This window comes from Rattus norvegicus, chromosome 1, assembly GCF_021556685.1.
Source record: "Rattus norvegicus strain SHRSP/BbbUtx chromosome 1, alternate assembly SHRSP_T2T, whole genome shotgun sequence".
NCBI classification, from domain to species: domain Eukaryota; kingdom Metazoa; phylum Chordata; class Mammalia; order Rodentia; family Muridae; genus Rattus; species Rattus norvegicus.
Window position 1 is genome coordinate 94,414,067 of NC_141534.1, and position 124,268 is coordinate 94,538,334.

The following is a 124,268-nucleotide window of genomic DNA, read 5'->3' on the forward strand; positions in this document are numbered from 1 at the left end:
AAGGGACTGAGGGACCAGAAGAGGACAGGGATTCCACTGGAAGACCAACAGAGTCAACTAACCTGGACCCTTGAGGACTCCCAGAGACTGAATCACCAGAGAGAGAGCACAGGCTGGAGCTAGGCCCCCTGCACATATGTAGCAGATAAGCAGCTTGGTCTTCATGAGGGTTCCCAACAACAAGAGTGAAGGATGTCCCTGAATCTGTTGCCTGCCTGTGGATCCTGTTCCCCTAACAGGGCTGCCTTAGCTGGCCTCAGTGGGAGAGGATGGGGTGATACCTAGTGAGGGGCTCCCCCCATGTCAAGGGAGAAGGGTAGGGAGGAATGGGGAAGGATCTGTGTAAGAGGGTACTGAGAGGAGAGTGAGGCTGATATTGGGATGTAAAGTGAAAAAGTAAATAAATGTAATAAAAATTAAAAAAAAACCAACAACAACAAAAAAGGAAAATTGGGTCAAGACAGAGATTAAGAGAGAAACTAAAGACTTCCTAGAATTAAATGAAAATGAACACACAACACATCCAAACTTACAGGATATGGCGAAGGTTGTTCTAAGAAGCAAGTTCAGAGCACTATGTACTTTCATTTAAAAAAAAAAAAAAATCAGAGAGACCTCATCCTAACAATACCCGAACAAAAAGTGCTAGAACAAAAAGATGAGATGCCGGGCTGGAGAGATGGCTCAGTGGTTAAGAGCACTGATTGTTCTTCCAGAGGTCCTGAGTTCAAATCCCAGCAACCACATGGTGGCTCACAACCATCTGTAATGAGATCTGGTGCCCCCTTCTGGCGTGTCTGAAGACAGCTACAGTGTACCAGTGTACTTATAATAAATAAGTAAATAAATATTTCAAAAAAAAAAAAAAAAAAGATGAGATGCCCTCTTCTGGTGTGTCTGAAGACAGCGGCAGTGTACTCATATATAATAAATAAATAAATCTTTTAAAAAAACACAAATAGGGCTGGGGATTTAGCTCAGTGGTAGAGCGCTTACCTAGGAAGCGCAAGGCCCTGGGTTCGGTCCCCAGCTCCGGAAAAAAAAAAAAAAAAAAAAGAACTAAAAAAACACAAATAAACAAAAAGATGAAATTACACCCAGCAGGAATAGAGTGTAAGAAGTAATTAACTCAGGGCTGAAATCAATAAAAGAGAAGCAAAGGGGGGAAAGATACGAAGCATCAATGAAACAAGGAGTTGACTCTGAGAAAATCAGACTGACAAACCCTAAGCCAAATTATCTAAAGGTAGAAAAGGGAGATTCAAATTAACAAAACTAGAGATGAAGGAAGGACATTAACTGTAGCTGGTCTTTGCTACTTTGTGAGTTCTTTTTCCCAACCTTTATCTGCCCCCACCCCCAGCATCCAACCACACCCTGCAGGCTTCACCCACGAACACTTGATAGGAGAGAGACAAGGCTATAGGGGAGAGAGAACTTAGAAAATCCCTGAATCTAGTTTCTTTTCATTGTTTCTTCTTGGACCATGGCTAATAGCAACGAGAAACCAACTTCCCTAAAGGAACCACCACACCTCTTTGGGGCCCTACTATTGATGTTCCCCAGAATCCCAGCGTTTACACAATCAAAGAAAGCATCTGCAGCTGACAAAACCACCACTCTGCTTGAGCACAGGGCAAATTGTGGTCAGAGGCTGCAGAGGCTGCAGAGCAGCCCCACCTCCGCACACTGTGATTAAAATAAAAGCACACTCTTATAATAGTTCTGAGTTTTCAAAGGAAACAAGAAATTCAGAATTCTCAAAAGTTGTCACTACACACATAACAAGACACATGGGAAATCCAGATTCATTAGGACATGCAATAAAAGCCTAAACTCCACCAAGTGGAAAATCTAAAAGAATTGAGTGATGTTTCCAATTCCTACCACTTGACAAAGTTAAAAGAAGACTAGATAAGCAACTTAGACCATCAGACAACCCCTAGTGAAATAGAATCAGTAGTTAAAACTCTTCCAAAAAAAAAAAAAAAAAAAAGGAAAGGGCCAGATGACATTAGCTCATGCCAATACTCCTAAAATTATTGCTCAAAGAATACAAGGAGAGCTGACCAGTTCTTCTTATGAGGCCACAGGCACCCTGAAACCCACTCAAACCATGCACAGACTCAGCAAAGAGACTACACAACAATTTCCCTGATGAACATAGATGCAAAAATTCTCAATACAAAAATACTTGAAAACAGAATTCAAGAACACTCCAAACTACCATCCATCATGATCAAGTAGGATCCATGCCAGAGTTCCAGGGTCAGTTTGATAGGCATAAATCAATAAATGTAATCTGCCACATCAACAAAAGGAAAGACTAGAGCAACAGGATCATCTCATTAGATCTTTGACAACATTCAACACTCCTCCAGGAAAGAGACCTGGAGAGATTAGGGATACAAGGGACAGACATACTGCAACCTAATAGAGGCAGAGTTCAGCAAGCCCAAAGACAGAGAAAACTCAAAGCAATTACATTAAAATCCAGAAAAAAAAAAAAAGACAAGGTTGTCCAAACTCTCCATACCTACTCAGTAAAGTACTTGAAGTTTTACCTAAAGCAGTAGGACAACTGAAGGAGAGCAAAGGAATGCAAATTGAAAGGCCAAAGTATCCAGACGTGCAGATGATGTGACAGCATACAAAAGTGACCCTGAAGACTCCAATGGGGAACTCCTACAACTGATAAACACACTCAGCAAAGAGCTGGATACAAAATTAACTCACAACAATCAGTAACTCCTTTAGGTACAAAAGACAAAAGAACTGAGAAAAAGAATCAGAGAAACAACACATTTCACGATAGACTCAACTAATATACAATACCATAGAGTAATTCTAACCAAGCAAGTGAAAGACTTGTATGATAAAAATTGTAAGACATTGAAAAAAAATTGAAGATAGAAATATCTTCCATGTTCATGGATCATAGGAATTAATATAGTCAACCTGGCCATCCTATACATAGCAATCTACAGATTCAATGTAATCGCCATCAAAATCCCAATACAATTCTTCACATGCCATGAAAGGCCAACTTTAATCCAAAAATCCTGAGATAGCTGAAAACAATTCTGAATAGTAAGAAAACTACAGAATATATTACCATCTCCAAATCAAGTTGTTCTACAGAGCTATAGTAATAAACACGGGAGGGTACTGTCACAGAAACAAGACACATTGATCAAGGGAAGTGAATGGACGCGATAAATCCACACACCTATGGGGCAGTTGACGAAATACACACTGGGAAAGACAGCATCTTCAATAAATGGGGCCATTCCCAAAGTACAGCTACGTGCACACGAGTGCAAACAGATCCATAATCATCACCTTGTACAAAACTCTACTCCAAAGGGATCAAAGATCTCATCGTGAAACCAGGTACACTGAACCTGAAGGAAGAGAAAGTGGGGAATAGACTTGAACTCACTGACACAGGAAACCATGCTCTGAACAAAGCCTCATAGACACAGTCCTGGAGAGTAAGAATTAGGAAATGGGGCATTGTGAAACTGAAGGGTTCTGGCACTGCACAGGGCATTGTCATTTGGACAAAGTGGCAGCCTACAGAAGGAAAAAAACATTTAACAGCTACATATCCAACAAAGGCCTAAGATCTAAAAAAAGATCTATATAGCTACAGAACAATAACTCAATTAGAAAACAGGATGAAGATCTCAACGAGAAGTCTCAACAACAAACTCAATTGGCTGAGGCACCTACAACTCCAACCTCAGGAGAGCTGACCCTCTCTATGGCCTCTTTGGATGCCCGCACACATGTGTGCACACACACAACCAATGATGAAATACTTTTAAAGGTTATAAAGAAAGACAGCACCTGCTCCAGTAGGAGGGAAGAAAATAAGAACAACTTAAAGGGATTCATGAGACAGAAGCCCCTCTGACAGCTTCTGCTCTGACCCCGACTTCCTTCCCAGGGCTCAGCCTTGTTTCCCACAAACCCTGGGGCTCTGAAGGAAGTTTGTCAAACCCAGTGTCAGCTCTGTGGAGCCTCTCTGACCACAAGCTGTGCCTGGCAGGGCTGCAGGCTCACCTCCCTCTTACTCACCTGGGCTCGGCCTGTCTGTTTCTTCCTTCACAGCCATCCAGGGCTCTTTCTCCTGCTCTAGTAAGGTGATCAGATGTGGCTTGGAAAGGCAACTCCCCACTTAAAAAAAGAGAAAGAAATGACTTATTGTGTATACACTTATTTATTTGTTTGTTTACTGAGACTCAATCTAATAATTCCAGGATGTCCTAGAACATGATAAGTGGACCCAGCTGGCCTTGAACTTACTTGATCAGCCTTCTCTGCCTCCCAAATGCTGGGACTGAAGGTTGTGTGCCCCCATGGCACTCCCTGCCTATGCAGATCCTCAAAATACAGAATTATTTATTATATAGGTCTATACAGCTTGACACAGTAGATCGTGCCTGCAAGCCCAGCGCTCTGGGCTGCAATGCAAGACCCTTGTCTCCAAAAAAACAAACAAAAAAAATATTAAAAGCCAAAATAATGCTTCAAAAAGACCTCAGAGATGGGGGAAAGAAACAACTTGGGCAAGAAACCACCTGTTTCAAATTGAAGTTTTAATCTCCTTTAAATGCAGACAGGCGCTTTTCACGTAAGAGGAAAGCGTAATGGAGTAGTGAGAACATGAACCTGAAGGCTGTACTGTGTGGTGTAGACGCCGTCTCTGTAGCTCACTATGATGACATTCATCTAGCAAAGCCGTAGGATTCTATGCTCGATTTTCACATCTAATGACTAGAAATGGAGGGGCACATATAGCCACAACTCTTGAAGAGTGAAACAGGCAGATAAGCAAAAGGTTGGACTTAGTTTCACAGCGAGTCTAAAGCCAGCCTGCACTATGTGAGACCAATGAAATGTTTTAGTAATAACAACAGATAAAAATTTAGATTGGGTTCATGCTATCTATGTGATAGGGTTGTTTAACACTTGTCTTGGGGTTTTGATTCCTGAACAAACATCATGACCAAGAAACAAGTTGGGGAGGAAAGGGTTTATTCAGCTTACACTTCCACATTGCTGCTCATCACCAAAGGAAGTCAGGACTGGAACTCAAGCAGGTCAGGAAGCAGGAGCTGATGCAGAGGCCATGGAGGGATGTTACTTCCTGGCTTGCTTCCCCTGGCTTGCTCAGCTTGCTTTCTTATAGAACCCAGGACTACAGCCAAGGGATGGCACCCCAACAATGGGCTGGGCCCTCCCACCTTGATCACTAGTTGAGAAACGCCTTACAGCTGGGTCTCATGGAGGCATTTCCTCACGAGAGGCTCCTTTCTCTGTAACTCCAGCTTGTGTCAAGCTGACACAGAAAACCAGCCAGTACAATACTATATTCAAATACTTGGACGATTCTCTGACTTACACTAATACAAAAATCATTATTTTTTTTAACTTTCCATGTATTTATTTAGTAATGCTGGGGAAGGAACAAGGGCCTTGAGCATGCTGGGGGCGTGGTCTACCCACCCCAGCCATGTAAACTGTTATCATTACTGGTCTTCAGATTGCCGTTGTTAACATTTATACCTCATTCTCACAGATTTACTCAATGAAAAGACAAACGTCACACCATACAACCTACAAAGCAGGTAAAGGAAGTATTCACAGAAGAAAACAGAATGTGTCTACTTCTGTTTTGAATCAACTCTACTAATTCGCTGGTAAGTAAATCATAACAGCTCTTGTAACTTAGTTGTGCATGTACAGGATATGTATGTGTGTAGGTAGGCATGCATGCATGCATGTATGTATGTGTCTATAGGCCAGAGACCAGTGATATATGTCTTTGTTGACTGCTGTAGACTTTAGTTTTTGAGACAAGGTCTCTCACTGAACCTAGAAATTGAGAGGATAAACAAGGGGTGGGAAAGCAAGCAGGTGCTTCATGAAGTCCTATTTTCAACCCAACAAACTTTACATCCTTCCTTTGGGAAGAAGGTGGAAACCAGCTCACTGTTTTAAATTGCTATTGATTAAATTTTATTCTATGTGTATGTAAGGATTGTTCTGCATGCATGAGCAAGCAGAAAATATGCATGTGTCCCATGGAGGCAAGAAGAGGGAATCAGATCCCCTCAAACTGGAGTTACACATGGTGTGAGTCACCTTGTGGGGTTGGGAATTGAATCTGGATCCTCTATAAGAGCAGGTGATTCTCTTAACCATCAAGCTATTTCTCTAACCCATGAATATATTTATGGACTTATCTCTGTATTTATTTTATTCTGTGTTATTTTGTTTTGTTTGAAACAAGGCCTCACCCTATAGACTAAGCTAGCCTAGAGCTCAGGATGTGTCTGAGGGTGATGATGAACTCACAGCAACCTTCCTGCCCCAGTCTTCTCAGTGAAGCAATGAGAGGAATCAGCCACCATCCCAGCTTCAGCTACCACTGGGAACATGGGGCTGTCTTTTAACTCAGAGTGAGGAGAGCACACAGTGTAGAGGACACATCCCCCATTCATGGGGCACAGGCCTTACCCACTGTGACGAGGTGGCGGTAGGTCTCCAACATTGTGTCCCTGTAGAGGACCTTCTGAGTAGCATCCAGGCAGGCCCACTCCTCCTTAGAGAAGTCAACAGCCACATCCCTAAATGTCACTGACCCCTGAAAGAGCAAACACAGAAGAGTGAAATGGGGAAGCTTTCAGGATGGAAAGACAGAAGAGAGGAATTCAGGCGAGGGAAGGGAGCCATAAGGAAATGCTCAAGGCCCCTGACTGCACGAGGTCCCCATAAACCACGACTGTGCCCTCCCCACATATCCAATAATGTGCCTCCCACTCCAGCCACATCCTTCAGGTTGACAGAAGAGAAATGTCACCTGGGGTCAGGGTGAATTACAGAAGGATGGATGAGTTTATTATGATATCGGATGACATAAAGATTTGCTGTCATGAGAATGATTTCTGTAATTATGTACGAGTCCATAAGCAGACTATACAGGAGTCCATGTTAAATGCATACTAGGTTTAACCTTTTCTGTTTATACTTTTTTAAAAACACTTTCCAGGTGACAATGTGCCTCAGGTCTTCCCTGAGTGCAATCACCTCCCTGTCGCAGCCTGGATGACCTTTCCCTCTGATCACTGAACTCTCTCCTAAAGCCTCCTCAAGCAGGTCACCTCCTCACACATACACAGGGGACACTCACTCTCATGCACTGGGTCATCAGCCTGACAACACACAGATGTCAATAAGGTTTCCCAGGGCAGTCAAATGAGGCCACCACCTCAAAGCTCTGAGGCCCTCAAACCCCCGGTTTCCCTGTGGGACTGACACCTCCACTGCAGGGACAGTCCTCCCTGAGCACAGACCAAGCAGAGAGCACCTGGAGGAATGCACTCAAAGACAACCCAGTACCAGCTGGGAAGAGGAACCCACAGGAAGTGCTCAGACCTGCCAACCCTCACTGTAAAGGGACAGACTGGGCTGGGGGACTCCAGATCCTTGGGAAGCTTCAAGAGGGAAAGACGGGAAGGAGTCACCTAAGCTGAAAGTCCCCCTGTGTCAAGGAGAAAAAACCAACTTACACAGACCACGTGTTGAGAACTGGAGCTGGCCATTCTTCTTCAGGCTTCTTCCCCTGGGGACAAAAAGAAAGCCTGTCATTGGATTGTGACTTGATGTTCCCAGGCTGACTTCTGTCACTGTGATTCAACAACTACATTTATTCCTCAAGCATCCCCACTCACTCTCTCCCCTCCAACCGCTCACAGCCTCCCACACACAGATTAGCAGCACACAGGAGTCTACACAAAGCCCACCCTCTCCTAACCCAGACAACGCATTACAGAGGGTCAGTGTGGGAGTGCAGGGCATACACATGTCTGCCCTGAACTTCCTTCAGGAGATGCCAGCAGAAGGGACCCCATCTTCCACCCTGAGATCCAGCCAGCCCTGCCCCTGGGCCGCTCCTCCTCCTGTGAGCAGATCTTCCTACTGGAACCCCACCTATCAAGGCTGGCAGGGGCTTACAGCATCCAAATGGCGCCTCCTTTGAACACTCAGGGCTGAAGCACAGCAGGGCTGGAGGGGCTGCAGCTGCAATGCTCAGGCAGGGCCAGCATCCTGTACCCACGTTCAGTAAATGGACTGTGTGAGGACGACCCTGTGCTCTGTACTACACTCAGCACTGACCTCTACTCACAAGCTCTGAGCAGCACACACAACCCTCAGACTCCCTGAGATGCTGCACCGGGGAGCAGCCATCACCCAATGGGGATCCGGTGCTCTAGCTGACAGGTCTAAGTCTTGGTTCAGAACACTGTGGGATTGTTTGTTTAGTTGTTTTTTGAGATAGAATCTTGTGTACCCCAGGCCAGCCCTGAACTCCTAAAGCTCCTTCCTCCATCCCCCATGCTGAGATTACAGCCATGCAATAGCATGGGCCCCTCTCAAGTACACATCTGATAATCTTATAAAACTATACAGTTTTTTCTGCCCACAATATTCACATACAGATTTTCCTTCAATCTTTACCCTCCCTTCCCTCCTGCCTCTGCATATACCAGGCTAGCCAGCCTGCCAGGGATTCTCTCGTCTCCTCCCGTCTTGCCATAGGAGGGCTGGGGCTGCAGACGTGCACTGCTGCATCTGGCACTGTGCAGCTCCATGCTTGTGTGCACTGCACCCCCTGAGCCATCTCCACCACACACATTTGTGCATTCTACGATATTTATAATATTTATACACTGTACACACGTCCAGGAGATATTTCCACTCCCGCCTTCCTTCCAGCATCATCCCACAGCTGTGACATGCGACCCCACCAACAGACAAACGGACAAAGCACATGGAGAATGAGGTCCACACACAGTGAAGCACTTACTACACTATGGATGCACACGGAGAACAAGAGCAATAAGGTAAAGAGAAAGACAAACGCTGGGGCTGGGGGATGCCTCAGGGGCTAAGAGCTGCTATGGCTTTTCTAGAGGACAGAGCTCAGTCTCCCGAGAGCTCACAGCGCCTGCAACTCAACACCAGGGGAGGTTGTATCTCTGGTTTCTGAGGGAACCTGTGCTCATGGACACATAACCCAACACATACACACACACACACACACACACACACACACACACACACAATTATGAAGGAAATTAATTAATCTTTAAACAGACAAATGCCCATGGTATTACTCACTTAGAATCTGAAACGGTTTTCTCCTAGTAACAGTAAAATGCTGGTTACTAGTGTTTGAGTGGGGTAGACTGGATTTGCAGCATCTTGGTTGACAGTGAGAGGTATAGATCCATAATGAAGACAGTTGGGAAGATGCTGCTCAAAGACTACAAAAAGTTCAGGGACACAACAAAAGTTCAAGAGATACACTGTGAAACTTGATGACTGCCAAGGGCCAGTCTTGGGTTGGAGAGGGAGTTCTGAGGAAGAGGTGTCTGGGAGAGGAAAAAACAAAGGACTCGAAGTAAAATAGTGGGTCTAGTCAAAGCGTCAGCCTCAGCTCTACTGGACAGCTCTCCACCCTGCTTTCTCCTGTTCTTCCAGACAGCACTCAAGCTCTCTCTCTCCACAATCTGCTGGAGACAGCTCTCCAAGAACTTCTCTATTCTAGAAAATTTCTCTGAACATCAGATCTCTGGCAGAGCAGAAACCCAGTCTTTTATCTTACATACCAATCCAGTCATTTACTCCAGGTTCCTTTTTGTTTATCCTAAGAATCAGCTTCCCCGGAGCCCAGCCTCTTAATTCTTAGGAGATAGCTTCGTTTTAACATTGCAAAAGGATTCACAGACCTGCCTACTTCTGTTAAGCACAGAAGATAAAGTAGCTGGTTGGAACCCGGTCTTTAAATTACCATTTCTACCACTCCTGGGCCTAAATTAGCTATGCCCCAGGCTGACCTTGAGCTCAGGAATCTATCTGCCCCTTTAAGCACAAACAAAAAAACTTAGCTGGGTGGGATGGCCTCCAGCAGTCCTTCCTAAATTTCTATCTCCTTCCTCAGTGTCTGCCCGGAAGTTGGCTCACAGTGCACCTGCCATGCTTTCCATTCATGAAGTCCCTCATATTAATTCATCTTGCATCCTTAATTTTTGGGAAGTTGTTTGTTTTTAAACCCATGATTTTAGAGTTCTTTCCCACAGCCATAAGGGCTGTCCTGAAGGTCCCAGCATTTACGGTTTTGCTGAAACATTAGCTACACCTTTGTCTCCCAGACTGATGCTGTCTTTGATTATCATGGAGTCATTAACGTTAAGGTGAAGGACATTCCTTAAAAGAGGAATGTAAAATATATACATGATTAGAGAAACAAGCCTTAGGCCCGTAGCCCCCATCCACATTAGCCCTGTCCCAGGGGCAAAAAAAATGTAATGAACCCAAAATGGCCTCACAGAGCAACAACTAAAGCTCACCAGGCCCTTAGTGTGTGGTGGCACTGCACCCACAGGCATTCTAAGGTTCACATCAGAACTAGAGAGACAGAGGGGACAGAACCAAGACTCCAACCCGAATACCACAGACCCACATGTCCACATCCAACCACAGCATTGCTCACCTGGCTCTGGCCAATGTTACTCATTTCACACACACACACACACACACACACACACACACACACACACACACAGAGAGAGAGAGGGGGGGGGGGGAGGGAGGGAGAGGAGGGAGAGGGAGAGAGATTAACTAGTCCTCAAAAATGTCAAATTCAGTGCTATCACTTCCCCACTCCCAAAATCCTCCCCTGTGAACAGACCATCTACCACCTACATTCTTCCCCTGCTTTGAAAGAAAATCTGTAAAATCAAAGGCCATTTCACGTGTGACACTATCAAAATAGGAATCGATTTAGCAAATTGGAGTTTGAAAGCCCTAAAGCTAACCTCAGGAGATTACTATTTACAACTTCTTGGGAAAAGGAAGAGATTGTAGAGAGAAGATGTCAAGGGTCATTGAAATGGTACTGTGAATACTAAGTGGAAAGGGCAGGGTCAATGTAAGGGACACAATGGTGGAGGTATGAATTTACACGGAGCACCTTCAGTTGCGATTCTATATTCTAAAACCAAAACCTCGTTTCTCCAACAGAAAGAGCAAACGCATTCTTGAATCCACATCCCTCTCCCGCCCTCCTTTTGAATGGCCGACTAGGGAAGTCTGAGGAAGCATGAGATCCCAGACTATTTGTGAGAGCATCCTCACTGAGCACTTTCCCTTCACCACGCACAATGGCTAGAGCTCTGACAAAGTCATAGATCTCAACAAGTACCCTCCTTCTAGGAGACACCCCCCCGACCTTAAATTATAGTCCCGAGCTCAAATCTGATCCTCAGGGAAATTTTCCCTTTACACTCTACACCTGACCTCCTCTTACTGAAGCTTGGTCCTCTGCTTCAGTCCCGGTGTCCCTGAAAGCAGGAGCAGAAAGCGACAAGCAGAGACACAGATAAGGTGTGTAGACAGACAGACAGACAGACAGACAGACAGACAGACAGACAGACAGACAGACAGAGAGAGAGAGAGAGAGAGAGAGAGAGAGAGCGCTACCCCAACCCACCGCCGGAACGGACACATTCCAAGCCCGCTGCCTCCAGCCTTACTCTGGGGAGACCTAAGCCAAAAGCCTATGTGCTACTTCCGGCGCGGTGGTCCTGGAAAAAACAGTTGTCACAAGCAAAGACCTGGAGAAGCACGGCGCTTCCTGGAGATCCCGGCATGCAACTTGAGCCAGCCCATCTGAAAACTGCGCCCAGTGGCTTGTGGGAGTTCCCACGGGGTCGCGCGCTTAAAGGGGAAGCTCCCTCCTTTCATCAAAAGGTACTTCCGGTTCTGCGTGTAACTGAGATTCTCTCCTGGGAGCGGACGCTCATGCCTAAGTGCCCAGTTATCCAGATAGAAAATGTGACTGAGGGCCACATCGCTATGTATCAACAGAACTGTGTCCGTTAGACAGGCTAGACGATCCTCGTAATAAAACCAATCGCATTAAAAACTCAGCTATGTGCTAACTACAGAAAATATGTTAAAAAAATACTCTAGCAGATTCAAAGTGACCATCTTCCCATAATCAAAAGAAAACTCAAGTCGATTATAAAATGCAGGTAGATCAATACAGAGGACGTCATCAGGCGACAATAAGCATGGCTGGGCGTGGTAGCACAGGCCTTTTATCCCAGCACTGGGGAGGCGCAGCCCTCTGCATGTCTGTGGGAAGAGGCCACCGAGGGCTACACAGTGAAACCCTGTCCAGAAACTAAAATACACTCAGATTATGGTGGCACATGCCTTTAATTGCTGCCCTAGGGAGGTAGAGGAGGCGTCTGAATAAATAAATAAATAAACAAACAAACAAGCAAAGCAAAATAAACTCAGAGTACATACCTACTGTCTCGAAAAGACTAAATAAACTAAAATCCAGAGGATATTCCTAATGTGGTAAACAAATAAACAAAACAAACTCCAAGTACACTCTAATGGCACACCTTTAAACGTGAAGTGGGGAAGTCCTACTAGAGCAACAGGGAATGACAGCAAAACCTACCATCACATTCAAACATTTTCAGTCTCCACCACTGAGAGGACAATGCCCCCCAAAAGCAAAAAAAGCACAGCTGATTTGGACAGCATCTCAACTATGAAGGAAGTCAGAATAAAATGGAAACGCTTAAGCTTTGATGACATGAGGGGCCTTCAATGGAAAATATTCTTGTATACACAGCTATGGGAGAAATGCTCAGTACCTGGACACATTTCTCGTTAAAGCTTCCTTTTTTAATCTTGTGGGAAGAGGATCTAAATGTGGGACACATGTGGGGCAGGCTCTGCATGGCCATTCCTCCAGTCTCAGCAATAAACTTTCCCTCCATATGCCCTCCTATGGATATTTTTGTTCCCCCTTTTAAGGAGTGGAAGCATCTGCACTTTGGTCGTGCTTCTTGAACTTCATGTGGTCCGTGGATTGCATCTTGGGTAATTCAAGCATTTGGGCTAATATCCACTTATCAGTGAGTGCACACCATGTATGTTTTTCTGTGCTTGTGTTACCTCACTCAGGATGATATTTTCCAGTTCCAACCATTTGCCTATGAATTTCATAAAGTCATTGTTTTTGATAGCTGAGTAATATTATTCCATTATGTAGATGTACCACATTTTCTGTATCCATTCCTCTGTTGAAGGGCATCTGGGTTCTTTCCAGCTTCTGGCTATTATACATAAGGCTGCAATGAACATAGTGGAGCATGTGTCTTTGTTGGATGTTGGGGCATCTTTTGGGTATATGCCCAAGAGAGGTATAGCTGGGTCCTCAGGTAGTCCAATGTCCAATTTTCTGAGGAATCTCCAGACTGATTTCCAGAATGGTTGTACCAGTCTGCAATCCCACCAACAATGGAGGAGTGTTCCTCTTTCTCCATATCCTCACTAACACCTGTTTTCACCTGAGTTTTTTATCTTAACCATTCTGACTGGTGTGAGGTGGAATCTCAGGGTTGTTTTGATTTGCGTTTCCCTGATGGCTAAGGATGTTGAACATTTCTTTAGGTGCTTCTCAGCCATTCGATAATCCTCAGCTGAGAATTTTTTGTTTAGCTCTGTACCCTATTTTTTTTCTTTTCTTTTTTTTTTTCGGAGCTGGGGACCGAACCCAGGGCCTTGCGCTTGCTAGGCAAGTGCTCTACCACTGAGCTAAATCCCCAACCCCTGTACCCTATTTTTAAATAGGGTTATTTATCTCTGGAGTCTAACTTCTTGAGTTCTTTGTATATTTTGGATAGTAGCCCTCTATCAGATTACGATTGGTAAAGATCTTTTCCCAATCTGTTGGTTGCCTTTTTGCCCTAATGACAGTGTGATTCAAATCATGTAACAGCCCCTAGAATAAATACAGGCCTCTGTACCAAAAAGGCTTATGCACTTGTGGGCATCCCCTCAGCTCAGCCTTCTCTTGCAGTAGTATCTTGAGTCTGAGGGTGGGACTCTGAGCTTTGAACTGATCCATTATCAGAAACTAAATACATATGCATCTGGCCATGGACACGGTGTTTCAGAGTCTAAACACACTGAAACAAAGAGTTTGAAACATGTCAGTGGCTGAAACAGGGTCAGACGTTTGCACAGGATCACTGCCTATCTCAGAACAGTGTGACACTCAGGGCACTGCTCACAGCCAGCTTTAACTCCAGGCCAGGAGATCCAAAACCTCTTCTGGCCTCTGTAGGCACAAGGCATGCTGGCGACTCACAGTATAGCTGTGAGCATAATCCCACACACATAAAACTATTTTAATGAATTTAATTACAAAAAACAAAACTGACTTGAGGTTTGGTCTGTTGCTATGAATTGTAAGGCTGAATTCTGTCCCTGAAGGTCTAGTTTTCTATGAGTGAATGCTCATGTTTACAAAAAGTTGTTGCCCAAAACTTGTTCCTTAATTTCAAAATACTTGTTATATAAAATGGTAGAGCCACTTACTGGAGGGGTTAGAAGTAGTGAGGTTATAAGCCATCTGGGTAGGGGTTGTAGACACACACACACACAAACACACACACACACACATACACACATACACACATACACACACACACACACACACACACAGGGATGGGGGAGGGGAGAAGAAGAGAAAGAGGGGGATGAAGAGGAGAGGAAGCCACCATGAGGAAAGATGTATGGTGAACAGGTGCCCAGGAGAAACAGCAAGTATTGGAGTCCACTGGGAAGGAGCCAGTTAGAAAAGTAGATTAGGTGTTACCCCCAATAATTGATAAAACCAAATAAATAATCGTAGTCTGAGTATCATTCATTATTTTTTTAAAGATTTATTCATTTATTATATGTAAGTACACTCTCACTGTCTTCAGACACACCAGAAGAGGGCACCAGATCTCATTACAGATGGTTGTGAGCCACCATGTGGTTGCTGGGAATTGAACTCAGGACCTCTGGAAGAGCAGTCGGGGCTCTTAACCACTGAGCCATCTCTCCAGTCCGAGTCTCATTCATTATTAAGCTAGACAGGAATAAATTATATCGGTTCCATAAGAGATGACAGTGACAATTCTATTTCATAGTATCCAGTTAAACTCACCTGTCTCTATTTTGTCTCCTGAAGCTGGAGCTGGAGCTGGAGACAATCACCAGTCACTGCAGGATGGTGGCATTAGCTATGGCGATCAGTGTGGCCATCCTCATCCAGCCTAAAATACAGATACTGGGAATTCTTCCCTTGTCCTCTCTCACACGTACTCTCTTAGAAAACATGGGATCAAGACCATCGGAGCAAATACCTAATGATCTTGTGTTAGCCCATATTCTGTGGAGTCCATGTGTGGGAATCCTGAAAAGCATGGAGACCTTTGGGCTGAGGATTTCATGGGCAATGTTGGGTGAATTTTATCTTCTATTTCATCCAGATTTTCCAGTTTTGTTGAATATAGGCTTTTGTAGTACGATCTGATGATTTTTTTAAATTTCCTCAGATTCTGTTGTTATGTTTCCCTTTTCATATCTGATTTTGTCAATTTGGATACACACTCTGTGCCCTCTGGTTAGTCTGGCTAAGGGTTTATCTATCTTGTTGATTTTCTCAAAGAACCAGCTCCTGGTTTTGTTGATTTTTTGTATAGTCCTTTTTGTTTCAACTTGGTTGATTTCAGCCCGGAGTTTGATTATTTCCTGCCCTTTCTATTCCTCTGGGATGTGTTTGCTTCTTTTTGTTCTAGAGCTTTTAGGTGTGCTGTCAAGCTGCTAGTGTATGCTCTCTCCAGTTTCTATTTGGAGGCACTCAGAGCTATGAGTTTTCCTCTAAGCACTGCTTTCATTGTGTCCCATAAGTTTGGGTATGTTGTGCTTTCATTTCCATTAAATTCTAAAAAGTCTTTAATTTCTTTATTTCTTCCTTGACCAAGTTGTCATTGAGTAAAGCGTTGGTCAACTTCCATGTGTATATGGGCTTTCTGTTAGTGTTGTTACTGACGAGCAGCCTTAGTCTGTGGTGATCTGATAGGATGCATGGGATTCTTTCAATCTTCTTGTATTTGTTGAGGCTGGGTTTTTTATGACTAATTATACAGTCAGTTTTGGAGAAGGTACCATGAGGTGCCGAAAGGAAGATATATTCTTTTGTTTTAGGATGAAATGTTCTATAAATATCTGCTAAATCCATTTGGTTCATAACTTCTGTTAGTCTGTCTATGTCTCTGTTTAATTTCTGTTCCCATGATCTGTCTATTGATGAGAGTGGGGAGTTGAAACCTCCTACTATTATTGTGTGAGGTGCAATGTATTTTTTGAGCTTTAGTAAGGTTTCTTTAATAAGGTTCTCAGGATTGAGAGTTCATCTTGGTGGATTTTTTTCCTTTGATGAATAGGAAGTGTCCTTCCTTATCTTTTTTGATAACTTTTGGTTGAAAGTCCTGCCAAGGATCGATGCCGCAGTGTAGGGGAATGTCAGGGCAGGAGGGAAGTGGTAGGTAGGTAGGGGAACACCCTCATAGAAGAAGGAGGAGAGAGGATGTGATAGGGGGTTGTGGACAGGAAGCTGGGAAAGGGGATAACATTTGAAATGTAAATAAGTTATTCAATAAAAAAGAAAAGAAAAATAATTCTAAAAATGAAATTTCTTAAAAGTCTGGGCTAGAGAATTTCCTCACACCAGCCCTACCACCTTGGAAACCCCTTTTCCTTTTCTTAAAGCTTTTACTTGGAGACATCATGGAAAATTTAAAGGAACACATGGAGAAGACATGATCGCAGAATGGAAACAGCGCAGGAGTATCAATGCCTGCAGCTAGCGCTGAAGCAGGAGTTTTGAGTTTGACAGGATACAGGGACCGGAGGATTGAACTAGTATTCAAATAACAACAACAATAGTAATAAAAATTTAAAGTTAAAATAAAGTGAGCCATGAAGAACCCTATTAAAAGTGGGCAAGATACATGAGAGTTCACATACAAAGGCATGTAAATATTCTCTGTAAGTACATAGTTACACTTAATGAAGGAAGCACAAATTTAGTTGGCTATGCACGTGCCTGCAATTCCAGCATTCCTGAGAGGGGAAGATTGAGACACGAGTCCAAGGAGTTCAAGGTCAGCCTGAGCTACAGGGTGAGATCTGTCTTGAAAAGCAAAGGAGCAAGTTAGGAAACAAGCAAAAGATAGATAGATAGATAGATAGATAGATAGATAGATAGATAGATAGATAGATAGATAGACAGACAGATAGATAGAGAAAGGAAATCGGGGCTGGAGAGTGGCTCAGCATTTAAGAGTGGGCACTGCTCTTACAGAGGACCCCAGTTTGATTCCTAGCACTTATATTGAATGTCACTTCATCCCCTGGAGATCCAATGCCATCTTCTGAAATCTGTAAGCACTTGCACTCATGTGCAGAGACTGCACACACATGAACATAATCTAAATGCCCCTCTTAGAATGTCTCCTCCTGGTGGGTGGGTTTGTTATCTTCCTTCAGGTGTTTCACTTGTACAGTGGTCTCTGGATGTCCTGGGTGGATGCATCAGATCAGGAGCCTTCTGGGACTTCGTTTTCTGGCAAGACACAAGCATAACCTCGCCTTGATGTTAGAGGAACATTGGCCTCTTTCTACTTATTTAGCATGTATTATGTATTATATATCCTTTAGGGGAAATACTTTGATGCAGCAGAAAAAGCATATTGCTTTAAAGTGAAATTTCTTTTAAAGATTTAAGGTTAGTATGGCTTTGGGTGGGTGTATATAATACCCCCTTTTCAGTTTTAAAAACTGCCAATTAGGGGACTGGAGAGATGGCTCAGAGGTTAAAAACACTGGTTAATTCCTTCTAGAGGTTCAGCAGTCCTGGGTTTCATTCTCAGCAACCACCTGGTGATCCATAACTGAAGCGCCCACCTCGACCGGCAAGGAAGACGCGACACCGATGGATCCTTCTCTAACAGCCTTTATTGCAGGAACACCTCATTGATGATACGGGGACCCCGGAGAACAAAAGCACTTGCCTTAAGTACAAAACAGACAGATGGCTGTGAACTTGTCCTCTGGGGATTGGTGGAGTGAAGACATCTTATTAACATGTTTATCAACTATGGCCTAGTAAAAATGCCAGAAGAAAGCTAAAGACACGGCTTAATGGTGGTAATATCACAAACGACCACTAGATGTCAGTGCCATTAATAATTGCTCCCAACACATAACCATCTATAATGAGATCGGTGTCCTCTTCTAGCACACAGGCATACATGCAGACAGATCACTGTATACATAATAAATAAATAAGTAAATGATTAAATAAATATTTTCTGGGAGGGGGATGTTTGCCCAGAACCAAAGAATTATTATTAAGTATTAAATAAATTAAAAAAATAAATATTTTCTAAAACATTGCCAACTAAATACTTGATGGTGTTCGCTAATGGTTTGGACCTGGGACAAGTAAGTGCTTTAGGTAACCTGATGAATATTACATTTTAAAAGTCAGTTGCTGTTATAAGTAGGATCATTATTTTTATTAAGTTGTAATGAGAGTCCTAAAACAGAAATAGAAAAAGAGCTACTTGACAGTTTTGTTCCAGATATGACACAATGATATTTTCCTGGAATTACCAGGGCCCCATGTATCACCTGAGGGCTGTGCTCTGTGCCAACTGGTTAGGGAGAATCCGTGTGCACACCTGTAGTGAATTTTTGCACAGATCTTTATATACCTGAGAGCAGAGAATGTCCAAGACACAGACAACCATAGTTTCAGAAGCTTCTAGCAGGGGGATGGGGGTCTTGAGTTCTCTTCCTCAGGACAATTAAATGTCACTGCTTCAAAAACATGTTGTGAGACCAGTTAATGAGGCTGAGGCAAGTTTTATAGACAATTCATAAAACTTAAATGGGAGCCAAAAACAAATATTTTGGCAAACTTCTATAGAGGATCAAAGGCCAAAACTAAGAATACTAGTAAACAACATTCAGATTGAAGGAATGGTCGACACTGGAGCAGATAGCACTATTATCTCTCCAAAATCTTGGCCGGCAAGTTGGCCACTCCAAGAAGTAGACATCCAATTTCAAGGAGTTGGGACTTTATCCCAAATAAAGCAAAGTACAAGATAGCTCAGATGTACAGGAACTGAAGGTCATGTAGGAAAATTAAGGCCATACATGGATGATATGGCCATTAATTTGTGTAGAAGAGAGCTATTAGAGCAATAAAAAACACAAATTAATATACCCTCAGTTTCAGTGTCTGCCATGAAAACGTTCAAGCTCCTAATAAAAAATTTAAATTAATTAGGGAATATTATTAAAAGCAGTTACATACTGTCCAAGCTGTCCATAAACAAGATACAGCAGAGGCTGATGATTTAGTTCTACCCCAAAGAGCCACTGCTGATAAGACACCAACAGCCTTACCGTGAAAGTGGTTTACTGACCAACCCATTTGGATTGATCACTGGTCTATGACAAAAGAAAAACTACAGGCATTAAAACAGCTAGTCCAGGACCAGCTTGAGGCACAGCATAGAGAGGAGTCCACCAGCCCTTGGAATTCTCCGGTATTTGCCATTTAAAAAATCTGGCAAATGGAGGATTTTGGCAGATCTCAGAGAAATTAGTAAGATTACTCAGCCAATGGGTTCCTTGCAGCCCAGAATCCCATTGCCTTCCTTGTTGCCTAAAGTATGGCTTATCATAGTGATTGATCTAAAAGGCTGCCTTTTCACAATTCCTCTACATGAACATAAGGAAAGGTTTGCTTTCTCAGTATCTATCTTCAAGAGAGGTTGTCCAATAAAAAGATAGCATTGGAAAGTTCTGCCACAAGGAATGTTAAATAGCCCTACCTTGTGTCAATATTTTGTACAACAGCCGTTGGAGATAATTCGCAAACAATTTCCCCAATATATTATTTATCATTATATGGATGTGATTCTATTGGCTGGTCCAGATATTTATATACTGGAAAGAACATTTGATGAAGTACAAAACAAACAAACAAACAAGCAAAAAACTCCTGCCTTGCTGGGGATTGCAAATTGCCCCTGAAAAAATACAAAGAGGGGGTTCTATTAATTATCTGGGGTATATAATAGGTATGCAAAAGGTCAGGCCACAAAAGGTGCAAATCAGAAGAAACCAATTATGACCCTTAATGATTTTCAGAAGCTACTGGGAGATGTTAACTGGCTGCAGCCTCTGATTGACTTGGCCACTCAAGAGCTAAGAATTTATTTTAACTATTACAAGGTGATAAAGATTTAAATAGCCCCAGGAAATTATCAGCCAAGGCTAAGAAGGAGTTAGCTCCAGTAGAAAGGAAATTGCAGAATACACATCTGGATCATATTGATCCAAAGGACCTGTATCTTAGTCATCTTAACTTACTCATTCCAACTACAGGAATTCTTATGCAGAGGGAAGATTATATCTTAGAATGGATATTTTTAGCACATAAACAGAGTAAGAAACTAAAACCTACATTGAGGAGGTCTCTGAATTGATACTAAAGGAAAAATGGGACATTGACTATTAGCCGGAATGGATCCAGCTGAAATTGTGGTACCTTTTACTAATGCAGAGATGGCCTCCTTATGGGAACAAGGTGAACACTGTCAAAAAAATATGCAGTAACTTCTTCGAAGAAATTAATAACAGATACCCTGAAAGCAAGCACCTCCAGTTCATAAAAAAGAACTAATTGGATTTTCCCTTGCATAATAAAGGGAACTCCAATATCTGGAGCTTATATTTTACACTGATGCCAATAAATCAGGAAAGACAGGATACAAATCAGAAGATGTAAGTCCTTCCAAGTCAGTTCAAACATCTGAATTATATGACTCATGGTGCTGTCAGATTTTCAAGAGTGTTTTAATACAATAACTGACTCTCAATATGCAGAAAGGGTTGTTTTACACAGAGAGACTGCTGAGCTTATTCAGTATGATTCTGAATTGACTTCACTATTTATTCAGCTACAACAAACGATCAGAAATAGGAGTTGTCCACTATATATAACACACATAAGATTCCCACACAGGTCTGCCAGGTCCTCTGGTGCAAGGTAACAATGATATTGACCAGATATTGATAGGAAATGTACTAGAGGTTTCAGAATTCCATAAAACACCATATTAACAGCAAAGGTTTAAAGAACATTTAAATAACAAGCCAAGGAAATTGTGAGGCAATTTCCTACTTGCTCATCATATAACCAAACTCCATTACCTACAGGAGCTAACCCTAAGGGTACCCAAAGAAATGATATTTGGCAAATGGATGCCTTCCAATTTACACATTTTAATAAACTGAAATATATGCATCATACTACAGACACATATTCAGGATTCCAATGGGCAACTGCCTTAGCATTGGGAAAGGCTGACTCTGTAATTACACACTTGTTAGAAGTTATAGTCATTATGAGAATGTCCCTACAAATTAAAATGGAAAATGGTCCAGTGTATATCTCTAAGAAAATGAAGCAGTTTTTTTTACATATTATAATATAAAACAATTTACAGGCATACCACACAATTCAACAGGACAAGCGATTGTGGAGAGATCTAATTAAACTCTAAAGGAGATACTTAACAGGCTACAGAGGGGCAACAAAAAACCCCAAAGATAGATCACATAGTGCTTTATTAACCTTAAGTTTTTTTAAATGATAATGAGCAAAACACTACAGCTGCTACAAAGCATTGGATTATAGAAAAAGACCTACTGAACTAAACCAGCCTGTTTATATTAAGGATATTCTGACATCAGAATAGAAAATAGGGAATGTGTTATGCTGGGGGAGGGGTTATGCCTATATTTCCCCAGGGAAAGAAGAGCTACAGGTTCCTTCCAAGTTGATAAAAATCAGACATGACAAAGGAAGACCTCCTGAAGACCTCTGTGAAGAAAAGGGACAAACAACAAAATAGGTGATGTATATGTGGTGATGTTTGTGTCTCTGTCTATGGAGACATCTCTGGAACTGGCTGAGACTAATATGTGTATACAAGGCCAAAACCACTTATTGGGTACAAAATTCTCATGACTTGTTATTACATGCCATCATTTAAAATGGCATGTATAGAAATTTATATTGCAGTCTGATTATGTGATCAAACTAACCTCTGAAGGTTTTCTTTCTTTATTGATCTTCATTAACCAATCTGTGTACCCTGCACACACTCTGTAAATGTCTTTCAGAACTATATGATGCTTCTAAGCTTTGTGTACTGCAGGATGAAAGAAGAGGAAGCCAGCCCTGACAAGATTCACATTCCAGGATGCTGAGATTCTGGGACCTTCCATTCCAGCTCCTTGTTTGATTCTACCTCAACTACATCAAAGCTGCTTCTTCTAAAGACTTGCTTCCAGAACTTTTCCAGAACAGCTAGTTCACCTATTCAGCCTTTCAGACTGTCATAGTCAAGATGTCAGCTAAGCAATGAACTTTCTCAGCACAGTGTGACTGGAAGGCAAATGATGCCAGCTCTCCTTTGACAAAGCCATTTTCCTATTTCCCTTTGGGCCCCCAGAAGGGAATTCTTCACCCCAATTCAGCTGGAAGCAGACAAAAGAAGATCATCGTCCCAGTTCCTCAGGTTGGGATGGATGGTTCTGGTTATTTAATGATTAATAAATATGTTGTCATTTTAAGGGAGACTTTACAAATGTAGCTTTGAACAGGGAAGGAATTGAAATGCTTAAACTCAGGGATTTCTACCTTTCCTTTCCTCTTCTCTATCCTTCCTTTTTAGGTAAAGGAAGGAGGGTTGAAGAGAGAAGGGGGAATATAGTAATATCATAGAAATTAGAGAAATAGACAAATCAGGATAGGTTATCAAATTTACTCTTGAACAAGACACTGCATAGCTATATCTTTTTTTTTTTTTTTGGTTCTTTTTTTTGGAGCTGGGGACCGAACCCAGGGCCTTGCGCTTCCTAGGTAAGCACTCTAACCACTGAGCTAAATCCCCAGCCCCGTGCATAGCTATATCTTATATTGGAAGAAACCTTTATAATTGATACAAAGTTAAAGTTATAATTTCTGATATTGGTACAGAATTTATTTTAATTTATTGTGATACAGATTTAAGTATTTCATTGGTATAAATTTCTTCTATTGATACAAAGTTTAGACCCAGTCCTTCTATAGCTACTATTATAAACTATGCTTAACTGCTTAAGCAGTATGAGTTAAGGGCCAGATAGCAAACTCATGGTTCTGAGTTAATTAAAAGGGTGTTTCCAAGATATTTCAATTAGAGAGGGCTGAGAGTACTTAAGGCCTAACAGCCCAGATATACTTTGCATAGACAAGATAGTTTTCAAAAACATCAGAGATCCACAGACTGTGACGTTTAATGTTATTTGATCATTTGATGCTGAGACATATCTGCTCCTGACAGCACCCACTTCTTGGTTCAAAGAAGATACTGAGTGTCTTCACGTCCAGGCAGGTTGTTTACCATGCAGGGCGGCCACTGGGCACAGATTGCCTATTTCTTCTTCTTCTTCTTCTTCTTCTTCTTCTTCTTCTTCTTCTTCTTCTTCTTCTTCTTCTTCTTCTTCTTCTTCTTCTTCTTCTTCTTCTTCTTCATCTTTATTAACTTGAGTATTTCTTTTTTTTTTCTTTTCTTTTTTTCGGAGCTGGGGACTGAACCCAGGGCCTTGCGCTTGCTAGGCAAGCGCTCTACCACTGAGCTAAATCCCCAACCCCTTTTTTATCTTTATTAACTTGAGTATTTCTTATTTACATTTCAATTATTATTACCCTTCCTGGTTTCCAGGCCAACATCCCTCTAACCCCTTCCCCTCCCCTTCTATATGGGGTTCCCTCTCCATCCTCCCCCCATTACCACCCGCCCCCCAACAATCACGTTCACTGGGGGTTCAGTCTTGGCAGGACCAAGGGCTTCCCCTTCCACTGGTGCTCTTACTAGGCTATTCATTGCTACTTATGAGGTTGGAGCCCAGGGTCAGTCCATGTGTAGTCTTTGGGTAGTGGCTTAGTCCCTGGAAGCTCTGGTTGGTTTTGCATTGTTGTTCATATGAGGTCTCGAACCCCTTCAAGCTCTTCCAGACCTTTCTCTGATTCCTTCAACGGGGGTCCCGATCGCAGTTCAATGGATTGCTGCTGGCATTCGCCTATGTATTTGCTGTATTCTGGCTGTATCTCTCAGGAGAGATCTACATCCGATTCCTGTCAGCCTGCACTTCTGTGCTTCATCCATCTTGCCTAATTGGGTGGCTGTATATGTATGGGCCACATGTGGGGCAGGCTCTGAATGGGTGTTCCTTCTGCCTCTGTTCTAAACTTTGCCTCCCCATTCCATGCCAAGGGTTTTCTTGTTCGCCTTTTAAAGAAGGAGTGAAGCATTCACATTTTGGTCTTCCTTCTTGAGTTTCATGTGTTCTGTGCATCTAGGGTAATTGAAGCATTCGGGCTAATAGCCACATATCAATGAGTGCATACCATGTGTGTTTTTCTGTGATTGGGTTACCTCACTCAGGATGATATTTAACATTTCCTCCATTTGCCTATGAGTTTCATAAAGTCATTTTTTGATATCTGAATAATAATCTATTGTGTAGATGTACCACATTTTCTGTATCCATTCCTCTGTTGAATGGCATCTGGGTTCTTTACAGCTTCTGTCTATTATAAATAAGGCTGCTATGAACATAGTGGAGCATGTGTCTTTGTTATTTGTTGGAGCATCTTTTGGGTATATGCCCAAGAGAGTTATAGCTGGGTCCTAAGGTAGTACAATGTCCAATTTTCTGAGGAACCTCCAGACTGATTTCCAGAATGGTTGTACAAGCAATGGAGGAGTGTTCCTCTTTTTCCACATCCTCGCCAGCATTTGCTGTCACCTGAGTTTTTGATCTTAGCCATTTTGACTGGTGTGAGGTGAAATCTCAGGGTTGTTTTGATTTGCATTTCCCTTGTGACTATAGATGTTGAACATTTCTTTAGGTGTTTCTCAGCCATTCTGCATTCCTCAGCTGTGAATTCTTTGTTTAGCTCTGAACCCCATTTTTTAATAGGGTTATTTGTCTCCCTTGGGTCTAACTTCTTGAGTTCTTTGTATATTTTGGATATAAGGCCTCTATCTGTTGTAGGATTGGTAAAGATCTTTTCCCAATCTGTTGGTTGCCGTTTTGTCCTAACCACAGTGTCCTTTGCCTTACAGAAGCTTTGCAGTTTTATGAGATCCCATTTGTTGATTCTTGATCTTAGAGCATAGGCCATTGGTGTTTTGTTCAGGAAATTTTCTCCAGTGCCCATGTGTTCGAGATGCTTCCCCACCTTTTCTTCTATTAGTTTGAGTGTATCTGGTTTGATGTGGAGGTCCTTGATCCACTTGGACTTAAGCTTTGTACAGGGTGATAAGCATGGATCCATCTGCATTCTTCTACATTTTGACCTCCAGTTGAACCAGCACCATTTGCTGAACATGCTATCTTTCTTCCATTGGATGGTTTTGGCTCCTTTGTCAAAAATCAAGTGACCGTATGTGTGTGGGTTCATTTCTGGGTCTTCAATTCTATTCCACTGGTCTATCTGTCTGTCTCTGTAACAATACCATGCAGTTTTTATCACTATTGCTCTGTAATACTGCTTCAGTTCAGGGATGGTGATTCCCCCAGAAGTCCTTTTATTGTTGAGGATAGTTTTAGTTATCCTGGGTTTTTTGTTATTCCAGATGAATTTGCAAATTTTTCTGTCTAACTCTCTAAAGAATTGGATTGGTATTTTGATGGGGATTGCATTGAATCTGTAGATCGCTTTTGGTAAAATCGCCATTTTTACTATGTTAATCCTGCCAATCCATGAACAATGGAGATCTTTCCATCTTCTGTGGTCTTCTTCAATATCTTTCTTCAGAGGCTTGAAGTTCTTATTGTACAAATCTTTTACTTGCTTGGTTAAAGTCACATCAAGCTATTTTATATTATTTGGGACTATTATGAAGGGTGTCGTTTCGCTAATTTCTTTCTCGACTTGTTTCTCTTTTGTGTAGAGGAAGGCTACTGATTTATTTGAGTTAATTTTATACTCAGCCACTTTTCTAAAGGTGTTTATCAGGTTGAGTAGTTCTCTGGTGGAACTTTTGGGATCGCTTAAATATACTATCATATCATCTGCAAATAGTGATATTTTGACTTCTTTTCCAATCTGTATCCCCTTGATCTCCTTTTGTTGTCTGATTGCTCTGGCTAGAACTTCAAGAACTATATTGAATAAGTAGGGAGAGAGTGGGCAGCCTTGTCTAGTCCCTGATTTTAGTGGGATTGCTTCAAGTTTCTCTCCATTTAGTTTAATGTGAGCTACTGGTTTGCTGTATATGGCTTTTACTATGTTTAGGTATGGGCCTTGAATTCCTATTCTTTCCAGGACTTTTATCATGAAGGGGTGTTGAATTTTGTCAAATGCTTTCTCAGCGTCTAATGAAATGATCATGTGGTTTTGTTCTTTTAGTTTATATAATGGATCACGTTGATGGTTTTCTGTATATTAAACCATCCCTGCATGCCTGGGATGAAGCCTACTTGATCATGGTGGATGATTGTTTTGATGTGCTCTTGGATTTGGTTTGCCAGAATTTTATTGAGTATTTTTGCATTGATATTCATAAAGGAAATTGGTCTGAAGTTCTCTTTCTTTGTTGGGTCTTTGTGTGGTTTAGGTATAAGAGTAATTGTGGCTTCGTAGAAGGTATTCGGTAGTGATCCATCTGTTTCAATTTTGTGGAATAGTTTGGATAATATTGGTATGAGGTCTTCTCTGAAGGTTTGGTAGAATTCTGCACTAAACCCGTCTGGACCTGGGCTCTTTTTGGTTGGGAGACCTTTAATGACTGCTTCTATTTCGTTAGGAGTTATGGGGTTGTTTAAATGGATTATCTATTCCTGATTTAATTTCGGTACCTGGTATCTGTCTAGGAAATTCCTGCAGATTTTCAAGTTTTGTTGAATATAGGCTTTTGTAGTAGGATCTGATGATTTTTTTAATTTCCTCTGATTCTGTAGTTATGTCTCCCTTTTCATTTCTGATTGTTAATTTGGACACACTCTCTGTGTCCTCTCGTTAGTCTGGCTAAGGGTTTATCTATCTTGTTGACTTTCCCAAAGAATCAACTTTTGGTTCTGTTGATTCTATGGTCCTTTTTGTTTCTACATGGTTGATTTCAGCTCTGAGTTTGATTATTTCCTGCCTTCTACTCCTCCTGGGTGTATTTGCTTCCTTTTGTTCTAGAGCTTTTAGGTGTGCTGTCAAGCTGCTGATATATGCTCTCTCCTGTTTCTTTCTGCAGTCACTCAGAGCTATGAGTTTTCCTCTTAGCACAGCTTTCATTGTGTCCCATAAGTTTGGGTATCTTGTATCTTCATTTTCATTAAATTCTAAGAAGTCTTTAATTTCTTTCTTTATTTCTTCCTTGACCAGGTTATCATTGAGTAGAGCATTGCTCAACTTCCATGTATATGAGGGCGTTCTCCCCTAATTTTTATTGAAGACCAGCTTTAGCCCGTGGTGGTCTGATAGGACACATGGGATTATTTCTAACTTTCTGTATCTGTTGAGGCCTGTTTTATGACCAATTATATGGTCAATTTTGGAGAAAGTCCTATGAGGTGGTGAGAAGAAGGTATATCCTTTTGTTTTAGGATAGAATGTTCTATAAATATCTGTTAAGTCCATTTGGTTCATGATTTCTCTTAGTCTATGTTTCTGCTTAATTTCTGTTTCCATGATCTGTCCATTGATGCGAGTGGAGTGATGAAATCTCCTACTATTATTGTGTGAGGTGCAATGTGTGCTTTGAGCTTTAGTAAGGTTTCTTTTATGTATGTAGGTGCCCTTGTATTTGGAGCATAGATATTTAGGATTGAGAGTTCATCTTGGTGAATTTTTCCTTTGATGCATATGAAGTGTCCTTCCTTATCTTTTTTGATGACTTTCAGTTGAAAATCGATTTTATTCGATATTAGAATGGCTACTCCAGCTTGCTTCTTCTTGCTTGGAAAGTTGTTTTCCAGCCTTTCACTCTGAGGTAGTGTTTGTCTTTGTCTCTGAGGTGTGTTTCCTGTAGGCAGGAGAATGCAGGATCCTTATTGCTTATCCAGTTTGTTAATCTATGTCTTTTTATTGGGGAGTTGAGACCATTGATGTTGAGAGATATTAAGGAATAGTGATTATTGCTTCCTGTTATATTCATATTTGGATGTGAGGTTATGTTTGTGTGCTTTTCTTCTCTTTGTTTTGTTGCCAAGACGATTAGTTTCTTGCTTTTTCTAGGGTGTAGCTTGCCTCCTTATGTTGGGCTTTACCGTTTATTATCCTTTGTAGGGCTGGATTTGTAGAAAGAGATTGTGTAAATTTGGTTTTGTCATGGAGTATCTTGGTTTCTCCATCTATGTTAATTGAGAGTTTTGCAGGATACAGTAACCTGGGCTGGCATTTGTGTTCTCTTAGGGTCTGTATGACATCTGTCCAGGATCTTCTGGCTTTCATAGCCTCTGGTGAGAAGTCTGGTATGATTCTGATAGGTCTGCTTTTATATGTTACTTGACCTTTTTCCCTTACTGCTTTTTTTTTTGGTTCTTTTTTTTTTTTTTTTTTTTTTCGGAGCTGGGGACCGAACCCAGGGCCTTGCGCTTCCTAGGTAAGCGCTCTAACCACTGAGCTAAATCCCCAGCCCTCCCTTACTGCTTTTAACATTCTCTCTCTGTTTTGTGCATTTGGTGTTTTGACTATTATGTGATGGGAGGAGTTTCCACTCTGGTCCAATCTATTTGGAGTTTTGTAGGCTTCTTGTATGTTTATGGGCATCTCTTTCTTTAGGTTAGGGAAGTTTTCTTCTATGATTTTGTTGAAGATATTTACCTGTCCTTTGAGCTGGGAGTATTCACTCTCTTCTATACCAATTATCCTTAGGTTTGATCTTCTCATTGAGTCCTGGATTTCCTGTATATTTTGGACCAATAGCTTTTTCCGATTTACATTTTTTAAGATTTATTCATTTATTATATATATGTACACTGTAGCTGTCTTCAGATACACCAGAAGAGGGCATCAGATCTCTTTTCAGATGGTTGTAAGCTACCATGTGGTTGCTGGGAATTGAACTCAGGACCTCTGGAAGAGTAGCCGGGTGCTCTTAACTGTTGAGCCATCTCTAGAGCCCACGTTTTACATTTTCTTTGACTGTTGTGTCAATGATTTCTATGGAATCTTCTACTCCTGAGATTCTCTCTTCTATCTCTTGTATTGTGTTTGTGATGCTTGTATCTGCGGCTTCTTGTCTCTTCCCTTGGTTTTCTATATCCAGGGTTGTTTCCCTGTGTCCTTTCTTTATTGCTTCTATTTCCATTTTTTTCTTTTCTTTTTTTCGGAGCTGGGGACTGAACCCAGGGCCTTGTGCTTGCTAGGCAAGCACTCTACCACTGAGCTAAATCCCCAACCCCTCTATTTCCATTTTTAACTCCTTCACCTGATTGTGTTTTCCTGGAATTCTTTCAGGGATTTTCGTGATTCCTCTCTATAGGCTTCTACTTGTTTATTTATGTTTTCCTGCATTTCTCTAAGGGAGTTCTTCATGTCTTTCTTGAAGTCCTCTAGCATCATGATCAAATGTGATTTTAAATCTAGATCTTGCTTTTCTGGTGTGTTTGGATATTCAGTGTTTGCTTTGGTGGGAGAATTGGGCTCTGATGATGCCACATAGTTCTGGTTTCTGTTGCTTGGGTTCCTGTGCTTGCTTCTCTGGTGTTACTTTGTTCTGCTATTTCTGACAGTGGCTAGACCGTCCTATAGGCCTGTGTGTCAGGAGTGCTGTAGACCTGTTTTCCTGTTTTCTTTCAGCCAGTTATGGGAAGAGAGTGTTCTGCTTTCGGGCGTGTAGTCTTTCCTGTCTACTGGTCTTCAGCTGTTCCTGTGGGCCTGTGTCCTGAGTCCACCAGGCAGGTCTCTTGGAGCAGAAAAGTTGGTCTTACCTGTGGTCCCGAGGCTCAAGTTGCTCGTGGGGGACTGCTTTTGAGCTGTCCATGAGGGTGGCAACCAGAAGGGCCTGAGCTGCCTTTTCTGGGAGCTCCCGTGCACCCGGGTCCCAGATGGCGTTAGGTGTTTTCCTCTGGAGTCAGAAATGTGGGCAGAGTGTAGTCTCTTCTGGCTTCCCATGCGTGTCTGCCGCTCTCAAGGTTTAGCTCTCCCTCCCACGGGATTTGAATGCACAGAACTGTTGATCCAGTCCCTTCAGGTCCGGGCGGTGTCTGGAGTGCAGGGGACCTGCAGCTCTACTGCCCCTATCTTCTGGTTCCCAGAGGCCGTATACAGTTTCCTCTTGGGCCAGGGATGTGGACAGAGGTGGGCAGTATTGGTGGTCTCTCCCGCTCTGCAGTCTCAGGAGTGCCCACCTGTCTGTGCAATTAGCTCTCTCTCCCAAAGGGTTTGGGGGCAGTGAGCTGTGGCCGGGATCAGCGAGGTTGGGGCTCCAGCTAAAAACTGGAAGTGTCAAGTCCCAGAGGAATTTTGCCTCTGTGTGTCCTGAGACCACGAGGCAGGTTGCTTGGAGCAGAAAAGTTGGTCTTACCTGTGGACCCGTGGCTCAAGTTTGCTCCTGGGGGGTTGCTTTTGAAAACTGTTGACCGGGTCCCTTCAGGTCCAGGTGTCTGGAGCGCGGGCGCCTATGTCTTCTACAGACCTACACTGCCCATGAAAGGACACAAGACACAGGATAGTTGACAGCATAGTTCTGCCAAGACAGAATAAGCTAGTTCTTCATAATTCCTGTTTCATAAAATCTGTCAGTTGATCCTGTTCCAGAAGGCTACAGTTGATGCTCCAGTGAGTTGTAGACTGAGGGACTGTCCAGGTGATCAGCTGTCTCTATAAATTGGTTAAGTTTTGGAAGCTATGATGTGTGCTCCTTATATTTTCAGGTAATGTTTAAGTCTTTCTCAGATTTCTGACGGGGTTGAAGACTGGGTGTAGTCTCATAGCCAACCCAAGCTGTTTAGCATTGAGAGAGATGGCATAGATTTGAGAAGATGGTTTTTAGATGGTATACAATCTGAAATAATGATCTGACATAATTCAGGTGTAGAACTGAGCCTTTTTAAGTTAGATGGATGGCAGAGTGCTTTATCTAATTGGTAAATTGTTGGACTAGATGTCATTTACTTGACATAATTTTTTTCAATTATATCTGGGAGAAGAGGGTCTTCTTGATTTGGTTGGTTGGTTGGTTGGTTGGTTTTTTGTTTTGGACAGAAAAGGTGAGATGTAGAATAATTTCCCTTAATTATCTGATTGCCTAATAAGATAACTAGCCAATCACTGGGAGAAAATAAGGAGGCAGGTTTTTCCGGGTCAGGCAGGAAGAGCAGGGGAGGAGGAGTTGCAGGACCAGCAAACAGAAGAGGACAGAATGAGGGCTGTTGGAAGGAAGATGGAGCAGAAGCGCATGGCCTGAAGAAACTGCAAGTAGCAGGGATTTCATAGCTGGGGAAGAGAGTGGTGTAGAGGCAGATCTGCAGACATGCACTTTATAATACATAACTGAGTGGTGGTTTCCTGGCATGGGCAATTGAAATTGGAGATTTACCACAACCAAGTTGCTTTTTCCTTGAATGGGCTTAACGTGGTTAAGAGATTTACCACAACAGACGTCTATTCATTACTAATTATGTATTAGAGACCTGGAATACCATATAAAATAATTTCTTTATACTAATGAAATAATCCCTTTATATTGTGTAAAGTTTGTCTATAATAGAAGATGGGCTCTCTTGTGGAAATTTCTGGTTTCTTTGGAGACTCAGTTGTGTCTCATGATGTTTTTCTGGAAACTGTCTTGTGAGAGGATGTTTTGCTTAGAACAGACACATGGTATTTTTCTGGAAGAAAAAGGACATATGATGCTTTCCTAGAGTGGATGCTTGAGAAAATACGTTTTGTTTGGAAAGGATATAAATATAGCCCAATGGACAGTGGATGATGCTGGATGGTACTGCCTGGCCATTCTTTGCTGTTCATCATTTATTGTGACTTCATAGAAATGCACCAAAAAACTTCTGGTGGTGATCCAAGGCTTCTTGCTGCTTCCCTGGACTTGGTCAAATTGGCAGAGCCTTGTGGTTTCTGCTGGATTGACTTGCTGTTGTTGATTTGTGACTGGTGTTTAGGAGTCCTGCCACGGCTGATTCACTAATGGTGTCTGCAAGTGGATCGAGCCACCACTGCTGAGTCCTGTGAACTGAACTACAGATATCCTGGCAACGCAGATTGCATTTACTCCAAAGGAATATTTCTAAACAGGTTCACATCCTCCTTTGCTCTATTAACTTTTCCTTTCCATACTTCTTGTGGGTCGTGGCCTAGAAGGGAGGTTAAAGCATTTAAGAACCCTTATTTAAAGTAAGTTTTGAAAAATCTAAGCCTACACAGCTCTTGTGATCCTATGACTAGTTCCGTTGCCAAAGGCCCATCATTTATCAGACCACTGGCAAGTATAAAAGTAAACATCACACAAAATCGATTGAATAAACTATGGTCATTAACATTTAAAGGATTTAAATTTAAGGCTTTTAACTTAAGATTTGGGATCTTTAAAATTCAGTAAAATTTTAATTATGATCTGAAGAAAATGTTTCTGCAAGGTAACAGGGTATTTAGAAGTACCTGAGAAATATCATAAAAAATTCTGAAGTTTTTTTTTTTTAAAAATGGGTTTTCCCACGTAAGCATGAAAACATACCCAACTGATAGTAGAAATAAAACAAAGTATAAACAATATCAAGGCATTTCAGTTCCATAGAGGAAGAATTTTTTGAAGGCTTTTTTTTTTTTTACTGTGTTTTGAAGGGAGTTGGATGTAACATATTTTTAGATTGTAACAAAAATAATTTTAGGTGAAAACTTCCAAAGAATCTACTATTTATTGATTGTATTTTGTTATGGGACTCAAGAGCTAAGCATTGAGGACCCTCAATCCTGTCTGATTACTGGCTGGAAACAATTAAGTGGTAGAAGAATATTTCCCAGAGTAGAAAAAAGGGATGAGGATCCCTCAAGTTTCCTCGAAAGTGGCAGGGAGGACTCTGGATCCAGGTGTGTTCAATGAAGTAATTTTCTTAGAGGAGATAGTCAAGCCATGGTTTTGTATGGGTCAGAGAACATTGTTAGGATCAAAGGATATCCCGACAACCAGGAAGAGGGAGCAGTTTATTCTGGATAGTAAATCTATTTCAAAGGTCTCTTCTTGGGGTATAGAGCCTCAATATCCGTGCTTTCTATTGCTTATAGCCAGAATTCTTGTGATGTTCTTGGAAGTGGAGCATAGCGCTTCAAAGGGCAAGGCAAATAGCTTCTCAGAAAGGCTACATTTTGTTTCTTTTTAATGTCCTTTCTTCCTACAATTGAGAAAACCTCTTTGTTTATACATATCACGTATATGCATGATAATAAGGGTATAACGACTGTCGATGGTGGTGGACTTCCCTTTTCCCAATCTGAGTGCCTGGGTCCGATCAATCTCCTCTGCTCTCTGGGCTTAAGTACGACTTTAAAACTTAGGCCCTACTCACTTCAGCTAAAATAACTATTCAAGGTCCCACATACCAGTTTCATTTTTAGTGAAGATGCTCCCACTCTTGTGGAGTACTGCAAGATCTTTCAGGGGGATGTCATCTTGAGAGTCATGGATGAGAACCTGTAGGTCCTCATCACGCAAGAAGGTGGCAAGATTGATGTGTCTGGGTTTCTCACATTGGACACAAGGGAGGCCCATGAGTAGGGCCTGGTACTTGCTCAGGAGGGCATTAGACAGCCAGCATCCTGAAGTCCTCAGAGGAAGGCCTCAACCAGTTGGGTGTGGCGAGTATAAAATACTGACCCAGAGTTAACTCTTTCACTTTAAAAAAAAATTAAGCAAGTATGTCCCAACACAATTGTTTAGGCAGGTACCTTGTAGGGCCTGTCCATGGCACCAAACTTTGGATTAAAATCCCTTTTGTATTGTATTCCATGGATGGAAATAGATTTTGAGGTATCTGGAAGTGCTAAGGTTGGAGCTGAAGTCAGCTGTTTCTATGCTGCTGCATTATCCATCAGTGCCCCACCCCACCCCCCATAGCACTACCCAAACCTGCCACAGCATGGGACAGTTTCTCTTCACAAAATGGTGAGTTTTGAGTTTGCCGCCTACACAGGTCACATGATGAAAACATATAAACCAAGAAAGGAGGGGAGTTTAATACTGAGTACAGCATCAGTTACACCACACAACTTGAATCATGGTGTTCAAGTTACACCATGCATTATTATGCTATCCACTTAAAGTTGATTTCAATCTTTATTTGTATTTAACCAAGATTAAACTATACATATCTACGCTTGGAAGTAATAGCTTCTCCACATAGATTACTTATCCATAACAAACCACCTTTTAATAGAGCTCTGGCACCTGCCATCTTATCCAAATGAAACTTAATTTCATCAGTAATATAACAGCTGACATGTAAATGTTTCTGGACATGTTACAAGACATACAATCTACAATGTGTTCTTATTCGAAATATTTCATCTGAAACTAATTTCCCTTGGGTAGAAGATACAATACCTAAGGGCTGTGAATGCAGCTGATTGGTTGAGCAGATGCCTACTGAGCTTACAAAGCTCCAGGTTAAATCAACACTGAGCATTTCATAAAGGACAGAGCAAGGCCAAGTCTCTATCTACACTGGAGTCTCCTCAGGATATAAACATTTCAAAAGAGGGAAGTTTGGAGGTAAATTACAAACTTCTGCATGACGTAAAATTCTTAAGAACATTATGATTCTATGATATAGATGACATTCCATCTTGGCTGAAGTAATAACAAATAAAATGTCATGTCTACAAACTTTAAAAAAAAATAAAGGGTCTCCATACTGCCTTAACTGGACTTAAAGTCAATGTATTAGGTAGGCTTGCTTCCAACTCTTGATCCTAATTCAGCTTTATCGTAACGAGGATTCAGATATGCTTTACCATACTCAGTTCTAAAACATATTCTTAATGGTACAGCTTCAAGTCAATATACACACACACACACACACACACACACACACACACACACACACACACATACAGGATCAACCTTGTAAAATGTTGACAATTTTCAATCTAGGTGAAGATACAGATGTATGTTAACTATTCTAAGATTTCAACATGGATGAAAAATTTCACATGCATATTTTTATAAGTAGTTTCAATCTAGCTATTTTGTTAAGGTGTTACAGGTTGCCCAGCAGAGATGCCCACTCAGACACAGTTTAGAGCCAAATGAAAGTCTTTATTCCAGCCATCTCTGAGTGCATTCAGGTATTTGGGACCCAAGTATAACCCCAAGCATTTAGAACAAAACCCACATTCTATTATCTTGCTCAGCAGCTGCAGGGAGCTTTTGCCCAAGCAGGCAGTTTAACAGATGCCAAGATAAGCAGATAGTTGGAGGAGGAGGTTTAAACAGAGCCATGATAAATTATCAGAGGCAATTCCATGAGATTCTTTATCAAGGGAATCAAATTCTAGTTGAAGCTACAATGTCCTCAGCAAGAATAAGAGATGGAGGACCCAAGAACTTTGTCTTGTCACAAATGTATAGCTTATCTTCATGTGTTGAAAGAGCATAAATAATAGGATTTTAACTCTTGAATTTTTTATGGTTTTTACCCCTTTAGAAAGTACTTATTACCAATGACTGTGTTTTAAAACTTTACCACACAAATACAAAAGAAATGGAATCACAATTCAAATACTTTCATGTTCAGATACATCAAATTCAAATACATCTGCTACATGTAATAAAGGTATTTAAAATCTAAGAGTGGGTGAAAGCATGAGGCTTTTCTAAGTGATCTGAAGTAGAATTAGGCTTTCATGTCAATTACACTAATGTTCATGAAACTAGAACTATGTAAAAGCTATATTATAAAACATAGGCATTGACCAAATACTGACAAGGATTTTATTATCTATTATAAATCTGTTGCCATGACTTTGGTTGGTACTGTGCTGGCCATTAAAAAGTTATGCAAAGAGTAAATATCTAGTCTAATATCACAGGGGCCATGGTGACAACGAAAGCATCTCAGACAAACCTAGTTGCAATAACTGTTCTCCCGAAGTTGACAGCCCTTGGTGACTAATGAATGAATGATGTTTCTACAACTAACAAGATGACAATAAATCAAGAACATAATTACTACATTGTATTTCTGACAGTAAAAGATATTTTCAACAGAGTATCTTCTCTGAACAACCAACTTTCCACATTCTCATTTCAAAGGGTTTCTTGGCATCAACAGTACATGAATATTTTGATGTCGACCATATCCCAGGGCAGATTAAAGTTCCCATATTCTTTTATGTTACAGTCTTCCCAATATGAGTTCTCTGGTGTCCCGTAACATTTTCATACACTGGGTTGTCCTTCTTCCTTACATGCATGGGCCTCCTGGAGATGATGTGTTTTCTCCTGTTGTATAAGCTCATCACTTACAATAAAGACTTTTCCTGACACTTCACATTCACAGAGTTTCAGACCTATATGGACTCTCTGATGAGCTTTAACAGCAAATTCTATGAATGTCCCCACATACCTTGCATTCATTACATTTGACTGCATAGCTTCTTTGATTTTGGAGAAGTCCTAAGCTCCAATTAAAGCTCTTTGCAAATTCTTTACAGTGATAGGGTTTATTACCAATATGAATTTGTCACTGTGCATGAAGGCTGAACTAAATCTAAACATTTTGCCACCTTATTTATATGCCTAGAATTTCTCATCAGTAGAAATTCTTTGATATACATAGCTTAGAATTACTGTAGGCCTTTCCATTTTCCTTAAGACTTATTACATTTAGAACATCAAAACAAGTTTCATATTCAACTAAAAGTCTTCCACATTCCTAATTCTAAGTTTTTCACCAGTGTGAATTCTTTGATGTAGTTTAACATCTCTACCAGGTACAAAGTACATCCCACATTTTTTACATTCATAAGGATTCTTGTCAATATGAATTCTAAAATGTCCAAGGAAATTGGTAATGGTATTTAAAAGCTTCCCCATATTCATTACACTGAAAGGGATTCTCACCACTATGGATTCCCTGATGAATGCTAAGGTTTGTTCCAGGAACAAAGTCATTTCCACCTTCCATGCACTGAAAGAGTTTCACATCAGTATGACTTCTCTGATGTTTATTGAGCTGGGATTTGTATTTGAAGGTTGACCCACACTGCTGGCATTCAAATGATTTCTCTCCATTATGGATGCTCTGGTGCCGAGTGAGATATGCCAGAACAACGAAAGCCTTTCCACACTCCTGACACTTAAAAGGTTTCTCATCAGAATGAATTTTCCGATGGTGAAACAGGCTTGACCGGTGAATAAAGGCTTTCCCACACTCGCTGCACTCATATGATTTCACACCAGCATGAACAGCCCCATGTTGAATAAGGGTGGATTCGCGCTTGAAGGACTTCCCACATACCTTACATTCAAAGGGTCTCTTACTTGTATGAACAATTTGATGGTTATTAAGTTCACTGGGAAGATGAAAAGCCTTTCCACATTCTTTACACTCATAAGGTCTCTCACCACTATGAGATTTCTGATGACGAATGAGAAGTGTGTTAAGTCTAAAGGACTTCCCACATTCTTTACACTCAAAGGGTTTGTTTCCAGTGTGAATACTCTGATGTTCAGTAAAATTGGACCTTTGACGAAAGCATTTCCCACATTCCTTGCACTGATAAGGTTTTTCATCAGTATGAATTGTGTAATGTTCATTAAGTTGGTACTTACGTCTGAAGGCTGACCCACAGAGCTTACACTTGAAGGGTTTTCCTTCAATGTGAGTTTTCTGATGCTCAGAAAGGTACACCTGAAGCCGAAAGGCCTTCCCACATACATTACATTCGAAGGGTTTTTCACCTGTATGAATAGTTTGGTGCATAACAAGGTGTGTGGCAGTTCTGAATTTCTTGCCACATTCGTTACATTCAAATGACTTCTCTCCAGTATGAATAGTTTGGTGCCTAGTGAGATGACTCAGAACAATGAAGGCCTTTCCACAGTCCTTGCACTGAAAAGGTCTTTCACCAGAATGAATTTTCTGATGTTGCATGAGGCTTTTTTGACGTTTAAAGGCTTTCCCACACTGATTACAGGCATATGGTTTTACATCAGCATGAATAATCCTATGTTCAACAAGGTTGGAGACCCGGTTGAAGGACTTCCCACACTCCCTGCATTCAAATGGTTTTGTACCTGTATGGATGGTTTTATGGTACTTGAGCAGGTCAGGAAGATGAAACGCCTTTCCACATTCATTACACTTGAAAGGTTTCTCACCACTGTGAGACTTCTGATGTCTTGTAAGCTGTTGGGGAAGTCTGAAGGCCTTCCCACATTCATGACATTCAAACAATTTCTCTCCAGTGTGAATGTTCTGGTGCCTAGTGAGCTGAGCCAGAACAATGAAGCCTTTCCCACAGTCCTTACACTGAAAAGGTCTCTCATCAGAATGAATTTTCTGATGTTGCACAAGGTTTGAGCGACGTTTAAAGGCTTTCCCACACTCATTACATTCATATGGTTTCACATCAGCATGAATAATCCTATGTGCAACAAGGTTGGAGACCCGGTTGAAGGCCTTCCCACACTCCCTGCATTCAAATGGTTTTGTACCTGTATGGATGGTTTTATGGTACTTGAGCAGGTCAGGAAGATGAAACGCCTTTCCACATTCATTGCACTTGAAAGGTTTCTCACCACTGTGAAACTTCTGATGTCTTGTAAGCTGTTGGGGGAGTCTGAAGGCCTTCCCACACTCCTTACATTCATAGGGTTTCTCTCCAGTATGAATAGTCTGATGCTGAGTGAGAGTTGACCTACAACCCAAGCACTTCCCACACTCCTTACATTCATATGCTCTTTCTATATTGTGAGCAAGAGTCTGGCAGGTATAAGGAGGCATTTCTTCCTTGTTAGTAATCTGTTGATCAGCATCTCCTTGACAATCCTTTAGTCCATGGAATGTACTATAGTTGGGGCCATTACTAGAACTAGAGTCCTTGAAGTCAAAAGTTCTACTTAATTGCTTTATGCTCTGTTTGAGAAACTTTCCATTATTAATAGGATTTTCTGGAGATATATTTTCAGCATCATAACCTGTCTCCAACTCTAAAAGAAAGGGAGAGAGCAAGAACACTTTATTTTCTGATAACACATATACACACATTTTCCTGTAACATGAAAGCCATTAAATGAATGGCCAGACTCTAATGTAATATCTGAGAAGAGCAAGGAGATAATATCTGAACAGGAGCAAAGAGAGCAGCAGTAAGGAAAGTTTATGTAAGACAGTAGAAGCAGTTAGAAATGGGAAGGCATATCTATAATGAGAATTCTGATTTCTTTAAAATCACAGAAATGTTATGGGAATATGGTTTGTTTTGCTTTTTGTCTTTTTTTTTTTTTCTGTTTGTTGTTTTTCTTATTCAACAGCCCTGGGTTACCTGGCTCTGCCTCCTCTGTGCTGGCATTAATGGTATATTCCACCCCCTCCAACATATGTTTTTAATCCCAGGTTTGGGATATGAGGCTACTTCAGATTGTCCACAGATGACTAGGATTTACCTTGTACTCTGGCAGGGGCTTGGTTTTTCCAGCTGCAGATAGTTTCTGCAAGTGACTGATGTTTGGAATTCTGGGGACGGTTGAGAGTGTAGGGAAATGCTGGAATCTGGAGAGGGTGTGGCTGCTGCCGGTTGCTGTCGATGAGGTTTGCAAGTGGTCATACAAGGAGAGAGGAGAAGTTGGACATCCTGATGGCCAAGATCACACTTGTCCCAAGAAATTCAACACCCTTAATCAGCAGGATGTAGTCTAACAATATCGACACCCCCTTTCCACTCAAGCCTTCTTTCTGTGTCCTACCCAGTGCTGGTGATTTGGGAGGGTGGAATGAGTAAGGGTGGAGAACAGTGGTAGAAAAAGAAGCACATTAAGGAACCAAAAGTCTGTCTGTAATTGTCTCCTTAATGAGGTTAGACCTGTACTGAAATAACCTATCACGTTTATTTGCATTCTATAGAAATACACACTGTTAGCAATCAGACATTTCCACCAGTCTACCATTACAGGCCCCAGCAACCCCAGTTCTCTTCTTTCTCTCAATCCCTGCCTTGTTTTCTGTGTCCTTCTCCCTGTTTCTCTCTCTCTCTCTCTCTCTCTCTCTCTCTCTCTCTCTCTCTCTCTCTCTCTCTCTCTCATGTTCCCACTCTGAGACAGCCTTTCAATTTCACCCTTGAAAGGCTGTCTTTGCTTGTCTTTGCTATTCTGCGGATCCTTTTTTCTTCTGACCCCTTAACCACCAGGTCCCATCCCTTAACCTTAAGTAGGAGAGAAAGGAGGATAGAGGGGGAAAGAAGGAGGGGGAGGAAGAGAGAGATCCCTGAATCTAATTTCTTTCCCATCCATTCATCCAAGTTTCCAGGCAAGCCCATTCAAACATTTGTCCCAACTATACCTCCCTCAAATCCCCAACAATGCACTTAAAAAACAGTCCCTTCTCCCAGTTTTCCCAATGTCAGCAGCTCCAAACTATAACATCTGTTCTAGCCTCTCTGCTCAGCTCAGCTTCTCCTGACTCAATTGTCTCCTAACAATAACTTCTGCCCCAACTGCCTTCTCTCACTATGCTTAAATTTTGTTCTCATGCTCTGCTGGCCTTTTTTATATCCAACACTGAAGGTCAAGCAGTTCTAATGGTTACAAACTCATTGACCTTTTAAAGGGTCAGGAATACAAGATAAATCACACTACACTTCCAACCCCCTATGAACCTCTTACAGTAGATCAGTTGTACAGTATAGTTTTTTAGCCATACACCTTGGCACAAGCCTGCCAAAGGTATATACAACAGGCCACTTTATCCTAATACATATTGTTTGGTAAAAGTTTTTGAACCAAATCATGAGAAAAAAAAAAAACTATGCCACAGTGAGGTGAAAACTTCTGTTTTGTTTGGAAAGTCAGTAATGTCAAATGATGTTTTCCTGGGGCACACAGGTAAACAGGACGTCCTGCTAAAGCAGACACGTGAAGGAATGCTTTCCTGAAGCAGACACGGGTGAAAGGATTTTTTTGCTATAGCAGACACATGCAAGGACACATGATAAAATATAAATATGACCCCACAGACAGTGGGAGATGGAGCGTTAGTTCTGCCTCACTATTCTTTGTGAAGAACTTGCACATATTGGTTCCCTTTACAGAGCTTTGTTGAGCTCAGCTTGTGGTAATGCCAATATTGATAGAAACTTTTAACATTGAGAGAAACTCACTGCAGAACTGCTAGTGAAGTTCCGGTACCTTCCACCCACTTGGGCCAGTTGGTGCCGGTTGCTCTGGAGTTATCTGTATTTTGATGCTAATTCCACTGCCCCAAGGACGGCTGCCTAGTCACGTACTCAGGACTCAGGTGACTTCACCAGAACCTTCTCCCCATTTAATTTGTAAAACACAGGTGTGGGCCAGTACAGTATAGAACGAGGCCTGTCATTGGTCAAGAAGGAAGGATGGGCAGGAAAAAAGTTTGAGGGAAAAGGAGGAAGAGAGAGGAAGAAGGGAGAGTAGCCCAGGACAACATGGAGGCTGATGTTAAGATTCCTCGCTGTACCTTTACAGGTTGTTATGAGTGTTCTTAAGGGGTGGATGTGGATGTGTACCCGGCTTTGTGTGTTTAGGTGGGCAATTATATCTTATTAATTGGATCAAGGTTGTTGTGTTGTGTGTTCTTTCATGTGGAGAATTAAATTTGGGAGAGTGTGGGATGCCACGGAGTTAAGATGTGTGCTTCTGGCAAGACATCTAGCAGATATCGTGGGGCACTATGGTGCCGGATCTAGTCGGGGATAAAAGACAGCATTTTATTTTTTATATTTTTACAACAACAGGTGCACCTGGCAGTCTCTTCAGGATTGAACGACTGCTGCTGGTTGGTGCCTGGTGTCTGCCTGCCAAGAGGACTGTCCACAGCTGCTGAGTCATATTTGATATTTGACAGGACTGAACTGCTGCCAAAGCAACCTTGCCCCCAAAGAACGGGGCTAAACAGGTCTGCTTTCCTCATATTCTAGGATCTTTTCTCTTCTACTACCTCTGGTGGGTGGTGGGCAGTAGAGATTGAAAGCTCATTAAAGTAGGTTGCAAAAAATGTATAGCTAAACCACACAAATACATAATATCTGTTATGCTATAAGAGAACTGGCCTGGACTTGGAATTCTTGAAAGGAGAAAGAAGGTAAAAAACTGTAGTAATGGTGGTGGTGGTACACAGTTTTAATCCCAGCAAAAAAGAAGCCAGTGGTAGCTGCATCATGAGTTCTAGTTTAACTTAGGCTACACACTGAGACTCTGTGTGAGAAAACAAAACCAAGCTGATAGATAGATAGATAGATAGATAGATAGATAGATAGATAGATAGATAGATAGATAGATAGATAGACAGACAGACAGACAAACAGACAGATAGACAGACAGAAGAAACAAAACAGAAATCCTTAGAATTATTAAGATTAAAGATATCCAGCCAGGGAAACAGGTAGGCTAACTGCAGATCTTTACCTATGCCTCCTCTCCTCCAATTACAACTCCACAGTCTCATTCCAGCTCTGTGACAGACTACCTGCTTGGCCACCCCTTCATCCTTGCCTCCATCTCCAGTCAATCACACAGATGTAAACCAACCTTCTTCTCTATATTAACTGCTTTATCCCAACACCCCCACCACACACACACACACACACACACACACACACACACACACACACACACACACACACACACAGCTCCATCAGGCCTTCCCTGGAGACCCAAAGACCACTCTGGTCAATGAATCAGCCAAACTAACTGTTATCTTCAACTCTCCCTGCATTCCTCCAAGTTCAATACCCAGTCTCATCTCCAGCTCTGTAGCAGACCATCTGCTCGAGCTGCCCCAATTCCCAGGGGAATAAGCAAATCCCGTGGAATACCTACTTTCCTCCTTCTTATGGATCCCTGTCTTAGGGTTTTACTGCTTCGAACAGATACCATGACAAAGGCAGCTCTTCTAGAATAACATTTAATTGGAGCTTCCTTACAGGTTCAGAGGTTCAGTCCATTATCATCAAGGTGGGAGCATGGCGAAGTTCAGACAGGCATGGCACAGGAGTAGCTGAGAGTTCTACATCTTCATCTGAAGGCCACTAGAAGACTGGCTCCCATGTGGTTAGGAGGTAGGTCTCATTGCCAACCCCCAGAGTGACACACTTCCTCCAACAAGGCAACACCTACTAATAGTGGCACTCCCTGGGCCAAGCATATTCAAACCACCACATTCCACCCCCTGTCCTCTATAGGCTTGTTCAAATACCCAAGTCTACGGGACAAATACCTAGACATAATATAATAAAAATACATTTAGTCCAAATTCCAAAGTCTCCATAGTCTATAGCAATCTCAACAACATTAAAGGTCCAAAGTTTAAAGTTTCTTCTGAGATTCATCTACTCACTTAACCATAATCCCAAAGCAAGAAAGGAAATCAGTTGGGAGAACTCCAAACTGCATCTCCATGTCTGATGTCAAAGCGGTTGTCAGATCTCCAACTCCTTTTTCTTTTTTGTTGACTGCAACAAACTTCTTTCTCCTGGGCTGGTTCCACTCCCTGTTAGAAGCTTTCTTCAGCAGATATCCCACAGCTTTGGCATCTCAAACATCTTGGAGTCTCTGAGGCAGTTTCAACATTACAGTTTTTTGTTCCAATGTCTGGGATCCACACATGATCTTCTGGGCTCCTCCAAAGGGCTTGGGTCACATCTCTACCTCTTTCCCTTGTAGCACTCTAGGCTCTGATTAACACCACTCCACTGCTACTGCTGTTCTTAGTGATCATGGTACTGGCATTTCCAATATACCGTGGTCTTCAACTGTAATGAAGCTTCACCAATAGCCTCTCAATTGGCTCCTGTCATGGTATCAAGTCTCAACTTCTGGAGGTCTCAACTTCTTTGCATAAAACTGGGCCATCAAATGAAACTGAAGCTGTACCTTCACTAATGGCCTCCCCTGGCCTCTCACAGTGCCAAGCCTCAGCTGCTCTCCATGATCCCTTCATACCTTCAAAACCTGATTCTTATACATTACCAAGTCCAGCTGCAGCATGAGGTACAACCTTGGTTATCTCTAGAACACAGCCTCTTTGTGCTCTTAGAAAATATTTCCGGGCATTTTCACCTTGGTGCTACTGGTCTCTTCTTAATCACTGATAATTTCTTAGCTCCAGCTAACCAAGATAAGTTGCCCCAGTAGACTCTTCTATTCTGGACTCTAAAGCCAGAGCCATGAGGTTAAAGCTGCTGAGTTCTGCTGCTTCTGGAGGAACATGGCCCCCCTATTCTATTACCAGTTTTCTGCTTTTCAACTCCCTTACTGCCTAAGTTTGGCTATCCTGGAGCTTGCTCTGAAGACTGGCCTTGAACTCAGATCTGCATGGCTCTGTCTCCTGGGATTAAAATTGTGTACCATCACACCTGGATTTAAGCTTCTGATCACCTGGAAATTGCATTGTCCCAGGCTGGGCTTGAAAGTAGAGATCTGCTTGGTTTTGTCTCCTGGGATTAAAGGTGTGTACTGTGTACCACCATGCCTGGATCTAAGTTTAGCTGGGTAGGATCTTGCCCCAAAGTCCCACTCCCTTAACCTGCTATCTCCTAGAACATAGGGTTCAGCTCCATTCTACTTCCTGGTGCCCCTTTAATACTCGAATTATTTATTTTGTATTTTTCCTTTCTCTCATCTTGCTTCTTTTCATTAAAATGCTCTTTGTAAGTGATCTTTAGTAACCACACAACAATCTTTATACCAGGCTGTTTTGAGATTTCCTTTTTCAAAGCAATTAATCGAAATCTCTTCATCTTAGCCTCAGGGAGACTCTTCAGACAATGGTAAAAGCAGCCACCTTCTTCACCAAAATACCACAAAAACAGTTTCTAGGCCAAATACTGAAATTCTTCTCCACTGAAACCTTTTTGACTAGGTCTGCATAGTTCAAATAGTCTCAGCAACTCAGGATTCCATATTTCCACCAGAATAGCCTATTACATCCCATTTAAAGGATTCCACTGCTTTCCCAGTCCAAAGTCCTAAAAATCCACATTCTTCCAAGCAAGAGCATGGTCAGATTATCACAGCAATACCCCAGTTCCTGGTACCAACTTCTGTCTTAGTAAGGTTTTGCTGCCATTAACAGACACCATGACCAAGGCAACTCTTATAGGACAACATTTAATTGGGGCTGGCTTAAAGGTTCAGATTTGTTAATTTGTTTTATTTTGTTATGGTAGTGTTTGTGTCCCCTCTTTTGATTTGGTGGTCTGGGATTATTTTTGCGTGTGTGAAGGTATGGCTAATCTCTTTAGTTGGAATATTCCTTCTAGTGCCTTCTTTAGGGCTGGATATGTAGATGCATATTGCTTGAACTTGGTTTTATCATGGAATGTCTATGCTGATTAAAGCTTTGCTGGGAATAGTAGTCTGGGCTGCCATCTGTGGTCTCTCAGAGTCTGTAAAGTATTTGTCCATCCCCTTCTGACTTTTCAAGACTCCAAGGAGAAGTCACATATGTGTGCCTTTATTTTTGGTCTGTGTCCCTTACAGCTTTTCATATTTTTTGTCCTGCATGTTTAGTGTTTTGATTATTACGTGCTGAGGGGACCTACTGTTGTGGTCCAATCTATTTGGTGTTCTGGGGTTCTTGTACCTTAATAGGCATTTTATTCGTTAGAGTAGGGGACTTTTTTTTCTATGATTTTGTTGAAAATATTTTTTATCTTTGAACTGAGTTTCTCCTCCTCCTTCTTCCTTCCTTTCCCTCCTCCTTCTCTTCCTCCTCCTCCTTTTTTGTGTACAAATTTTTTTTTGATTTACCATTCTATTTGTGAGAAGTATTTATTCTTTTTTTGTGTCTTGAATGTGTAGCCTTAGATTTTTTCAAAACTTACTTTAATTCTGGTTCTTTTTTTTTTTTTTTTTCTTCTTCTTCTTTTTCTTTTTTTCGGAGCTGGGGACCGAACCCAGGGCCTTGCGCTTACTAGGCAAGCGCTCTACCACTGAGCTAAATCCCCAACCCCTTAATTCTGGTTCTTTAATGCTTTCAACCTTCCTTCTAGCCCACCACCCACCAGAGGTAGGGGAAAAGAAAAGTTAATAGGAAGCAGGGCTTTTGGATCTGTTTAGAAATAGTTCTTTGGGGGCGATTCCAATCTTTATTATTAGCAGTCCAGTTCACTAGCAAAACACCAAATATGAATCAGTAGCAATTGCTCAATCCAGAAGAAACCACAAAGCTCTTCTTGTTTCCTCTATCCTTTCTCTTTTATCTAATGTTAGGGGAAGAAGGGAGAAAATGGAAGAAAAGGAAAAGGGGATATAGTAATGACAGGATTTGCAAGGCAAATATTTTTACATTTGGAATGGATTTTGTATATTGATATAAAATTAAGATGATACTTTTGTTACAACATACTACATTATGTGCTTCAACTCTTTCTTTTAGCTATTGTACCTATGCATCTCATTTAAAAATACAAGTTCTAGTCCTTGAACACTCCTATTGTGAACTCTTCAGGATAATTAAGAAATACAAGTGAGCAGTAAATCAATCAAACTTGTCATGTCAAGATAACCGATATAGTTATCTTCAGAAATACATTTCTTAGGTTTCGTAGATAGTAAGTAGGTAAAAACAAGCAACGTTTCCGTATTCAGATATAATACAGATAGATGGTTTAAAAACCTCAGAGACCGGGTTGGGGATTTAGCTCAGTGGTAGAGCGCTTGCCTAGGAAGCGCAAGGCCCTGGGTTCGGTCCCCAGCTCCGAAAAAAAGAACAAAAAAAAAAAAAAAAAAACCTCAGAGACCGACAGAACATGACATTTAAAGACGTTTTATTAATAAAAGGCTTTTTTTGATAGTCATGTAAACTCCTGACAGCACCCCCACTCCACTTCAAAGAAGATAACAAGCATCAAAAAAACTTCCCTGTGGATTTGTTTCTATGTGGCAACCCGCCACTGGGAAAGGAGCTGCCTTTGCTTCATCTGCTCTCAGCAGGCTGTCTACGCTGTGGACAAGCAGGCCACGGAAGAAGCTGACTGCTGGACTTCATAAGGACAAGGTAGGCACGTCATTCCTACTTCCTGCTGAAGATGCGCTCCCTCGTTACAGAGAAACCTTGGGTGACTGTCTAGGCAGCCAACCAGGCTCTGTCGTTTCTATATTTTTGGAAGCTGCTTGCTCTGTACTTCGTGTTTACTCAGATAATATTTATCCTTCTTGCATCATTAATGAAGTTGAAGACCAGAGAGCTATAGTCTCACAATTAAGTCTGTGCTTTTTAGGATTTAAGAAAGTGTTTTAAAGTCTGAAAAGATATTTACAGTTTGATAAAATGCTAGTTATGATAGCAAATGATTTAAATACAGAATTCTGAACTCATCAAGATAGGATATTTAGTTGAATTCTTTCTCCAAGGTTGACAAATACAAATGGACTAGACATTATGAATGTAATTCTCACCTGCTAGTTGTCAAGTTGTTCTTATTATATATGGCTTATGAGTACAAGAGGAAGAAGATTTATAAGACTAAAGGGGGAATGCTTTCACCTTACAGCCATCAGAATGGCTAAGATCAATAAAACAAGGGACTACTCATGCTGGCAAGCCTGTGGAGCAAGGGGACACATTTCCATTACTGGTGGGAGTGCAAACTTGTACGGCTACTGTGTACTGTTGGTCTCCCAGTAAGGCAAGAATTGCTCTACCTCAAGATCCATATATAGCACTCGGGCATATACCCCAAGGATGCGTCATCTTCTCACAGAGACGCTTGCTCAGAGATGTTTGCTGCACTCTATTCATCATAGCAGGAATTGGAAACAGCCTACATGTCCTTTAGGAGAGGAATACATAAAGAAGATGTGGTACGTTTATAGAACAGAATGTTACTCTGCTGTCCACCCAGTAGTTGTTCAGCCTTGGCTGGTAAGGCTGGGTCTCTCAGCTGGTCCTCAGGACTTGCTGAAGTCCTGAAGGAGTGGGCTCTCATTCCAGTGAGGACTGGACTTGCCAGCAGAGTGGGGGAAGCAGACAAAGCACAGCTTCCTTCCCATCCTTTCCACAGGCTGCATGAGAAGGTGTGGCCCAGATTTAAGGTGGATCTTCCCACATCAGATGATTTAATTAACAAAAATCTCTCACAGGCATGCCCAGCTGCTTGGGTTTTAGTTAATTCCAGATGTGGTCAAGCTGACAACCAAGAAGAGCTATCACAGTTCCCTGCCAAGCGAGGTAGAAGGCTGTGTGCTGTGTGTGCGTGTGCTCATATGTGTCCCTGGTTTGCCCATCTGTTGTCTTTGAGTCAGGGTCTCTCATTTGCCTGGAGCTTGACAAGTAAACCAGGCTGACTTGCCAGCAAGCCCAGGGGATCTGTCCTGTCAACCTTACCATTGCTTCAGTTAGAAGCACAGGGTCTGCCATCACACTTTGTCTAGAGCGACTAAGAAACACAGAATTAAAACACTTGGTTTGCCGCCCTGTGTTACAGCTTTCACTGGTGCTGACACTGTCTTAGCAACAGTTCAGTAGTCAGGAACACCTGCTCCAGTAGGAGGAAGAAATTATAACAACTTAAAGGGATTCATGAGACAGAAGCCCCTCTGACAGCTTCTGCTCCGACTCTGACTTCCTTCCCAGGGCTCAGCCTTGTTTCCCACAGACCCTGGGGCTCTGAAGGAAGTTTGTCAAACCCAGTGTCAGCTCTGTGCAGCCTCTGACCACACGCTGTGCCTGGCAGGGCTGCAGGCTCACCTCCCTCTTACTCACCTGGGCTCGGCCTGTCTGTTTCTTCCTTCACAGCCATCCAGGGCTCTTTCTCCTGCTCTAGTAAGGTGATCAGATGTGGCTTAGAAAGGCAACTTCCCACTTTAAAAAGAAAAAAGAGAGAGAGAGAAAGAAAGAAATCATAGTACTGACACACATACATTTATTTATTTATTTATTTATTTATTTATTTATTTATTTAGCTATCTATCTATCTATTCATTTATTTATTATTTTCTTTTGAGACTTGGTTTCTCTAACAATCCAGGAATGGCCTGGAATGTGGTACTTGAACTTTTACTTCACCTGCCTGCCTCTGTCTCCCAAATGCTGGGATTAAAGGTGTGTGCCACTATGCCCTGCCTGTGCAGATTTTAAAAATACAGACTTATTCATTATAAAGGTATATATAGCTGGGCACAGTGGTTTGTACCTGTTAGCCCAGCTGGTGGGGGAATGAACCAGGCCCTCTTGGCTGCAATGTCAGACCCCTGTCTCAGAAAAAAGATCAAAGACTTCTAAAAGCCAAAGGAATGCTGAGGAGAGACTTCAGAGAAGGAAAAGAGCAACCTGGCCAAGAAACCAGCTGCTTCAGAAAAGGGTTTAATCTCCTTTAAATAATGACAGGCACTTGTCACTAAGAGGAAAGTGTAATGGAGCAGTGAGAACGTGAACCATAGGCTGTACTGTGCTGTAGACCCCGTCTCTGCGGCTCATCACTGATGCCACTCACTTAGGCAGGGCCGTAGGATTCTATGCTCGATTTTCCATCTAAAACCGGGCATGGCAGCGCACACACAGTCACAACACAGCAAACCCATAGACTGCCTGCGCTCCATGAGACCTGGCCACAAATTAGTAGTAACAGTAGTAGTAATGATTGAATTAATGTTTTCTATTTGATACGAGGATTAAATACTGTCTCAAGTACTTTGAAGACTGTCTGGCCTACACCAATACAAAATCATTTTTACATTTCCGTGTACTTATTTAGTACTGCTGGGAATGGCCCAGAGCCTCGAGCAGCCTGGGGGCGTGGTTTACCACTGAGGTACATCCACGGCCATAAAATTGATTCTCATTGTTGTTATCTATGTTGCCTTTGTTAAAATGTACACCTCATTCTTCAGATCTGCTCAACAACAACAACAACTTTCCCATCCTAGAACTTCCACTAAAGGAAGTGCTAGCTGAGGAAACAGAATGTGTCCAGCTCTGTTTTTGAGTCAACTCTATTGATGGACTACTAAGCAAGTACTAACGGCTCTCTCACTTAGGTATGGATGATAGGGGGTATGCATATGCTCATGAGGGTCTGTGCACACATGTACATGCATGCATAGCTCAGAGACCAGGGTGTCAGGGGTCTTCACTGACTGCTCTCCACTTTAGCATTTGAGGCAGGGTCTCTCACTGAACCCCAGAGCTCACTGAGAGGAACAAGGGGTGGGCAAGCAGGCGCTTCACGCAGCTCCCATTTTTCAATCCAACAAACCTCATTCTTTCTTTGGGAAGAAGGAACTCAGCTCCCGTCTTTTAAAATTCTATTGATAAAAAATTATTTTTTGTGTATGTGAGGATCTGTCTGCATGGTGCCCATGGAGGCCAGAAGCCATCAGATTCCTGGAGTTACACGTGGTTGTGAGCCTTCTGTGCTGCTGGGAGTTGAACCTGGATCCTCTGCAAGAACAGCTGGTTCTCTTAACCACCAAGCTATCGCTCTAGGCCAAGATTCTATTGATGGCTTTATCTCTTTATTTATTTATGTGTTTGTCCTCACCCTATAAACTAAGCTACCCTGAAACTCAGTTTGTGTCTGAGGGTGATGTTGTACTCAGCAACCTTCCTGCCCCAGTCTTCTCAGTGACGCAGTGACAGGAATCAGCCACCATCCCAGCTTCAGTTACCACTGGGAACATGGGGCTGTCTTTTAATTCAGAGTGAGGAGAGCACACAGTGTATGTGACACATCACCCATTCATGGGGCACAGGCCTTACCCACTGTGACGAGGTGGCTGTAGGTCTCCAACATCGCGTCCCTGTATAGGACCTTCTGAGTAGCATCCAGGCAGGCCCACTCCTCCTGAGAGAAGTCAACAGCCACATCCCTAAATGTCACTGAACCCTGAAAGAGCAAACACAGTAGAGTGAAACTGGAGAAGCTTTCAGGATGGAAAAACAGAAGGGAAAGGACTCAGGCGAGGGAGGCAGCCATAAGGAAATGCTCAAGGCCCCTAACTGCACGAGCTCCCATAAACCATGACTGTGCCCTCCCTACATATCCAATAATGTGCCTCCCACTCCATCCACATCCTCAGATTACCCCCCACAAAAGAGAAATGTCACCTGGGGTCAGGGTGAATTACATAAGGAATGCTGTGGGCCTTTGAATTTATTATGATATCAGATGATATAAAAACTTATTTTTGTGAGAATGATTTTTATATACTATGTAAGAGTGCATAAACTATGTGACCCTTCCATTTGATCACTGAGAGCTCTCCTAAAGCCTCCTCAAGCAGGTCACCTCAACACTCATATGCAGGGGACACTCACTCTCATGCACTGGGTCATCAGCCTGACAACACCACAGATGTCAATCAGGTTTCCCAGGGCAGTCAAATGAGGCCACCACCTCAAAGCTCTGAGGCCCTCAAAGCCCCTGTTTCCCTGTGGGACTGACGCCTCCACTGCAGGGACAGTCCTCCCTGAGCACAGACCAAGCAGAGAGCACCTGGAGGAATGCACTCAAAGACAACCCCAGTGCCAGCTGGGAAGAGGAACCCACAGGAAGTGCTCAGACCTGCCAACCCTCACTGTAAAGGGACAGACTGGGCTGGGGGACTCCAGATCCTTGGGAAGCTTCAAGAGGTAAAGATGGGAACGAGTCACCTAAGCTGAAGTCCCCCTGTGTCAAGGAGAAAAACACCAACTTACACAGGCCATGTGTTGAGAACTGGAGCTGGCCATTCTTCTTCAGGCTTCTTCCCCTGGGGACAAAAAGAAAGCCTGTCATTGGATTGTGACTTGATGTTCCCAGGCTGACTTCTGTCACTGTGACTCAACAACTACATTTATTCCTCAAGCATCCCCACTTACTCTCTCCCCTCCCACCGCTCACAGCCTCCCACACACAGATTAGCAGCACACAGGAGTCTACACAAAGCCCACCCTCTCCTAACCCAGACAACCCATTACAGAGGGTCAGTGTGGGAGTGCAGGGCATTCACATGTCTGCCCTGGACTTCCTCCAGGAGATGCCAGCAGAAGGGACCCCATCTTCCACCCTGAGATCCAGCCAGCCCTGCCCCTGGGCTGCTGCTCCTCCTGTGAGCAGATCTTCCTACTAGAACCCCACCTATCAAGGCTGGCAGGGGCTTACAGCATCCAAATGGCGCCTCCTTTGAACACTCAGGGCTCAAGCACAGCAGGGCTGGAGGGGCTGCAGCTGCAAGGCTCAGGCAGGGCCAGCATCCTATACCCACGTTCAGTAAATAGGGCTGTGCACCATGCAACACTTTCCTGAGTGCCTTCCCTCATCTATGAATCTGGCTTACACTGTATCAATTTAGCCATGATCCTTTATGAAGATAATTAGCTATAAAATATCCTGTCATAGGAGGTGAGTATGATCTGTTTCCCTCTTTCCACATGATGGGAGATTTTACACAAAATAATTTAAATTTCATTCGGGGTATCCTAGGCCTTTTGATCCTAGAACTGGGTTTCTCAGCCTCAGCAGCACTGACCTCTACTCACAAGCTCTGAGCAGCACACACAACCCTCAGACTCCCTGAGATGCTGCACCAGGGAGCAGCCATCACCCAACGGGGATCCGGTGCTGTAGCCGACAGGTCTAAGTCTTGGTTCAGAACACTGTGGGATTGTTCATCTGTTTTTGAGACAGAGTCTCCTGTATGCCAGGCTGGCCTTGAACTCCTAATGCTCCTTCCTTCTTCTTCCTCTCAACCACATATCTGATAATCTTATGAAATTTACATTCTTATATCCCCAGAAAATTTACTAACAAATTTTCCTTCAATCTTTATCCTTCCTTCCCTCCTGCCTCTGCATACACCAGGCTAGCCAGCCTGCCAGGGATTCTCTCATCCCCTCCTGTCTTGCCATAGGAGGGCTGGGACTGCAGACGTGCACTGCAGCATCTGGCACTGCGCAGCTCCATGCTTGTGTGCACTGCACCCCCTGAGCCATCTCCACCACACACATTTGTGCATTCTACGATATTTATAATATTTATACACTGTACACACTTCCAGGAGATATTTCCACTCCCGCCTTCCTTCCAGCATCATTCCCACAGCTGTGACATGTGACCCCACCAACAGACGAACGGACAAAGCACATGGAGAATGAGGTCCACACACAGTGAAGCACTTACTACACTATGGATGCACACGGAGAACAACAAGTGCAATAAGGTAAAGAGAAAGACAAACGCTGGGGCTGGGGCATGGCTCAGGGGCTGAGAGCTGCTATGGCTTTTCCAGAGGACACAGCTCATTCCCCTGAGAGCTCACAGCGCCTGCAACTCCAGCTCCCGTGGATCCTATTCCTCAGGCCCCTGAGGTAACCTGTGCTCATGGACATACAACCCCACACATATTGTGATGGTTTCTATATGCTTAGGCCAGGGAGTGGCATTATGAGGAGGTGTGGCATTGTAGGAGTAGGCGCGTCACTGTGTTGTGGGCATAAGACCCTCACCCTAGCTGCCTGGACGCCAGTCTTCTGCTAGCAGCCTTCAGATGAAAATGTAGAACTCAGCTCCTCCTGCACCGTGCCTGCCTGGATGCTGCCATGCTCCCCGCTTATGATACTGGACTGAACCGCTGAGCCTGTAAGCCAGCCCCAGTTAAATGTTGTCCTTTATAAGAAATGCCTTGGTCATGGTGTCTGTCCAGAGTAGTAAAACCCTAAGACACATATGCTTCAAGAAAAATAGTTCATCTTTGAACAAAAAGACAGATATCCACAATCTTACTCATGTAGGATCTGAAACTGGTTTCTCCTAGGAACGGTAAGATGCTGGTTAATTGGTTTGAGTGGCGGAGGCCGTGGTTGACAGTGGGAGATGTAGACCCATGAGGAAGCGAGTGGGAAGAAGCTCGTCAAAGACTGGGAAATTTCAGCCACACAACTGAAGTTCAGAGATACATCATGAAACATGGCGATTGTGATCAACAGTTTAAAAGACTAAGGGCATAGACAGTAAGCTTGCTCATTACAACAATGCTGAGAGATTTAGTCATTCCGGTGCACATGAAACCTCCAAATTATCATACTATACGCGATACAAAAACATCATCTGAAAACTGAACAGGTTCTGCTTTACATCAGTACGTACACCTTCTTTTCCTTGTTGTTCTTCAGACAAGGCCTCACTGTGCGGTCCCGCTAGTCTGGACCTTGTTATGTGGACCAAGCTGACCCTGAACTCATAATAATCCTCCTGCTTCTACCTCCCAGGTGCTGAGATTAAAATGTACACCACAAAGCCTAGCTTTTCTTTTTCGGTCCCTTTCTTAAATATCCAACCAGTAATCGCTTTATTTCCCACGCTCCCCTGTCCTGCAGAGCACTGAGAAGGAACCCAAAATGGCCTCACAGAGCAACAACTAAAGCTAACCAGGCCCTTAGTGTACGGTGTCACTGCACCCACAGGCTTCACCACAGGCATTCTAAGGTCCATGACAGAACTAGAGAGACACAGGGGACAGAACCAAGACTCCAACCCGGATACCACAGACCCACATGTCCACGTCCAACCACAGCATTGCTCACCTGGCTCTGGCCAATGTTACTCATTACACACACGCACGCACACACACACTGAAAATTACTGGCTCTCAAAGATGCCAAATTTAGCACTACCACTTTCCTGCTCCTGGAAGTCTCACAAGTGAACAAAATTTGTCTACTACCTACATTTTTCCCCTGTGTGGAATACCTATTAAATATGTCCCCGCTTAACCTTAAGTAAAAGAGACTCGAATTATGATATTTATTTATTGGGCTCTGTGCAATTACTAGGGGACTATCCTAACCTATATCTCCAAACGACACTTTTGACTACTGGCTCAACTGTGCTCCCCAAATACTCGTGTTTCAAACTCTCTGGGCTACTTCTGCTCCAGCAGTCTGGGATCCTGGAAAGGCATAACACTCTGGCAGGAGCTGTTGGTTCAACTCTTGGAGACCTCCTGTTCTGTAGTCTGTTCCTCCCCTCTGTTCCTTCTGTCTTCTCTCCTCCCTTGGGGCCTACATGATACCCACAGCCCAGCTGCTCAAACTCTACCTCTCTCTATTTCTCTCAGTGACTGACTGTGGTCAGTTTTATTTAAACACTGGTTTTAAATTGGGGAGCAAAGTTCACATAGCATCACTTGGTATATGAGGATCTGCTCGTGGTGAGGGGCGGGGGTAACCAGATCTTTGGAGCCAGTATTTAGCATTAAATACAAGCAACACCAGCACCCCGAAGTCCACCTGCTTTGAACGGAAGGTCTATAAAGAACAAAGTCCATCTGCTAGGTGATGCCACGGATAGGAAATGATTTAGCAAGTCAGAGTCTGAGATTCCTAAGTTAACCTCTGGAGATTCCTATTTATAAAGTCTAGGGGGAAAGGTCTTATTTATTGGAGGATGTCAAGGATCACTGAAACAATAATGAGAATACTAAATGGGAGGGGAAGGAACAGTGTAAGGGCCACAAAGTTGGAGCTATCAGTCTGTTACTCCTTCATTTACTGACGATCCTATTATCTAAAACTAACGCCTCATTTCTCCAACTGAGAAAGCGCAAACTCGCCCTTGAGGCTTTGCTGGGTGGCAAAAATGATCTCAGGCTTCTCCAGCTCTCCTTTGGAATAATGGCCGAGTCAGGGAGCCTGAGGAAGCATGAAATCCCAGACTATATCTGAGAGCATCGTCAGTGAGCACTTCCCATCACTTCTCACAACACTCACGTGGCTAGAGCTCTAGGAAACTTAGGGAACTTAACAAGTAGCTCCCCACCACACACACACACACACACACACACACACACACACACACACACACACACACAGAGGCGACCCTCGAAGGCACTTCTCGGCCTCAAATGCTTGTCCCAAGCTCAAGTCTGCATCTCAGAGGAAGTTTCCCTTCAGATTCAGCACCTGACCTTTCCTTGCTTCAGCCCCTGTGTCCCGGAGAGAAAGCACAGTGACACAGGTAATGCAGAGAGCTCAAGATGTGTATACACACAGACAAACACACAGATGCACAAACATCACGGTCCCTGCACACTCACACAAATATCAACATCCACCCACACCCAGCCTGATGGCTCCGGCCTTACTCTGTGGGGACGAAGGCCAAAGAGCGATTTCCTCCACCTACGAAAAAAATCGGACTTTGGACTGTAGGTTTGCACGACACCGGAATTCGATCCGTTACTTCCGGCGCGGTGAACCCTGGGAAATACAGTCCTCGCGGCGGAACTCCGGAAAGTACCATACTCTGAGGTTCAGGGAGATCCGGTTATACTACTTGGACCAACCCACCTGGTTGCTGCGCCGGATAGTTTCAGGGATTTTTCCAAAAACGCACAGCCTTAAAAGCTCCTGGCGGTGCTCCGAAGGTACTTCCGGTTCTGCACGCCACTGATTTTTTTTTTTCTCTCCCGTGGCGCGGACCGACAAGCAGAACAGGAAGTAAGATCAGATCGTGATGTAACTGACTTGATTATGCTTTGCCTGAGTCCCACTGAACGGGATTCCACTTCACTGTGCTTTGGTAAGGACTATGATAAATTTGAAAAGACCGAACTAAAGAATTGTTGGTTTTAAACGTGGTAGTTTACATCAGCGATTTCAGACAGCCAGATGTCCTCGACCCTCCTAGAGTTCAGCGTCCCTGTTATCTAGATAGAAAAGCATGAGTGAGGAACACATCCGTATGCATCATAGAGGTCTGTCTGTTAAACAGTAATTTACCTCACGAAGAGTATTTGAAAACAAGGCAGACCCAACCAAATATTAACTACAGAAAATATGTTAAAGTTCAATAATTAGAAGATTAAAAGTGACCATCCTCAGGATAATGAAGACCAAAATAAACATGGCTGGCCGTGGTAAGACAGGCCTTTTAATCCCAGCAATAGGGAGGCACAGCCCGCTGCCTGTCTATGAGATTGAAGCCAGCTAGTAATACATAGTGAAACCCTCCCTAAAGACTAAAATAAACTAAAAATACTGATAGCACAGCATTAAGTCTCGAAGCAGGGAAAACCTGGTAAGCAATAAGGTGGTAAAAAGGATTACAGCCAAATCCACCATCACATTGAAATGTTTTCAGTCTCAGAAATTAGCAGAACAGACAGAGAAAAGCAACAGTGCGTGGTCAAATTGGATAATATCAAAATGGAGACAGTCAAACTTTAATGGAATCCAGACGCCTTGAAGTTATAGCTTTCATTTACACACATATGGCCAAAATGGCTCCTAGTCACCTTTGAAGACCATACTTGTGTAGAAGGCCCACTTCAACTCTACACACACAAAAAAACACTTTTGTGAGTACATCTGCTGGTTAAGTTTCTCTTCATCTGTAGCCTGATGTCTTTTGTTATTGGATATTGGAGGCAACCTGTTTCAAGACAACTTCTTTGACCCCCGTTTTATGTTTACAAACCCCTGCCTTTCTTGACCTCCCTAAATTAGCTTATGCTCTGTCGTACACCCTGTTGTACATCTTCCATATCGCAGTCTTCTGCTTGTTCCTGGGTTGTCTTTAAGATGTTTAATTTCTGTTTTTATTAATGTTGACACGACCTACTTGGTCTCAGTTTTATGCAACACTTCCCAAATAAAATAAAATTATTTTTATGTTGATATATACGGTTATCAGCATCTACTTCCTTTTATTTTGTTTCTAAATTTTTCTTATTAAATATATTTCTTTATTTACATTTCAAATGTTATTCCCTTTCCCGGTTTCCTGTCCATAAGCCCCCCTATCCCCTCCCCCTCCCCCATACGAGTTTTCTCCCATATACCCCCCTTACTCCCCCTCACATTCCTCTGTACTGGGGGTCCAACCTTGTCAGGACTAAGGGCTTTCCCTTCCACTTGTGTCCCAACAAGGCTATTCTCTGCTACCTATACAGTTGGAGCCCTGGGTCCGTCCATGTATAGTCTTCGGGTAGTGGTGTATTTAGTCCCTGGAAACTCTGGTTGGTTGGTATTGTTGTTCTTATGGGGTTGCAAGCCCCTTCGAGAATTTTTACATGCACAGGGAATGCTTGTTAACATAAGCTACATATTCTGGACTATAAACCATGTCTCAATAAATGTAAGTGAATTTAAGTCATGTACATGATGTTTAACAAATGGAATTAAATTTAAAAATCAAGGACAGATGGCAGTATGATAATGTATGCGTTTTCCTATTCCTAGGACAAATGGCTGAGGAAGCAATGGAAGGGAAGAAATGTTTGTCGCTGCTCTTGGGTTTAGTGTTCAGCCCGTCACTGCAAGAAGAGGTCATGGGGGGAGGAGCCTGGGGCTGATGGTCACACGGTCTGAAGTATCAAGGGGAGAGTGACAAGGTCATTTTCTCTTCACCTAGCTTTCTCCTAATTGTCTAGTCACGGATCCCGCTTTCAAGGCGTGTCTTCTCACCTCACTTAACCTCACACAGATCATTCCTTACTGATGCATCCAGAGGCTGACCCATCTAAATGATCCTCATAGTCAAGGCTAGAGGCTCCTCTGCCAGGGAATTCTAGGCCCTGCCAAGCTGACAATATCACAAACGCGTTTGCTAAGATACTAGAAACTTGAAAGTGTATAAGTAATAACTAACGGTAATTGTAATAAATAGCAATAAATAACTGGAACTGTATAATGTTGTGTTGGGACAAAAATTGTGGCTCGTGCCAAGACAAACCATACCAGGCCATGTGGAGGAGGTTTACTGGGACGACAGAGATAAGGGGCTTGGAGCAAGAGAAGGAGAAGAGAGAGAAAGAGAAGAGAGAAAAAGAGAAGAAAAAGGGGAGCAGAAAGGGTCTGCCTTTTATTTGAACTCTGATGTAACTGCTCCCAGGTGAAGGTGGGAGCTGAACCAAATGTATGCTGGGAATGCATGGCCGTTGCCATGGCAACGGATGCTCAGGTGATGAGGTGACATCACTGCTGGAGGCAGCGGTTCCTGATACCAACAGTTGGAGTTATGGGATATAATTTTTGTTACTCACTGTCTTAGTGTTTTACTGCTGTGAACAGACACCATGACCAAGGCAACTCTTCTAAAACACATTTAATTGGGGCTGGCTTACAGATTCCGAGGTTCAGTCCATTATCATCAAGGCAAGCATGGTGATGGAGGAGCTGAGAGTTCTACATCTTCACTCAAAGGCAGACAGGAGAACACTGGCTTTCAGGCAGCTAGGACAAGAGTCTTAAAGCCCAAACCCACACTCCTACTCTAACAAGGCTGCAACTGCAAATAGTGCCACTCCCCAGAACAAGCATATTCAAAGCACCATATTCGCCATGGGATAAAAATAACAGATGTGAAGGTTGTCAGACCAAAATGAAGTCATTTATACCAGACTATGGCTTGATGGAACCTCAAGGTCAAGAAGAGAGGTCGTAGCCAAGTGTCGAGAATCCCACCTTTCCCGTCCGTCTCCCTGTCTTCACACTCACCTCTTCTAAATCTATTTCATGTGAGGGAGCCACACCTCTCCACAGTAGAGACAGATTTCCATCCTACCATCCTGTGTGGATCTTTGTGTGTGTGTGTGTGTGTGTGTGTGTGTGTGTGTGTGTGTGTGTGTGTGTGTGTGTATTTGTGTGTGCGTGCACACATGTCCATGGGTGTTGTGTTTTGTGTGTGAGTTTATGTCTCATGTCTGCTTTGGAGGCCAAAAGTGGACATCTAATCCCATGCAGAGATAGAGTATGTGAGTGTCAGGTGCTCTAACCGCTGAGAAATTTCTCCAACTGTACAATAAAATTAAGTTTCAGACACTGGACAAATGTTTCAAGGATTATGAGCATTTATTGCTCTTCCAGTGGACCCGAGTTCAGTCCCCAGCACCCACATCAGGTGGCTCCCAATTGTCTGTAACTCCAGCTCTAGGAGATCTGACTGACCTGTTCTGACCTCTGTCTGCACACACACACACACACACACACACACACACACACACACACACACACACACACTCGACATGTATTTTTCGCTGAGGAACAGCTGGTTTAAAAACTCAAGATATTTAGGGAGCTAGAGAGATGCATTAGCCGTTAAGGGCACTGGCTGTTCTTTTTAGAAGATCCTGATTCAATTCCCAGAAACCACATGATGGCTCAGAAACAACTTAAGCTTTAGTCCAGGAAATCAAAACCTCTTCTGGCCTCTGTAGGCACAAGGCATGCTGGTGTACAGGAATATAAGCACGCAAAACACAGTACACACATAAAACTATCTTTAAGGAGTTTAGTTATAAAGAAGAAATGAGTGACAATTCTATTTCATACAGTGTAGAGAAACTCTCATGTCTGTTTGGTTTGTCTACAGATGCTGTAACTGGTTACAGACCCCAGTCACTGAGGGACGGTGTCTGAGGAGGTGACGGTGGGTGTGGCCATCCACACTCTGACTGGAATAGGGATCCTGGGAATCCTTCCATTGGCCTCCTTCACACAGACCCTCTTTTTAGAAGACAAGGATTAAGGCCATCAGAGAAAATAACCAACCATCTTGTGTTAGACATCCTTTAGATTCCTTGAGCAGGAATTCTTCAGAGCATGGAGACATTTGGACTTCAGAATTCCATGGCCAATGTCGGATGCAAGCTTATCTTCTGTTTTCTCCCAGAATTGTCCACAAACACATCTCCATCCCTGTACCGATATCAGCAAGGAGAAAGAATGGAGGAGTCGAACAGAAGGAGGAACAAAGTGAAGACAGCTGGGGGAGGGAGAGGAGGAGATGATCAAAGGTTCCCTAACCCTAGTAATGGAGAAAGGGGGGAGAAGGGGGATGAGCACGGTTTTGGTGATTTTTGTTTTACCAAGAACGAGACAACCCTGCCGTAAAGTTCCTTTGTAAATTCAATGACAAATCATGGAAAAATGAAGACAAATGAAAAAACAGCAAACAAGGTAGCTCTGCCAGATATTAAAACAACAGAAACTGGGCAGTGAGATGGCTCAGCAAATAAAGGTGCTTGCAGCCAAGCCTGACAGCCTGAATTCCATTCCTGGCACCACATGGAGGAGGAAAAAGTACAACCCAGGAAGTTGTACTCTGATAGCCACATATGGGTTGAGACACAGGTACACACAATGGATAGAGACAGAGACAGGAAGAGAGAGAGAGAGAGAGAGAGAGAGAGAGAGAGAGAGAGAGAGACCTGCTTTTAAAAGGAGGGGGGCCAGTTGTGAAGATACGAACCCACCTATAATCTCAGCACTCAGAGAAGAAAGAATTGAGAATTAGAGGCTAGCCTGGGCTAAGTAGACTGTCACTAAAAACTTCAAATAATAATAAAAACAGTAGTAATAATAGTAAAAGTATACGGAAACATGAAGAAACCTATTAAAAGTTGGCAAGATATATGAGAGTTCATGCACTAAGTTATGTAAATATTCTCTGTAAATACATACTGATGCGTGGTGAAAAAGCACACTATCTGAGGATGGGAATCCTTGCAGAACCAGCATGCCAGAGCAGGACATATGGAGGCAGGAGGTCCAGGAGTTCAAGGCTAGTCTAAACTACAAAGTAATACCTGTCTAGAAAGACAGAAAGGAAAAGGTGTGGGGACATGGCTCAGCATTTAAGAGTGGTCACTGCTCTTACAGAGGACCCCAGCTTAGCTCCTAGCACTCATATTGAATGGCTCACAACTGCCAGTAACTTAAACTCCAGGAGATAGAATGTCATCTTCTGGAAATGACACATGGGTGCAGAGACCCACATACAAAAAAAATATTTTCAAGTAAGAATACAGATTTTTTTATTACTTTTATTTTTTTTTACAGTCCAGTCATTACCCCCCTCCTGGCCCACCCTCCCGCAATTCCTCATCCCATTCCTCCTCCCCCTGTCTCCAAGAGGATGCCACCCTTGCCAGGCCTCCCCACTCCTTGGAACCTCAAGCCTCTCCAGGGTTAGGTACATCTTCTCCCCTGAGGCCAGACCAGGGGAGACCAGTCCTCTGCTATATATGTGTCAGGGGCCTTAGACCAGCTAGTGTATGCTGCCTGGTTAGTTCAGTGTTTGAGAGATCTTGGGGGTCCAGGTTGGTTGAGACTGCTGGTCTTCCTATGGGGTTGCCCCCTTTGACTTTTTCCAGCCTTTCCCTAGTTTAACCACAGGGGCCGACTTCAGTCCATTGGTTGAGTGTTAAGTATCTTTTTCTGTCTCAGTCAGCTGCTTGTTGGGTCTCTCAGAGGACAGCCATGCTTGGCTCCTGATTGTAAGCACAACATAGCATCAGTAATAGTGTCAAGCCTTGGAGCCTCCCCTTGAGATGGATCCAAGTTGGGCCAGTCACTGGACCTCCTTTCCCTCAGATTTTTTTAAAGGAGGGTGACAGATGTGGAGGTGCCTTTGGAAGACCACGCTTGTCATGCCCTGTGTGTGGACAACCAGTCTATGACTGTTCTTGATAGTACCTTTTTTTCTCAGAAGCATTATTTTATGGTTTGTTTCTGAGATTGGAAGAATGGTAATCTGTATTTTCCACTGCTGCAACAAATCATGTCCCCATAAATTCATGACTCTCTTAGCCACATGTGACTTTACCTTTCCTATTTGTCTTTCTGGCCCTGTACATTTGCCCCATCTTGCACTCGTTTTACCTCAGATAAAGTTCCAATCCCTAGAAGCTGAATATTTCCCTCCTGAAGAGGACAGTCTAGATGCCAAGATCTTGGCAAACTTATTGTTGCATCTGCTCAAACGTCGACTAAGCCTTCAATTTCAACGCCGTTTATTTGTATTTTAAGCTTTGGTCTCTGATCACTTGTAGCAGTTTGCCGAAATACTTGTTTTGTGTCTCTCTTGAATTTTTTTGTTTTATCTTTTAAGTCTGTTCCTTGATTATATCCAGAGCCATGTTGTTTTTAAGAACAGGCGGTAAATCCTTTAGTTGCTCTGTGACTCAGTTTCTCTGATGCTAACAGGGAATGATGGAATCAAATTTGATACCAGGGCCTGCAGAAGGCCTGATGGCAAAGGGCTACCTTGCCTATCCCTTGTTGATCTGCACTCATCATTCCATGCTGGCCTTTGCCACACTTTCTGCATACTCCAGAAGGGTAAGGCCTTCTTGGATTACTACTAGAGAAAGCATGGTTTCTAGGAACACCTTGCCTACAATCCCTTTTCAAATGACCTTGCTTACTACAACTAGAACATCCGCCATTTTGATTTTTAAGACTTTCAGAAATTATGTCCTCTATCAGATTGGCATCATAAACATGAGATCCACTCTCAGCCCCATCTCTAATACATTCCTCTGTTGGTGCTGGTCTTGTCACCATTTTGCATTGTGAGTTAGCATTCTTCAAAAGCCCAAATTCCAATCAGTACTTTTCTGACTTGTGAATCTGATATTACTCTATTTACAGCTAAAGTCAATCATCGCAAAAAAAAAAAAAAAAAAAAAAAAAAAAAAAAAAAGAAAGAAAAAAATCAATGATGGCTTCTTTGGGGCCTTGTATAATTTTATTAATGACTCAGACATCTTTCCTGATTCTTCAACCTTGTCCCAAGCATTTAAAGCTGCTATATGACATAGCACCAAGACGTGATCATCAGATTCAATCTGGCTTTGTAGCTCAGCGTATTGTCCATCACCTAGCAACAGATCCTGGGAACTATCAATGCCTCTAGCCTGATTCCATTGTTCTCTGGCCCTACCTTCCTCTTCCCACCATGTTTGCCATTGTAACTGAGGACCAACTATAACTTTAACTTTTTCAAACCCTATTTTTAATGATGGTTCTTAAATGCTTTAGCCTCCCTTGTAGCCCACCAGCCACAGAGGTAGTGGGAAGGATACGAAGGAAGTGGACCTGTTTAGAAATGGCTCTTTGGAGCAGCTCTCATCTGTGTTGTCTGAAAATTGTCAGTTCAGTTCACAGGTCAGCAAGTGGCAGGTCGGTCCACTCATAAACACTTCATGCGTACACCAGAAGTCCAGTCAGTAGAGTCAGGATAGCAAACGTGAATCAGCAGTCATGGCAGAACCTAGCAGAGACAGCCAGGCCTCCACTCTGCATGAGTCAGCAGGAGGGACTAGGACCAACAGGAATGTCAGGTGAAGTTCTTGGCTATGCCTCTCTCGAAAAGTGAAGATCAGCAAAGATGAGAGACCAACGAGAGTAGCACAGCTAGCTTTATAAGCAAGCCTAGCTCAGCCCCCATCACTGTCCATCAAGTTCAATTTATAATCCCTCCAAACATCACGTATCCTCCATAGTCTTGCCTTAGCACACGCGTCTGTCTCAGCTAACATCACTTCGACAATCAGCCTGAGTCCACGGAAGTGGCAAGAAGCTGCAGAAACACCACCAGAAGTTTCTTGGTACATTTCTCTCTGTGGAGCCTTGACAGATGGGGCTCAACTATGCAGTGTAATGCAGACCAATATATGTGTTAGTGAAGAATCCTTCATCACATGTTCTTTTATATGCTTGCTTTAGCAGAACATCCTTTCACTGGTGTCTGCTTTATTGAAATGTTCCTTCACGTGTTTGTCCCAACAAAACCCCATCCAACTCTACTGACTTTCCTAAGAAGCCTTAAGTTTCCACTTCAAACAACTGCCAATAAATATTGCTGTTGCCAAATCTTTCCAGTCCTGGGGGATGATTCTGTTCTGAGTTGCCCATGAATGTACACAGTGTGAATGCAAATATCTACAGGATTCCATTTAATTTCATTGTTGTTATGGTGTGCCGCCTCACCCCAGAATAGCCGTAGTCATTTTGTTCCATGCCAACTATTTCATATTGTTGCTGTAATAGGCCTGCCAGCCACTAAAACAGAGAAGTGACTTGGCCCGAGGACCTGCTGACCACATACCCTGTTTTGTTCTATATGTTCTGTATGAGGTTTGCTAATCTGAAGAAATTTCACGGGGTTGGGGATTTAGCTCAGTGGTAGAGCGCTTGCCTAGGAAGCGCAAGGCCCTGGGTTCGGTCCCCAGCTCCGAAAAATAGAACCAAAAAAAAAAAAGAAATTTCACAAAGCTTTATGTAGGACCCATCAAATCAAAGGTCAGTGCTGACCACTGAGCATCCCTTCTTGCACCTATGTATGATCTCACTGAGGTTTCTGTGGCTGGCACTGAAGAATGCTACTAATAGACCAAAAGGTTATGATTATAGTACTCATGCTTTGGTATGTCAATGTTCTGAAATTCCCCTGTTTATCCCGTTACTCCCGCCCCTTACCTTACTCAGGACTAATCAGCTTAAAGGTTAGCTAATAATGCTTTGCCTAATGAGCCAGGTTCTCTCGTCATTGCCTTTAAACTTTTGAACCTGGTTTCTTATATAAACATCCTACAGTGAGAACAGACTAGCATGCAATTAGGCTCCCAAGTCCTTGCAGTCCTAGATGTCCAGTATTATGATGTGCATTCAATAAGTTATTCTTGCTTAACTGAGATCAGTGTTTGCTTGGTTTGAGAGGGATTCCCAGACCCAACACTGATAACCGTGGGGTTGCCTGTCGTCTCCTTGTAGGCCTTGAATAGTAACTGGAAAAACTAAGGTTAGTTTTCTAACAACCTTAGGATATCCCCTTTCAGTTTCATTATGCAGTGGCATGGTAGACTGTTGTCTAAATTCTTCTGTCTGTGTCTGAATATATTTCTTAGGTCTTTCTAAGGCTTGTCTAAAGTCCTCTGTGTTTGAGTGGTTTTTCTTATTATTCTCTCTCTAATTTTCCTTCTAGGACTTGTATCTTATCAATCCACTTTTTCTTTGAGCAGGTACAGGAAGCCATTATGACTATTAAGAATAAGGTATAAAATACCAAAGTGATAATAATCATAATTGGTATTGAACCAATTTCAGTTGTTAATTAGCTTTTAATTTTCTGCTTCTACTTTCAAGTCATCTAGAGTAGTACTCTATAGGGTCCTAAAGCCTTCTATTACAGTACTTCTCATCTTTAACTCTCTCTTTGAGGGCTTCCCAGATTACTTACCAAATCTGATGGCTTCTCAGTTTGTCCACTACTGGAGTGGTCTGTCTGTGGAGTTGTGCCACAAGTTGGAGTGCCAAAATGTTTTAAAAATAAAAATACCATGGGCTGAAGAGATGGCTCAGCAGTTAAGAGCACCAACTGCTCTTCCAGAGTTCCTGAGTTCGATTCCCAGCAACCACATGGTGGCTAACAACCATCTGTAATGGGATCTGATGCCCTCTTCTGGTGTGTCTGAAGATAGCTACAGTGTACTTATATACATAAATAAATAAATCATTTAAAAAATAAAAAAAATAAAAATCCCAGACATTCGATTTTACCAAATAAAGACTCAGAAGCCAGATGCTGTGGTGAAAGCCTGCTAGCTCAGAGAGGTCCCATCTTGTTGGGATCCACAAATCACCCCAAAAACTACACGAATACTGATCTCAGTCAGATAGGGATGGTTTACTGAATGCACACCCTAAGACTGATGGATCAGAGCTGTAGCTCAGAATTCAGGGGCTGAGGCTATGACCCCAAACATTTTTCTGCATCAGTTTATAAGAGCCGGAACCACAAAACTCACTCACAATGAGCTCATACACAGATATGGAGATGAGCTGTAAAGTGGCCAGTCTTTTTTCCGCATTTCCTTAGCAATGTAGACATAACAGTTTAAGCTGACCCCTATTTTGCTTGGCCCTGGGTGAAGACTGCAGCTGGGGAATTTCCCAAGGATAGCCGTTCTTAAAATATGATAATGAAGCTCTGACCATAGCCTGATATATGGTCAATTTGACCTTGCTCTAGCCAAATTATTTTCTGTGTCTTACAGTCAGGCTACATTTTCTTTTTATATCGGCAAAATGGGATAGCTGGCAGGCCAGAAGCATAATGTCTACAGATATTTCTAAGAAATAATGCCAGGGAACCAAGTTAGGGAAATAGACTTCAATGCAGCTGACCTTCCTACTACACTGACATCCCAGAAGTAAAAAGCCTTTTTCCCTTTCTCCATGCCATCTTAAATACTCTTCAAATAAAAGCCCTCCTTCCTGCTTACTTATGTTTGATCCCTGTCAGCTTAATTGCCTGCTCTGCCTCTTGAACTAGTTTTGATTTTACTTAGCTCTTGGATACCTGTTCACAGGAAACAGGAAGGTCTTGGATAAATTGAATGTGCTAGGGTTGAGCCACACCACAGCAAGGTTTTTTTTTTTCAGTAAATAACACAATCATGGGGTTCACAGTGTTATGAAACACCTGACAACAGAGCTGTTTATTGCTCTACCACTGAATTTCTGGGGATTCACCTAGTTCTGCCTCCCAATGAAAGAGCTAGAGTTGGGGCCAATCTAGGGCCAGTGGGAAATTTCCCACCACAAACCTCTGAGCACAAAGACCCCTCCCTTCCAGGAAGAAAAAGGCTGGTTTAGTTCCTAGAACAACTGCAAGCCAAACTGTCACACAAAGCTACCTGTGGCTTCCAACCTACAACCCCCCTCCCGAGAAAGTCTTAAATTGTTCACTGAGTCCAGTCTGAAAGTCGTTTCGCTCCACCAAATGCACATAGTACCCTGCCTAGTTACCATGGTACAAATTCTGCCCCAATTGTTTGAATTCTGCCTCCATTGTTTGCAAGGTATATACCTCTGTGTTAAGTCTGCTCAGGATCATTTCCCCTTGAAGTGGGAGGACCCCAACATGTCGGAATTAAACTCCTTTTGCATTTACATCAATTGCTGCCTCTGTGAGTCTCATTCAAGAGGTCCTGGGAGAGGTTCAACTCGGACCTCACACCATCTCACCACAGAAACACTGGGATTATATACACACACTCCTATACCTGTCTATGGGTGATTTCTGTAAACTCAGGCTCAGATCTTTGCGCTTGCTGGGCAAGCCCTTTTACACACCAAACCATGTCTCCAGCCCCACTATGTGATTTTTCAAGACACAAACATAATACTACCTCCTGGCAGGTTAATGTTGTATGTTTAACCATGAAGACCAACCGCATACCATGGCAATACTAATTTCACCAAAACAAAACAAAACTAAAGGTGTCTTGACTATACTTGACCCTAGTACTAAGATCATCCTTGAATTAACAAATATCAAGTTTGTGAATGGATAAGTCTTAAGGTGCTCATAACTCAGCCTTCTGAACTTCATACGTGATGCCAAACAGAGCAGAGATGGATGCTCCCCTGCCTACTCAAGCTGCAAGCCATAAGTAAATGGAAGTTTGAAGCCGTTACGTTTTGAAGCAATCTGTTACACAGGAATAGGTGACGGAAGTACCTAGCTTATATAGTAACACCAGATTTCTCTGGTGACTCAGCCTGGAAAGCTGTGTGAACATTGAAGGACCACTTAGTTATGCTGATGGAGGAGTGATATTCATGAAGTCAAGTTCTTGGAAATGGGGGTTAGAAGGATGGTTCGGTGGTTAAGAGTGCATACTACTGCCCAGGACCAAGATTCCGTGTCCTGTACCCAGGTGGGTGGTTCACAATCACCTTAAACTACACTAGCAGAAGATCACATACCCTCCCTCTTCTGGCCTCTGCAAGCGTCTGCATCATGCACGTGGTGCACACAAAGTATTGCGAAATCATACACACAAATTAAAAAGTAACAAAACTTCAAGATCCTTGATATCTGCCAGATGTAGCGGAGCATGCCTTTAATCCCAGGACTTTGAAGGTGCAGGTAGGGAGCTTTCTCTGAGTTTCAGGGGAGCCTGGTTTATGTGGTGAGTTTTTCAGAATAGCAAGAGATACATAGTAAGAACCTGGCTCCAAGAAAACCCAAACAAACTTGAAGTACATAAACAGAGGTAACTTTTTAAAGTCTATAGGCATATACTACAGGAAATATACTACAGTGTTAGTTCAATAATTTTAGAACAAAAACCAAGCATAACATTTCAAGGGTGGATGTGGAATAGGGAGGGAGAGTGCGATCAGATTAAAGTTTAGTCCATAATCAACCCCAAACTTAATTTCACCAACCTTTTTTCAATTTACCACAGTCTGAAAGTGACATTCATTCAACAAACATTGCAGTTATAATTTAGAATTTTGATCTTTATCTAGACTAGAGTTGGGCTAGAAAGGTGTGTTAGCAATTCAGAGTGCACACTCTTTTGCAAAGGACCTGAGTTTGTTTACCAGCATCCACATTAGGCAGCTCCCAATGACCTACAATGTGCTAAGATATAATATATTAAAAGGCATCCTCAATTTATAATATTTTCAACTCCTCAAGCATTTTTCAGAAAATGGCCCTTTCTGAAATCAAGAAGCAATATAGGGGATAGAATATTGGGAAAAAACTTCCTCAGACATGTTAGTTTAGTTAAATTTCCAAGTTTTTCATGTAAGAATGAAACAGAGGCATGAAAGAAAGAGAAAATTATGGGGCATGGGGAAAGAAAGATGCACTTCATCCTGTAATCTAACATGGAGTTTGAATATTGTAACTGCCATATACTGCACACTATAAGGATTGACTTAACTGGGGCAACCAGTAATACAGAAATGACAGATACATATCCAGGAAAGCTGTGATCTGATGCTCTAATGGAGCGGCATTAACAACAACCCAGAAAATGTTGTGGGAAGTCCAATAGAGAAGACTACTTGGATATGGGTTTAAGCAAATACAAAGTGTTTATTAGCCAGCTGATGACAACACAGGGTGTCTGGGATCCCAGTGTGTTGTGGGGTCCACTTAGATCCAAAACAACCCAAAACACCAGGTCAGGGCAGATGATGAAAATTTATTGAAATCAAGCCACTACTGACTGATCAGAGCCATAGAACAGGCTCTAAACTGAACTGACACCCTTATCCCCTCAAACATCTGTGCCAAGATACAGTTATACTTTTCACCTATCAGGATTTAGGGATATGGATTTTTCTTATGTGCTTGATCTGCATCAACCAATACAGAATATAGATTTTATGATCAAACCAATCAAATCCATTTGTTCTTTTGTGGTTAGGAACAGTCATATTTTGGGGAAATATGAAATAACAGAAAGTGTGGTTAGGAACAGTCATGTTTTGAAAATCAAAAGATGAATAAACAAAGCTGGTCAGCTACTGGGGAGTACCCAGCTCCCTTAAGGCCTGGAAACTTGAGCTTAGTTTCATTTTATTATTAAAATGGAGTCTAAAAACAAAATAGCAATATTTAGGAAACTTTTTGGCTTGTCCCCAACAAGTGTAGCCCAGAGCCTTTCTCAGGATGAGTTTTTAAACGCCAAAACCATGACCTAGGTTGACACACTTCAGTTAACAAAAGCAGCTAGCCAGAAAACAGAACTTCAAAAGCCAAAATGCAAGGTTGGTACACTTAGAGACTTTCCTAGAACTATGTACTTAGATGGATTAGGCCTTGATTTTTGTTTGCCAAATGGTGCAAGCTTTATTGTCTGAATGGTTCTTCCATGATGGAGTCAATGGTAACAAGGTCTGGGGTCCACCGAAGGCCTGGTGCCATGTTTTATTCCCCACTGGTCTTAGTGAAGTAGTCAAACCATGGACTGACACTTCTCTAAAGAGGTGTAGTTTGTCTTAAGGACAATTAATGTTGACTGAATTAATGCTTACACTACTTTTTTACATTTCACTACACTACAATTTACATAATTGGTCACACATTTTAAGACTCAGAACCCCACTATCAATCTAGTCAGGATGAGAAGTATAGGCCGAGTCCATGCTGATAGCAGTCAGCCAGCAGCAAGAGAGAGAACTGGCACCAATTATCTCGATTGTATCTGTGTTTTGTTTTGTTTTATAGGTTTTGTGTTTGTTTGTTTGGTTTGCTTCAATTGTTTGTTTTACCATGGCTGGTCTCATGCTAACTTTACACACAAACTAGCTTTTTCTAAAGGAAGGGATTCTTTTTTTTTTTTTCCGGAGCTGGGGACCGAACCCAGGGCCTTGCGCTGGAAGGGATTCTTAATTGAGAAAAAGACCTCCACATGATTCTGCCGAAGGCATTTTCTTAATTAGTTGCTGTTAGATGACGGTTTTGTACATTGTGTATTCAGATGCTGATTTCTGTGCCCAGAGATCTGGTTGCAGTCTGAACATTGCCATTGTCATTACCACCCAAGCATTTCCTTTCTTTGTGTTGTGCAAAAATTGTTTTCCAGCACCTCTGATTAGTTAATAAAGAGCTGATTCAAAATCCGCTCTAATTATGGTTCTTTAATGCTTCAACCTCCCTTTTAATCCATCACCTACCAGAATGTACTGGCCCAGTACAAGTTGAACAGTTCTCTGAGCCCCCACACAGAGAATGAGGATGATTATAGGAAAAGACTGAAAAGACTCAGAGACAGAGGTTAGAAAATGGGAGGGATATCCAGTCAATACTCCAGCTGCCTCAAGTTTCGTTCTCTTAGGCTTTTTGTACCTTACAGTATCATGGAAAACAGGGACACAAGATAACAGGAACAATTTGCTAAAATGTACACAAGACATTCCTTCCCAACCCCCAAAAACCTCTGTTCTTTCCAACGAGGTCAATAGAATCTTCATCCCCTAGCCTTGAGCCCCAGGAGCACCTCCTCATTTTGTTCCATGCCTCCACAGGCTGGGAAATCTGTCAATAGACCCTGACTTGCCCCTGCTTTGACTCTACCTGCTAGGCAGACTCTCTCTCTCTCTGTCTCTCTCTCTCTCTGTCTCTGTCTCTCTGTCTCTCTGTCTCTCTCTCTCTGTGTCTCTGTCTCTGTCTCTGTCTCTCTCTGTCTCTCTGTCTCTCTCTGTGTGTCTCTGTCTCTGTCTCTGTCTCTGTCTCTGTCTCTGTCTCTCTCTCTCTCTCTCTCTCTCTCTCTCTCTCTCTCTCTCTCTCTCTGTTTCAGAGAAGTGGCAAAACAACTCCCAACACCAGAGCTAGAAGAAAGTAAACATTAATAGGAAATGGGATTTGTGGACCTCTTTAGGAATAGTTAGTTCTTGGGGGCAATTCTAATCTTTGTTGTCAGCAGTCCAGTCCGCTAGCAAAACATCAAATACGAATCAGCAGTGGCAGTCCAGTCCATTCAGCAAACATCAAACATAAGTCAGTAGCAGTAGCTTGATCCAGAAGAAACTGCAAGGCTTTTCCTATTGGCACAAGTCCACAGAAGCAGCTGGAATACCACCAGAAGTTCTTCGGTTCATTCTATGAAGTCAAGACAAGAGAAGAGAGGATCAGTGAAGAATGCAAGGTGAACCAATGCAAGAGTGTTGTGAGCAAAAGACCAGCCTCAGTAAAGCCCAATGATGACCTGCAAAGAGTTACAAGGCAAACCAATGCAAGAGTGTCACCAGCTTTCGGTTGGGTCAGGCTTGTACTCTTTCCAAACATCACACACCTCTCAAACATCTGCTCCAGCAGAACATCACATGCCCTCTCACCAGTCAGCTTGCAGAAAAACACCACATGTCTGTTCTTAGAAAAATCTCCTCTCACGTGTCTGCTTCAACAAAACATCCTCGCATAAAACAGTTTCCAGAAAAACACCATATGATACAACTGAGTCTCCAACGAAACCCAAAATTCCCACTTCACTAATAAGCCAATAGCTGGGCAGTAGAGAAGAGGTGGAACTTCCAATCCCAAAGAGAGGGTCTCTGATGGGGATAAGAGAGGAGGCAACTGTGTGATGAGGATTCACCATGAGCAGGCAGCCAGGGGAGTCACCATTAAGACACATATGGATCAGAAGCAGCCAGGGCAAGACTAAGATGTCAAGTAATTGGGTAAGTGGTTGGATCATAGATAGCTTTATACAGCTTAGAATAGGGTTAGTATAGATGAGTATCTCCTAGTTGTGGTGCTTAAAGCATATTAATAAATATAAGAACTCTATGTCATTATTTGGGAGCTAGAACAGGCATAGAAAGTATTTTTGCAAGTCGCTGATGGGAGGGGCCATGGCCCATTGTGGATGGTGCCATCCCTGGGCTGGGTTGGGTGTAGGCTTAGAATTTTTTAAAGCCTAATTAATTTGGGATTTTCAAATGTTTCAACCTCCCTTCTATCCCACTGACCAGAGGTAGAGGAGAAAGAAGGTTAATAGGATAAGGGAGTTGTGGGCCTGTTTAGAAGTTGTTCCTTGGGACAGTTCTAATCTTCATTGCCAGGATACCAGTGGTCCAGTCCAATAGCAAACACCAAACATGAATCGGTACTGATGGCAGACCCAGCAAGCACAGCAATGCTCTGCCAAATTGGCATGAGGCAGTAGAAGTGGCCAGAATCAGCCAGAAACCACAAGAAGTTCTTTGGTCCATTTCTTTCTGTGAAGTGAGGACATGTAGATCAATGAATACCAGTGAAGATGAGTAAAGAAGAGTGAAGATCATCAAAGTGTTGCACAGTGATGTAACAAAGCAAGGGCATCCTCTCACTGATTTTAGGGTTCTACTTGACATCACATGTCCTTTCAAGTGTCCATTTTCAGCCAAACATCATATTCCCATTCATAAGACAGCTTCCTGAAAAATATCACATGACACACTGAGTTGATAAAGAAACCAGAAATTTCCATTTCATACACTCCTTTCTGGTTTTTTTTTTTTTTTTTTGGTTCTTTTTTTTTCGGAGCTGGGGACCGAACCCAGGGCCTTGCGCTTCCTAGGCAAGCGCTCTACCACTGAGCTAAATCCCCAACCCCCCTTTCTGTTTTTTTAAATTGTCTTTTCTTTAACATTAGTAATCTACATACAATAGAAATAATTATGAGAAACATAAAACAGAACTTTATGTCACATTTTAAATAAGCTGCTTATGTACAATATCAAACAGTAGTCAAGCAAAGCAACCTTAAATTTTTATCAAGATACAATAATCAAACAAAACAGAAACCTTAAATTTTATCAAGATACATAGTAGTTGGGGTTGGGGATTTAGCTCAGTGGTAGAGCGCTTGCCTAGCAAGCTTCAAGGCCCCGGGTTTGGTCCCCAGCTCCGGAAAAAAAATAAAAGATACATAGTAGTTAAATAATCAATATATAATTAAAACAATGTGTTAAATTTCTATTAATATACATTAATCTATGCCAAGTAAAATATTTTTTCATTGTTCAGCATGAAAATGAGTATTTTCTTTCCTTTTTTTATAAAATATTTGTTAAATTATTTCGTTATTTACGTTCCAAAAGTTGCCCCCCCCCCCGTCCCTGACTTTTAACATGAAGGGGTGTTAGATTTTGTCAAAGGCTTTTTCAGCATCTAATGAGATGATCATGTGATTTTTTTCTTTGAGTTTGTTTATATACTGGATTACACTGATGGATTTTTGTATATTGAACTATCCCTGCATCCCTAGGATTAAGCATATTTGATCTGGTGAAAAATGGTTTTGATGTGTTCTTGGATTCAGTTTATGAGAATTTTTGCATCAATATTCATAAGCAAAACTGGTCTGAAGTTCTCTTTCTTTGTTGGGTCTTTATATGGTTTAGGTATCAGACTGTGACTTCATAGAATGAATGAGGTAATGTTTCTTCTGTTTCTACCTTGTGGGATAGTTGTAGGAGTATTAATATTAGCTCTTCTTTGAAGGTCTGGTAGAATTCTGCACTAAATCCATCTAGCCCTAGACTTTTTTGTTGGGAAGTTTTTTTTTTTTTTTATTAACTTGAATATTTCTTATATACATTTCGAGTGTTATTCCCTTTCCCGGTTTCCGGGCAAACATCCCCCTGCCCCCCTCCCCTTCCTTATGGGTGTTCCCCTCCCCATCCTCCCCCCATTGCCGCCCTCCCCCCAACAATCTAGTTTACTGGGGGTTCAGTCTTAGCAGGACCCAGGGCTTCCCCTTCCACTGGTGCTCTTACTAGGATATTCATTGCTACCTATGAGGTCAGAGTCCAGGGTCAGTCCATGTATAGTCTTTAAGTAGTGGCTTAGTCCCTGGAAGCTCTGGTTGCTTGGCATTGTTGTACATATGGGGTCTCGAGCCCCTTCAAGGTCTTCCAGTTCTTTCTCTGATTCCTTCAACGGGGGTCCTATTCTCAGTTCAGTGGTTTGCTGCTGGCATTCGCCTCTGTGTTTGCTGTATTATGGCTGTGTCTCTCAGGAGCGATCTACATCCGGCTCCTGTCGGCCTGCACTTCTTTGCTTCATCCATCTTGTCTAATTGGATGGCTGTATATGTATGGGCCACATGTGGGGCAGGCTCTGAATGGGTGTTCCTTCTGTGTCTGTTTTAATCTTTGCCTCTCTATTCCCTGCCAAGGGTATTCTTGTTCCTCTTTTAAAGAAGGAGTGAAGCATTCACATTTTGATCATCCGTCTTGAGTTTCATTTGTTCTAGGCATCTAGGGTAATTGAAGCATTTGGGCTAATAGCCACTTATCAATGAGTGCATACCATGTGTGTTTTTCTGTGATTGGGTTACCTCACTCAGGATGATATTTTCCAGTTCCAACCATTTGCCTACGAATTTCATAAAGTCATTGTTTTTGATAGCTGAGTAATATTCCATTGTGTAGATGTACCACATTTTCTGTATCCATTCCTCTGTTGAAGGGCATCTGGGTTCTTTCCAGCTTCTGGCTATTATAAATAAGGCTGCGATGAACATAGTGGAGCACGTGTCTTTTTTATATGTTGGAGCATCTTTTGGGTATATGCCCAAGAGAGGTATAGCTGGATCCTCAGGCAGTTCAATGTCCAATTTTCTGAGGAACCTCCAGACTGATTTCCAGAATGGTTGTACCAGTCTGCAATCCCACCAACAATGGGGGAGTGTTCCTCTTTCTCCGCATCCTCGCCAGCATCTGCTGTCACCTGAGTTTTTGATCTTAGCCATTCTCATTGGTGTGAGGTGAAATCTCAGGGTTGTTTTGATTTGCATTTTGTTGGGAAGTTTTTAATGACTGCTTCTATTTCCTCAGGAGTTATGGGACTGTCCAGATTTACCTGCTCTTGATTTAACTTCAGTATGTGGTATCTGTCTAGAAAATCATCCATTTCATCTAGATTTTCCAGTTTTGTTGAATATAGGTTTTTGTAGCAAGACCTGATGAGTTTTTGAATTTCCTCAGTTTTTGTTGTTATGTCTCCGTTTTCATTTCTGATTTTGTTGATTTCAATACTGTGTCTGTGTCCTTTAGTTAGTTTGGCAATGAGTTTATCTATTTTATTGATTTTCTCAAAGAACCAGCTCTTTGTTTTGTTGATTCTTTGTATCATTCTCTTTGTTTCTAATTGGCTGTTTTCCATCCTGAGTTTGATTATTTTCTGCTGTCTACTCCTATTTGGTCTGTTTGCTTCTTTTTGTTCCAGAGTGTTCAGGTGTGCTGTTGACTTGCCATTGTAGGATCTCTCCAATTTCTTTACTAAGACACTCAGTGCTATGAATTTTCCTCTTAGCACAGCTTTCATTATCTCCTAAGTTTAGGTATGATGTGTCTTCATTTTCATTGACTTCTAGAAAGTCTTTAATTTCTTTCTTTATTTCTTCCATGACCAACTTATCATTGAGTAGAGAGTTTTTCAGCTTCCATGAGTATGTGGGCTTCTGTTGTCTTTGTTGTTATTAAAGTCTAGGCTTAGTTTATGGTGATCTAATAGGATGCATGGGATTATTTCAATCTTTTTTTTTTTTTCGGAGCTGGGGACCGAACCCAGGACCTTGCGCTTCCTAGGTAAGCGCTCTACCACTGAGCTAAATCCCCAGCCCGGATTATTTCAATCTTATTGTATCTGTTGAGGCTTGTTATGTGGCCAATTATATGGTCAATTTTGGAGAAGGTACCATGAGATGCTGAGAAGAATGTATATTCTCTTGTTTTAGGGTGAAAAATTCTGTATGTATCTGTTGAATCCATTTATTTCATAACTTGTATTAGTTTCACTCTCTTTACTTTGTTTCATTGACCTGCACATTGGTGAGAGTGGAATGTTGAAGTCTCCCATTATTATAGTGGTTTGTTCACTGTATGTTTTGAGCTTTAGTAAAGTTTCTTTTATGTATTTGTATGCCCTTGGATTGGGGGCATACATGTTCAGAACTGAGACTTCATCTTGGTGGATTTTTCCTTCGTTCTTCCCCATCTCATTTGATAGCTTTTGGCTAAAAGTCTATTTTGTTGGATGTTAGAATGGCAACTCCAGCTTGTTTCTTGGAACCATTTGCTTGAAAAAAATTTCCAGCCTTTTACTCTGAGGTAGTTTCTGTCTTTGTCACTGAGGTGTGTTTCTTGTATGAAGCAAAATGTTGGATCCTGCTTGCATATCCAGTCTGTCAGCCTGAAAGACCCTCAGACAGAGGAGACTCTCGCTCCAGTCCTGAGGACACTCACCACCCCACGAACACACGGGACTCAGTCTTCATGTAAAAACAAGAGGTTTACTTTGGGATATCAATGCATTGGGGCTCGACACAGCCCTCATGCAGGAGGGATGTGAAGAGCCTCGAATAACAGAAATGTACAGCTTAAATAGTCATTTAACATTACACAGTTTCATTAGCTCAGCTATTTCGGTGTCAAGGATAACTAGGCAGATGTTTCTCGTCCTGGAATTCCTGGGATAAGGCCGTAACCACATCAATGTAGCTATTTTAGTACCAAGGACGTCTGACTTGATATATGTTTTCTCATCCTGGGGTTCCCAGGACAAGGACCAAGGATATCTGACTTGGCAGATGTTTCTCTCCTGGAGTTCCTAGGACAAGGCTATAGCTATGTCAGCACAGCTGCATTCAGTACCAAGGACATCTTACTTCTATAGTGGTCAGTTAGCTTCCCAGAGATGTTTCCTGTCTTGTAATTGCCCTGCAGTAAATATGTCCTATACCATCTGTTCTTATGGTCCGGCAGCTTCCTAGAGAGTGGGCGGGAATGTGCTTTCTGTACTTTTTGGTCTATTGTCTAACATCTAGGGGCTAAGCAAGGGCCAGTTTAAAAGATTCTCGTTCTTAAGAAATGGCTGCACTAATATCAAATGGGGATCTTTCATTCCCCCATTTTCTTTTGTGTCAAGTTCTAATCATGGAACTTCTGAATCTAGGTCTTCTAGGGCAAGAGTTTGGTACTGTTGTCTTAACACTAATAATTGTACAGTGCTAATTTTCTCTCTAATAAAAGTCACCAGCCTATTTAATATATATGGTCCAAAGGTTAGAAGTAACAAAAGAATTATTAGGGGTCCCATTAGGGTAGAAACTAGGGTAGTCAACCAAGGGGATCGGGTGAACCAGTCTTCAAACCATCCTCGATTTGTTTTTCTCTCTCTCTGTCTCGTGGCTAGTCTCTCCCTCAGCTTGGCCATTGAATCTTTAATCACTCTTGAATGATCTATATAGAAACAGCATTCTTCTTTTAGGGGTGCACACAAACCTCCTTGTTGTAAGAACAGTAGGTCTAGGCCGCGCCTGTTTTGCAGAACCACCTCAGTCAGGCTGGTCAATGATTCTTGTAACTTAGACACAGAGTTCTCTAGGGCCATTCTGAGTTGACTGTAATGGGAAGCTTGGGTGGCTAGCGCCGCAGTCCCAGTGCTGATGCCTGTGGTGACTCTCAGTCCCAAGAGTACAGCCAGGGTCATACTGATAGGCTCTCTCTTAAACCTCCGGTAGCCTGTAAGATATTCTTCTAAGAATGACTCTTTAGGATGATAAATTAACCGGGGCACTAACTGTACAAGGACACAAAAAGAGGCGTTTTGACTTAACACGGCCAGAGAAACACAAGGAGTCAAACCTGAATTACAGGCCCACCACCCTTCTGATGGAGCTGGCAGATATCCGTGATTAAGGCTGAACAACTGGGTGGTGTTACACAGGTTCTGGTGGGAAGCCGGGACCACACCCATGCAGGTCCCTTTCCGTGATACTGCAGAGGTTGTTAACCGAGGGTCTGTCTGTCTCCAACGACACTTATTGTCAGAACTTTCTAGTCCAGGGCAAACATAAAATTCTTGTTTCTAAAGTACACTCTTTAAGTGAGCATTATCGTAACCCCCTAGTCATATCTCTGATATATCTACTTATCTGATGTGCAAGTCTAGGGACCTTTTAAAAATCTAAGTGTCCCCTCGAGGTCCCGCCGCCCCCAGTCCCTCCTAACAGCTAGTACTCAGCTGGTGAGGGCTGACACTTGACAGCTGTCAGGGTGGTCAGCAGCACGAGGTACAGTCCTCTCCAGTGAAGCTCAAGTGTCTGGACCCGATGTTGTCGTATGTGGATGGAGTCTCTGACCTGGAACTGGTGAGATATCTCAGGGGTCCCCGGGCATAGGCTGCTGTCAGCTGTGACCAGACTTCTTTTTGTATCACCTGTAGGTCTTTTACCTGGCATACAAATCATTATTACTATGACATGTTGGTTTAATAACATCATCTAATATAGTCAGAGGAGCTGAGGCCCCATATAAGATCTCAAAGAGGATAAGGCTGAATCTGGAAGGGGTATTTCTTGCTCTGAAGAGAGCAAGAGGGAAGGAGTGCCACCCAGTCTGTGCCAGTCTCCATGGTCAATTTGATCAGGGTCTCTTTTAGAGTTTTATTTATTCACTCTACCTGTCCTGAACGTTGAGGTCTGTAAATATAATGTAATTTTTAATCAACCTCTAAATATCTGGCCACACCCTGCTTACCTTGACAACGAAAGTAGGCCCGTTGTCTGACCTGATTACCTTGGGCACTCCAGACCGGGGGAAGATTTCTTCCAGTATCTTCTTGATGACTACCGAGGCCGTCTCTTGCTTGATGAGGAAAGCTTTTATCTATTTCTAAAAAGGTATCTACAAGCACTAAGAGATACTTGGGTTTTTTTTTTTTATTAACTTGAGTATTTCTTATTAAGAGATACTTGTAACCATGTTTTTCTGGCTTTATCTTAGTGAAGTTCACTTTGACTTTTCACTAAACTCTTTAGGTCCCTTTGCCCTGTTTGCTTGTTAAGCATTTATTTACTGACGTACCACACACATATATATGTCTTTCTGGTTAAAATCTTAAAGTCTATTATATATATCTTACCTATTTGGACAAGCTTCTTATCTCCTAAATGAGTCCATTTGTATATTTGGCAAAGTGAGTCTTTTGTTTGTTCTCTGGGGAGTATAGCTTTCCCCTCAAGTGTATCATTGTCCTTTTATCTTTTAAGCAATTTGGGCCTTTTCTTCTGTTGTACATTCTAAGTGGGGCCATCCCTTTAGTCAGATCTCAGTTCCCTGTGGCTGTCTCTTGCAGGCCTGTAACCAGGATAGGCTTCTGCGTAGCCATTTTTCGAGCCACTTAATCTACTTTGTTATTGTCCCATGTCACGAGTCTCTTCCCTCCTGGGCAATGAATAGTACTCACAGTTGCTGGCTTCATCAGGGCATCCAAGCGATGGCAAAGGCATCTGCGGCGCTGTTGTGCTGGTGGGTTGTAGTGAGCGGCGCGGCGAAGTAAAGATGGCGCCGACAGCCAGCCCCGTTCGAATGTGAATAACTTACCGCGCAGGCTTGTCCCCTTGTCAGGGCCCCTGTATGATAATGAGGTGATCCGGCGCCCTCCTGTGGTGAACAACAGTACTGCGCATGCGTGAGGTTTTGCACCTGCGGTCAGTCTGGCTGGGGCGGTACTATGCTAATAGAGGTTCATGCCGCGCCAATCTCTGGAGGACAAGTAGCTGGGATGACAGTGGGGTGACTCGTGCCCCGCCAATCCCTGAAAGAATATTAGCATACTGTTGTGTATATAAGGCGAGTGCTTTTGCTGGTCCTGTCCCTGTGTCAACAATGAAGGTGTCCTGCAGTAAAGGCTGTTGAGAAGAATCCAACCGTGTTGCGTCTTCCTTGCCGGCCGAGGTGGGTGTGCCAGTGGGTATAGGTTCAGCCATCCCAGATGACATTTGTGTTGTCGAACATGGCAGCACCCACTTATCTCTGGCCTTCATGAAGAGAACTGTTCCTGTCTGTGGACAAGGTAGCCTCGGCTTTCAGCAGGGGTGGATCAGTCAGTCGCAGAGGTCTTTCCTCCACCTATGGGCTTCTGCCAGTGCTTGACACTCGTGCTGTGGTGGTTCCAGGTCAGGATTGGGCAGCAAGGTGACCAGATTGTCTCCAACCGGTGGAGAATCTAGTCCATGGCAGCTGACCAGTGGTCCCATCCTCTGGGACATTCTATTTAAAGGCAAAACATTAGCCACTTTACCACAGTTTAAGTCCTGGATTGGGTGATAAGTGTTAGTGCCCGGCTGGCAGGAACAGTGTGTTCCAGGCAGAACGGCACTAAGCCACACATCTCCCAGCATCAGGTAATGGTGCACTGAAACAGGTCTTAAGCTCCACATACACAGTCTACAGATGTGCATACACATGGCCTCGCCCAGCCATTTCAGCCCATGCAAGCCATTTCTAAGAGCAAATTTCTCATGAGCAAAGGATAGGGGCAGTCAGGGGTGACCATGAACTAGTGGGTTACCCGGCCCACGCCAAGGTCCACTGTTCTTCGGGCAGTCCATAAGTATTGTTTGTTGTCAGTAGCCCCCTGTACTCATGGTCTTTTGCTGGACACTAGCCCATTTGGGCATAGGAGCACAGAGTGTTAGGACCCCATATTCACAAAACAACTGGGCAGGCTTCCCTTTATCTTTGCGCATAGCCAGCACTCTAGGACGAGAGGCTTGCCTTCAGGGCCACTGGAGAGGCCCCTCTTGTTCTTCCTGGAGCAGTCCCTGACCCAGTGTCCTTTTTCTTTGCATTAAGCACACCGATCTTTAGCCAGGAATTCTCTTCTGTTGCCAGGTACTGTCTTTTTAGGTTCCCTAACTACTGTGGCCAGTATATGTTCTTCTCTTGTCTTTTATCTCTCTTTAGCTCTCTAGCTTCTTCTTCTTTTTGTCTCTTTTCTTCTTTAGCTTCCTGCTCTTTTTACCTTCTTTTTTCTTTCTCTTCCTCAGTCTCTCTGTTCAACCTTACTTTCTCTGTAACTTATACTAACTCTCTCAGCAACTTAGCTTAACCCCTCAAGTTTCTTTATATCTTTTCTTTACCTTAGCCAAATTGGTGGGGCATTTTTCAGCCCCTCAGGGACCCACCAATGGAGTCTGGCGGTAGACCTGGTGCTCCCTACCTTCAGGCATATTGAAGCTAACAGGTAGAAGTGAGGGCCTTCCATCCATGTCTGGAACATTTTTTCTGGCCTCTAGTAGGATTCTGTATTTCCTGTAACAGCTACTAACAAGCATTTCAAGTGGGATGGTGAGAAAACAAGAAGAGAGTCCAGAAAATAGAGGTCCGCTAAAGAGAACGAATAGCATTCAGTCACACAGCTAAACCAGGAGGCTTTCTTGGGACAAAAAGGCCTTGTGTCTGTGAAACAGAAAGGTGAGCAGAGGGGCAGCCTATCTGTTACCGGCTGTCTCTCTGGACTTAGATTTTCCCTTAAGGAGTACCTCCCTACAGTGTCAGCTCCGTGGCTTCATCGCTCAAGAGACCCATCCTCTAAATGGCACTAGGCTTCCAGTAAGAACCAATAACAAAAGGATGGAGAGATGTTAGAACCTGGGTGCTAGATACTAAGCAGCTGACAAAAGAATTGTAACCAGTTCACCTAGGGCTATCAGGACTTTTTTTGTTGTCCTTTTTGAGGCAGGAGTCAAAGTTGAACTGGGCTTACATCTATTATGCCTGCCTCTTACATCTAATAAAGAGATTGTTAGTACTGTAGTACCAACCTTTAATAAAACTATAGCTCTCTCCGTGCCTCTGAATACCAGGACTGCAGTAGTAGCCCTTCACCAAGCTATCTCACTGGTTAAAGGCCCATGGAAAAGCAAACATTAATCCTGACCTTGGCCACAGCCAAAGCCTGAATTCTGAATTCTGACTGGCAAAACAAAGTTCTTTGCAGTTTGCTGCAGATTCTTTTTGAAACTATTTTAGGGGTTTCTCTGTCTGCCCCCCCCAACCTGGGGCATTTTGACTGCTGTGGGGATAGGATCAGAGACACTCTCCGTGTCACTAATGACTAACGGGGAAGGTGCCTTAATGCTGGAGACCGACTCCTCTTTCCAGGGGCATTAGTCTTCTTTCTCCTGTTGGTTCTTCTTGGGGCAGTGGAGAGTGAAGAGCGTCGGCGGAGGGTAAGACTTTGTCTTACGAGATATTTAGGGTTGCTGTAAAATAATAAGTTTACTTATCTACGTCTAAGTTACTATGTTACTGTAGCTGATTTACCTATCTATGTCTAAGTCACTAGGCTCTGCTATTGTAACTGACTTGCCTTTTGTGTTCCTCTGAGGCCAGAAACTGCAGTCTCTGGCACTTAGCACCTCATTTTCAAACAGCAGGAGATAAAGTAGAGGATTACTTGTTGGAGCCTTTTCCCTTTTATCCCTATGCCTCTTGTTTATCAGGCCAGGGGGAAGTTTGGAGCAATAAACTGTTATTGAACGAAGAGAAATGAATAGCGCTTGTAGAAGGAAAAGCTTCTACATAGCCAAATATGTATAAACATATATACTTTTACACACTGATTTAATAAATGTACATTTATATACTTTTACTCAAAATTAGCTGGACCGAGTTTATATACATTTATCACATTTATAATTTTACACACACACATGTATACATTTTACACATCTATACTTACATATGCATATGGAGTAAAAGTTCAAGCATCGGTGTAGAAAGAACTCATTCATTCTGGATGAAAGATGAGCTCCAATCTTTATTACATAGAGAAGGAAATTGTTTTTACACTTTTAATGCAAAGTGAATTAAACCCAAATTTGTAAGAGAAAAAGGTTTGTTCCTTTTAATAAGACTAAGCCTGCGTTGCTATTAAGAAATGACTTGTTCTGTCCCGTAGTAAGGAAAAACCTGCCTGCTCTTTCTGCTCTCTCCAGCTTCTTCATTTTTCCTCTGCATTCTGCGCACTGCTCTCTTATGTTACCTATAGTTTCTAAGTTATTTCTCTTTGCATTTTTTTTCAGCATTTAAAACAGGAATCTTTCCTAAAATGAATCTCTTACAGCATTGTTTAATAAGGGTGGACCAGTCGCAGATTATATAATAATCCGAGACTGGCAATCTCAGGATGATCACCTGCTAGTTATTAGCTTGTCCTGTTATGGCTCCTGACATCCTCTCTTGGAATAGGGCCAGTGGATAAGGGGAGGGAGGCAGGCTCCCTTAAAGACAGTTCTCTTAATGAACGCTCTCCTTCTGTGAGCAAATGTTGAAGGTCTGGTCACTGAAGGCAGTAACTGGAATTGTTTTTCAGGGCCAAAGGACTCATGATAGACTTTAAAACAATCACTCACTGTGCTATCTTTTTGCTGTCAAAGCGTCAACCACGGCCAGTGGCCCCTTTGCCTTGAAACTCCTCTCCCGCTGGCTCAGTGTTCTTATATCCATTATCATCCTCAATTTTCCTGATTTCATTTTTACAACAAACACAGGAGAATTACATGGGTTGGTAGAATCTATTATATGTTGAGTCCCTGTCTGTTCTTGTACCAGTTGTTCAAATGCCTGTAACTTTTCTTTTGTTATGGTCCATTGCTCATGCCACAAAGGTCTGTTTGATAACCATTTTAAGGGCAAAACTGTCAGAATGTCTGCAGTGGCCCTTTTTATATATTAGAAACTCAATTCCTGTGATATCCTGTATTTAGACAATGGGCACAGCTTGTGATCATTATCAATCACCCATATCAATACCTTTGCCGGGAGCATCTACTATATCACCCCTAATTTTCTCATTTGCTGTCCCTAGAATTGCAGGAATATTAATTTGAGTACTCCATAGTTGTAAAAGTTCCCTTCCCCATAAATTTATGGGTATGTCAGCTACATAAGGTCTCAACTTCCCTGTTTGTCCTCTGGTCCCACACAGGTAATACATTGGACACTTTGTATTTTTTGTGATAATTTACCAATTCCTATAAATTGTGTATAAACATCCTGAAGTAGCCAATCTGGATTCCAAGACTTTTGGAAAACTATATTAACATAAGTTCCTGTATCTACTAAACCTTCTATGTTACCACCATGCATTTGAACCATTAATCTGGGTCTCTAATCATTAACCACTGCTTGCCAGAACATGCAATTTTCAGTACTCCCAAAAGTCACTGTTCTTATTCTAGAGCATCCTTGCCCTTGATGCAAGGAAACAACAATTGAGCAATTCTATCTCCTGCATCAATTTGCATCTCCTTTTTTTTACATATGCCATGATTTATTTTTATTTCCTCCTTGCTATCTCCATCTACTATACATGAATGCACAATAAATCCTTGAGAATTCAATCCACTTCTTCCAAAGATTATTCCTACTGTCCCTGAAGGTAAAGGACCATAAACACCAGTGATTAACTTGTAACATTCAACTTTGGGGGATAATTTAAGAGCGCTATCTGTGGCCAGATAGCTTCATTCTGTAGCACATATAGGATCAGAAATACTTAGTCTTGATTCTGTTGCCTTGATTCTGTTGGTACCTCCTGGCTGGCTAAAAGAAGATGGCTGTATTGTTTCCTGTGGAGCCTGTTGATAACAGCCCCCTCAGTTCATTTCCCAATGGCAAGAGGTTTCTTCATATGTCTCTCTTGAATCTACAATCCTTAGACCAATGTTTGCCCTTTCCATAGTGGCTACAATACCAGTGAAACCTTTGTGTTTCATAGCAGTCAGAACCTGCTTGTTCTCTTCTACAAATGCCACATTCTCCAGAGTCAATGCATCTGTTATTTTGAGTTCTGAATCTTTTAGCTTTAAATTTCTTTGCAAATGGCCAAATTCACCACAATTAAGGCATCAGGCATTTTGATTCCTGAGACTTCTAGTTGTGGCTTGCCCTGTGATATTGGCAAGATGCCCCTGAAAGGCAATACCAGTTGTCTCTCTTATCCATTTGTCTAATGGGGTGCCTTATGCTTTCAATGGTCTAACTGCTCTCTTACATTCGGTATTTGCATTTTCAAATGCCAAGATTTCTACTAATGACTATCTGGTTTCAGGGTCTGATATGGCTCTATTTATAGCTGAACCCATTCTCTGCAATAAGTCAGTAAAGGCTTTTTCAGGACCCTGTATTACCTCAGTAAATGAGGTGGTATCTTCTCCCCCACTCCAATTCCTCAGTTATATCCCAAGCTCTTAAAACTGCAACATGACATTGCTCAATTACAACATAATCAGATTATATGTGTTCCTGTAGGTTAGCATAAAGCCCTTCACCAAGCAGCTGTTCTTTAGCAACATTTATCCCCCTTGCTCTATTGCGTTGTCCATTTTTGTAGCTACATGCTTCCACTATGACAACCACTGTAATTGTTGATCAGATTCCAGCATAGCTGACACCAACCCCTTCCAATCGTGGGGGGAAAACTATGCTGTGTAGCCCAGTTACTTAACATTTTTTTTAACAAATGGAGAATGCAAGCCATACAATACAAAAACCTCTTTAAGGTGCTTTAGATCTGAAATTACTATTAGATGCCTTGTAAACTCATTATAAGCATGACGACCATCATTAACAGGCGCATGTTATACAAAGACTGGGAAGACCAAAGGTGCCTGGGTAGCCCTAGGCAAATCCTCTGGCAGTGCATTTGGCTGAACACTTTCCCATTGTCCTTGTCCAGCCTCCTGCTTTCCTAGGCCCCTAGTCTCATGAAGATGCTCTGGACATCTGGCAATGAAAGCACATTGAGCAGGGATGGGTGGCAATCTGCCTTCCAGCCTAATTTGCTTCCCTCTTTCATCATATGGTAAATTACCAACTCTCTTAAGGTATTCTGGCTGCTTCTGGCTGCTTCTTATTACTTGTGCCAACTCAGTGAAATCTTTCTGTTTCTGCTAGATCATATTGCTAGTGCTGATTCATGTTTGATGTTTGTCTTTGGACTGGAGTGCTGGTAACCTGACAATGAGGAGTGGAATCAGCCCCAGGGAACTACTTCTAAACAGGTCTACAACTCCCTTTTTCTATTAACCTTTTTTATCCCCTACCTCTGGCCACTGGGCTAGAAGGGAAGTTGAAGCACTTAAGAACCCTAAATTGAGTAGACTTTGAAAGATCTAAACTTACAGGTGGTGCCCAAAGTAGGGCTTAGGCATAACGGGTAACTTGTTTCTAATAAAGTAGAGGAATAAGCGGGTTTTGACTGGTTGGCAATACTGTTTAAGGAGATTGGCAAAACAACAGCTACTGTTGCTGGGTGATTTCCTGCCTTGCTCCCAAAGGGGGATTTCTGGTTTTGCTTCACAGTTTTCAAGTGCACTATTTTGAACAGGATTGGCGGTACAGCTGAAAGCTCAGCAGGTTCACTTAGTTTTCTTGTGTTAGAAGGATTACAGAATTGGCTGTACACTTAGTTTGCAGGTAGTGATAGAAGTGCTTGGAAAGCCAGTAGGAGAAGAAAACGTTTCACCTGTGTCTGCTTTAGAAAAACACTTCTTCATGTGTTTGCTCCAGCAAAACACCATTTGCCACAACTGACTTTCCAAAGAAACCATAAGTTTCCATTTCACTTGCTTTTGGTCATGGTATCTTGTAATCCTAAGGAAAACATGACAAGAGTTCTTTTAATTACTCTGGATTAGTATAGTAACATTAGGTTTTCTTGTAAAGCCATATCTAGTCTTCCTCATTTATCAGAAGTAAATCTAAGCCTCTTAGATTTTGTAGGTCAACTTATGCCAGGGAATTTAACTGCTGTTTTAATTTAGACGTGGAAATTATTAATCCTTCTAGAGCCTGATCCACCTGTTTCTGAAAGTTTTTATCTCCCTTGATAAAGGCTGATGTGTCTATGGATGTTAGGCCAGCTATGCCAAGTCGAACTAAGAGTGGGATGAGGACTGTCACAGTTCTTTTTCCTTTGTGGTCCAGGATCTATATTAACATGTGTTTTCCCTTCTTTTCAAATACACACACACACACACACACACACACGGGACAGAATGTGTACTTTTATGCATAAAAGGTGGCTCACAGTTTGGAAAGCATCCAAAAGTCACATTTAGTCAAACTATTAGTACTTGCCCACCAAGTAAATTCAAGGATTCAGTAACATTGCTGTTGTACAGACAAATTAACCCATAAGGCAGACTAGCAGGCATCAGAATAAGGGGAAGTGCCTAGATTAAAGGTTTTACATATTATACAAGATTCAACTCCTTGTAAGTCCTCTACTGCTAATTTAGGCTGTCTAGTCACAATGAGTTTTGTCAGTCAAGAGGCTGAACATTCCTATCCCTATATAGTATGGGGATTAGGGATCTAAGCATAACCAGCAATCCTGTCTGATTTCTTCTGGGGATGATTAACAAATGGAGCACTTTTCTAAGAGTGAAAATAGGGATAAGGATCCCTCAGCTTCCTGGAAAGTGGGAGGCAGGACTGAGGCTCCAGCTGTGTTATGTGAGGTCACTTCTTTACAGGGGAAAGTTGGTCAGAGCTTTGGTATGAGCAGGAAAACTTTGTTAGTACTTAGAGTTTGGGGAGCATGAAGAGGAAGGAGGTGGTTTATTTCTAGATCTGGCTCAAGGGCACATTTCTATGACACAGAATCTGCGTATAGATGTTTTCCATTTCTCATAACCAGTTCTCTCTCTCTCTTTTCTTCCTTCCTTTCTTTTTTTCTCCCTCCCTTCCTTCCTTCCTCCCTCCCTCCCTCCCTCCCTCCCTTCCTTCCTTCCTTCCTTCCTTCCTTCCTTCCTTCCTTCCTTCCTCCCTTTCTTTCTTAGCAATAGAGTTGCTATAGCCCCTTGAAGGGGAAGCCAAATAACCTCTAGGAGGGAATGGAATACCCAGAAAGGGAAGCTCACTGACTGAAGGTACAAGACTATCTAGATAACTCATTAGCATAGAGAAGAACTCTGGGGGTTATTTTATGTGACTGACTCCATGGTCCTCTCAATGAAGTGTCATGGTTACGTGTTCAAGAGCAGGTACATAGACAAAGCAGCTGCACTGGTCTCAGATCTCTGAGATTCCCAGGATCTGAGCTCATTCAACCTTGCCAATTCTATGTTTGTCTGGTAATACAGTCCCACAAGCCCTACAATTCCTTTGTAGTGTTTGTATGTAGTGTATGGGTTTGGGACCATAGCATGGACAGTGTTGATGTTCTTAATTTATTTTTCTTAGACTTTGGACTAGTCTGTGACCAAAAGTTTTGTCACAGGCATGAGAGGGGTGTTTCAAGTCTGTCTTGATAAGCCAGGCAATATGGACTACAATTTCCTTTTCTGTTTCCAGGGTCAGAGGGTAGAGTTTAATCTAGTCAGGGGTATTAGAACTGGTTAGTTGAACTTGGTGTTGTTAGATCAGTAGGGGGTGGGGTAGAGTGGGGGTTGATTTCTGCCATCACCCATGGGAACCTTTGTTGTCAATCTGAAAGATGTTATCTTTTGATGGGGAGCAAGAGATATTCCTCTGACAGAGAGCAAGACACCAAAATTTTACTGGTATCTATGGTCTAACAGTATCTTGTCAGTAGGAAAGAGGATGGTGACTTCCAATTTATGTAAAATGTCTTATCTCTCAAGCTGTTTGTTTGGTTTGCAGTTATTTTTTACCTACTCCCAGGAACTGGGACTATTTATACCTTTGGGTCCATGTAAGTTTTATAACTTTTTTTCCTAATACATGGGGTTAAGTGAGCAAAACATGCAATTATTTTAGCAGTTATCTTTAATCCTCCTAAAGAAAATGTAGAGAAAACTGCCTCCTTGGTCACAGTTGGACAAAAAGAAAAATCCATTCAATGCTGACTGCACTCCATCAGTGTCCTCCATGTACTGCACACCCACCCAGCACAATCTGGGAGCAGTTTCTCTACTCTTCTCACAGAATGATTGAGTTTTCTTTATTTCTTAATTGGATTTTTTAAAATTTATATTTCAAATGTTATCCCCTTTCCCCACCCAACTACCCACCCCTTCCTGCCTCCCTGCCCTGACATTCCCCTACATTGGGGGGTCTAGCCTTGGCAGGACAAAGGGCTTCTCCTCCCATTGGTGCCCAACAAGACCATCCTCTGCTACATATACAGCTAGAGCCACAGGTCTGTCCATGTATACTCTTTGGATGGCGATTTAGTCCCTGGGAGCTCTGGTTGGTTGGTATTGTTGTTCTTATGGGGTTGCAAAATCCTTCAGCTTCTTCAATCCTTTCTCTAACTCCTCCAATGAGGACACCATTCTCAGTTCAATCGGTGGATGTGAGCATCTGCCTCTGTATTTGTCATGCTCTGCCAGAGCCTATCAGGAGACAGCTATACCAGGCTCTTGTCAGCATGCACTGCTTGGCATCAGCAATATTATCTAGATTTGGTGGCTGTATGTGTATATATGGGCTGGATCCATGGGTGGGGCAGCCTCTGGAAGCCATTCCTTCAGTCTCTACTCCAAATTTTGTCTCCATATCTCCTATTAATATTTTTGTTCCCCCTTCTAAGAAGGACTGAAGCATCCACACTTTGGTTGTCCTTCTTCTAGAGCTTCATATGGCCTGTGGATTGTATCTTGAATAATCCAAGCTTTTGGGCTAATATACACTTACCAATGAGTGCATACCATGTGTGTGTGTTTGTGTGTGTGTGTGTGTGTGTGTGTGTGTGTGTGTTTTGATTGGGTTATCTAACTCAGGATGATATTTTCTAGTTCCATCCATTTTCCATTTGCCTAAGAATTTCATGAAGTCATTGTTTTTCTTTCTTTCTTTTTTTTTTTTTTTTTTTTTTTTTTTTTTTTGGAGCTGGGGACCGAACCCAGGGCCTTGCGCTTGCTAGGCAAGCGCTCTACCACTGAGCCAAATCCCCAACCCGAAGTCATTGTTTTTAATAGCTGAGTAGTACCCCATTGTGTAGATGTACCACATTCTCTGTATCCATTCCTCTGCTGAAGGACATATGGGTTCTTTCCAGCTTCTGGCTATTATAAATAAGGCTGCTATGAACATAGGAGGCATGTGTACTTGTTTATTGGGGCATCTTTAGGGTATATGCCCAGGAATGGTATAACTGGGTCCCCAGGTACTACTGTGTCCAATTTTCTGAGGAACCTCCAGACTGATTTCCAGAGTGCTGTACCAGCTTGCAATCCCACCAATAGAGGAGTGTTCCCCTTTATCCACATCCTCTCCAGCATCTGCTGTCACCTGAGTTTTTTATCTTAGCCATTCTGACTGGTGTGTGGTGGAATCTCAGGGCTGTTTTGATTTGCATTTCCCTGATGACTAAGGATGTCATTTCTTTATGTGCTTCTCAGCCATTCAATATTCCTCAGCTGAGAAATACCTCTGTACCCCATTTTTCTTTTTTTTTTTTTCTTTTCTTTTTTTTTTTTTGGAGCTGGGGACTGAACCCAGGGCCTTGCACTTGCTAGGCAAGTGCTCTACCGCTAAGCTAAATCCCCAACCCCCCCCCCCAATTTTTAATAGGGGTATTTGATTCTCTGGAGTCTAACTTCTTTGTATATTTTGGATATTAGCCCTCTATCAGATGTAGGATTGGTAAAAATATTTACCCAATCTGTTGACTGCTGTTGTCCTAATGATAGTGTCCTTTGCCTTACAGAAGCCTTGTAATTTTATGAGGTCCCATTTGTCCATTCTTGATCTTAGAGCATAAGCCATTGGTGTTTTGTTCAGGAAATTTTCCCCAGTGCCCATATGTTGGAGGCTCTTCCCCACTTTTTCTTCGATTAGTTTGTTTCTGGTTTTATGTCTTTGATCCATTTGGACTTCAGCTTTGTACGGGGTGACAAGAATGGATCAATTTGCTTTCTTCTACATGCTGACCTTCCGTTGAACCAGCACTATTTGTTGAAAATGCTGTCTTTTTTCCTACTGGATGGTTTTAGTTCCTTTGACAAAGATCAAGTGACCATAGATACATTCATTTATGGGTTTTCTATTCTATTCAATTGATCTACCTTCTGTCTCTGTAACAATAACATACAGTTTTTAATCACTATTGCTCTGTAATACAGCTTAAGGTCAGGGATGGTGATTCCCCCAGAATTTCTTTGATTGTTGAGCATAGTTTTTGCTATCCTGGGTTTTTTGTTATTCCAAATGAATGCAGATTGCTCTTTCTAACTCTATGAAGAAATGAGTTGGAATTTTGATGGCAATTGTATTGAATATGTAGACTGCTTTTGGCAAGATGGCCATTTTTACTATATTAATCCCACCAACAAATGAGCATGACAGACCATTCCATCTTCTGAGATCTTCAATTTCTTTCTTCGGAGACTTGAAATTCTTGTCATACAGATCTTTCACTTGCTTGGTTAGAGTCACACTGAGGTATTTCATATTATTTGTGACTATTATGAAGGGTTTCACTTCCCTAATTTCTTCCTCAGCCTGTTTATCCTTTTTTTTTTCCCCCTCCCCTGTTTATCCTTTAAGTAGAGGAAGGCTACTGACTCGTTTGAGTTAATTTTATATCTAGTTACTTTGCTGAAGTTGTTTATCAGGCTTAGTAGTTCTCTGGTGGAACTTGTGGAGTCACTTAAGTATACTATCGTATCATCTGCAAATAGTGATATTTTGACTTCTTCCTTTCCAATTTGTATTCCTTTGACATCCTTTTGTTATCTGATTGCTCTGTCTAGGACTTTGAGTACTATATTGAATAGGTAGGGAGAGAGTGGGCAGCCTTGTCTAGTCCCTGATTTTAGTGGGATTGCTTCAAGTTTCTCTCCATTTAGATTGATGTTGGCTACTGGTTTGCTGTATATTGCTTTTACTATGTTTAGGTATGGGCCTTGATCTTTTTTTTTTTTCTCCATCTTTATTAAATTGGGAATTTCTTATTTATATTTCAATTGTTATTAGCTTTCCCGGTTTCCAGGCCAACATCCCCCTAACTCCTCACCGTCCTCTTCTATATGGGTGTTCCCCTCTCCATCCTCCCCCCAATACCGTCCTTCCCCCAACAATCTCATTCACTGGGGGTTCAGTCTTGGCAGGACCAAGGGCTTCCTCTTCCACTGGTGCCCTTACTAGGCTATTTATTGCTATCTATGCAGTTGGAGCCCAGGGTCAGTCCATTATAGTCTTTGGGTAGTGGTTTAGTCCCTGGAAGCTCTGGTTGGTTGGCATTGTTGTTCATATGGGGTCTCAAGTCCCTTCAAGCTCTTTCAGTCCTTTCTCTGATTCCTTCTGGTCCCGTTCTTAGTTCAGTGGTTTGCTGCTGGCATTCGCCTATGTATTTGCCATATTCTGGCTGTGTCTCTTAGGAGAGATCTACATCTGGTTCTTCTCAGTCTGCACTTCTTTGCTTCATCCATCTTATCTAATTGGGTGGCTGTATATGTATGGGCCACATGTGGGGCAGGCTCTGAATGGGCATTCCTTCAGCCTCTGTTCTAAACCTTGCCTCCCTATTCCCTGCCAAGGATATTCTTGCTCCCCTTTTAAAGGAGTGAAGCATTCGCATTTTGGTCATCCTTCTTGAGTTTCATGTGTTCTGTGCATCTAGGGTAATTTGAGCATTTGGGCTAATATTCACTTATCAATGAGTGCATACCATGTGTGTTTTTCTGTGATTGGGTTACCTCACTCAGGATATTTTCCAGTTCCATCTATTTGCTTATGAATTTCGTAAAGTCCTGTTTTTTGATAGTGAAGTAGTATTCCACTGTGCATATGTACCACATTTTCTGTATCCATTCCTCTGTTGAAGAGCACCTGGGAGAGAAGCCGTTGCAGGACAATATGGCAGGTGACTTTAAGATTCCACGCTGTACCTTTACAGGTTGTTACAAATGTTTTTAGGGGATGGATGTGTATTGGGCTTTGTATGTTTAGGTGAGCAATTATATCTTATTAACTGGGCCAAAAAAAAAAAAAAAAAAAGAGCACCTGGGTTCGTTCCAGCTTCTGGCTATTATAAATAAGGCTGCTATGAACATAGTGGAGCATGTGTCTTTGTTATTTGTTGGAGCATCTTTTGGGTATATGCCCAAGAGAGGTATAGCTGGGTCCTTAGGTAGTGCAATGTCCAATTTTCTGAGGAACCTCCAGACTGATTTCCAGAATGGTTGTACAAGCAACGGAGGAGTGTTTCTCTTTCTCCACATCCTCGCCAGCATCTGCTGTCACCTGAGTTTTTGATCTTAGCCATTCTCACTGGTGTGAGGTGAAATCTCAGGGTTGTTTTGATTTGCATTTCCCTTATGACTAAAGATGTTGAACATGTCTTTAGGTGCTTCTCAGCCATCTGGCATTCCTCAGCTGTGAATTCTTTGTTTAGCTCTGAACCCCATTTTTTAATAGTGTTATTTGTCTCCCTGCAGTCTAACTTCATGAGTTCTTTGTATATTTTGGATATAAGCCCTCTATCAGTTGTAGGATTGGTAAAGATCTTTTCCCAATCTGTTGGTTGTCGTTTTGTCCTAACAACAGTGTCCTTTGCCTTACAGAAGCTTTGTAGTTTTATGAGATCCCATTTGTTGATTCTTGATCTTAGAGCATAAGCCATTGGTGTTTTGTTCAGGAAATTTTCTCCAGTGCCCATGTGTTTGAGGCTCTTCCCCACTTTTTCTTCGATTAGTTTGAGTGTATGGTTTGATGTGGAGGTCCTTGATCCAATTGAACTTAAGCTTTGTATAGGGTGATAAGAATGAATTGATCTGCATTCTTCTACATGCTGACCTCCAGTTGAACCAGCACCATTTGTTGAAGATGCTATCTTTTTTCCATTGGATGGTTTTGGCTCCTTTGTCAAAAATCAAGTGACCATAGGTGTATGGGTTTAGGTATGGGCCTTGAATTCCTGATCTTTCCAAGACTTTTAAGATGAAGTGGTATTGAATTTTGTCAAATGCTTTCTCAGCATCTAATGAGATATCATGTGGTTTTCTTCTTTTGAGTTTGTTCAGATAGTGGATTACATTGATGGATTTCCATATATTGACCTATCCCTGCATCCCTAGAATGAAGCCTATTTGGTCATGATGGATGATCATTTTCATGTGTTCTTGAATTTGGTTTGCGAGACTTTATTGAGTATTTTTGTGTCGATATTCATAAGGAAAATCAGTCTGAGGTTTTTTCTTTGTTGGGTCTTTCTGTGGTTGGGGTGTAAGTGTAATTGTGGCTTCATAGGAGGAATTGGGTAGTGCTTCTTCTATTTCTATTTTGTGGAATAGTTCGGACAGTATTGGTATTAGGTCTTCTATGAAATTCTGATAGAATTCTCCACTAAACCCATCTGGTCCTGCACTTTTTTTTTCTTTTTTTTCTTTTGGTTTGGGGAAATTTTATTAACTGCTTCTATTTCTTTAGGAATTATGGGACTGTTTAGATGGTTATCTGATCCTGATTTAACTTTGGTTCCTGTATCTGGCTAGAAAATTTGTCCATTTCATCCAGATTTTGCAGTTTTGTTGAATATAGACTTTTGTGTAATATTCCACGAGATTCTCCATCAAGGAAATTCTAGTCAAACCTGAAATGACTTAAGCAAGAATAAGAGATAGAAGATCCTGTGAACTTCCTTGTCTTGTCACAAACGTAGCTTATCGTGTGTGAGCAAATGGCATAAATAATCAGTTTTAATTTTTAAAAATGGTTTAACCCCTTTAGAAAATACTCATTCACCAACAACTATATTTTAAAAATCCCCACACAAACAATTAATGGACTCACAATTCAAATCCTTTCATATTCCTTTATCCATTAGATGTATCCAGAATGAAGTTATTTAAAATGTAATAGTGAATGAATGCATGTGGCTTTGCTAAACCACTTGCTAAAGTACAATTACCATTCCTGTCAGTTACAATAATGTCGATGAAAACGAGAGCACAGAGCTGGAGAGATCGATCAGTGGAAGAGTATTGACCGTTCTTCAAGAGGTCCTGAGTTCAATTTCCAGCAACCACATGGTGGCTCACAACTATCTGTAATGGGATTTGATGCCTTTTTCTGGTGTGTCTGAAGACAGCGACAGTGTACTCACATGTATAAAATATATAAATAAATGTTAAAAAAAAGAAAGAACACAATAGAAGCCACTTTATAGAACATGAGTATTGACCAAATACTCTCAAGTTCTTTATTATATATTTTAACCCTGTTGCTACAACCTTGGCTGGTGCTGTGCTATCCTTTAACAAATTATACAAAAACAAAGTAAATATCCAAACTAATATCACAGGAGCCATGGGATGTTAATGGGAACAATGAAGACATCTCAAATAAACCTAGTTCCAATAACTGTTCTCCCTAAGATGACTGTCCTTGGTGACTAATGATTGATAAATTAAGACTATACAACTAGCAAGAGGCAAGTAAATCAAAATCATGATGGCTCCCCTGTATTTGACATTCTCAACAGAGTACTTCCTCTGAACAACAGACTTCCAACATTCACATTTTCAAAGGGTTTTTCACATTAGGAATATATGAATCTGATGTTTTCCAAACCAAAAGGCCTATTAAAATTCCTCCCACATCTTTTCAGTCATAGTCTTAACAATATGAGTGTTCTGATCCTCAGTAAAATTTCCAAAGGCGTGTCCACATTCCTTACATGCTCAGGACTCCTGATGATCATAGATTTTCTGATACTGTGTAAGCTTACCATTTACAACAAAGGCTTTCCCACAGTCTTTGCATTTATAAGGTTTCAGATCTATCTGTCCTCTCTGGAGTTTTAAGAGCTTTGCTATTTCTATATGTTCCTCCATTCCTTATATTCCATGGATTCTTTTATGTTGAGGAAGGCCTGATCCCCAATTGAAGATATTTCCACATTTTTTACAGTGACAGGATTTTACAATGGTATGAATTTTCCAATATGCATTGAAGTATGAACTAATTCTAAATGTTTTCCCATGCTTCTTACATTCATAGGGTTTCTAATATACAGGTAGCTTAGAATTATTGTTAATGGCCTTTTCACATTCTTTATATTCATAAGGCTTCTACTAATATGAAATGTAGAGCCCAACTAGCTTGATTTTTGACTAAAGACCTTTATACATTCTTCACATTGGTTAGGTTTCTCACCAGTATGAATCACAATTGTGGGTTCTCTTATAAATTCTAAGTCTTGGACCATGAACAAAGCCTTTTGCACATTCCTTGCACTGATAGGGTTTCACATCAGTATGGATTTTCTGATGTTGAATAAGTTGGTGCTAAGTCTGAAAGCTGACCAGCACTGCTCACTCACATTCAAAGGACTTCTTTCCAGCACGAATGCTCTGGTACTTAGTAAACTGAGCCAGAACAGTGAAGGCCTTTCCACATTCCTTACACTGAATTGGTTTCTCATCAGAATCAATTTTCTGATGTTGCATGAGCTTTGAACAATCAAAGCCTTTCCCACACTCATTACATTCATATGGTTTCACAGCAGCATGAATAACCCTATGTCAAATAAGAGTGGAGACACACTTAAAGGACTTCCAACATTCCTTGCATTCAAATTGTTTTTAACCTGAATAAATTTGTTTTATGGCTCATAAGACAAAAGGCCTCTCTACACTCTTTGCATTTTCACCATTATGAAATCTCTGGTGGCGAATAAGATGTATATTAAGCCTAAAGGCTTTTCCACATTTCTTACAGTCAAAGGGTTTCTCTCCAGTGTGAACACTCTGATGCTCAGTAAAATTTGAACTTCTACGAAAGAATTTCCCACATTCCTTGCACTGATATGGTTTTTCACCAGTATGAATTCTCTGATGTTGAGTAAGTAGGGACTGAAGTCTGAAAGCTAACCCACACAGCTTACACGTGAAAGGTTTCACATTACTGTGAATACTCTGATGCTCGGTATAATTTGACCTTCGACGAAAGAATTTCCCACATTCCTTGCACTGATATGGTTTTTCACCAGTATGGATTCTCTGATGTTGATTAAGCAGGGACTGAAGTCTGAAGTCTGACCCACACAGCTTACACTTATAAGGTTTCACATTACTGTGAATACTTCGATGCTCAATAAAATTTGAACTTCTACGAAAGAATTTCCCACATTCCTTGCATTCATATGGTTTTTCACCAGTATGAATTCTCTGATGTTGAGTAAGTAGGGACTGAAGTCTGAAGGCTGTCCCACACAGATTACACTTGTAAGGTTTCACATTAGTGTGAATACTCTGATGCTCGGTATAATTTGACCTTCGACGGAAGAATTTCCCACATTCCTTGCACTGGTATGGTTTTTCATCAGTATGAATTCTCTGATGTTGATTAAGTAGGGACTGAAGTCTGAAGTCTAATCCACACAGCTTACACTTATAAGGTTTCACATTACTGTGAATACTCTGATGCTCAATAAAATTTGAGCGTCGACGAAAGAATTTTCCGCATTCCTCACACTGATATAGTTTCACATCAGTATGGATTCTCTGATGTTCAGTAAGATGGTACTTACGTCTAAAGACTGACCCACACAACTTACACTGGAAAGGCTTCTCATCAGTGTGAGTTTTCTGATGCTCAGAAAGATATGCTTGAAGCCTAAAAGCTTTCCCACATACATTACACCCAAAGGCTTTCTCACTGGTGTGAATATTCTGGTGCTGCATAAGGTAGGAGCCACTATTGAATATCTTTCCACACTGTTTACATTCAAATGATTTCTTTCCAGTATGAATGTTCCGGGGCTGAGTGATGAGCTCTGCTAGAACATTCAAGACATTTCCATACTCTTTATACTGAAAGGGTTTCTTATCAGAATGAACTTTCTGATGACGCATGAAGTTTGAACGACGATTAAAGGCTTTCCCACACTCATTACATTCAAATGGTTTCACACCAGCATGAATAAACTTATGTTGAACAAGGCTGGAGTCATGCTTGAAAGACTTACCACATTCACTACATTCAAAAGGTCTCTCACCACTGTGAGCGTTCAGATGTCTTGTAAGATGCTGTTGTATTTTGAAGGCCTTCCCACAATCCTTACATTCATAGGGTTTTTCTACAGAATGAATACTCTGATACTGAGTAAGAGTTGAACTACAACCAAAATACTTCCCATACTCCTTACATTCATATAGTTTTTCTAGACTGTGAGTTAGAGTATGGCAGGTGTAAGTGGGTACTTTTTCCTTGTTAGTATTCTTTTGATCAACATCTCCTTCTTGACAATCCTGTAGTCCTCTGAATGTACTATAGCTGTGGCCATTACTAAAACTGGAGCCCTTAAGTTCAAAAGTTTCACTTATATGCCTTATGGTCTGTTTGAATAAATTTATAGTATATATGTGGTTGTCTGGAAATAGTTCTTGAGTTTCATATTCTGACTCCAAATCTGGAAAAAAAAAGTAGAAAACAAGAATATTTTATTTTTCTGCTAACACATTTACAATCCATTAAATGAATGGTCTGACTCTAAAGCATTTTCTGAGAAGCTAAACTGGAGTTCGGAGAGCAGCAACAATAAACTTTATTTAAGAAAGTACTCTTTATAGGTAGATCACTTAGAAATGGGAAGGCACGTCTGCTTAACAAGACTATAACTAATTATACTCAAATAGTCTTATGGGGTTTTTTTTTTTGCATAATACACACTTTTTGGTGAAGTTTTTGAACCAGTTAAATAACATTGCACAAATACAAAATATCTGTTATACATTAAGAAAACTGTCAGGGACCTGAAAACCTCAAAAAAGGGTGGAGGTAAAAATCTGTGGTGCTGGTAATACAAATGGTAATAATACCAGCAACAAGGAACCAGGGTTACCAGGGTCATGATTTCCACACCAGCTTGAACAATATACTGAAACTCTGTCTAAGAAAAATAAGAAAAAGCTAAAAAGAAAACAGAAAGAAAGCAGGAATAAAAAACTCATTGGAATTTTTTAAAAGAGTAAGGCTCTCTGGCTAGGGAAACTGTAGACATTCCCACATTCCTTGCACTGATATAGTTTTTCAGATCCTTACCTATCCCTCTTCTCCTCCAAATTCAATCACCTAATCTCATCCCTCAATCTGTACCAGACCACCTGCTGCAGCCTTCCTGTCCCCATCATGCAAATCTGCATTTCCAAACTAACTTTTACCCACTCACTGCTTGATCCCAATGCACAATTCCAACAGGTATTCCCTGGAAATCTGAAGGTCACTCTGGTCAGGGAAACAGGTAGGCTAACAGCAGATCTTTACTTCTCCTCGATTCCTCCAACTCCAATTCCCAGTCTCATCCCTAGCTCTATAGCGGACTACCTGCTATAGCCTCTCCTCACCCTTAGACCCCATTCCAAAGATCTAGTGGAACATCCGCTTTCCTCCCTCCTATGGGATCCTACAACACTCCTAAATGTCAGCTCTCAATACCTAGAAACACATTTAACCTAGAACCCCTAATGGCAACACCTATCAGGACCCCAGAAGAACTTCCTACCAGGCAACACACTTTCCTAAGAACAAAAGAAAGCAACAGAAAGCAAAGAACACCCAACAAAGACAAGACCTGATATCAGCACCTAGAATTACAATTTTCCCAAATCCAAATGTCTATATGCCATGTTATACAAAAACACAACACAGTCAGGGCAGTACATGTACACTAGAGCCTAGAACCCCTACTACAGCAGGACTTGAGTATTGCAACATGGCTAAAGTACAATAACAAGCATTACAATAGCCTTTATGAATATGATAGAGGCCATTAAAGAGAAAATGAAGAAATCCTTTTAAATAAATCTATGAAAACACAATTCATAAGTGGAAATCAATTAATTAAACAGGTCAAGACCTGAAAGTACAAATAGAATCAATAAAGAAAACCCAAACTGAGGGACATCTAGAAGTTAAAAGGTTAGGGACTAAAAAAGAACACTCAGAGGAAAATCTCACAAACAGAATTCAAGAAATGGAAGACAGAATAGCAGAAATTGAAGACAGAATAGTAAAAATGGGTATCTTTGTCAAAGAAAATGGTAAAGCTAAAAATGTTCCTTATGAATCATCTAGGAAATCAGGGACACCAAGAAAAGACCATATCTAAGAATAAGAACAGAGAAAGGAGGAGGGACCTAGGTCAAAGGCAAAGAAATATTTCCAACAAAATGATAAAAAGAAAATTACCACAATTTAAAGAATGAGATGCTTATCAAGGTACAGGAAGCAATCAAAACACCAATTACACTGGACCAGAAAAGAAAGTTCTCTCAGCACATAATAATCAAAACACTAAACATATAAGACAAAGAAAGAATATTAAAAGGTGTAAGGGGGAAAGACCAAGAAGCATAAAAAGGCAGAGTTACTAGACTAACACATGGCTTCCTAATCAAGAGTTTAGCAACCAGAATAGACTACACAGATGTACGACTCTAAGAGACCACAGACACCAGCCCAGACTAGTATACCCAGGAAAAATTTCTAACACTATAGATGGGTAAGAGACATTTCATGATAGAAATCAAATGTAAGCAGTATCTATGAACAAATCTACCCTATAAAAGGTTCTAGAACAGTGGTTCTCAACCTTCTTAATGTTGTGACCCTTTAATACAGTTTCTCATGTTGTGGTAACTACCACCATAAAAATTTTTTGTTATTTCATAACAATTTTGTTGCTGTTATGAATCATAATGTAAATATCTGATATTTCTGATTGTCCTAGGCAACCCCCTGTGAAAAGGGGTCACAAGTTTGAACCATTGCTCTAGCAGGAAAACTCCAGTCCAAAGAGGTTAACAGAAAACACAAGTGATAAATAATCCCAGATTAGCAAATGAAAAAACGAGAAACACACACACCCGTACAACAAAGTAAGAAAAATCAAGAAACACTGCTCATTGATATCTCTCAACATCAGTGGGCTCTATCCCCCAGTAAAAGAACACAGACCAACAGAATGGATTCAGAAAACTTCTGCTCTATCCAAGAAAAACATATTAACACCAAGAATAGACATCACACCTCAGGGTAAAGAAATGAGGAAAAAAATATTCCATTTCCAAACAAATAGAATTGCTTGAGCAAGCTGGTGTAGCCATTTTAATATGTGACAAAATAGAGTTCAAACCAAAACTAACTAGAAGTGAAAAAGAAGGATAATACATGATCATCAAAAACAAAACAAAAAACAACACAAACAAAATGCCAACATATATGCACTGAACAGAAATCATTCAAGTTTGTAAAAGAAACATTATTTCTGCTTAAATCACATATGCTAATAATAATAATAATAGCATTAATAATAACGGGAGACTATAATACCCCACTCTCACCAATAGACAGGTCAACCGGACAAACTCAACAGAGAAATGCTGGCACTAACTGACATAATAAACCAAATGACCCAACAGATATTTACAGAACGTATCACCCAAACACAAAAGAATATATCCTCTCAGACCCCGTCCATCTTTCTCTCAAAATTAACCACATACTTCCACAAAAAGGAAGTCTCAAAAGACACAGAAAATTTAAATTAACACCTTATATTCTATCTAGCCATTATGGATTAAACAAAAAGCTTACAAACTCATAAAAACTAAACAACTCATTATCAAAGGTCAAAGTATGTTGGTGTGCAGATGATGTGACAGCATACATAAGTGACTCTGAAGACTCCAATGGGGAACCATTACAGCTGATAAACACATTCAGCAAAGAAGCTCGATGCAAAATTAACTCACAACATTGGTAATCCTAAGTACAAAAGACAAATGGCCTGAGATAGAGAAAGAAATCAGGGAAACAACACCTTTCACAACAGCCTTAATTAATATACAATATCATGGGGCTTGTACGATAAAAACAGTAAGATACTGAAGAGAGAAAGTGAAGAAGATATCAGAAGATGGAAAGCTCTCCCATGCACTTGGATGGGTAGGATTCATATAGTAAATATAACCCTCATACCACAAGAACTCTACACATTCAATGAAATCATTATCAAAATAACAACACAATTAATACTTCACAGATCTTGAAAGGCCAACTTTCATTTTATATGGAATACAAAATAAAAAAAAAAAACCCAGGATAGTTTAAAAATTGTTCAGTAATAAAAGAACTGTGGGAGGTATATCACCATCCTGTAGTGTGATGTATCGTGTGGGCCTGGCCCTTTAAAGGATCCATAGTTGCTAATCAACTAGTCTTCAAGGGAACTGTTAGACTCTATGAGCTTCAGTATCATTTGCCTCTTGGACCTCTTTTGACAGACAAGTATAAAGCAGAGGCTGTGATGGGATAAGTAAGATGCAGGTGGCAGAAGAAATGGGGTCAGAGAGATGAGTTGGTGCAGAAAAGAGACTGAGCAGAGTAAATAGGAGACTGCTGAGCCAGGAGGACCTGAGCTGAGCCAGACAGATATCCTTAGGACACAGTTGAAAGTGACCTGGACTAAAGAATAAGGAGAGAAGACAGCTGGTGACGGCTAGTCAGGAGAAGGGAGCTGAGCAGAGAGGCTGGCACAGCTGTTACAGTTTAGAACTGCTAGTACTGGGGAAACTGTGAGAAGAGACTGTCGAAGCACACGGTTCAGAACTGAGGGAGGAATGGCTGGGAGAAACCTTTGAAGGAGCTGGGTTGGAAATTGGGAGGACGGAGGGGAGGGAGTTAAGAGAACTGGTTACTGTTTGTAAGAAAAGGAGACGTTAAAAGCAACATTTAAAAGGAAAAGAACTATAGGTTACACCAACTCCAATCTCAAGCTGTACTACAGAGTATAAAAACAGTTTGTGTAGAGAAATTGTCATCCAGCAACATGGCTGCCCTGGCAAAGGATCACATCACAAAACTTTCTAGGTCTGTGTGATCCAGCTGCAATGACACATCTTTAATCCCTCTGGCAGGAATACAGACATCCCACTAACTTAACTTTGTGTCAAGTCTAGCATGGCTGCCCCTGGAGCAGAGCCAGCAGGGCGTGGGCCTGTGGTTACAGTAAGCTTAAGGTTTGTTTATATTAAAATGTATATACTTCACTTCATGTTCCTCATTCGGAAACTGTTCTCCCGGCCAAGGTTAATGATGTCATGATAATTGGAAACAGCACAATTTGGAAAAGTAAGAATGTGTCTATGTTCCTCAGCAAAATGGTAAATGCTGTGACCTTCAAGACAGCCCTTTTTTTTTTTTTTAAAGATTTATTTTATTTATTATATATAAGTACACTGTAGCTGTCTTCAGATACACCAGAAGAGGGCATCAGATCTCTTTACAGATGGTTGTGAGCCACCATGTGGTTGCTGGGAATTGAACTCATGACCTCTGGAAGAGCAGTCGGGTGCTCTTAACTGCTGAGCCATCTCTCCAGCCCTTCAAGACAGCCCTTAAGGTTGTGGAAAAGACCTTTGACAACATGAGTTCAAGAATATATAAACAGGATTTCTCAACTATGCAAAATATAAGAATGCAATATGAATTGTATGAGGGACTTCACAGATCTGAAAGAACAGAGGCAGCTGCACTAATGAGTCCATAAAGAGAAAGGAATAGTTAAAAAAACAAGGCTCATGGTTCAAGTAATTAGAGAGTGAGTGCTGATCTCAGGGTGGAATCCCACCCAGCTAAGCTTATTGTTTGTGTTTACAAAGGCAGGCACACCTCTGAGTTCATTTGCTATGTTAAAAACATGTACTTGTCTTTTTCTAAGAATCAAGGGGCTAAAGTCATAAAATGCTGATTCATGGGATAATCAAAAGGGAACCTGGGGTAAACTATTGAATTGCTATGCAAGTAAAAGACTGGACTTTGGTCTGCAAGAGCTGAGCAACGTAGAGCGCTACCTAGAGAGTTAGTATAGCTCTATTAGAATTTCTTCTAGCAGGTATTCTGACTTTGATCAGAAAACCCAAGAGCTGTCTTGAGCAACAAAGCTGCCTCAAGCAAAGAGCTGTCTTGAGTAGAGAGCTATCTAGGGGCCTATATCAAGCAGATACAGAACTGTCAGTTGGCACCCTTCCAGTTGTTCTACCACTCCCAAACGCCCCTTCTTCAGGACTCCCTCTCCAAGCTGAGGCTGGACCTCAGCACCTCTGGCTGAAATATAGGTATGCCCTTGGCACATAGCTTTAACCTGCTGAATAACACTAATGGTAAAGTTAGTAGACGGAAAGAGCCATGTCTGGAAGTGATATCTAATTGAGGGGCAGTCAAAGTGATGACTCAGAGACAGATTTGACAGAATGAGTCAGAGATAGGATATGGCCATCTCTTGGGAGAACAGCACAGGAAACAGAAGCTATTTAAGAGCAGTGCAAGGAGAGACTTAGTTGAGAATGAATACAGTAGAGTTGAGTTAGTGGCAGTTCTGTTTATGGAGTTCAGAGGGTAGTTTTAACTTAGACATCTGTACAGAGACAGGGTCCAGAGAGAGAATAAGCTAGATACAAATGAAGACAGAATGAGACAGAGAATGAGTAGGAGTCAGAAGATTAGAACATATTTGAAAAATTACTATGAGGCCAAGCACAGCAATTCAGTGAGAAGCCAAGAGAAGCCAGATTCAGTCAGCTTAGGGAGAAGTTGAGCCAGAACAGCGGAGTTGAGCCAGCCACCCAGAGTTTAGAGTTAAAAAGCTTAAGTTTATTTAGCAGTAAGCCTCTTAGATGACAATTACATCTGGCAAAAAAAAGATACTTTCGAAAGCATGGGAATGGCACAAAAGCAGACATGTTGTTCAAGGGAAATTAATTGAAGACCCAGACATAAATCTACATACTATGGATACCAGATTGTTGATTAAAGAAGCCAAAAATATACATTGGAAAAAAGACAGCATCTTGAAAAACTGGGGCCAGTCAAAAAGTACAGCTGCATATTTAAGAATGCAAATAGATCCATAATTATTATCACCCTATACAAAACTCTACTCCAAATGGATCAAAGGTTTCAACATGAAACCAGGTACACTGAACCTATTAGAAGAAAAATGTGAAATAGACTTGAACTTACCAGCACAGGAAAAGACTGAATAGAATATCATTAGCACAGCCACAGAGATCAACAATTAATAAACAGGGCTTTCTAAAACTGAAGAGCTTCTACGCAGTAAAGAGCATTGTCATTCTGACACAGTGGCAAGCTACAGAATGGGAAAAGGTTTTACCAACTATACATCCCATATAAAGCTATATCCAAATTGTATAAAGAACTTAAGAAACTAGGTATCAAGTAAACCAGCCAACTAAAAAATGGGGTACAGACCTAAACAGAGACTCTCAAAAGAGGAAATTCAAATGGCTGAGGCATACTTAAGGAAATCTTTAGCCACCAGAGGAAAATGCAAATCAAAGCTGCTTTGAATTTTCATCCTACACCCATCAGAATGGCTAAGATCACTGAACAAATGACCACTCACACTGACGAGCACGTGGAGTAGGACTCTCATCCACTGATGCTGTGTGTGTAATCTGTACCGTTACTATGGAAATCCATGTGGTAATTCCTCAGAAAGATGGGAATTTCTATATCTCGAGATCCAGCTCTACCACTCTTGGACACATACCCAACGGAGGCTCCATCACAGCACAGAGACACTTGCTCAACCATGTTCACTGCTGCTTTATTCACAATATTCAGAAATTGGAAACAACCTAGATGCCTATCAATAGAGGTATGGATAATGAAAATACAAAATGGAGTATTACTCGACTGTTGAGAAAATGAAATTATAAAATGCTCAGGTAAGTATTGGATGAGACTAGAAAAAAAATCATTCTGAGTGGGGTATCAGAGACCCAGAAAACACAAAAATGGTATGTATTCACTTATATGACAATACTAGCTGTTAAATTAATGATAACCAAGCTATAACTACAGAGGTTAGATATAGAGTAAGGAACTGGGGGAACACAGACTTTACTTGAAAAGGCGAATAAAACCAATAGTTATGGATGGAGGGGGTGGGGCCTAGAATGGAAGGATCAGTTGGGAAGGGAGAGAAAAGGTGACACGAGAGGAAATATGAGGAGAAATAGATAAAGTTAAGGGTCATTTGAGGAGTAGTATGGATATCTAACACGTAGATACTTCCTAAAAGTATACACATATATGAGGGCTATCTAAATAAAACAGCCAAATACTAGGGCAGACAAGAGTCCCACCTGACCATCTCTTGTCCCCTTATAGTCCGAGAGTTGGGTTACATACATCTAATTGTGGGCTGAAGGGGCCTAAGCAAACCTTCACACAGGCCAGGCTGCTGCCACAGGCTGCTGGCCAAGCTGGCAGGAGTAACTAATTAATACATGATCTTACTTAAGCCCACTCCATCAGATGCAACCCATTCCTGACACAGGCTGAGTCACCAAGAACCTGACCCTAGGCAGGCTCCTAGGGTAAAGCCAAATATTCTGCTCTAAAACTGTTCTAAGAACACAAAAACAAATACAAAAACGTAGCAATAAAAGTCTCCTAAAGGGGGCTGGAGAGATGGCTCAGCGGTTAGACTGCTCTCCCAGAGGTCCTGAACTCAATTCCCAGCAACCACATGGTAGCTCACAACCATCTGTAATGGGATCTGATGCTCTCTTCTGGTGTGTCTGAAAATAGCTACAGTGTACTCTTACACATAAAATAAATAAATCTTTAAAAAAAAAAAAAAACTCTCCTAAAGACATTCTGGTACACTTATAGTTCAACCGTTTATATGTTCAGCCATCATCAGAGAAGCTTCCTCCTACAGCCGCTGGGAACAAACATGGAGGTCCACAGCAGACATTATGTAGACAGTAGAGACCTTGGGACACTCAGCCCTAAAAGGGATGTGTCCATCAGCTCCTCCCTCAGCATTCAAGGGAAGAAATGTAAAAGCCTGAGTGAGGGAGGACACCAAGAAAACAAGGTCCTCTAAATAAACACCATCAAAGCGCATGTGATATACAGGGACTGAAGCAGCATGCACAGGTATGGCCTGCGATACCCAATCTGCACCAGGTCCTTTGTGCGAGAATTATGGCTTCCAAGTCAGTGTTCATATGGGACTTGGGATACATGAGGGGGTAAACGAGTGGGTCAGTTTCTTTCACCTTTTCCTGGGCTATTTCCTTTTTGTCTGTTTTGTCCAATTCCAATGTGTTATTTTTTGTTTTAGCTTATTTTATTATGTAAATATTATCCCTTAGAAGTCTGTTTTCAAAGGAGAGACAGAAAGGAAGTGGATGCAGAGGGGAGGAGAGATGGGGAGGAACTGGGAATTCTATTGTAAGTAGAGGGAGGGGAAGACATAATCAGCATATACTATGTGAGGAAAATAAACCTATTCTCAATAAAAGGAAGGGAAAAAAGACTATGAAGATCTAATAGATACATTCAAAAAGTTTGACAATGAAATGTTCAAAAAGCTAAAATCAACCCCAAAAATCATGTAACATGGAAAGACTCATAAAGAAAACTTCTGATGATCATCTTGAGATGGTCATTTCATTAGTGTGAGTGTAACAAGATTGTTTACCTTAACTACAGCTGATGAAGATGGTAAAGTGTATCCTACAGAGGGATGCCTGGCACACTTAGAATCAAGTCTTACATTAATAACAGAGTAACGTGATCATTACATCAACTACGGTTGACGGAAGATTGTAGAGTGTATCCTACAGAGGGATGCCTGGCACACTCAGTATCAAACAGTTTGAGAAGTAGTGTCTGAACATGGGGCTGTAAACATAAATACCGCACGTAAGTCAATAGCTGTCAGTGATTATTTAGGTAACAACACTTTCTTTTCCTTCTGCTTTTTAATTTGTTGCTGTTATTTCATTGGTTTCTGTCTGTTTTTAATGATTCAGTCATCTTCACTGTATATGTTTCTATGAAGGTATGTATATAAACATACCATTTAATGATTCAGTCATCTCCATTTTATGTTTCTATGAGCGTGTGTGTGTGTGTGTGTGTGTGTGTGTGTGTGTGTGTGTGTGTACACATACCATTTCCAGGTCCGCTGTCCAAGGAAGCCAAAAAGAGCATCAGCTCTTTGGAATTAGAGTATAGGAGGTTGCAAACCTGCATGTGGGTGGTGGAAAGCGAGTAAGAGCAGGAGGTACTCTTAACCACTACATGACTGCTCCTGCCCCTCTATCCTTTGAGATGATCTCACATGGCATCTCTCTGACCACAAGCTGTGCCTGGCAGGGCTGCAGGCTCACCTCCCTCTTACTCACCTGGGCTCAGCCTGTCTGTTTCTTCCTTCACAGCCATCCAGGGCTCTTTCTCCTGCTCTAGTAAGGTGATCAGATATGGCTTGGAAACGCAACTTCCTACTAAAAAAAAAAAACACATAGTGTAGACTTTTTTTTTTTTTTTTTTTTTTTTTGAGACTCAATCTAATTATCCCAGGATGTCCTAGAACCTGTTAAGTAAGCAAGGCTGGCCTGAGCATACTTGATCTGCCTGCGTCTGTCTCCCAAATGCTGGGACTGAAAGTGTGTGCCACCAAGCTCTGCCTGTGCAGATTTTTAATTATTATAAAAGTCTATATACAGCCTGGCATGGTAGGTGGATCAAGCCTGTGAACCCAGCAGGTAGGGGAATAAGCCAGGCAAGACTGGGCTTCATAACAAACCCAGATCTCAAGAAACCAAATCAGAATATTCTAAAAGCCAAAGGAATGCTGAGGAGAGACTTCAGAGAAGGAAAAGAGCAACCTGGCCAAGAAACCAGCTGCTTCAGAAAAGGGTTTAATCTCCTTTAAATAACGACAGGCACTTGTCACTAAGAGGAGAGCGTAATGGAGCAGTGAGAACGTGAACCGGAGGCTGTACTGTGTGGTGTAGACCCCGTCTCTGCAGCTCACCACTGATGCCGCTCACTTAGGCAGGGCCGTAGGATTCTATGCTCGATTTTCCATCTAAAACCGGGCATGGCGGGGCACACACAGTCACAACCCTTGAGTGTAAGCAGGCAGATGAGAAGTTCAAGGCTGGGTGTAGTTTCTTAGCAAGTTCAAAGCCAGCCTGCAGTATGTGAGGCCTGGCCTCAAAAAAAGCAATTAATAATACCTATCAACAATAATAATAATAATAATAATAATAATAAGAGGAAGAAGAAGAAGAAGAAGAAGAAGAAGAAGAAGAAGAAGAAGAAGAAGAAGAAGAAGAAGAAGAAGAAGAAGAAGAAGAAGAAGAAGAAGTACTACTACTACTACTTAGGACAGGTTTATGATATCTATTGGGTAGGGCCAATATTAAGATTAAATACTATTTCAAATATTTGAATAGTGTCTGATCTATATCAAAACAAAATCATTGTGTTTTTACATTTCCATGTATTTATTCAGTAGCGCTGGGGATGGACCAGGGCTTTGAACAGGCTATGGAAGGGCTGCTCTACTGAGTTACTCCCCAGCTATGGGAAGTGTTGTCATCATTGTCATTATGCTGCCTTCCCTCACATTCACACCCCATTCTTACACATTTGCTCAGTGAAAGACACAAATCTACGAAGCAGGCAAAGGAAGTGTTCACTGAAGGAAACAGGATGTGCCCACTTCTATTTTGAGTCAACTCTATTGATTCATTAGTAAATAAATCACAACGGCTCTTTCATTTAGATGTGTGTGTGTGTGTGTGTGTGTGTGTGTGTGTGTGTGTGTGTGTGTGTGTGTGTGTGTAGGTATGCACACAGGCATGAATGCATGTCTGGATAGAGCAGAGACAAATGTTCCGTATCTTTGTTGATGATCTAGACTTTAACTTTGTGACAAGACAGGGTCTCACTGAACCTGGAGCTCACTGAGAGGACCTTAACAAGTGGGCAAGCCTGTGCTTCCTGAAACTCCTGTTCCAGCCCAACAAACGTCACATTCTTCCTTTGGTAAGAAGAGAAGCTATCTCTTCTGAATTCTATTAACTAGATTTTTTTTTTTCGGAGCTGGGGACCAAACCCAGGGCCTTGCGCTTGCTAGGCAAGCACTCTACCACTGAGCTAAATCCCCAACCCCTATTAACTAGATTTTAGTGTGTGTGTGTGTGTGTGTGTGTGTGTGTGTGTATGAGCACTATGTATGTATGTATGTATGTATGTATGTATGTATGTATGTATGTATATATGTTTGTATGTCTGAGCACCACATGTGGGTATGACCATGAAGGCCAGAAGAAGACATTAGATCCCCTGGAACTGGAGTTACAAGTGGTTGTGAGCCCCTCTGTAGTACTGGGAGTTGAACCTGTATCCTCTGCAAGAACAGCTGGTTCTCTTAACCACCCAGCTATCTCTCTAGGCCAAGATTCTATTGATGGCTTTATCTCTTTATTTATTTATGTGTTTGTCCTCACCCTATAGACTAAGCTACCCTGAAACTCAGTTTGTGTCTGAGGGTGATGTTGCACTCACAGGAATCTTCCTGCCCCAGTCTTCTCAGTGACGCAATGAGAGGAATCAGCCACCATCCCAGCTTCAGCTACCACTGGGAACATGGGGCTGTCTTTTAATTCAGAGTGAGGAAAGCACTCAGTGTATGTGACACATCATCCATTCATGGGGCACAGGCCTTACCCACTGTGACGAGGTGGCTGTAGGTCTCCAACATCGTGTCCCTGTAGAGGACCTTTTGAGTAGCATCCAGGTAGGCCCACTCCTCCTGAGAGAAGTCAACAGCCACATCCCTAAATGTCACTGAACCCTGAAAGAGCAAACACAGAAGAGTGAAATGGGGAAGCTTTCAGGATGGAAAGACAGAAGAGAGGAATTCAGGCGAGGGAAGGGAGCCATAAGGAAATGCTCAAGGCCCCTGACTGCACGAGGTCCCCATAAACCACGACTGTGCCCTCCCCACATATCCAATAATGTGCCTCCCACTCCAGCCACATCCTTCAGGTTGACAGAAGAGAAATGTCACCTGGGGTCAGGGTGAATTACAGAAGGATGCGGTGGGTCCTTGAGTTTATTATGATATCGGATGACATAAAGATTTGCTGTCATGAGAATGATTTCTGTAATTATGTACGAGTCCATAAGCAGACTATACAGGAGTCCATGTTAAATGCATACTAGGTTTAACCTTTTCTGTTTATACTTTTTTAAAAACACTTTCCAGGTGACAATGTGCCTCAGGTCTTCCCTGAGTGCAATCACCTCCCTGTCGCAGCCTGGATGACCTTTCCCTCTGATCACTGAACTCTCTCCTAAAGCCTCCTCAAGCAGGTCACCTCCTCACACATACACAGGGGACACTCACTCTCATGCACTGGGTCATCAGCCTGACAACACACAGATGTCAATAAGGTTTCCCAGGGCAGTCAAATGAGGCCACCACCTCAAAGCTCTGAGGCCCTCAAACCCCCGGTTTCCCTGTGGGACTGACACCTCCACTGCAGGGACAGTCCTTCCTGAGCACAGACCAAGCAGAGAGCACCTGGAGGAATGCACTCAAAGACAACCCAGTACCAGCTGGGAAGAGGAACCCACAGGAAGTGCTCAGACCTGCCAACCCTCACTGTAAAGGGACAGACTGGGCTGGGGGACTCCAGATCCTTGGGAAGCTTCAAGAGGGAAAGATGGGAAGGAGTCACCTAGAGCTGAAAGTCCCCGTGTGTCAAGGAGAAAAACACCAACTTACACAGACCGTGTGTTGAGAATTGGAGCTGGCCATTCTTCTTCAGGCTTCTTCCCCTGGGAACAAAAAGAAAGCCTGTCATTGGATTGTGACTTGATGTTCCCAGGCTGACTTCTGTCACTGTGATCTCAACAACTACATTTATTCCTCAAGCATCCCCACTCACTTTCTCCCTTCCCACCACTCACAGTGCTTCCAGACCTGTACCCAGCTGCACCCGGCTGGCTTCGACTGATAATAAAGACCAGGCTGTATGGCCCAGAGCTGAGCAGGGAGATGGGGTGGGACTTCTAGATTGCTCAGGCAAAGGACCTGAGAGGGGAAAAGGAGACAGAGAGTTGCCATGACTTGGAGGGAGAAGGATCAGATTTAAGAACTGCAGAGAAAAGTCATCCAGCAATGTAGGTAAGGGAAAGCGGCCATATTGGGGGGAGGGGCTGCCCAGAAGGTCACAGGGCAACAAAGATAAAACATACATTGAGAATACTGGGATACTGGAGGGAAACTTGTGCTAGCTGCGAGAGGTTTAGAAATGCCCAATTATTGATCTAGTCAGGGCATATCAAAATTAGTTGGCCAGAGGGGAGCATGTGTGTGTGCCTCTGTGTGTGTGTGTGTGTGTGTGTGTGTGTGTGTGCGTGCGTGCGTGTGTGTGCGCATGCATGCCTGTGTCTTTCATTCTGGAATCCAGAGAGCTCTTGGGCTGGTGCCTCGCATGCAACCTGCCAGGAACCAAATCAGTTTAACTGCTTTACTACTATACCTCAGTGTCTACTCTGACCCACGATTACAGTGTGTAATGTATCAAGTAAGCCATGAGTCTTAATGAAGATAATTAGCTGTAAAACATGCTGTCACAGGAGGTGAGTATGATCCGTTTCTCTCTTTCCATATTATGGGAGATTTTGCACAAAATAATTTTAATTCTGGTGTCTTAGGACTTTTTGATCCTAGAACTGAATTTCTCAACCTCAGTATGGCTAGCACAATTGTTCTGTCTTGGGCTGTGTGAGAACTGTCTTGTGCTCTGTACTACACTCAGCAGCAGTGACCCTCTACTCACAAGCTCTGAGCAGCACACTGTTTCTTTTCAGACCTAGGGATAAGGGACTGAGGTGCGTATTTTACATATGAAAACAGATGAGGCCTCCAGGTTCTCCCAGCATTCCTCAGACCCTACCTGGCACACCCTGCCCCCAACCCTGAACTTCCCAGGCCAGGGGTTGGGCTGCCCTTCCCCCACAGGGTCTTCCCGATATAATCCAGACATTTTGGTCTCTCCTGCTCGCTTTCCTTCTCTCCCTCTCTCTGCCCCACTCTTTCTCCCTTCCTCTCTTCCCCCTCCCCTCTCCCTTAGCAAGGTGACTTCTCTGGTCCTTGGTGCTAGTGATCTCACTGGAGAGCAGCTTCCCAATAAAGTTGTGTGTGTGTGTGTGTGTGTGTGTGTGTACATATATACATACATATATATACATAAAATATACAGATATTGATAAAGAAATACAAATACATATAGATAAAATCTGACTTGAATTGGCTCATTTCACTAGCAGAGAAATAATATCAACACAACCCTCAGATCTCCCCAAGACTTTGCCCTACAGAGCAGCCATCATCAAATGGAGACCTAGTACTGTAGCCAACAGGTCTAAGCCTTGGTTCAATACACTTTGTGATTGTGTATTTGTTTGTGAGACAGCCTCTTCTATATCTCAGGCTAGCCCTGAACTCCTAAAGCTCCTTCCTCCATCTCCCATGCTGAGATTACAGCCATGGACCTCTATGCCCAACTCTCGAGTACACATCTGTGATGGTTTGTATATGCTTGGCCCAGGGAGTGGCACTAGTAGAAGGTGTGGCCCTGTTGGAGTAGGTATATCACTGTGGGCAAGGGCTGTAAGACCCTTATCCTGGGGGTTGGGGATTTAGCTCAGTGGTAGAGTCCACTGGGTTCGGTCCCCAGCTCTGGAAAAAGAAAAAAGAAAAAGAAAAAGACCCTTATCCTAGCTGCCTGGAAGTCAGAATTCTGCTAGCAGCCTTCAGATGAAGATGTAGAACTCAGCCTACACCATGCCTGCCTGGACTCTGTAGTGCCCCCAACTTGATATTGGACTGAATCTCTGTACCTGTAAGCCAGCCCAAGTTAGATGTTTTTATAAGAATTGCCTTGGTCATGGTTATCTGTTCACAGCACTAAAACCCTAACTAAGACAACATCTGATAACCTTATGAAATCATACTTTTTTGTCTCCCCATAAGATTCATAAACAAACTTTCCTTCTTCTGTTATCCTTTCTCTGTACATCAGGTAGCCAGCCTGCCAGGGATTCTCTCATCCCCTCCCGTCTTGTCATAGGAGGGCTGGGACTGCAGACGTGCACTGCTGCATCTGGCACTGCACAGCTCCATGCCAAGCATGTCCTGCACCCACTGAGCCATCACCACAGCCCCCATCTTTTCATTTCTGTGACAGGTGAGTATAAGCTCATGACATTTATAACTGCTTATGCTTCATAAAGTTGGTTACTGAAGGCCAGAGGTTAAAGTACAGGAGGTTCTGCTGGAAGTGACAGCATAGGTCTATATTCCAGCCCTGAGGAGGTAGAGGCAGGAGGTTTGCTCCAAGTCTCAAGCCAGTCTGGCCTCTGTGGTGCTGCAGTCAGTGGCGCTGGTCAAACTCAATTTTAACATTCAGTACAATGACATTGAACCTTCAGAGGCCCAACAGGCATAAGGCCACTCAAAACAGATTCAAATTTACAAACTGAAACTACTAGAAAAATATAAAGTCTCCATGACACTGGATATTTTTGGTATTACTCTAAAAACATAAGTAACAAAACCAAATGGACACATGGGGTTTATATCAAACTGAAAACTTTTCACACTGTGTTAGTTAGGGTTTCTACCGCTGTGAAGAGGTACCATGACTACAGCAACTTTTATAAAGGAAAACATTTAATGGAGCTGGCTTACAGTTTCAGAGGTTTAGTCCAGTATCACCATGCAGAAAGCACGGCAGCGTGCAGGCAGGCCTGGTGCTGGAGAAGGCATAACTTGACCATAGGAGACCTCAAAATACACCTGCTCGGTGACACACTTCCTCCAGAAAGGTGACACCTATTCCAACAAGGCCACAGCTAATAACGACAGTGCCACTCCCTGTGGGCTGATGGGGGCTAATTACATTCAAACAAGCACACATTGCAGAGGAATCGAAGAGGGATAGCAGAGAGAATAATTCCAAACTGCACATGCAAAGACATCCACATCTAAAGTACTGCACAGCGACTTTAAATGCAGACAATTCAGTGAGAAGGAGAGTTCCCACTTAAAGACAGGCAAGCCCACGAGAAGCTATTTCCCCAAATGGAACATCAATGTGGCCTACTAACAGGACATGAGAAATTAGCCTCTCAGTGAGACACTGAAATCACCAGACGAGGAGCAAATGGTTGTCATCGTCCCACTGCACCCGTGAACCTCAATCCACACGTGCTGGCCTGCTCATCTCTTGGTGGGGTTGCGTACCACAGCTACGCAGACAATGCTGGATTGAAAGCAGGGGTGCAAATGTCTCTGGGAGGTACTGACTCTGTAGTGGGATTGCTGCATCACCAGTTCTAGCTGTAACTGAGAATCCGCCATATTGTTTTCTACAATGACTGTATTAATTTATATTCCCTCCACGATGTGTTCTTTCTCTACATTCTTTACTTTAAAAATTTTTTTTTTCTTTCTGTGAATGAAAACTTTGCACCAGTAGATCCTCACCTCTGGGCTCTGACCTGTGCTCATGTACACATAACCTCATACACACAAATTTAAAATTGAAACAGTTAATCTAAAGACAAAACCCAAACACCTACAATCTTGTTTATGTAAAATCCGACACTGTTATCTCCTAGAACCAAGTGAGATGCTGGTTCCTACAGTGTGAGTGGCTGAGGCTGGATGTGCAGCACCGTGGCTGACAGTGGGAGACATGGATCCTTAAGGGAGTTTGGAAGATGCTGATTGAACATTACAAAATTTTAGCTATACAACAAAAGCCCACATGCCATATCACGTAAAACGGTGGCTATGATTGACGGTTCTGAGTAGACAGTAAGCGCATTCTCTGCAAAAGTGGGACATCCCAAGGTATAGAAAACTTCAAAATACTATGCTATATATAATATGAAATTTTTCATCTGAAAAATTCTTTAAAAAGCTCTACATTAGCACATTCACTTTCTTTTGTTTTTCAAACAGTATCTCAGTGTGCGGCCCAGCTAGCCTGGACCTTGTTATGTGGACCAAGTTGACCCTGAACTCATAGTAATCCTCCTGCTTCTACCTCCCAAGTGCTGAGATTAAAATGTACATCACAAAGCCTAGCTTTTCTTTTTGGGTCTCTTTCTTAAATATCCAACCAGTAATCGCTTTATTTCCCACGCTCCCTTGTCCTGAAGAACACTGAGAAGGAACCCAAAATGGCCTCACAGAGCAACAACTAAAGCTAACCAGGCCCTTAGTGTACGGTGTCACTGCACCCACAGGCTTCACCACAGGCATTCTAAGGTTCATGACAGAACTAGAGACAGAGGGGACAGAACCAAGACTCCAACCAGATACCACAGACCCACACGTCCACATCCAACCACAGCATTGCTCACCTGGATCTGGCCACACACGCACGCACTCTGAAAATTACAAGCTCTCAAAGATGCAAAATTTAGTGCTACCACTTTGCCATTCCCGAAATCCTCACGAGTGAACACATCCTCCATCGCCTACATTCTGGCCCTGTTTTGAAAGGCAGGCCTGTAAAGACCAAACGCCATCTGTTGTGTGACGCCATCCAAACAGAAGTCCGCTTAGAAAAATCAAGAGTTTGAAAGACCTAACGTTGATTTCTGGAAGTCCCTATCAATAACATCTTAGGAAAAGGGTGTGGTTCTACAGAAGACGACAAGGTTCATTGAAACGATAATGAATATTAAGTGGAAAGGGAAGGTACCAATTTGCATGTTCCTCCTTCATTTACCGACAATTCCATATTCTAAACCGAAAACCTCACGACCAAAACTGAAACACCAAACTCACCCTTGGGCCTTAGATGTGTAGCAATAATGCTTTCATTCTTCTCCAGCTCTCCTTAGGGATAATGCCCGCCTAGGGGAGGAGCATGAGAGCATCCTCGCTGAGCACTTCTTCCTTCACTTCCCACAACACTCACGTGGCCAGGGCTCTGAGAAGCTTACCGAATTCAACAAGCAGCTGCCCCCCTAGGCGACCCTGGGAGGCAGTTCCGGCCTCATGTGCTTCCCCCCCAAGCTCGAGTCTGAACCTCAGGGAAAGCTTCCCTTCAGACTAGTCACCTGACTTCTCCTTAGTGATGCTTAGTCCTCCGCTCCATCCCTGGGACCGCGAGAGAAAATGACAAGCAGAGAAAATGACATAGATGATGCAGAGAGCTCCAGGTGTGTACACGCCAAGAGACGCACAAGCTCACACGTCTCACCATCCCCAGCCACACACCATTCCTAGCCCGCTGACTCCTGCCTTACTCTGTGGAGACCGAAGCCAACCAACAATTTCTTCTTTCAACCAGAAAGATAAGACCTTCCGTATTGGTGGCACTGGGTTGCCAAAGACCCTTGGATGTTTCTGGAGCTAGCGAAGCCTTCAAGAAACCCGGCGTTTCAGAGAGATCCCAGCATGCAACTTAGCCCAGCCCATCCGGGAACTGGGCCCAGGGGCTTGTGGGAGTTCCCACGGTGGGGGGCAAGAAGCTCCGGGTGCTTAAAGGGGGTGTTCCCGGTGCTTAAAGGGGAGGCTCCCTCCTGTGATCAAAATGCAGGTCCGGGTTCTGTGCATAAATGATTCTCTGTCCTGTGGCGTGGACAGGGGAGCTGAAATTTTAAAATTCAGAGTAGGAAGTTAAGATCAGATCGGGATGAATGCTTTGCCTGAGTCCCACTGAGGATTCCACCTCGTTGTGGTCCAGTAGGGACTGAACTAAAGAATTGGTTGGTTTTTAAACGTGGGTATTTCAGAGAGCCAGATGTTCTGGACCCTTCCAGGGTTCAATGTCCCTGTTATTTAGGGAAATTTGAGTGACGACTACATCTGTATGTATCACCACAACTGTGTCCAATAGGCAGTCTTTACCTCATTTAGAGGATGAATAACTAGCACATGTAAGTATCCTAAGGGGGGGGGGGGGACATAGGCCTCTTTTTTTGTAGGATAAACACATTTATAGAAACATGACACTATTGAACTTTCAAACCCATTTTTGTTGTTTCTCATATTTTTAAAGAACTTTTTCCAAACGTGATAGAAATTGTGAAAAGACTAGACAATCCTATTAAAATAGGATTAAAATCCTATTAAAATAGTAATAAAACCAATCCTATTAAATATACTGGAAATTATGTAAATAATTTCAGAGCACAGCTGATTATGTCATCAAAGCCAGTACCACCTGGGTGAGTCTTACACATTACCAGGTCCAGCCACCAGCACAAGGTGCAACCTTGGCTGCTTCACACAGCAGCCTTTCTGGATCTCCATGTAGGAACCCCCTGATTCATGGCATCAGAGGCTTTCCTTACGAAGGGAATTCCATCTGATTATAAAGACAGAATCACGTGGCCAAAGCTGCCAAGTTCTGCTGCTTGCTGGGGCTGGAACATAACCCCCTTGTTCAATTACATGTTTACCGGCTTTCTGTTTTCAATGGCTTCCTTCACTGCCTCAGCTTGGCTGTTCTGGAATGTGCTCTGTAGACCAGGCTGGCCTTGAACCCAGAGATTTGCATGCCTCTGTCTCCTAAGTGCTGGGATTAAAGACGTGTACTATCACCCCTGAACCTAAGCTTTTCTCTGTCTTTAAAGATTTATTTATTTATTATATATAAGTACACCATAGCTGTCTACAGACACACCATAAGAGGGCATCAGATCTCATTACAGATGGCTGTGAGCCACCATGTGGTTGCTGGGATTTGAACTTAGGACTTCTGGAAAAGCAGTCAGTGCTCTCAACCATTGAGCCATCTCTCCACCCCCCTAAGCTTTCCTTAAATTTGTTTCATTGTAGATATTTATAAGCATGCCCATTATACCTCAAGATCTGGATTAAAGGCATGTGTTGATACAGTTCAAAGAATGAGTCTTCCAGCCTAAAGATCCAGATCAATGGCATGTGTTTTTTCTGCCTTGAGATACAGACCACAGGTGTGCTCGCCATTTCTGTATTGCAGTTCATTCTAGATACAGTCAAGTTGACAACTGGGAATAGCCATCACAGTCCAGCCCTTGTCAACCTGACACACAATCATATCTCCTCATGTCCAAGTAAAACATAACCACAATAATGCCTATGATATAACTATCGCCTGTACAACTGTGAACACATTATAAATTTAGAATGTCCTCTGATGGAGCTTATCCCAGTGGGATCTTGTCTCGAGGTTACCGCTGCCTTATTCCATTTGATATTTTTAATTTATCTGCCCGAACAAGGGATTTAACTGCATTCTACTTCCCGGTGCCCCTATTATTCATGAACCATACATTTTGTAATTTTCCTTTCTCAGGTTTGTTACACTTGATCAAAACACTCTTTATAAGCGTGAACCACAGGACAAGGCTGTTTAGAGATTTCCTTTACCAATGCAAATAATTTAAATCTCTTCGTGTTAGCCTCAGGCAGACCGTTTGGTCAAGGGCAAAAGCAGCCACATTCTTCACCAAATTATCACAAGAACGATCACTAGGCAACATAATAAAATTCTCCTCTGGAACATCTTGAACCACGCCTGAACCATGCTCCACGGTTCAAATTACCCCCTCAGTACCACTTTCTTCTATGTTTCTACTAGTACAGCCCACTTAAATTGATTTAAGCCCTACTTAAGTCATTCCATTGCTTTCCTAATCCAAAGTCCTGAAACCACATTCCATCAAACAAAAGCATATTCAGGCTTATCACAGCCATATCCCAGCCACTGGCAACAACTTATGTCTTAGTTGGTATTTTATTGCTGTGAAGAGACACCAATGACCAAGGCAACTTTTACAAAGGCAAACAGTTAATTGGGGCTAACAGTTTCCGCGGTGCAGTCCATTATCATCATGGTGGGCAGTGTGCAAGCTGACTTGGTGCTGGAGGAGCTAAGAGTTCTATATCTTGATCTAAAGACAGCCAGGAAGAGACCGAGTTCCACACTGGGTGAAGCTTGAGCATATATATGACTTCAAAGCCTACTTCCACAGTGACATAATTTTTCCAACAAGACCGCACCAACTCCAACAAGGCCACACCTCCTAATAGTGCCACTCCCTAAGGGCCAAGCATTTAAGCACATGAGTCTATGGGGGCCAAACCTATTCAAACCACCACTTGTGCTTATAAACAACTACCTCCATTTCTTCCTCCAGGGCATTTGTCCTGGGTTCCAAGCACACTCATGTATATGTAGCTAGCGCACTTGCTCACACACAAGGTTAGGAGTGGGGAAAAGAGAGAGACATGAATGAAAATTTCTAAAAAGATTCCAAAAATGAAACTTCCTAAAAGTCTGGACTGGCAAATTTCCTAGACCCTACCCACCACCTTGGAGAGAGAAAGAATCACCTGCAAGGTGGACATGAGCCACATGTGGCACTGTGAGTTGGGACATTCTGTACCTGAGATACTAACCTGTGGGCAGCTGAAGGGAGATCCCCTGATTAAACTACCAGATTTGACCAGTTTGCCCTGGGAAGTTATAGAAACTTATTTGTTTATTTAGTGAAAGTAAAATACACCCCATCCAGCCAGCGTTTTTAAACATTTTACCTTAAAAGTTGGTAGAGGGGTTGGGGATTTAGCTCAGTGGTAGAGTGCTTGCCTAGCAAGCGCAAGGCCCTGGGTTCGGTCCCCAGTTCTGGAAAAAAAAAAAAGAAAGAAAGAAAGAAAAAAGAAAAAAAAAGTTGGGCTGGAGAGGTGACTCAGTGGTTAAGAGCACTGGCTGCTCTTCCAGAGGTCCTGAGTTCAAATCCCAGCAACCACATGGTGGCTCAGGACCATCTGTAATGGAATCTGATGCCTTCTTCTGGTGTGTATACAATAAATGAATTATCTTTTTAAAAAAAAAAGTTGGTAGAGTCAGCTTTCTTCTTACTTTGTGAAGGTTTACTTGTTCTGGAAAAATCAGACACATCACTGGTCTACAAGGGAGAGGACTTCACCGGGCAGAACTGAGGCTTCTGGCCAAGCTGTCTTCCAGGTGTAAGAATGAGAACCATGTATGGGGAACCTTTAAAACCAGTCAAGCAATATGGTGACTAGAGATTTGGACAATGTCTTTGAACCAGAAAATAAGCTATGTGTGAATGATGTGGAAATTTCTGGTTTCTTTGGATACTCAATTGTGTCATGTGATGTTCTTCTGTGTCATAAGCTGTCTTATGAGAGGATGTTTTTGCTGAGGTAGACACATGGGAGGATGTTTGGCTGAGAAGAGACACATGGTGTTTTTCTGGAAGTTGCCTGGAAAGAGAGCATGTGATGTTTTGCAGATGCTTGAGAGAACACATGGTGATTAGAAACAGTATAAACATAACCCAACAGTGTGGCATTGGTTCACCTTGCAACTCTTTGCTGGTCTTCATTGGGCCTTTGGTGATGCTGGTCATCACTGATGATCCTGAAGCATTGGTTCACCTTGCCTTCTTCAGTGATCAATTTTTGTCATGACTTCACAGAGAGAAACACACCAAAGAACTTCTGGTGGTGTTCTGGCAGATTTTGCTGCTTCTGGTGACTCGGGCCGACTGGCAGAGCCTCCCAATTTCTTCTGGATAGGGCTGCCTGTCATTGTTGATTTGTGAATGGTGTTTGTAAGTGGCTCGAACTTCCACTGCTGATTCACATGAATTGTTTTTTTTTTCCGGAGCTGGGGACCGAACCCAGGGCCTTGCGCTTCCTAGGTAAGCGCTCTACCACTGAGCTAAATCCCCAGCCCCCGATTCACGTGAATTGAACTGCTGCTATCCTGACAACACAGGATGGAATCGCCCCAGAGAACTATTTCTAAATAGGTCCACATCTTCTTTTGCCTTATTAACCTCTCCTTTCCACTCCCTCTGGTGTGTGGTGGACTAGAAGGGATGGTAAAGTGTTTAAGAACCCTTAGTAAAGGGGGTTGGGGATTTAGCTCAGTGGTAGAGCGCTTGCCTAGCAAGTGCAAGGCCCTGGGTTCGGTCCCCAGCTCCGAAAAAAAGAAAAGGAAAAAAAGAAGAACCCTTAGTAAAGTAAATTTTGAAAAGTATAAGCTCATACATGAATACTTGACTCACTTAAAATGCTTGTGATAAATGTTTACTGCTTGGAGCAATGGGATTTTTTTTTTTTAATTTTTAAATCTAGAAATCTGCTCTTGCATAAAATAGTCACCAGGTGGCAACAGGAGTCCAAGGATAAAAGCAAAAAGAAAGGGGGCCATTGCAGCTCAGTTGTCCACAAACCCATTTTCTTCCCGTTACACATATCATCAATAAGAAAGAAGGAGGGGGTTAGGAAAAGGGAGAAAGGGGAGGGGATGTAGAAGATGAGGATACTCAAGTTTCCCATTCCCCAAGGGAAAAGGAAATGGGGCAAATCATAAAGATTTTGTTATTTTTTGTTTTTCCTAGAACTAGACAACTCTGCTATGAAATTCCTTTGTAAGTTCAACAGGCAAGTTGTGGGGAAAATTAAGACAAATTAAAGACCAATAAATAAGGTAGCTCTGCCAGATATTAAAGCAATATATATGGGGCAGTGAGATGAACAGCAAAGGTGCTTGCAGCCAAGCCTAACCGCTTAAATTCCATCCCTGACACCACATGAGGGGGGAGGGAGAGGGGGAGGGGAAAGAAGAGGAGGAGGGGGATGAGGAGGAGAGGGAGGAGGGGGAGGAGGAAGAGGAGGGGGAGGAGGAAGCACAATGCAGGAAGTTGTCCTCTGATTCACACTCATGGTATGAGGCACACAAACATATACAGACACACAGACACACAGAATCTCTCTCTCTCTCTCTCTCTCTCTCTCTCTCTCTCTCTCTCTCATACACACACATACACACACACACATACACACACATACACACACACACACACATACACACACACACACATACACACACACACACACACACACACACACACACACACACACACACAGAGGCACTGAGACATAAACATTGGCTTCTCTAAACCAACAGACATGGTGGTGCTTACGCTTACCCACTGGTAATTATCAGCACTCAGGAAAATGAAACAAGAGAATCAGGAGTTTGAGGCCAGCCTGAGATGAGTATACTCTGTCTTCAAAAACTTCAAATAATAATAGCGACAATAGTGATAACAAATTTAAAGTTAAGGATAAAGGGGAACATAAAGAAACCCATTAATAGTGGGGAAGATCCATGGGGTATGGAGAGCTTTGGGGTACACTTCTAGAAATTCGGCAAAAATTTGACATTGGGCTAAGGCACAGAAGTAGGCTCAGATAAGAATATTTACATTTGGGCTAAGACAGAGCTCAAGGTAAACTCAACCGAGGAATGCGTGAC

General features: G+C 42.2%; 2 protein-coding genes, 3 long non-coding RNA genes, 1 other non-coding gene and 1 pseudogene across 17 annotated transcripts in view; 3 read left to right on the plus strand and 4 right to left on the minus strand.

Annotated features, from left to right (window-relative positions):
- The window catches only part of LOC102553760 (zinc finger protein 59-like), a 25,138-nt gene extending 13,349 nt beyond the window's left edge, over positions 1-11,789 (minus strand). The window contains 4 exon segments of one of the 3 annotated variants that reach the window (NM_001447396.1): positions 4,084-4,182; positions 6,529-6,655; positions 7,581-7,633; positions 11,691-11,789. In NM_001447396.1, the coding sequence (NP_001434325.1) occupies positions 4,084-4,182; positions 6,529-6,655; positions 7,581-7,613 (259 nt within the window). In that variant the 5' untranslated portion in view covers positions 7,614-7,633; positions 11,691-11,789. 3 annotated transcript variants of the gene reach the window in all.
- Positions 11,790-36,000: 24,211 nt separating this feature from the next.
- Positions 36,001-56,901, minus strand: Zfp780b-ps1 (zinc finger protein 780B, pseudogene 1; annotated as a pseudogene). 2 transcript variants are annotated; one of them, XR_015650272.1, is made up of 5 exons: positions 56,548-56,901; positions 51,919-51,971; positions 50,980-51,106; positions 48,985-49,083; positions 36,001-39,236 (listed from the first exon to the last, which is right to left on the minus strand). The product of XR_015650272.1 is annotated as a zinc finger protein 780B, pseudogene 1, transcript variant X2 (transcript). The 2 variants fall into 2 exon arrangements; XR_015650271.1 differs by lacking the exon at positions 56,548-56,901 and adding an exon at positions 56,343-56,430.
- LOC148007295 (uncharacterized) lies at positions 45,502-48,979 on the minus strand. 2 transcript variants are annotated; one of them, XR_015650278.1, is made up of 2 exons: positions 47,187-48,979; positions 45,502-46,161 (listed from the first exon to the last, which is right to left on the minus strand). It is a non-coding gene; the product is annotated as an uncharacterized LOC148007295 (long non-coding RNA). The 2 variants fall into 2 exon arrangements; XR_015650279.1 differs by having other exon boundaries at positions 47,391-48,930.
- LOC102549611 (uncharacterized) lies at positions 53,706-61,233 on the plus strand. Of its 4 annotated transcripts, XR_015650277.1 has the most exons (4): positions 53,706-53,839; positions 56,690-56,779; positions 58,441-58,592; positions 60,572-61,233. It is a non-coding gene; the product is annotated as an uncharacterized LOC102549611 (long non-coding RNA). The 4 variants fall into 4 exon arrangements; XR_015650275.1 differs by lacking the exon at positions 60,572-61,233 and having other exon boundaries at positions 58,441-58,888; XR_015650276.1 differs by lacking the exon at positions 53,706-53,839 and having other exon boundaries at positions 56,467-56,779.
- Positions 61,234-80,942: 19,709 nt separating this feature from the next.
- On the plus strand, positions 80,943-119,541 carry LOC134483083 (uncharacterized). Its single transcript, XR_015650282.1, has 3 exons — positions 80,943-81,024; positions 114,987-115,151; positions 117,813-119,541. It is a non-coding gene; the product is annotated as an uncharacterized LOC134483083 (long non-coding RNA).
- On the minus strand, positions 96,211-118,390 carry Zfp59 (zinc finger protein 59). 4 transcript variants are annotated; one of them, XM_087606903.1, is made up of 5 exons: positions 118,231-118,390; positions 112,682-112,734; positions 111,619-111,745; positions 109,284-109,379; positions 96,211-99,463 (listed from the first exon to the last, which is right to left on the minus strand). In XM_087606903.1, exons 2-5 carry the CDS (start codon positions 112,712-112,714, stop codon positions 97,662-97,664), a joined length of 2,058 nt encoding a protein of 685 aa, XP_087463029.1. In that variant the 5' UTR covers positions 112,715-112,734; positions 118,231-118,390; the 3' UTR covers positions 96,211-97,661. The 4 variants fall into 4 exon arrangements, with proteins under 4 accessions (XP_087463029.1, XP_087463025.1, XP_087463030.1 ...); XM_087606899.1 differs by having other exon boundaries at positions 109,284-109,382; XM_087606904.1 differs by having other exon boundaries at positions 117,767-118,390.
- On the plus strand, positions 104,912-104,975 carry LOC120100218 (U7 small nuclear RNA). Its single transcript, XR_015655718.1, has one exon. It is a non-coding gene; the product is annotated as a U7 small nuclear RNA (small nuclear RNA).
- Positions 119,542-124,268: the final 4,727 nt, after the last annotated feature.

What these genes read in the sequence shown, in the direction of transcription:
- Zfp59 (XM_087606899.1), bottom strand. Translation starts at nt 112,714, where the DNA reads ATGGCCAGCTCCAATTCTCAACACACGGTCTGT. An exon ending in ATTCTCAACACACGGTCTGT is followed by an intron (nt 111,746 to 112,681) that starts GTAAGTTGGTGT and finishes TTGCTCTTTCAG; the next exon opens with GGTTCAGTGACATTTAGGGA. An exon ending in CAGCCACCTCGTCACAGTGG is followed by an intron (nt 109,383 to 111,618) that starts GTAAGGCCTGTG and finishes TTTTTTTTTTAG; the next exon opens with TAGGAAGTTGCGTTTCCAAG.